Source organism: Anoplopoma fimbria, chromosome 3 (assembly GCF_027596085.1).
Source record: "Anoplopoma fimbria isolate UVic2021 breed Golden Eagle Sablefish chromosome 3, Afim_UVic_2022, whole genome shotgun sequence".
Taxonomy (NCBI): domain Eukaryota; kingdom Metazoa; phylum Chordata; class Actinopteri; order Perciformes; family Anoplopomatidae; genus Anoplopoma; species Anoplopoma fimbria.
The window spans coordinates 20,372,794-20,516,972 of NC_072451.1; the positions used below are offsets into that span (position 1 = coordinate 20,372,794).

General features: G+C 39.8%; 5 protein-coding genes and 4 non-coding genes across 10 annotated transcripts; 1 reads left to right on the forward strand and 8 right to left on the reverse strand.

Annotated features, from left to right (window-relative positions):
* Positions 1–32,871: 32,871 nt before the first annotated feature.
* Positions 32,872–38,634, reverse strand: rabggtb (Rab geranylgeranyltransferase subunit beta). The gene is made up of 9 exons (XM_054596292.1): positions 38,549–38,634; positions 38,068–38,175; positions 37,401–37,598; positions 36,872–36,977; positions 36,517–36,569; positions 36,304–36,414; positions 35,808–35,933; positions 35,353–35,502; positions 32,872–34,462 (listed from the first exon to the last, which is right to left on the reverse strand). Exons 1-9 carry the CDS (start codon positions 38,549–38,551, stop codon positions 34,322–34,324), a joined length of 996 nt encoding a protein of 331 aa, XP_054452267.1. The 5' UTR covers positions 38,552–38,634; the 3' UTR covers positions 32,872–34,321.
* Positions 38,635–40,656: 2,022 nt separating this feature from the next.
* acadm (acyl-CoA dehydrogenase medium chain) lies at positions 40,657–48,760 on the reverse strand. Its single transcript, XM_054623480.1, has 12 exons — positions 48,694–48,760; positions 47,413–47,524; positions 46,876–46,973; positions 46,489–46,558; positions 46,081–46,181; positions 44,865–44,945; positions 44,220–44,350; positions 43,838–43,946; positions 43,072–43,212; positions 42,301–42,396; positions 41,843–42,091; positions 40,657–41,744 (listed from the first exon to the last, which is right to left on the reverse strand). The coding sequence occupies exons 1-12, from the start codon at positions 48,706–48,708 to the stop codon at positions 41,673–41,675; spliced, it is 1,275 nt and encodes a 424-aa protein (XP_054479455.1). The 5' UTR covers positions 48,709–48,760; the 3' UTR covers positions 40,657–41,672.
* Positions 48,761–56,201: 7,441 nt separating this feature from the next.
* Positions 56,202–59,578, reverse strand: rps8a (ribosomal protein S8a). Its single transcript, XM_054623492.1, has 6 exons — positions 59,479–59,578; positions 58,436–58,542; positions 58,068–58,167; positions 57,670–57,845; positions 57,148–57,277; positions 56,202–56,356 (listed from the first exon to the last, which is right to left on the reverse strand). Exons 1-6 carry the CDS (start codon positions 59,480–59,482, stop codon positions 56,247–56,249), a joined length of 627 nt encoding a protein of 208 aa, XP_054479467.1. The 5' UTR covers positions 59,483–59,578; the 3' UTR covers positions 56,202–56,246.
* Positions 56,744–56,812, reverse strand: LOC129089462 (small nucleolar RNA SNORD38). The gene has a single exon (XR_008531154.1). It is a non-coding gene; the product is annotated as a small nucleolar RNA SNORD38 (small nucleolar RNA).
* Positions 57,408–57,476, reverse strand: LOC129089461 (small nucleolar RNA SNORD38). Its single transcript, XR_008531153.1, has one exon. It is a non-coding gene; the product is annotated as a small nucleolar RNA SNORD38 (small nucleolar RNA).
* LOC129089463 (small nucleolar RNA SNORD38) lies at positions 57,936–58,004 on the reverse strand. The gene has a single exon (XR_008531155.1). It is a non-coding gene; the product is annotated as a small nucleolar RNA SNORD38 (small nucleolar RNA).
* Positions 58,280–58,386, reverse strand: LOC129089465 (small nucleolar RNA SNORD46). The gene has a single exon (XR_008531157.1). It is a non-coding gene; the product is annotated as a small nucleolar RNA SNORD46 (small nucleolar RNA).
* A 1,576-nt stretch (positions 59,579–61,154) lies between the features above and the next one.
* On the reverse strand, positions 61,155–71,667 carry hectd3 (HECT domain containing 3). 2 transcript variants are annotated; one of them, XM_054626817.1, is made up of 20 exons: positions 71,484–71,667; positions 69,603–70,089; positions 68,549–68,802; positions 68,307–68,442; positions 67,872–67,993; positions 66,840–66,953; positions 66,337–66,419; positions 66,027–66,192; positions 65,798–65,879; positions 65,083–65,265; positions 64,851–64,903; positions 64,578–64,746; positions 64,367–64,480; positions 64,163–64,252; positions 63,549–63,755; positions 63,265–63,394; positions 62,775–62,849; positions 62,548–62,629; positions 62,371–62,442; positions 61,155–61,383 (listed from the first exon to the last, which is right to left on the reverse strand). In XM_054626817.1, exons 2-20 carry the CDS (start codon positions 69,954–69,956, stop codon positions 61,299–61,301), a joined length of 2,571 nt encoding a protein of 856 aa, XP_054482792.1. In that variant the 5' UTR covers positions 69,957–70,089; positions 71,484–71,667; the 3' UTR covers positions 61,155–61,298. The 2 variants fall into 2 exon arrangements, with proteins under 2 accessions (XP_054482792.1, XP_054482795.1); XM_054626820.1 differs by lacking the exon at positions 71,484–71,667 and adding an exon at positions 70,464–70,551.
* Positions 71,668–82,157: 10,490 nt separating this feature from the next.
* Positions 82,158–91,145, forward strand: mylk4a (myosin light chain kinase family, member 4a). Its single transcript, XM_054596614.1, has 15 exons — positions 82,158–82,688; positions 85,222–85,359; positions 85,808–85,904; positions 86,195–86,627; positions 87,034–87,386; positions 88,238–88,343; positions 88,830–88,923; positions 89,245–89,354; positions 89,602–89,743; positions 89,838–89,908; positions 89,999–90,127; positions 90,202–90,354; positions 90,439–90,517; positions 90,769–90,823; positions 91,079–91,145. Exons 1-14 carry the CDS (start codon positions 82,158–82,160, stop codon positions 90,820–90,822), a joined length of 2,490 nt encoding a protein of 829 aa, XP_054452589.1. The 3' UTR covers position 90,823; positions 91,079–91,145.
* The last annotated feature ends 53,034 nt before the right edge of the window (positions 91,146–144,179 follow it).

Consider the following 144,179-nt stretch of genomic DNA (forward strand, 5'->3'; position numbering starts at 1 on the left):
CAACATACATGCTGAAAATAAAACATTTTACCATATCAATTTAGAGGTTATCCAGAGTAAAAAAAAAGTGTTTTATTCCACCTTTGCTCATGGTCGGTCTAGTGTTAAATAAGTAAAAGAAAATCTTTAGGAGCAAGAACAGGAGACACCTCTTTAGCAAATTACATAAAATGGATAATCAAAAGTGACACTATTCTTACAGAAATCTTTTTCCTGCCCTACCTGATATCAGTTTCAAAAGGGCACCTACACTCATTACAGGTAAGTGCCTAGCCATATATCTGCCAAAATTTGGCTTCATGGAACATTAAAGAGTGCTTCCAAATATGGCTTTTGCAACCAAGGCTAATTATGATTACCCCACGGCTGAACACTTTTCAGACAGCCTTTCTGCCAGATGAGTGCCTTAGACCTTTTTTTTTTTTTTTTTTTTAAATCTCCTGTCGGCTTCTCCAAACTGGGGTTTTGCCGAGCGCCATCTACTTTAGGTAATACACTGACTATGGATAAGTACCTCGTACAACCCCACTTTAAAAAATCTGAACTATCCTTCTTAGTTAAAGACGCAATCTCAAAGATTTTCTTTTAGAAATATGTCTGTTTAGTCACAATGCATTGCCAAAGCAGGTGACACAAGAGTATTGAGCCTATGGCCCACTGATTAAATTATTGCAATATTTACATATTTGCAGAATCACAAACTGGGTGTCTGTGGCAACACTCTTGGGGGAAAGAAAAATGCAGAATTACAGTTTTTCATCGAATACACACCAAAAAAAGAAACTATGCACACAATTCTGAAAATGTGAGGGTCATGTATCAACAAAAAGATTCCATACTGCTTAACTCTAGCCACAATTCTTTTTCACTAAAATAGGAATTATAAATTGACCAGGACTGAAATGCCAATTGAACAAATAAAATAATATTTCTATGGAACAGACACTATTAGCATTAGCCACAGGTAAAGGTACGACAGTGCTGAACAAAGTGATGAGACTAAATAACAACTCTCAAGTATAATCATACATCATTATACAGATGAAACACATATGAAGTTTTAATGAATGAGGATGCTGTTTCTGATTGTGCCTGGTGGTCAGTGTTTGTGTGTTTTGTCTCCATTTGTCCCTCACCTCCTGTTTGGGGATGCTAACATAGCCCAGATGAGGCTTGAAGGCCTTGTACGGCTGCTTGGAGAACATCCAGTGGCTGCTGAACGTCTGACCGAACACTGGCTGCAGGAGAAAGTAGGGCTTCTCCGAGTAGTTCACCACGACCACGAAGAGCGACACCGCCACAATCAGACTGGTGGCGATCAACGACTTCCTCTGTGGAGGGAGAGAGAGAAAGAGAGCACTTAAAACAAGCTGGAGAAATGTAATCATAGAACAAAACTGTATATTTTCAACTTTCTTTAGTGTCAGTAGTTTAATAGCTTGAATTGAAGAGTAAGTAAAAAAGTCCAGGCTTTCCAGTTGCATCATGATTCAGCCAGCAAAACTATATTCGCTATATATATATAGTTTATTTGCAATGCAAAATATTTATTGTATCACAGATACAAATATACAACATAACAACCAGGCAAGAAAAATAAGATGATTGAAGATGATTAGGTTGAACTTAATATATAATAGTAATAACATAATATACACATATACAATATATATATATATACAGAATAATGAGATGGATTTGTTTCCAAATGTATCATACACACAGCTTTACAATGCATAAGACTGTGTTTTTTGCGACAGTCACATCTTTAATTTTAGCACCACTGAGCCAAAAGTGTAACATTCAATCATTATGTTTTCCATTCAACACAGATGACTCAAAGTAACCTCATCACTTCAGATGTATTGAGTGTGAAAAGATCTCTCTAAAGTACGTATTCTTCTTCTAAAATAGTCAATTAGCAATTATTTTTTTTACCACTTTGGACTGAAATATCTCAACTACTGAATGGCTAGTCATTAAAAATATTGTACCAATATGTTCTTCAGAAGATAAATCCCACTGAATGAGGTGCCACCAGTAGGTCTACATTTGTGATTGAGAGAGAGATATATCGTGGCAATTAAAGGTTCCAAGAAGATAAATTCAACTGACTTTGGTGATACTCTGAGCTGTCAAGTCTCAGCATCATTTGATAGATTGGCTCAAAGATAAAGACATTAATTGTTCCCAGAGGATTTCTTCTTAGGATTTATGCGACTTTTCATTTAATGCCATCATCTGGTCAAACCTCTTCATTTGTAAATTCATTATTTGGTTTATGGGCAATTACCTTCAAAACTAACAACATTTCCCATCAGCCTCAGCTGTATAGCATGCTAACATATGGTAAACATGTTAAACATTGCTGCTAAACATCACCAGCATGTTAGCATCAACACAGTGAGCCGGTTACGATGCTGGCATTATAAATTATTGAGCAAGACACCTAACCCCAAGTTGCTCCTCCGGGATGGGTTAAATGCAGAGAAATAATTTCCCCATTGTGGGACTAATAAAGGCTTAATTATTATTATTATTATTATGTAAGTACAGCCTCACAGAGCCACTAGCCTGGCTGTAGAGAGTCTTGATGTATCAAAGTCAGAGGATTAGCGACCTTGTACACTGTGCACAAATATTGTAATCTACTTTTCTGTTTCAGGATCTCTTCCAAGACAGCAACAGCTTGGGCATCATTGTTTCATACATTGCAAAACACAAAAGGATGGTCTGACCGTGAGAGGTATTATGGCCTGGCAGAAAGAGCTGAGGGTGATGAATAATGGATAAGAGATGGAGGACGGGAAAAGGTCTCACAGAGGAGAAACTATTGGCTGGGCAGAGCTGAAGAGATCAATTCACAGAAGAGAGAAGAATCAGACAGAGATGAAAAAATATATATCGTGTGCTACTATATCTCGCCGCCCGAGGTGATGATAGATTTCGGCAGACTCAGAGATGTGTTTTATTTATTTTTTCCCAGGAAACTTCAATAACCTGCCTCTAATCTAACAGACAACACCAGTGGGAAACTCCCAATTTTTTTTTAGGAAGTGGTGTTTCGGAGATTCTTTGAAGTTATCTGATGGTGAGAAGATTGGATGTGGCGCGCTGTAATGGTGAAGCCCCCACAGCCAAAGTGCCTGCACCACCACGCGCTCTGATCTGCAACATCAAACATCCCAAGGGAGGCGCTGGAGGCTTCGCTTTTCAGAGACGAGATCAAACATTTGAGGGGAGGGGGGGATGAAAAGACGGTGACCATTTGCTGGGCTCGCGTTCTACCGATTGCATGTATGTTACATCACGCAATCATTTCATGGCATTACCGCCCATCTTTGATCACAAAAAGAGGGGTTTCAACTTTGATCCTGTATGAAACAGCACAAAGAGGACAAATAAGAAGTGCTCCATATACTAAAAGTATATTACAAAATAGATAACTATCCCGAAAGGACAGACAGTCTGTTCCATGTCATCCCAAAAGAAGAAAAAAAAAAAAATCAGGTCATTTTTTGAAAATGTGCTGTGAAAGCTAGTCATCAGGAGTCCATTATGGAGCATGAAACCAACCCCTTATAAAGCAAGAGGGTTCTTCAGGAGGGAAGGGGTTGGCGGTGGGAGGAAAAAAAAACAAAAAACCTCTGATCAGTCTGCAGCACTGCAACATCCATTTATTCTCATGAGGATGGAACATTTCCTCGTCTCCTTCAACCTCAATCTGGCCACAAATCACAGGGGAAATGATGTGTCAAACCCTGCGGGCGATTGGAGCGCCCGGCGTGGGCGTATTGTGGGTGCTAGACCTCCGCTAGCTCGAGTGCGACACTCACGGCTGCTCTCCTAGTTTGCTCATCCATCAGGGCGATTACGAGTCGGCCTGCTGTGCCGTTTTGACAGAGAATCTGAAAGGCTTGGCGTTGAGGAAGGAGTACAGTAGGGGAGTTGGGGAGCGCCAGCCGAAATGGGAACCATTAGCACCAGCAGTGAGGCAGCAAGGCGGCTATAAAGTTTCGACATTAGAGCTTTCGGTCAACGTTAAAACATTTTGCTTGGGGAATTTGACTCCATATGCCGCCTTGTTTGCGACCATCAAATGAGACAATGATGGTCATTAACGGCAGAACCTCTTCTTGGATGTTGCCCGGCGATGTTTCATTTAACACTCCCCCCACTGAAAGCTTTGAGGAGGTTATTTTTAAAAGGTGCTAAAACCCACTCTGAGGAGGTATTGATCTCAGTTCCCAGACAGACTGCGTGGGATCATTGGGACCTGTGAAGCGAAAGAGCTATAATCTTCCACCAGTCTCACCTGCAGTGAGCGTGTGTGACCGGGATACATAAAGGAGGGAAAACTGGCAGAAAGTTAATTGATGGCAACCTCATAATCGAAGCATCCATTGTGCAGAAATTGAGATAGCAAGCAGTGAAATATAACTACCTGTAAGAACTTTTACTCGTGTACTGCACTTAAACCTGAAATAACTGATCTAAATGGGGGAAAGTGTGAACAAGTGGTCAGCACCACATAGAACTATCATCACCTTTAAAGTTGATGTTGTGAACTTGTTGGCAAATAGTTTATTATCTTCACATCCGGCAGTTACAGAGCAGCATTCATCAGTTGTGTTTGTGTCCATGATTAAGTCAAATGTTCACTTTCTTTTAGCTCTGATTTTGGTCTTCACCCACACCTGAGAGAAATATCTGTTGATTTAGATGGTAAATTCGCCACTATTTTCACCAGCCAGGTGCTAACTGTGTTCGCTTGCTGTCCGGTACAGTGGGTTTACAAGAGCTTTGAAAAAAATGATGCGTGCTGCAGTTATATCTGATAAATGACAATGTGATTCATGTGATAATTCTTTGTAGGTTCATCACTACGAGCGACTCCTTTCACATTGTTTTCACATTGCATTGTTATGAAACAAATATCCAATATAGTGGTTAAAGTAACATCCACCACTGGAAATAACATGCTCAGTATGAGGATATGACTTCTTAGTGTTTGGTGTGAACAAAGGAAAATAAATATCTGAACATTACTTTCTGTATAAATCACTGCACTCCCCTGCTTAATGTACACCAAATAGACAATTCATTTGAAAATGATAAAATAATAAACAAGAAATGCCCCATCCAATTATGTGATGAATGAAAACCTGAAGACCATCAGCTGTTTATTTCCCCATACATATTGTGCAATCAGAATTTCACCTCCATCAGGCTCTATCTGGGCATGAAGAGAATACAATTTCCCACAAAGACTGACGCTCTAGCTCAGTAAACAACGGGACCGCTCTGTAGCTCAATCCAAAAAACTAATCGCAACGGGTATTGGAATAATGAGAGGCTCAACCTGAAGAAAATGGCTCATGAAAAAACATATCTGGTAGCTATTTTCAAGTGCCTCCTGGGTAATATAAAAAAAAAAAAGAAAAGAAAATTACATTTGCAATGCAAAAACGCAACGTCCCTGGCACCTGATTCTTGCCACCACGGTCCAGCGAGCAGTTAATATTCAATTTCAATTAAGGCATTTGAGAAAATATTTACAGAGTCCTTTCTCTAACTCTCCCTGCTTCTCTCGTTTTAAAGCCTTAGTGCTGTTCTCCAGGGGACTGAGACGGGAGCATAAACAAAGAGCCACTCTTGAGATTGAGAGTGGGGGTCCAGACACATTACTTAATTCATGTCATATTCCCAGCAAAGGTCCCGCTTCAAAAGTCATCCGAGTACGAGATAACAAACTATTATTTTCCCGGAGGCGGAGGTCCACGCTCTGCTGCTGGTAACACGGTCACGCACAAGTTCCTCTCCAAATTTAACCGAACCGAGCTCTGACTGCTACCGGGCCTTCAGGGGGCAAGAGAATTAATACAATTTGTAAATGTTATTGCATTTATATTAGGGTTTATGACTATAAAATTAATTTAATTCATGAGCTATTTACACAAGTCATTTGGGTTTTTACTCATCACGGTGGCGCATTTTTTATTTTCTCCTGTATTCAAAATCTTAATTTGAAGTACAGAAACATTATCAGCAAAATGAACTTCAAGTGACAAAAGTAAACGTACTAGTAATGTCCAATTGCTAGTACGGCCAATTCATAGAGTTATTTACTGCATATTGTATGATTATTATAATGTGGTTGGACGAGATGAAGCTGATTTGTACCAGTTTATGAAGTGTTGTGCTGTTTAATCTGCATGTCTGTCAATAATAATCCTAAAAACCTTATTCAACCAGTATTTGATTCAGAGCAGCATAAATATGTCTGTATCGTGAAACAAGCTGATTTTGACTTTGTTTTCACCACTTGATGGTAGTAAATGTTGCATTCCACCACTCTGTTTCTCATTTAATTACTTCACTACATTAAAGAGCTGAAGTAGAGGTGAACTTGTGCAAAGAAAAAGGAATAATGTTGTCTACACATGCTGCATCCATTCAGAGAGAGAGAGAGAGAGAGAGGAACAGCCGTATGAATGAAAGAGCTGCAGCCGGGTTCATCGCTCATCTGGGAGGTCTGCAGCCTGCTGGTCCCCGCAGAGCCCAGCAGAGGGGGCAGTCACCTCACACAGCCCTCATGTGGCGTCCAGATGGGACCGGAGGATCACCGCCTCACTTCTTAAAAAAAAAAAAAAAAAAAAAAAAAAAAAAAAAAGATCTGTGGAGCATCTCCTGACTACTGCTCTGCACCTGAGAAACATTCACTGCCTTCTATTCGGTTACAGCGCGTTCCTTTAGACTCATTCCAGCAGCTAGAATATTCATCACAACAACCAAGGAGCACAGGAAAAGCATGCAAAGACGGAAAAGTGTGACAGTATCACGCCACACGCCAATACATTCCTCACTGTGGAAGTCCGATTTTAAAGAAATGCAGTTTATGGCTATATCTTATGTATGAAACCATCATGCTTAGAGATTACAAATTGATTCAAAGTTAGAGAAGAGTTTGCTAGGATTATTAACTGCCACTGACGCGTATCAGTTCCTCACACCATCATTTATCTGTTTGATCTTGCAGTATAGCAATGGAAGAGAAAAATGTTAAAATGTACTGTTTAGCCGGTAATTTGAGCAACAGGTAACAATTTTACAGCTTTACACCTAATCATATCTTGATGACATATTAGTAACAAGGATTTGGTGACAGTGACTCAGATTTCTGGTTCTGTCAATACCAGACTTTAGTTTAGGCAGAAAGTCTACTAGATCACAATATATATTGATGATTGATGATATAACAGGGATCAATTTGCAGGAAAATAAATTTCAACCCAACCAGAATTTATGCGAGGCAAAATAATATCAAATGTAAAAATACTGTTTCTTTGTTACACTTTAAGCCAACTTGAACAAATATTTGAATGAAATAATTGGAGAAGTTTAGAGAGGAACTATATCTAACTATAAGTGGAAATGTTAAAACTTTTTTTGTAAGAGGTAATAAACCGAAAAGGTTGAGAACCACTTCTAAACAATCTTAACAAATGTTGAATTTCATAAGGTTTTCAAATGTTTTTAATGTTAAATCTTCAACTGAAAAGTAACAGGTAACTACAGCTGTCAAACAATAGTGCAGCTAAAAGTACAATATTTCCCTGCCAGAGTAAAATATAGAGCAAGTACCTCAAAACTTAGTAACTCTCCACCACTGGTAAAGGGACACTCTTTCACATTAAAACCATAGCTTAGTGCTGTGCAGATGTTTAGTTCTTCTAGTCCAATAACAAAAGCATCCTGATGCTGCTGCCCTTGGTGTGTGCTACTTCCGTTAAATATCACCCTTATCAGCGGTGACATATGAAAAGAAAATCCTTCAATCCAGGTCAAATGAACACTAATCTGCTCTGTTGGCATGATACCGCTTCATTATAGTACAGAACATCACAGAGAATCTTAATCTGCCCCCCAAAAAAGAATCCGTTTTGCTTTTATGTGGCTGAGACTCATGCGAGGGGCAACAATAAGGACGAAACATCAATACTGCAAAATCCTGTCTTAATCAGTAGATGTGGATGTAAAATTGTGTGTTTGTGTGTGGTGTGTGTGCACATGTGTGTATCTGCAGTGTTGTATGCGTGACTGGAGAGCAGTCAAAACCCATTTGACTAATGCATATCTGATATCAAATGGAACATAATCCCCCCCAAGTATAAAGGATTAAACACTCTACAATATTCATTTCCCCATTCTGGAGCCAGAGAACTTTTGGGATGAGGGGGAAAAAAAATTTAATAAAAAAAACACACCACCATATGTTCACAGAAAACAGTTTGGTGAAGCTCTGTGCTCCACTGCGTAGACTGCTGCTCGCTCACTTGAGAAAGTGAAGCTTTTGTCAAAGTGAAAAAAAAGAAAAATCTGCTCTTTGAGAAGCTGCATATCTCTGTGAGCAGAATGCGTCTACCTGTCAGAAACAAATCATATTAACATTTTATGATTCACTGGGACTTATCCTGCTGCCATGAAGACAATCTGCTGTGTGGAGAGACAGACATCATTGTCCATTTCTTCCGTGCAACCCTTAAAACTACCGTTTCTCCCTGGATATGGTTCTTTGCTTCATTTAATAATGAGTCTCAGGATGATAACATAACATGTAACCCAACAAAACAGCGCAGTCATCGATGTAAATCAATTTTTTAACGGATAAAATGCCAAAACATTTGCTGGTTACAGCTTCTACGATGTGATGACTTACAGCTTAAAATCATTAATCATCATCAGTAGTAAACTGAATGTCTGGTCATTTGTCACAGACTTTATATGATTTATAGACAAAATGACTGTACAAAGTATCTGTGGAGATAAGATTGTAAAACGTTTAACAGACCGTTGGTTTGTAACAAATGTAAAAGCTCATTAACCTTCAATGTGTCTTCGCTTAGTTTGACATTGTACAGAACATCAGTCATCTTGAAAATTGTACTACTGTAATGTGTGATTGTACAGTAGTTTTTTTTATTATTCTTGTTAAGTTACTTTATATGTTTGTTGAGCTTAGTTAAAAGTAATGAACTGTAAATCAAACAGTAAAAACAAATAAATAAACAGCATGAAGACAGGGACAGCCTTATCTCTTTAAAGTGTATCTGGGTTCAAATGCAGAATCTGTAGGCAACGGCACAAGATTTTGGTATCGGAAGCGGTTCTTGTTTGTAGTCCGAGTAGTATTGACCAGTCACTGTAGAGCGACTTCGTTTGATTGCAGGATAACAGTTAGTGCGGAGAACAAAAGAGGTGGAACACTTTGGCCGTAATGCAAACCTTTAAAATGAGCTCGTAAACTGATTACTTGTGAAACAATCCGGTTGTACAGGTCGTCAAGTTGCTAATCGGACTGTAAACAATGAGCAGAGCACGGAAAAGGAAGTCTTGACCTGGAAATCTGCTGGCTACACCAGAAACCCAAGAAATATAGCCCGTTGCCCCCGGAGACGTATCCGTCGTCAGACCGACAGCTGATGTGCTCAAAGGTTGGGGACAGCCTGACTATAAAGATACAGTAGCTCCATGTATCGGACCACCTGCTTCACTCACTTGTCTTTTATGGGCAATTGAGACTTAATGTGGTTCTAAAAAAAAAAAGAAAAAATCATGTTCCCTCTTCTACAATATCTATAACTTCTATTGTCGGGGGGTTATATTTACAAAGAACATCGAGTCAGAATCTCTAGCGGCATTCAGCCAATCACAGAAAATGACTTCTGCTGCCCATTTAGGAACCAGAGCCATTTCAGCTTTATCCTGCTGTAATATTGTAGCTTTTAAGTAGCTGGCTCTTAAAGTCACAGATGGCCGACGGACAAAGGAGGCCGCGCTGCCGGGCCAAGGACGAAGCCACTATAAAGTATTGAATCTGCCGCTCGCCATCCACCACAACCTGACTGCACACACACGGTTTGCAATAGAAGCTCGATAGAATGCAATAGAGAGATGATGCCACATTCATGCCACGTTAGTGGAATAGCAATTATTTTCCCTATCTCTTTGTGTTATAAGGGCGAAGGCAGGGGAGGGGATGTGGCTGTTGAGAAATAACATCAACCAGAGAAAATCCATTTCAATTTGCCAAATGCCAGCGCAGGATTACTGACATTTAGCAACTGATATTTCCCCTGAAACTCAATGGTATCCCATCCATAACTCCATAATAGAGCCCCATCTCATTGGTAGTGATTGCACACAGCATGACTGCTCACACAGAGAATTTGAGTATGTGTGTGTGTGTGTGTGTGTGTGTGTGTGTGTGTGTGTGTGTGTGTGTGTGTGTGTGTGTGTGTATATATATATCACCAGCACAAACTACACCAACATTTGAGAATCTGAAAGGATAAAGAGACAGACAGATGCAGTACATCATCTGGAGGACGAGGGGAACAAACAAAGGCGCCAATTTTCTTCTCCACTTCAGTAAACAGACATCCAGCCTCTGCAGAGATTTTAGGTGTTATTTGTTTAAGAAATGTGTCTGACAAGGAAACTTCTCCTCAAGGATACTGGAGACAGAAAGCAGCAATCACTGAATTTGCAAGTGGTTCAGTAATAAAAATAAAAAAAAAAGGAATTTGTCCTGTTTGGTGCTCAGCCCAGAGGAGATTGGTATTTCTACTATTTTCTGACATGTCATAGGTAAAGATGGTTTGATGGTGAAAATAATCATTACTGGTAGCCTTTAAATTGAAGGACGTGAAAGAGACAGATTAAAACAAGCGCAAATTCGCAATTGGTACAATCGGCCCATACGGATTACAATATTGGCCGATTCTGAGTGAAATATTTTATAACGTAAAAATCTACTTTTCAGTGTCTCTGGCTGGTAAACTATGTAATGAAGACATTGCTTGTAAATTAAGACAAACCTAGTTTTCCATTTCTGCACTGCAGTTGTAACTTTTATTACTTATGTGCTGATATATACACCCATACCAATATATCTGCAATAACCAAGTATCTGTCGATATAACAGTACACCTAACTCAGGCCCGTGCAGGCTTTCGGTTAAAACAAGTTAAGTCTGAAAAGCAGAGTTCCCCCTGATGCAATCACCATCATTTTTAAGCACAAATGCCAAAAACTTTCTGGTAACAGGTATTCCAATGTGAGGAGTTGCAGATTTTTGTGTTTATAATGGCATATTTAATATATTTTGGATTAGGACTGTGATTTTTTTTAACTCTTTTTTTAATGTTTTATTAACTGTGGGCTACTTAATAAAATGATCAGCAGGCTAACATATATATATATTTGTTAGTTACTACACCGGACCAATGGTTCATGGTGATTCCCAGTGCCAAGCATAAGGAAAGACTGACGGGGAGGAAATTACTCTTATCTTCCCGAGCTGCTGAACAAATAGGATATGTTGGATTTGATAGAGAATGTGTTGCCTTTAAGATATTATAAACCTCTGAAACTCACTGAGTTTTTATTGAGGGACAAAAAAAATCTCAACTTAATCCTCTTTCTTCAAAGCTGCAGAGATTTCTAAACACAAAAACATTGAAATGATTTGACAGTGCAGCTTTTTGTTTTCCATTAATCCTCTTTAGATTGCGAAGGTTCTCAGAGAGCTTGAACAACAGCATTGTGAAATTTAAGCGGAGCAGCTGCTGCACACAATAAACAAACCAACCAGGTGAATCGAAGGCCACCGAACAGCTCTGCTATGTGGCACAAGCAGGGGCTCAATCTGGAAAACAACAATGAAGTTCACAGAGTCTATTCTGTCAAAGCCTCTGTGGTGCTGCTGCACTGTGTTGGCAAAACTGAGGGGAGAGAGAATGTGGCTTTAAATGTGTGTGTGTGCGTGTGGCTAGTTCGCAATAATAATAAACTGATATACAATGGATTTTTTTTCTCTCTTTAATGTAACTAAGGTGTCAGATTGCCTAAAAAAGTATTAATATAGATTTATAGTGCTTGTTTTAAAGTTCCAGGAGAGGATCCGTCTGCACCTCCTGAACAGCCCCAAATTTCAATCACAGATGAGATAATGTTTTTTTTAATGTTTATTCATTTAATTTGATAAACATTACAAATGTTTGTTCATTAACTGGCCCCTCGCCTCTTTTTTTTCCAAAAGTTGCAGCCGGGCAAAGCAATTAAAATATCCTGGGTCTACAAAAAATAAAAATAAAACAGCATTGGAAACCTGCATCGGATGAACCGGTGAAAACCATCTTCAAAGTTCAGTGTGACCCGACACACAGAAGTGCAGATTCCATAAAAACAAAAGCCCCAGTGAGCAGACGCAACATTACCCAAAGTACATTGTGAAATGTACTCCCAAAACTCCCATTTCCTTTTTTCATAACAACCGCAAACAGAAAGTTCCAGGGCACAGGCGACCATTAAAGCAGATGGGGTGGGGGAGGGGGATTATATTTCATGAAAAAAAAAAAAATTGACTTGCACTTTATTTAATGCCCTCACTTAACTGCCAGGCTCTATTTGTGTCTGTCAACTTCTTCAGTTCACCGAGGCAATCAGCGTCCCGGTGCTGGCGCCCAGAGCCACGCCGGGCTTCCATCGGGGATCATAACAGTGGCACTTTTATTATCTGGCCCTCAGGAAGGAGCCCATACTATGAACCAGACCTGGCTGCCATTGAGCACAACACTGGCACCTCTAGAAGAGAATCAAAGCCAGGATATTCGTCAGGGATATCTGATGTTGTCCGCAAACTCAGCAATAGGATGAATATAAATCCAAACACGTCAAAGCAATAAATCAAAAGCTAAAAAAAAAAGAAAACGGTCTGGAGGGAGCGGGCGTGGCCCAGTTGGACAACACTAATGCAATTACAGGGCTTTTCTGCTTGCTCATAGGCTCAGTTCAAGGGCGGAGCGCAGAAAAAGCTCAAGGCGAGCTGCATAAAAAAATAAAAATCAGCCGTTACTCTGAGTAACAGCCACGCCTGATCTTGCCACCTCACCGTCTGGAAAAAAAAAAAAAAAAAGCTGTTGAGAAGATACACAAGGGATTACAGCAGCGTGGCTCTGAGGTCAAGGGTGCTCTGCACTTCTGATGAGCTCCCGCATGAATCACACTGAGCTGGACCGGTTTGGATTCTTGAATTTTGTGGGGCACGAATTCATTTGTGAGGATTTCATAAATCTATGATACTAAATTGATCCCCCGAAGAAGAATTTGACTTGCCCTCCTAGCAGGTCATGGTCACGTACTTAACAAGCTCCACTGGGTAATAAATAGGGTTCTGGGTAAATACTTAAACCACAATCTTCCTACTCAGTCTTGCGCCTGCTCCTTTTTGATTCAGTATGACTTATTTTTGTGTCATTTGGACGGCACTTCTAAGCCACATCCAAGTCTATCGAGAGCATTACTCCTTATCAAACACGGCCTCTGCTGATCGCTCTCCTCTCAGGCTTTGGCTCGCCGCGGTGCCAATAGGCAGTTAGGCCTTGCCAACAACACAATGTGCAGCGAGGGAACTTGCCAAATGTAATTCAGCAACACGCTCAAATGAGTCCAACTGGCTCGGACTGACTCTGTAACTACTTTATGTTAGGAAAAAAAACACAAACTGAAGATATAAATGCTACTTAAAAAGTGGATAAAATTGCCCGGAAATGTGTGATCAACAGCAATGAAAGAGCACCACGGGAAGAAAAAAAAAAAAACACAGAATAGAAAACAGGTGGAGGAAACCGTGTACCAAGAAAGTGTTATATTACTCAAATATGACAGTTTGTCATGTTAACAGTAGCAACTCTGACACAAACACGACTACTGCTATTAAGTTGATTAACTGAAAAGTAAATCAACAGTAAATTATTGACAGTTATTTTGATTAGAGCTGCAACTAAAGATTATTTTCATTTTCATTTTCTCGATTGATCCTTTGCTCAGGAGTCTGACCTGAAGGAGTTTCTGGTGAACCTGCATAATTTCATCTGATTTCAAGTGGAATCCGATCCTGTGGCATCATGACAAGCATTTAGAATACCTATATTGAAATAGCCAATCTTCTCGCTGATGGTCTCGTTTACTCATGTAGGTCATAAAGAGGCATCAGTATTAAATTGAGACTATTTAATAACCAGTTCGAAGTTTCTCACAGTAACTTTAATGAATTTCTGGTTCCAAATGTTCTTTTTTATGGTTGCTAATTGGATTTGTTTGGGTTTTGGGATCAGCGCTCTGGGAGCTTTTCACACATTTTATGTCATTTTTATTGCAAGTGCCTTCATCATTTTAAGTGTTGATTGCAAAAAGAAATGTTAATCTGACAAAGATTTGTAATTAATAAGGAAAACAATCAACAGATGAATAAATGGAGAAAATAAGTTTAAAGTTTGAATATTGACTTTTAGATTTTTTATTTTTTTAAATTGTTCACAAAACTAAAAAGCAAAACAATGGCTCATTTTAGCTTGTCCAAATCGTTGTAAACTGAATATGGGTGACATTTAAAGAAGTCACTTTTGGCTCCAATATAAAAAATGTTTTATATACCAAAAAATGAATCAGTTAATAAAGAATAAAACTGTTGGATTATTCAGAAATGATTATAATTGTTAGTTGAAGCCTTAACAGGTTTTATATAGTACCAATAACAGTTTTTCTTTTTTCTTGCCACCTTCTAAACATTTCAATTCTCTCTCCTGCCATATGGCAAACAAGACACACATATCTCAGCGCTAACAGCTTGTTCACACTATGTCACATCTCACACAGACCAAGCAACCATTGGTCATTCCTTCATACATACACATTGTGAAGCCCATCCGGTATTTGTCATTTCCACGCAGCAGTAAATTGGCAAAACCCCTCCTGGATCATGTTCAAACCCAAAACTCCACAGCTCTTTCAGGGCACCATCAGGGCCGGATGAAGCCATCTGACCACCGACAACCTGCCGTCTTGGCAGCTCTCCGTCTTTGACTCACAGATTGTACTGACGGCACTTACTCGTCTTTAACTATGAGTGGGTGTTTGCAGCTGACTGGAGAGCGAAGTGTTAAAAGTCTTAATCCTAAAACGGTGTCTGACCTTTTAATCCCTGATGAATTCACGTGAACCTGTGTGTGTTTGTTTGTGCTGCCGACGGATCAGACCGGTGTGGTTAAAAACAAAACACTGTGGCCAGCTGATTATCTGAAAATGATGCTTCCTAAGACCACCAACTGATGTTACGCTGAAGAAGCTATAAGAGCATCTCAAGCTGTTTGGACCCCCAAGAGAGAAGATAATGTAGAAGCTTATGGTTATTTATGAAATCTGGAAAAAAAAATGCACGGCTGATATGAAAAATAGCTTTATTTTCTGAGCTATGGGGATTAAAACACAGGGCGGGGGAGTTCCAACGAAGGGATCCTCCCACACTGAGCGGCAGTCCCCAACAAGCCGAGTCGGACGAAACGCATTGCTTTAAAAAGAACAGGGGGGCTGGATTTATGACACGAGACAAAATGAGAAAGTCATTGCAACACAATAAACGTTTCATGTTGATAATCCTCTTTTCATAATCTTTGAAAAACAAAAAAACATTATTGAAATTCCATTGATTAAACCAAATCTGTAAGAATAAGTAAGTTAAGGCTGGAACTGTGCTCCAGTTAATGAGGGGACAAGTAATCTTTTTTTTTTTTTTTTGTAAACGCAACATGTTCTACTATATTGATAACAAGGTGTTTGCACTTTCTCCTGATGTCCGGGAGAACAATGGCAGATTAATAACTTAATCCTTAACTTTATGAATATTCGCTGTGTACTTTCGTTTGAGGGTAATTAAAGAATAAAACTTCCACCTTGACGTTGCAGCTCTAGGGAGCTCATTTGTGAATGCTTGTATAGTAATAATAGAGGTTATAGCCCAGAGGTTCTTTGTGAGTGACATGTCATTTTATACTGCTGACCGGGACTGGCATTACAGAGTGGAACTTAATTTGTAGGCTGCCTTATCAGCCCTTTCATTAAACTCTTGCCGTCTTTTCTTTGTACTTTGGGAACAGAAAGAAAATGACCAGCGCCGGCACTCAAACTGGCAGAGTGACATGTGATTAAACCACCCAGGATTACAGACTACCTGACCAACATGACCAACGACTCAGAGGGAGATCAAGCGAAGGCTTAAGTCTTCCCAGATGTTGGTAAGACTCCTGGTATGAGCGATGGGTCTGCTGGCCCACTTCCTACGACCACGGTCGCTGGATTAACGCCATATCTGGAGCGAGGTTATCGCCCTTGGTTACCACTGTGAATGAGCTAAACCTTGCTAGCTTCTCTCTTCAGCAGTGTGTGTGTGAGTGTTTGCGCACATGTGTGTTTTCACTATTGAACTATTTCACTATGAACTATTTGTGTCCACACAGAAATGGCATATAACCAATTACTTCAATCAGTCAGAACCAAAATTCACGATACCTGGAGACGTTTAATGTAGGGAGCACTATACAACAGAAAACTAAACTAAAGTTATTATCATACAATTTTGACCAATTATCCAGCAGATATTAATATTGGAGTGCATAAATTCAATGCAATTATAGTTCCTGTTGGAGGGATTCTCACTCTTGATTCGTATCTCACATATTTATGAGTAAAACTAAACTTCTGCTATAAAGCAACTTTAAAAAAGTTAGTTGTATCATTATTTCATGAAGGAATCTATTAAGCTATAAGTAATTGATCTGTATAAACTGTAGGAATACAAATGAATTAGCTTTTCCTTTAGGACCCAGTGCAGCCAGAACTTTAAAACAATCGAAGATCTCAAGTAAACTTCACGTTCAAGAAGAAAAACAGATAAAAGGAGAGAATGGCACAGATGGAAATCGGAGCATGGATTTGATAACACTTTGAAAACAAACCGGAGCCTCATTCAACATCCTGTCAGTGCCTCGCTTTTCTTCTAAAACTGTGGCGGGGCACTTTTTATCAGCCTGCCTTCTGCTGTAACACAATCACATGGGACAAGAGGGACTCAGAGAAGTGCCATTCATCCCTGAAACTCTTAGGAACTGGGACACTCACTGCATTCCCACTAGCTGTTACAACACCTCTCGACTGTGTCCCTGTGTGTGAAGGCATTCATTAAATCGTCTCCTTTGTGTGCTTTCTGCTGGCGTGTACCCGCATGAACCCGTCACAAAAGGACTTGCTCTGCTAGACCTTGATCCGCCGCATGAAGTTAGGAATGACAGCAGAATCACCATCTTTCCATGAGACGTGATGGAGAGCTCATCCTGAACTGTTATGATGGAGGACAACAGCCACAGCCTTTCCCAGCTCGAGCACAGCTCTTCACGGATGAACTCGCTCCAATTAAAACACAAGCCAACAAAGAGGGGACCCTGCACGGCAGAGAACTCCCTGCAGGCCTCGCTTACCGACAGTAAACGGGAACAAAGTAGCAGACTGAGAGTGAAACGGCTCTGTGTCATCAACCACTCAGGGACAGGTTGGTCGCTTAGGAAATGCATCCTCGTATGCACCTAAACACAGTAGTGAAAAGTAACTAAGTACTTTTACTTAAGTATTTTACTTAAGCACAATGTGTGCTCTAATTGAGTGTTTCCATTATAGGCTACTTTATACTTCTAAACCACGCTATTTCAGAGGGAAATAATGCACTTTTTACTCCACTTCATTTATTTAACTTATAGTTACTAGGTAAAAAAAGAAAGAAAACATATGATTACTGTATAAAATACAATTTGTTCAAGATTATACTAGTAGCTGCTCTAGTTCGGCCCCAAAAAATGTTTCAGATTTACATATTTGTTTGAAGATTTACACTCACTTTGCTTTGAAACGTAATAGACTTTGACAGGTTATCTGTAGTCGGTCAGCAGCACTTTGGGCCAGTAGACTAATGAGCATTTGTCCTATGGGTATTTCAGTCTCACTAAGTGTACAGGATTTATTTATGTACCTAATAGCCACTAGCTACATCTGTCTAATGTAACAAGAAACAAGAAAACTGGTGTCATTTAATTCAAAGTTACTTCTGTCCACTTTTCCTTCAATCACTCTGCAATTTGTGCCGTGTAATTACATGTTCCATTTTCTTGTAACGTTTTTGAAATATAATATAATATTACAGTGTCAAATCTAGTGTGAAATAATCTCATGTCTTAGATAATAATAACAGCCTGAGCGCGTTTGTAAAGTGACACATTGCTGACAGAGAGACTTAGTTTCTTCCTGTGGGCGTTGGAGGATTGACAGGAAACAAAGTGCCTTTTAATGAATGAAAACTCTGTTAAAATCTGTTAAAACTGGTAACTTTGGACAAATAAAATGACAGATAGAACATGAAGTCTGACAAAGATCATCGGAATAACACTGTGATAACATGATCTCCAAATGTGTCTAAATGTTTGATTCCAACATGCTAAAGTTATTTTCCACATAAAAATAGTTTGTTAATGTTCAACTGGCACAAATCGCAACTCTTCAAACATTTATTTTATATGACCATGTTTACATTTGGCATATCATTATATTTCAACACAAATTCTTAGTTTAAGTGCCAATTACAGTAAAGCTGAAACAGTTAGTCAATTAATTGATTAGTTTATAGCAACCATTTCAATTATTTCTTGATCTTTTCTGTCATTTTTTATTGTTTTCATTGCCGTTCAGATTTGGTCCAAGTTTACTTCCTGTCAGCTACTAAATTAACAAACATTGCAAAAAGGATTGATTGGTTGGCCATTACATCATCGTGACAGCATTCCAATATTGCGTTGGTGCCAGACTTTGGTGCCAGTTCTATTTAAGTGAACGGGGCGGGCATGGCAAGTCCCACTATGAACCATTGCAACTGTGCTGTTTCACCTTTGACTGAAAAGTACTTTCAAACAATTAAAAGAAAAACACACTTTGTGTGATTTTGACTGATGTTTTTTATCTCAATGTGCATGTTTGGTTTCCTTGTTATCGGTCTCCAAATAGATCATGGCTGTGTCCAGCAGCTACATGGAGCTCAACTGAACAGAGCTACATCATGATACATAACCAAACGGGGTAGGTCGCTGACCAGAACGCAATTACGACCAGATCAATTAATTAATGACTCTCATTATAACTGGTTGGACTCAATGGTTTGGCCTGTCAGAGTTAGGTAAGTATAGGACTTCCCGGTTAGCTCTAATCCCTTCTGTTTGCCTCAGTTATTTACATTCATACTAGTCATGTAGCCTATATTATAAGCTGGCACACACATAAGTCATGACAGCGATTGAGCTTGGGAGGCTGTAAAATTAGATATCACTCCCGTACATCGCAGCTCCCTGACTGTGCCTTTTCCACCTTCACTAGGATTATTACACTCTAACATTAACAGTTTTATCTCAAAATGAATGTAGGATGTCTCAATAGAGATATTGCTGGCTAATGTGTGATATACAAAGTGCAAATGTTAACTTAGTTCATTGGCGAACAGAGTAACAAGTACCGGTATAAAAGGTCCAGATTTATAGTGGCATAATGTCGTAAAATTTACCTTCACCTCCTGACAAAAAAATTAGAGAGCTGGCTAAGGTTATCCCTGTTGAATATTAAAAAATATCATTAAATTAAATATCATTAACTTTTTGATGGCTGGTTAGTTATTGATAATAAAGATGAGTGTATTTTACACACAAAAATGTTTTTTAAAGCAGAATTTGCTATGCAAGCTATTGAAGCTATGTTAATGTGTGCGTTAGCAAGCTCTGTAAAGGCTGACACACACACACTTACACAGACATCCACTAGAGCGGAAATCATTGTCGTTATCGTCGTGGCTCTCAAGCAAAAAAACTCAAGTAATTATCTTGTTCCAGATTCTCCAATATTGAGATTTGCTGCGTTTCTCTGCTTAACATCACTGTAAATGTAATATCTATCAGACAAAACAAGTCTGTGGAAGTCAATCGATAGCAACAATTTTGAGAATCAATTCTTTTTCTAAGTCACTTTTTAAGCATAAAAGTCAAATATAGTTGGTTCCAGCTTTTCAAAAGTAAGGATTTGCTGTTATTTATTATTAGAAAACTGAATATCTTTGTGTTTAGCACTTTTGGTCGGACTCAATAAGCAATTTGAAGAGGTCAGCTTGGACATTTTATAGACAAAAGGCTTCATTTAGAAATTAGAAAAATGAGCCTATGAATGTTTAATAGAAGTGAAACTATTAGTCAACTAATGTAGAATTTATCAGCAAAAAAATGTATTATTGATTAAACCTGTGTGTCCTTTGTAATAAAAAATACCACTACTTGCTAATTTCAATTCCTCAAATGTGAGGCTCTATGTAAAGTGGATATTTAGGGATTCTTTGACAGTTTGTTTGATAAAACTAGTTATTCCAAGACGTTGTCTTGAAGTCTGGGAGACTGTAATAGACATATTTCACGTTTGTCTGAAACAGATTAATCAATGAGACATATTAGTTGACAACTACACTTTAAGCTTCTACAGTGTTGTTAATGTCAACATCTGTAAAATATTGATATGAACTAAACTACACCCAAACGAAAAGGATGAAACAAAAAAAGGACAGTGAGAGTCACTCAGGAACTTTTTGTAAACTTTCTCCTCATCTGTACAAGCAGCTGTTGCTGATGTTGTAAACTCCCCTCATAATGTGAACACCTGAACATGTCATGAGGCATGTTGTGAACACAGAATGGTTACATGGCCTGCTTTGTTTCTTTTTTTCCCCCCCTTTCTTTTTACCAGCAATGACACTCAAACATGAACCAAATAACAAAAAAAAAACACGAGGGCCTGGCTTTCCTTCATGTGCACGAGCTTGAATCCCAAATTCAGAGAACCCCCCCAAAAAACAGCCGACCAGACAGAAAGCAGAGGAAGGTTAATTGCCTCCTCGGAGCATCACCACAACCAGCTCGCATTTCACATCTGCAAAAACGCACATTAAAGCCAGCCACGACAGGAGATTACTCTGCGTTTATTCCTCCCTTTTCATGTTGTAATGTATATGAGAGAGAGCCCCCCCTCTTACCTTGCACATCCAGGCCATTCTTATTTCTACGCAGACAATGGTGGACCGCTTGTTTTCGTCAGCCCCAAAATACCGTTCGCAGCGTCCGTTTCTGAACACATTTATTCACGTTTACATCACAAGAGGACACGCAGATGCGGTGCAGTTAAAGCCGGGGTTTCGGCTCCATAAATATTGGAGTGTACCGTTATTCGTCTCCTCTGTCGGGTTTTTTTTTTCTTTTTTTCCCCCATGGAGCTGGCTGGGACCCGGACCGACGCTGCGCTGCTACTGGCCAGCGCAGACGCATAGCCCCGCCCCCTCCTGCGTCACGTGACCGCCGCTGATTTCCTGACTTCTGCTTTTTTTTTTGTAACATACACAGTCTGAAGAGAAGCTGCAGATTTTAAAAGTCTTTCCTTTCAGAAAAAAAATATATAATCCTAAAACGTGTTTTTCAATGTGTTAAATAAATAAATAGATAATTTTGTGTGAAAAGATGGATCCAAACATGATTTCTTTTGTAATTAAAGTTCTGTATAATAATAAAAATAATAAGAATAAAACAATAAGAATCTGTATTTGTTTAGCACATTCCTTACAAGAAACACTACTACACACTACTTAAATAAACAAACATAATTAAAATTTTCAAATCAGATAAAAATTTGATGAAATGGAATGCATGTTAACTTAGTGAAACATAAAACCCACAGAATAATTGTAATAATAATAACAACAACATCATTAGACAGACTAAAAAAGCCCCATCACAGGTGATAGTGACCCCTCCGTCCCTGACCAGCTAAATGACTTCTATGCACGCTTTGAAGCCTCAAACTGCATGCCTGCCCTAAAAGCCTCGCCACAACTCCAAGAGCATTCTCTGGTTGTTTCACCTCAACCAGTGTAAAGAAAGCAGTGTCCAGGACCAACCCCCGGATAGCTTCAGGACCGGACGACATACCTGGTCACATACTCAAGGACTGTGCAGGGCAGCTGAGAGATGTCCTCACAGATATATTCAACATCTCTCCGAGCCAGGTCGCTGCTCCCAAGTGCCTCATGTCCGCTACCATTGTACCTGTGCCAAAGATGTCAACCGCCCCACTGCACTGACATTAACTAGATTGAAGTGCTTTGAGAGGCTGGTCATGCAGCGCATCAGATCCATCCTAGCCCAACCTTAGACCCCCACCAACTTGCATACCAGGATCAACCGGTCCATTGAGGATACAATATCCTCTGCCCTGTGTCTGACCCTAACCCACTTGAAAAACAAGGACACTTTTATCTCAGCGTTTATTACATCACACCACAACAGCTAATAGGGAAGCCGAGTTCAGCTGAGTTCACCTTCACTGGGCCTCAACACTCCTCGGTGAACATCCCCACACCCACCATGACCACATTCTACAGAGGTCCAATCAAGAGCATCTTGACAAACTCTATCACTGCCTTGCCCACGCAGAGAATAGTGAAAAAAAAACATATATATATATATACATACACATATATACATACATATACATACATACATACATACAAAACATACAACATAAAAATACATAATACATACATAAACATAAAAAAACATACAAAACATACATACATACATACATATATGCAGAGTTTGTACTATGGTCGTGGCAATACATTATTATTGAATCTTGAGTTCTGGGCGAGAGATGCCTCCTCTGCTGCTCTTCCTGAGGTTTCTTCCACATTTTAATTGTAAATATTTTAGATTTGGCAGGATTTTATCTCTTTATCCAAATTGAGAGTCAAACTACAGTTTTTATGCTGTGCAGATTGTAAGGCCCCTAAAGGTAAATTTGTTATTTATTATATTCGGTACTAGTTACAAGATCCATGTTCTTACAAATGATGTAACTGTAATTGATACATTTTTTGTCGGAACAAACTATGTTGGAACAAGAGAAATGTTTTCTCCATGTTGTCTTGTAAAACCAAGTTATTATGTGAAAAACAAGTACAGAGTTTGTGGGAAGAAAGTACTTTGGTAAAACAACCAATTTGTGATTTGGTTCCTCCCTCCATGTGCTGCAGATGTTTTTAGTGCAATACACATTTTTCTGATGCAGTGGTTCTGTGAGGGAGGTGGGCTCCTTGTAAGAATGGCAACTGTAAATTATCTTTTAGAGGAACCGATAGTTACCTGAATGCATCCTAATACATGAGGCACAAACTGGGTAAATATGTACCTTTTCTTTCAGTCACGCTGATAAAATGAGAAATAAACTTGTTGCATTCAGGCTGCTGTGCTTGTAGAATGTCAGCTGTGTTTCTTATCTGAGAATATTTATGCTATCTGGTGGGAAGACAGGTTAGAGAAAGATAAACCCAGGGCCTGCAGACATATTATATGTTTTCATGAAGTGCTGAACTGAATGCAAAAACTGAACGCAAAAAACATTGCAGTGAATAAAACAAATAATAAATAATGAATGAAGAAAGTCTTGGAAACCGTTCAGGGATCCTGGTAGAAGCTCTACTAATAAATGTTATTTGCTTCAAATAGTTGCTTTTAGGGTGTGAATTGAGAAACTCAATCCCAAAATATCAACAAGTGAGCCAAATAAGCTTTATCTAGGTTTCCAATTGCAGCTCAGTAATAACGTTAAAAACAGCCACTATGAAGTTCCAGCAAACAGATGTGACTGTGCTTCTATTTTCAGTATGTGGTTATCCTGTTCAGGGTCACAGGAGGACTGGAGGCCTCCTTAGGGGTCAAGTTGCTGTCCGTCACACTGCTGACAATAGAGCAGCCAGTCCACCCGTTCTACTTTGGACTGGCTGCTCAGTCTTTGGACTTTGGGAGGAAACCGGAGCACCGAGACGAAACAGGAGCCGACATGGTGAGAACACGTTAACACCACACACGGAGCAGATATACGTTAACCTTTTATGAGGAAAAAGAAGGGCTTCACTGATAGAGGGATATACTTTCTATCACAAAGTGCTCCAACTGTTAAGGTCAGCCATAAAAGCCTATGTCACAACATTTAAAATTATGACTAGTAAATAATAATGTTTTATGTTATGACAACAATCTCAACTAAATGAATAGTAGACTTACTGAAAACTGCAGTCAGGTAGTTTTGTTTCATGTTCGCTCTTCACTTTCAACTATATGAAAAATGAAGATACATTTTTTAAGGAAGAGGATGGTTTACAGTGGTAGACCCTGATCTGTTGACAGTCCATGATCCAACTATTCAAATTGTATGAATGCAGAGAGGATGTTTGTGAAAAGGATGTTTGCAACACATGGCTAAAAGACAGAATTTATCACAGAAAAGATGTTTGAATAGACGTTATAAGCCCATTTAAATACACCAAGGACAGGAACACAAGGCCTGGCCACACAAGCAACCAGACAACATATTTCAATTTAACCTTCTTTGATACACGGCTGTATTTTAGAAACGTTTTGGTTTATGATGCCGATTTTCTGTGTATTTGCACAGAAACTGTCGAAATCATCAGGAAAAAGTGATGCAATCTCAGGTAAGTTATTCAGATGCTGCCTTTGTGTTGTGCCTGCCTATACGGGGAGGCTGTAATTGAGTTCAGCTGCAGTCTGCCATTCTGCCAGATGACATGACACCTTGAGTAAATAGAAATTTTCAAAGATGTCAGTCTTGTTGTCATTGCAAATGAAAGAAACCAATCTGAGTTTTTTCTTTTTCTAAGAGAATATATTTGATATACACCAACTGTAATTACGGCAACACAAACAAGCACGAATCCACCGAAGTACAAACATTTGCTGGTGGAGAGAGGAACATCTGAGCAGGTCTCCACAGGCTGCTGGTGCATCACATTTCTTTGGATTAGCTGTCAACACATTGATTACATTTCTCGGTTATTTTCTGTTGAATCTCGCCAGGTGTGAACCAGGTCCTCAAACAAATCAATAGCTCTATCGGGGTTATCACCAAATCTTCTTCTCACTCTTCTCTGCTAAACCTTTTCAAACAGAGCATGAAAAAAAGTAATCCTCAAACTCTGAGAGTGCCATATCAGGGATTAAATTCTCAGTTTGCGCACACAGCTCAAAGAGAGAAGGTCAAGGTCATCTGCAGACCATGCATCTGAAATTACCTCTGGATGATTAAGAGACTGTGGATAATACACCGTCATCTTTCTGGATGTGATAAAGAGCCATCAGCCTCAGGAAAGCTTGGGAACACAACGTGCTCTCCATCTAGCAGCTCATTTCCACATTGTGGGGTTTACTTCAAACTTCCAAATGGAAACAATGCTGTCTCCCAAATTTGAACGAGATACTAACTGTATACAATTAAGGGTGTCAAAATATACTAGTTTTGATGATAACCGTGATATTTAAAGCATCATGTTAATGATATTTCGTTAATAATCCAGCACCACTTTAAACATCTTATAAACACACATCTGCCCAAATTTTTTTTTTAAAACTCACAAAAAAAGGGATGAATTGGATTGGCTTTTTTTTTTTAATTGCGATAATAGTGAAAATATGATATTGTGACATCTCATTATAAAATATATACTATATATTAATTGTCTTAGTGTACTGTTTTTCCTGTATATTACCAAACTTCATATATACATTTTTTGCAAATTTCCCCGCTGCGGGACTAATAAAGGATTAACTTATCTTATCTTATAGTTTAATAAACTTTTAAGTATAATACGTATACATATTTATACGTTTTAAGCTAAAACACACGGTGATTAACGTCAATCTGCGACTTTAGGATTAAAAAATATATATTATGTGACAGCTGTGTCACATCTGCACATCAGTGCTTTGAGCTAAATGCTAAAGTGCAGATGTTTAGAAGGTATGTTTACTGTATTCGTCATCTGAGGTTAGTGTGTTAGCATGCTAGCATTTCCTAATTAGCACTAAATGCATAGTACAGCTCAGGCTGATGGTAATATCATTTGTTTTGCCGATCATAAAGAACAAAACATTTATTAAAATCTGATCATGGTGCAAGAGGAAAAGTCAAGTAATCATCAAAGTTTTAACAATTAAGCCTGAGGGGTAAACAAATGTGTGAATCAAAATTCACAGCGATCTATCCAACAGTTGTTGAGATATTTCAATGGGGACAAAAGTTAGGTAAGAACTGATCAACTGGCCTACCAAGCAGCGCTGCCATCACTAGAGCCAGCTCCCTACAGACCGGCTAAAAACTCCTTACAGCAGACTATTAAAACAGATTCTTTGCACAGGCAACATCTTGACAGTGTTATTCTGTTTTGTCAATATTTTAGACAAATATACAATAAAAACAGAATAAGATCAAATGAAAAACTACCTGCAGAGACGAGAGACATCATAAACCTTTATGTGATGAAAAGGTGTAAAAACAAGAGTGCTTAAAGATTAAAATTTCAAATCTTTTTTTAAATGATTGTATAATAAATACGATAATAATTGTAAAAATGCCGGAAAAATGAGACAAGTCGACCATAGAGTTATTAGTCATACCTTGAAGAGAAACAATGTGACCTAATTTAAGGATTTTTTTTTTTCTCTCATCAGTGAAGAATAAACGTAAAAAATGTGCACAGTGGGGACATTTCAGTACAGTTCAGTAATTTTTCTCTCGGAGCTAATATCTAAAAATACACCAAGCTGAGAAGCAGGGCTCTGATTTCAGTTTCAGAGAACCTGGACCCATTTGCTTGATGAGAATGGTCACCATTGGTCTGGTTCCCAGGCTTTAGTCCAGTGAGCCCAGTAAGAGGATGCCTGAGTGATGATGTCTGAAACCCTCCTCCTGTGCTGACAGACGGACGCACAAAGACACCGGTGGAGGTTCCCAGCTGACGGAGACAAGTCGTTCTTCACAGTCTGTCAGTGTGGATGAGACTGGTCTGGAGTCGAATACAAAATGTAGAAAGAGACGGAGGTGACTGGAAAATTTGTAGATTGTAGTTTTACTTTTAAACAAATAATCTCATTAGTGGATGTAAGCCTTTATGCCAAATAACCAACGTGTTTCAGTGTGTCAGAAAAGAGGATAAGAACTATAAAAATATGAATATTGATGTTTGTACATCACTGCATGTTTTCACTCTGATGTTGAACAGCTACTGTAGATAATGATCAATGATTACATAATAAACATGACAAGCTGTGCTCTCCTCAGTCCTGTCCAGTGACCCGCCTCTCGCCCAATCCAGCCCAACGCCACAATCTAAGCATAAACAGAAACTGCTATTTCTATACCTTTATAGATAATAGATGTATTAAAAAGGTATCCAGCGGAGTATTTGACCTTTAGTGGCACTGTGGAGCAGTTTTTAACTGTTTGTATTCTCAGATAAATCAGCATCCGCTACAGCAATCGCTATTACAACCAAAAAACAAAAAGAATACTCTGTGAGTATAGAAAAAACTACAACTCCCATGGACATTTACCAGCATGGCAGCACAGACCGTTGCATCATTGTAACTTTTGTTCATAAAACGCTCTCTTTTAGAGATTTTTTTTTTTTAGCTGTACCGTCTGCTGTCTAAAAAAAAATTCAGTTCTCTTTCTTCTGCAGCATCCTGAAAAAATGAAATTAAATGAAAAAATATAATTATTTGACTTCAGGCTCGTGTAAATAACCTCTTGATTAGCTTTTAAGGAACCATTTAAAATTTAGTGGTAATCCGATAGTCGCTTTCTAGAACAGGTATAGTCTCGCTGTGACTCGAATAAAGTGTAACTCAAGCTGCACTTTCACACAAGTGGAGCGTTTCAGACTACAACTCTGTACAGAGGATGTACTCGCACATCAGATTGCCTCCAGCTACAGAAACATTGGATAAGCTGCTGTCCCATGTTCCTTCTCTGCTCCCAAGACGGCTTACCAGGATGCATCATCTTGACTCAATATGACAGATTTGCCTCAGCTGCCACTGAAAGAAAGCATAAATTGAAATCTAATTACCACATGTTGTTTTGCATGCTGCCTCATTCTGATAAGGTGTGCTATGGTTCATCTTAAACACAAGCTTTGTTTATATTCATGGTTATAGTTTATTTAGCCCTCAAGGAGCTATAAGGTCATTTTATTGTGTCTTTATGACAGTATCTCTACCTGTCTACTAACACAAACCTCTGTTAAATGGCACCATCGCCATGCAGTATGTCTGTGCACCATTTGTGCTTTACTGCCTCCTAATGGTTATAACAGCGTGTTGATAGGAAATAAAGGAGCGTGATTAGGATTTAGAGACTTTAGTCAAATGATCTTCATTTCTCAGCAGTTGTTCTGTCTTCTGAATGGAATGATCATAAAGGAAGGTTTTGTGGTATGTCTTAATTGTAGAGCCTGAGACAGAAGACAATTGTTTTTGTTAGCAATGTGATATAAGAAGTTAAGATCGGGTCAGACAAATATTTCACCACTGAAATGGCATTTTATTCAATTCTATTATTGTCATTATTATATTTGTTAGTATTTTTCTTATAGGTCCATGTGGGCTAGGCACTTGTATGTGCATGACACAGTAAATACCATATCCATCTATCTAATCAACTAACGCAGTGGTGCAATCATAACCAAGTATATATACTATACCAAGTACAATTTCGAGGTACTTCTAACTGCATTTCTACTTTTTACTCCACTACAATTCAGTGGGAAATGTTGTACTTTTTACTTCACTACATTTATCTGACAGCTGCAGATACTTTTCAGGTCAAGGTTTTGCATAGAACAGTTCACTTTAAAGAAAAGGATCCTAAACTGAAGAAGTTCATATTATGTATATTAAGGAGTTGGGTAATAGACCATAGGTAGATCTGTGATCCGTACGGATTCCCCCTTACGGCTCGGCACGCATGTGAACCGTGGATTAATTAACACAGTTTAACGTTTACCATCACAATGTTGAACAAAGTTTTACTGACGATCGTTATTCTCCAATATTCAGTAACATATGTGATCAGGACATCAGCATTTATGCTTTTCTAGTCGCCGATCTCTGATAAACAACCGGTCCGTGTTTGAATCGACAGGAGGAGAGCTAGTAACGATGGCAGCACCGCTAACGGCCAACGAACAAAGGCTCCGTTCAGTTAAATTAGGATGCGTTCAGGCTCTGTTCAGTGAAAATGAGTATGGGCCAAGGTAAATTCTAACGTTATCATGATGTTTTCACTTCGTAAAATGTAGCGTTGATGAGAAACTTGAATAAATCCAGAACATAAACAACATAAATAGATATTAGAGAGGGAATTATGACTGGTTTACACCAGTATTAAGCCAAGCTAGGCTGCTAGCGATAGCTTCATATTTACCTGACATGAGAGTGGTGCTCTTCTCATCTGACTTTTTGCAACAAAACGAGTAAGCGTATTTCCCAAAGAGTTGAATTATTCCCTGAAAGTAAGCTGTGAAATAATATTCATCCTTGACATGAATTGGTTTATCTGACAATGGATTCTCTAACAGACAGAAGGCCCGTGTGGCCTCAGCAGAGCTCAGTGATCAATTTGTTTTTAAAGGCAGTAAAGGCGTTTTGTTTTCTTCAGCTAGACTGCTGCTGAACCGTGTGTCAGAGGAGAGCAGAGCTTTGACCAAAGAAACCACACCAGAAAGGCAGTTGTTGCTCGGTCAGCACGAACCGTGTAACTCGATGGGTGAACAAAAACTCCAGCGTGACATGAGGTTAATTATGAATTCAGTGGAAACTAACTTTCTCCAAACAAAAGTCTTCAGTCCATGCCAGAGTGTTGAGCTATAAAATCAGACTTTGCCAGAGCTGTTGGGGGGGGGGAAATAAGTACAACATGTCAGACCCTGATAATAACCACCAACTGGGTATAAAAAGTTTAACATGAATCTCTTGCGGAGACGTTTTAAAAGCTTTTCCATTTTTCCACCACACTTGTGAGTCATCTACATTCAGACACAACACTGCAGCGGTTTAATTAAACATTTATTAAGTGATTGTCTGCTGTGCCTGTGGTTCAGCAGCATTTGGCTCAGCCCCTGTGGCCTGGACTAATCCTCAGCATTTTGTGCTGAGATAACAAGAGGATGACAAGACTGAGAAGAGGAGAGGGAGGAAAAATGGGTTGCGCCTTTTTCTTGCAAACAAACAAGACTGAGAGGTGAAGGCTGTGATCAATCCATCTGTCTCTCTCTCTCTCTGTGTAGATTCCTAATTCTCTGCCACCATCTCTCATTCACACTTTTTATTTTTTCCTTCTCTCCCACCTTCTGTCTTTCTGTTCATCCCTCTCTTCCTCACTAATGAGAGCCGGTGGGGTTTCTCAGTAGCCTAACAACCAGCATGTTTGTCTCTGCCCAGACACCAGGGGGGGAACAGATTACCGCTCCCCCATAGCTTAAACAAATAAATAGAAAACTCACAAGGCTGCTTGTTCTTTTTTTTTTTGCAGTTCTGAGCTGCACTGGGAATATGACTTGATGAAACATGCATGTAGCAGGGACAGAAGGAGGGCCAGAGAGGGGTGGCATGGGCTATGACTGGCCCTTGTAAGCCTCCCTACCAGAGTCAGAGGATGGTAGATAGTTGGCTTGTTGATAACATGTGTGATTACTGATAAGGCCTAATAGGTACAGCAGGACCAGGGGCCCATGGACCAGAGCCTCTGTATGAAAGTAATGAGTAAATCAAATTACCACAAAAGGGATGCAAAATCACAACAGTAAGATGCAAAGCAACCATAAAGAGACACAAAACCACCACAAAGGACACAGGCCCACGGTCTGTATGAAGGGACCGTTAACATTTATTCTTAGAAAGTCAATCACACAGTGACGCAAAATGTCAACAATGAGATGCAAAACGACAAATGTAAAATGTAAAAACAACCACAAAGAGACACAGAATGTCTACAACAAGATTAAAATCAACAACAAACACAAAACATAACAACTAGAAAAGGCACAGAACGACCACGGAGACACAAATTGTCTACAACAAGATGCAAAGTGACCACAAATAGATGCAGAACAACTGAAAAGATGCAAAACAAACACAAAGAGAGGCAAATCAGTTACAGAGAGATGACAAACAACCAACCTGGGCGGACCCTGGACCTCTGTATGATGTTTCTTGTTGGAAAGTCAATCAAACAACTACAGTGACACACAAAACAATTACAAAAAGTCATTTTTGTAAAAAAAAAAAATTCCAAAGTGTCATTTTTCACGCTCATGAAGCAATAATTACTGCATGGAGATAGTGATGTTCCCGTAGGCACTGTTATCACTTGATCACTAGACTGACATTTTGTATTCATTAATTATTATTATTATGAAAGTCATTGTTAGAAATGGTTCCAGGTAAGGTGTAATTATCTTATCAGGCTGTACATTGCAGGAGAAGTCATTATCTATATTACAAGGAAGAAAACATGTAGGAGAGAATTATCTGCCTCTAATTTCTCAGGCGTGCATCAATCTTTACGCTCCATTATTACAATCTGCCACGGCTATGGAACATCATTTCTCACAGAGTATCAGCTGTGGCATCTCCAGGCTGCCAGCATTATTCTTACTACAGCCTCAATGTGGATGTGATGTAGGATGTAAAAATGCATGAGGAAATGTGAAAGTGTTCAACTGGCCCACAGTAGCACCACAGATCTCTGCTGTTTACATCTCACTGTATCGGTTTTATGTAAAAACGAATTTATTTCAGAGACTTTTAAACCTGCAATTACATTTTTGCTTGCAATCCCATCACTAAATACCCATAATCTGGGAAGTTTCTTACCAAGATCATTGATGAGAAAATAGCACATGGTTTGCATAAGAAATAAATGTATTTTGAAAAAGTTATGCTGCCATCTAGTGGCCTCTACTCAACCAGACACAGAGGCGACTTTAAATGGATTTTGCAGAAAGAATACATTCAAACTTTTCACTACACTAATCTCTCTCTCACAAACATAAATACACACTAACACACACACACACACACAGTTGCGTTTAATGTAGAAATAAATGGTGGGACTACAATTATCTAGCTACTTAGGACAGAGCACACACCTGTTCTCAGCTTGCTGCTCGATTCCCCGCGTGTACGCGCTGATATTTTGGGTAGCTTTTTTTTTTTATTTTTTGGTCCTGAAAGCCTGTTCATGACCAGGAACCAACTTTCATATGTGAACATCCACATTTTTAAAGGTGCGCAAAGTTACTGCGTTCTTTACAAAACATACCAGCGGCTGCTAACTATGAGCCAATGAAAACAGTACTTGACAATCAGCCAATCAAATTAGGGTAGGGGGTAAAGGGTAAGGTCATCACCTCTGCGCATGCGTACTGCGGTTTATCCACTTGACTTTGCGCAATTAAAACACCATTTGAAACTATCACATCAGTGGCCGACCACAAATTGTATGATAATGATAAATAACAAATGTAACCGAGGATCGCCTTAAAACAGAATTATATGAATTTCTACATTACTCAGTGCCAATAAAACCATTTTTTCCCCTGCTGCCAGCAGGTGGCGCTTTCACTCATTCTTACAGCAGTGGATTGTTACAACAGAATCCCCTTCAGTTACTTCTATACTCACAGATTGATCTGCACAATAATGCAAAATGATAAGTTTTATAGGAAATTAGTAAAGATTTGCATCAAAGTTAATAACCTAATTGTATTTTTAATCCAGGCAATGTTTCCAGTCGCCATTTCTCAACAACAAAAGACATGTGTTTTACAAACAGTTTGATCCACTACTGGAGCTGCTGCTATCTTATAATCTTATAATTTTTCTACACTAGACAAGTTCATTAATATACTGAGGCATGGGCACCCCTGCTTCCTACAAATGCTAATTTATCAATCTTATTTGTTGCAAAAACAAACTGAATCACTGCTGAGGGGGAATCATACATTTATTTCCAACCAATATATCAAATAAGTTACATTATACACACATAAAGTTGGCAACAGTAAGCAGCTTTTTGGATAGGAACTGCCCACAACACAAAGAGAGCAAATATTTCAGAAAGTTGTTTGGGACAGAGTTGTTTTTAAGATTTAATCATCTCTAAGCAGAACAGTTCATTCAGAACTGTTCTTTATTCATTTAGATGACATTATAGGTTTTTGTTTGAGCTACAATTACAATCAATCAATTGTAATTCCATTTTTCAGTTGTCTGTCACATAAATTGGGGTCAACGCAAGAACTAATAGATTCAATGTGATTTATTTACCTTCTATTATAATGTCAACACTGAACAGTTATCCAACAACAGATAAAATGTGCATTCAGTTAGACAAGAGTGCAGCAATATTAATATCAGTTATTACTGAAATATAAAAAAAAGTGTTGACCAAATTAGTATACCTAAAAAAACACTTGAGAATCAAAATATAAGACTGGAAATATATCAGGATTTTGTAGACTAAGTCTGGGGGGAAATGTAAACCCTTTGCTGAGTAACATGGATTGAAATAAATATTGTAGCGGAGGCTGTGGATAAGACATTAAATATACAGCACTTTGCAAGAGACAACGATAAAATGATCTTTGTTGCAACAACTCATGTGTTGCATCTCCAGTTCTAACCTATCAGCACAGTGGTAGTATGATTGCTCTAGTTTAAACAGGATGATTAAAGTTTGCCCTTCAAATACAGAAGTTATTTTATTTGAAACAGTCGGTGCGTGAAAAACAGTGCGTGAAATGAGAAAAACTAAGATGTGGTGCCCTCAAACCAGCCAAGTGCCTTAGGCCCCAAAGCATTGAAATCACTGAGCAAACTAGCTCATGCTCGTCTGTTGCACACATCTGTTTCAATCCACAATCTGTTCACAATCAGATTGAATTTTCCTTTGTCATTCACGCACATGAAAAAAGCAAACAAATTGTCTGTACAGTAAAAACGTTCTGACAATCTGATGAGAGCAAGAAAAAGTTACAAAACTGACTTCCACAACAGTCTGCTAACAGTAAAGTGTTTTCCCTCAGACAACTTTACATTGTGAGTAAGTCAAAAAGCTAATTGATGTTGTCAAATGAATTACAGGGTTTTGCAAAGATGGTCACACTTCAAAACATCTCTTTTCTTTTCTCTTGCAGTAAAACCAACAAAAGTGACTTTATAACATAATGAGTGGTTGAGTGTTTAAAGATGGAGGAACCGAGTCAGAACTGTGCACAACTCTCTTGGTCCTTAGTGAGCAGAGACCAAATCCTGCATCTAAAATGTGTCTGTAGACTTCAGCTAACACTGAGATGTGTGGCGCTCCTCTCCCTGCTCCCGACATCCAGCCGTGGCAGAGGGGTTGTTTAACAATGTGTGCGTAGTGGGATGATGGTGACAGAGGGCTAGCTGAGGAGGTCAGGCTGCAGGTCGATCCTCTGAAGGACATCCTCAGGCATGCAGAGGACAGGATTCACTGGCTTGATCTGCTCGTCTCCGAGGAGGGAGAGCCCTGCAACTCCGAACAGAGTGTGGAAAGGATCCACCTGCAGAGAAGGTGGGAGCCTCAATGAGAATCACCGATACAAATACAAAAAAAATGGAGTTGCATATCCTCCTCCAATATTATCTGGGGTTGTTTTGACTCACTGTAACATATTATCTAAGCACAGTTTCAAACAATGCCAAAAATATGAAGATGTACATCATATAGTAGACATCTCAGTCATGTTTTTGGGCAGAGAAGAGTGGCCCTTTTTTCTAAATGTAAAAGTCTGAAAACTGGTGTTCTCTCTCTCTTACTCCTGTACAAGCTTTAAAGCCAGCATAGACACCGTGAACCAACCTTGGTAGAGTTTATATAGTTTATATGAAAATAGCAAAGCTGAAATTGAACAATGTATTTGCATGATTAAAAAAATTCCGGTAATGTTATCTATTTTTGCTTCAGTTTTCGGCTGATGAAGGTTTAGTTTCATTATGAGAACGGAAATAACCATATCAAATTGATATACAGAGCATGCACAGTATTTTCAACAATTAATAAAGCATATGGACAGTACTGTTCATATTCTGACCTACAGAGAATTGATTAAGTACTACTGTCAATACCGTTGCACTGTATTCATAGCATTTCGATATTTCAGTACCTGCACTCTGTCCAATGACAATTGAAGTTGAATATAATCTCGTCTAATCTGATCTAAAATATCCTAGTACTTAATATGTTCCCTGTGAATCTTCAGCAGGAGAACTTTCATCTTATACCTTTTCACTGAAAATATTTATGAGACAGACAGACAAAAGGATGGGATCATGGAGATGCAGACAAGCTTACATAAGATGAAAGAGGAGACAGGATTTTGTGAAAAGACAGGTCTAATACGTTTCCCTTTCCGCTGCAGCGTGCAGGCGTTAGTTGTGTTTGACAGCTCACCATGTCTCCCGGTCTGTCGGCGAAACCTCCGGTCTCCTCATCTTGACAAGCTAGAATAAACGATCGCAGCTTGGCCTTGTCGATCCAGTGGATCCTACCAATGATTTTCAGAGACGCTAAAACCCACCACGAGTAGCACACATCTGGAAGCTGAACGAGACACAGAAAGCCAGAGCTGGGTCAGTACTGCAACTTAATCTGATTTAAGTATTAGCTTAAATACCTTTCACTAGTTTAATACAACTTAAAATACTTTTAGAGTAGATATTTTGCAGTTTTAACTCTTCCAATGTGAAGAAACTAACAACTATCAAAGTAAATTCCAGACAGGGAAGAAATAAGAATTAGCAGAGCACAGAGCTACATCAGGAATCACTCTAGTCTGATTTGATAAAAGTTTAACAATGACAAGGAGGCCCTTTCATTTCCCAGTAAAGCATCATGAGAGCGCTAACCTTCTCCGGTCGTCCGTTGAGACCTCCGGACGGCAGCTGCCTCTCGCAGAGCCACCAGCCCAGCAGGTCAGCGTTCACCTGGTGCAGCTGACCGGTGAGCGACAGGAAGCCAGAGCAGCAGTATATCTGACGGACAGGAGGGAAAAGACCATCAAGATTATATTTGAGAAGGACTTTAACAAATGTCACAGCCCGAGAGGAGTGTGAACCTAACACCAGTCATCTTCCAGAGTGTGAACATTTCATTCTGTTAGTGTCAGGGAATGACATTCTCTCAGTTATGAGTCAAACAAGACCTGCCTACAGCCTCACATTTGTGATGTGTGAATAATAATTCATTTGTCTGACATCTTTTATGTGGAATTAGCAATTTAACAAACAATTTCTTCAAGTTAGATCTTCAGATGTTGCTGCTGTTGTTTAAAAAAAGAGATGAAAGAAAGTGAAACTCCCACAGCGACTGTCTGCCACTACATGAGCACATAGGTGGACTCACCTGACCAGCATGAGACTCTGAACCGGGTCTGCAGCCAAAACCTCCGTCAAAGTTCATACAGGACAAGACAAACTCCACAGCTTTGTCAACGTTTATTGAGTCCATCTTGCCCTTGGAAGGAGTAGAGGACAGAGAGTTATCTTCAGATTATAAAAGTGTGATAGTGTTGAGAAATGAGAAATACTTGAGAATAACAGTACATGACATACATACCAGTAATGCAAGTGTAGCAACAGCACAGAATGAAAATCTTGTGTCTATTTCTCCTGTAAAGACAAGCATTGCGTTTGTCATAACACAAAATTATACTAGTATTCAAATACTATATTTAACACAAAATAAAATAATCTAAATAAATTAGAACTACTATATAGTTTTACTGAGATTTCAGCTGCAAGCCCAATTGGACAGCAATTATTTGTATATTATTTGTACAAATATATTTGAAAAGAAGTCAACTTGTGATTTAAACTGTGGGCTTGCATTGCCTATTATTTGTTATCCCCTGTATTAAAATGCTTGTGTGCTTTTCATTCAATTCTTTTTTTCCTATTTCAGGAGTGCTCACCCCATTTGTCTCCTGCAAATGAGCCATCTTCCTGCTGCAGCCCTTTAATGTACTCCACCACTTTGTCCACATCAAGCGCATCCACATTGTCATACAAGCAAAGGATCTGAGAAAGACATTAAACCAAAAATAAAAAGTCAAAAACTAGAAAAGACAAAATGATAAATTAACAGACTAATAGAGAAGTTTTGCTGGGAGTTAAATAAAAATATCACTTTAATCGTAAAGAATTAGGAATACAGCATTAAACACTGAAGATGATATAAAAGAGATTCCAATAAATTAATAAATAACAATTAATGAGCACCACATTTCCTTATTCTGTGTGGGATTCCTGTAGGATTAAAATCAATTAAATCATAAATACATATTTCTGCTTTCTACAATACATTATCTGCCTATGTGATTTATTGTAGACTGGAAAGATTGACACCTTATTAACCTCAAATCCAAGCCAACCTCTCGCAGCATAAATGTTGATGAGAAAAGAAGAATAAGTCAGTCAATCAGTCAGATTTCATGGAGTCACCTGGACGGCGCTGAGGGTGTAGAGCAGGTGGGGGTCGTGTCCGATGCTGGCGCTGACGCCTCCACATTCGTGCTGACAGGCTTTGATGAAGTCTACGATCTCCTGCCGGTTCATCCGAGGCAGCTGCCCCATCAGGTCCATCACAGTCAGCCCCCAGTAGATGCCGCTCATCCGAAGGTACTCTGACAGCGTGTACTCCTGGACAAACACAAACAGGACATGAATGAACAGGAGAGCAGCACCTTTACACTGTACAGCCTATGGAAACTGGGCTTAAAAATAATAAATAAGTTTGTGAACTTTGCATAAAATAGCAAATTCCAGAATTTGTATAATTAACAGAGTAAAAGCCCATGTGTACAACATAGACAGGGTTTATATGAGGAAAACAATTAAATCCAAAGCCACGAAAAAATATTACAGGATCCTCATCTTAAAGACATCTAAAGTTTAAATTATTTGCTGATCACACAGATAGCATTAAAAAGGTTGTACTTATGAAGTTTGTTGATACTTTTAAAAGGCCTATTCTTGCTAATACAAGTGGACTTGTTATGTAACAAGCCTTTTTAAGTTGTAATAGCAAGTGTATTCTTCTCCCACACAATGAAAGCAGCCCCAGAGCAAAATGACACTGAAGTAAGTGGAAAGTTGAATGTTCACTCACATAGTCGTCCTTTTTGGAGCCGTAGGCAGCGATGTAGTCTGCATGTTTGTCCAGCAGCAGTGCGCTGGCAGCGTCAGGCTTTATGATGACATCTTTCACTTGGGTACCCTGACAAGAAACACATCAAAACATTTTAAATCATAAAACAAATACCAGCGGACCTCGTTTCATTGTGATACTATTATAAGTCCCCTAGTGTCGCTGTCAAACCCGACCCTGAGTAAACCCCTAACATGTAGCTAGCTAAGGCTAAAAGACGAGTTGTTTTCAGTTGCTGCTATCAACCAGCTACATGCTAGCACTGATGCTAGCTACACTTTAGCGACTTTACTATAATAAGCTGCTTTCGCGCAATGACGGTCAACTGTGGCGCTAAGGTTGGATAGTATTAAGACAGGTTGACGTTGCCATCTACTTCAGCGTTAATGTTATCTTAAACTACAGTGACTAAGTCTAACATTCACAACATAACACCGGTTACCATTCTGGAGGTGTTCGCATGATCAGGAGTCTTCTTCTTCTTCTTCTTCTTCTCTGGATTCGGTAGACTACATGCGGCGTGGCGCGTTACTGCCCTCTGCTGGTTGGTTAATTATCCGCTGAACTGTAATTTAGTATCTGATCAGTTTGCTCCTTTGACGTGACTCTTTCACGTTTCCCAAAGCCAGCCCACTTCTGTTTCATTATGTTCATGTTTAGTGATGTGTATTCTGACAGTCCCTATTGTAGGGCAATTTCTATTTAATCCACAATAGCAGAATTCTTTGCCAATTAATCTGCTTCCTTGTTTCCTTCAGCACTCATGTGTGCTGGTACCCAAAATAAAACCCATCTCACATCCTGATTTGTGAATTCTGTAATATTTTTGATAAATATCTGTCAGTATATCAGATGTGGATTTGGAATTGATTTCTCTTTTTGAAGTTAATGCTACAGCGGAGTCACTGAATTGTCTGGTTTATTGTCCTCTAACACAGCAAAAGTGACCATAAAAGTGACCAGTATCTTCGGTGTGAATACTGACATCTGGTCGGATTTTCTGTCCCTTTTTAACTCTTAATTCAAGAATGGTAACTCAAAATGGCTTTTACCCACTCTCTGTATACTTTGATCCTTCTGTATAAATGTGTAAATATGATCTCTAATCTTGTTGCAAACGGGTATTAACTTGACTTTTTCAACCAATTTCTTTTGCTTGCTATTATTCAGTATGCATAAATCAAATTCCGGTTTTGGGATATGCCAGGATGGTACAACTGACCAACAGTCTGGAGGACACACATTCATATTAATAATTTAAATTTCCTCCATGCTAGCTTTTACTTTTCTTCTAGAGTTTGTTTTGGCTTTTCTCCCTCTTGCCAGGGATTCAAAATGATGACGCAGAAGGCATTCTGTTGAAAAATGTTTCACAAAGTCCTTTTATTTTCATCAAGTATTTAAATCCAAGTTTACATCTTGTACTTTCCAAGGGCATCTCTGCCAATTCTGTCGATAAGTATTGGAGTATTGTGGAACGCCCCACCATATATTCTCAGGCCTTTAGCTTGTATAATATCCCGATATCCAGTCTTTAAATTACTGCAGGAGCTCCTGTTCCATCTCTACGTTGAGTGGTATCTTTGCTCTGATTTAAAGCGAACAGAAGCTCCTCCTTTTACATATCTATGTTACATCATGTTAGTGATCTTAGTTTTCATCTGTTTAAGGAAGTTCACGTCCATTTGGGGACTGAGGCTGTTGAAGACTCGTTGGAAGCTCAAGCAACCTGACAGCCTCACATTTCTTGAACCTGTGGTGTTTCTTGACTTGTCAGATGAGAGAGCTTGATGGGGGGGATAATAGCACAATTGGGATTTTACAAGCCGTGTGTGGTTGGCCAGTTATTGTGTCTATGCCGACAGTGAGTCCAGGGTATTGGCTCCTCAAACTCTTCTCTTCCTCTTCAAAAATGTATGTTGGGCAGGTCCTGAACTGACCAGGCAGTGTGGTGGGATGGTCCAGAGAAGTCGCCACTTCCTTAATGACATAAGGGCCCCCAAAATAACCAAGATAAAGGAAGATGTCTATCAAAGTTTTTGTCTAAGTTGTGAATGGGACATCAAATCTTACCTCTCGGTAGGCGTTGTACAGAATGACTACAGTTTCTGTCTTAAAAGGTGTATGGCTGAACGCTTCTGTGTTCTTCTCAACAAATGCAATGTTGAAACCACGGACCGCCCTGTGATGCATCAAGACCTCAATACAGTGCTGCAGGGATGACTTTTTCTTTTAGACCAACCCAGATGTTCGCTTTGCACCGAGTCCCTTGACGTAAAACCAATTCGATTTTTCCACTGGTAATTACAGAAAATAAGCTCTGTGGCAAACACACATTTATTATAGTTACATGTTTGTTCATCAGGATAATCTTCACAAATGAGCACCACAAGTGTCAATGCAATCAGCAGAAGTAAAAAGCAAATGTTGGGCTATAAACAAACGGCACCACGTTTGAATGAGTGCAGGCACTTGACGGGTGGACAGCAGGACAGAGTGCAGGACTCTGTGGTTAAATGATGATGCTTGGTGCTCAAACATCAGTCAAAGTTAATGGACAATGTTTTTCCTAAAGTTGATTTTTTTTTTTTTTTATGTGAAGATGTCAGCCATATTATCTGCTCAGAGAACAGTTTATGTTGCTGCTGTTTACATTTCTTGTGACGCAAATACAAAAATGCACTACAGGACTTTACCACTGTTTTTGTTTTGTTTTTCCATGGGTTTGTTGCATTGAAAATAGGCTACAACTGAAATATGTGGTGCATCCCTGTGTTGCACAATGACAATAAATAACCCTTGCATATACACAACGAGGCTGTGAAGGCAGATGAATTGCTGAATTTATGTAACATGATATTATGTTTAATTAACATAAAATACCACCAGGAGTGAGTAGATGCAAATCAATGTCTCGAACAGAGAAAACATTTTCAGACAACATGCATTTCTACAGTTGTTAAACAAATCATTAGACAGACAGTCCTGTGTTTTCATCACATCCGGGTGAAAAATGCATTTGTACAGATATAGATGTAATTTGTTCTGCTTGGTTAATCATCATCAACTTGCCCTCAAACAGAAAACCAAACTGTTATATCTCATATAAACAACTCAACAGATTAAAATCCAGAGTTCTATCAAAAGCAGCGGTGTTGGTTCCAAGCAGCAATTATTTACAACCTACAGATGGTGAAGCCTGACGAGACAAGGTCATGTGATCTTTATCCTGAACGTGTGGATCCACAACTCAACGAAGTCATGAAATAAGGCCGACGTTCTGAGCTGCATTTGGAAAAAACGTTTTTTTAAAGTTGGACAGGTGTTGTTGATGTTCTGATTAGGAAGCTGTCCACCAATTCAGGGTCTGCATCAGATTGAAAAGCCAAACTCTGAACGCTGTTAAGGCAAACAACAATCATAGAAATAGAATATCCTTTACTATTTCTAACCAAACAACACTTTTGCAACTATGTATCTGTATCTATTTCCAGCTACACATGTAATATGTGTAGAAAAGTTAAAAGAAAGTACATTTGAATGAGGACAAGTCAGGTGTGCAGAGTTCATTTCTTGTATCTTCCCAGGTGCTCGCGGGAAATAATGAGTCTTTGGATTTGAGCTGTGCCCTCGTAGATCTACGAAAGGATTAAAAAAATAATAATAATTGTCAAGAAAATGAGGTTTTGACCAAATCTTTGTTAGCAGAGATCAGGTGCACAACATCACCACCCACCTGGTAGATCTTGGCGTCTCTCATCAGCTTCTCCACCGGGTATTCGCTGTTGAAGCCGTTGCCTCCGAATACCTGAACGGCATCACTGGCCACCTGATTGGCGATGTCTCCAGCGTACGCCTTGGCGATGGAGGCATAGTAGGTGTTTCTGCGGCCCTGGTCCACTTCCCAGGCGGAGCGCTGGTACGCCATCCTGGCCAGCTCCACCTTCATGGCCATCTCAGCCAGAAGGAAGGCCACGGCCTGGTGCTGTGAAACAGGAGGAGACGCTTCAAACACTGTACAGCTGTCAGTTATCACGATACTTACAGTAATGACAGTATTGCCACTATTATTTTTTAAAAAGCATTCGACAGTCAACTCTGTAATTCCGTGAACTCAAAATGAGGTACACCAGCTTACAAAGGCTTTGAGGGAACATGTGTTTTTCTGCTGATAAAAGACAAAAGCAAACAAACCTCAGCAATAGCTTTGCCAAAGGTCTTCCTCTCTAGTGCATAATTGGTAGCTTCTTCAAGGGCCCTCTGTGCCAGGCCTGTCGCTCCTGCTGCCACCTGCGTTGCATTAATTACATTAGTAACATCACAGACACAAACCTTCAGTGACTAATACAATTAATCACGGGTGTTTCATTTGCAATGTTTAAAAGCGTGAATTTGTTTGGTTGTAGCAATAGAACATCAGATGTTGGGAGATGTAGGTAAAATGGCCTTTCATTTGGTGATTTCAGATGTTATATAAAAAAAAGGGGGAATGTTTATTAATCTGTGGATAAGAAACATTGTTTTTTTTTTTTACAGATTTATTTAAATGGGAAGAATTGGACCACATCCATTTAAACTCATTTTCGCATTTCCACATATCCAAAGGTTTCATTTTCTGCTGCAAGAAGACACTGTTGACCAAAGTTCACTGATACCAAGGTCCTGCTGTGGCAAGGTCAATATGTTTTATAAACAGAAATGTAAGAAAAATTGGACCAAGAAAAGAACTGCTGATTATGCCGAGTGCCTTTCAAAATGGTATTTTCTGATACTGATAAATGTTTTTTTTGTAATCTTCATCCATTCAAATATTTAGAAATAAACTCTGAAAAATACAAACTAATTCCAATGAATAACAAAAAAAAACAAAAAAAAACCTTCGCCTTCTTTGGATGAACACAAGAGACATTATTACATGTTGTTATAATTTTCCAACTACTATTCAGTTACAGACAGGAGACTCACTGGTGGCCTGGTGTTGTCAAAAGCACCCATGGCAATCTTGAAGCCAGATCCCTCTCCAATCAGGACGTTTTCCTTCGGTATCCTCACATCCTCAAAGGTGATGCCTCTGGTATCGGAGCACCTCTGGCCCATGTTCATCTCCTACAAGCACAAAACAAACACAAACGCATGTTATCTTGTAGTGCACACATCAGGGTTCATTATTGGATAACCCTGACTGGAAAGCAGATTCCCACACGCCGTTTCCCTTTCAAGTATCATCTAATTCTATCTCATAATGATTTATACAGCACTAATCTAAAAGGAGAGTTTATAATGCATCGCACAGGGAGACAAAAATGTTCCTCTAAACTCAAAGTCTCAAATAAACCCGGCGTCTCTGTAGTTGGAATCTCGTGGATAGGTGACTTTTTACTAATCAATTTTGAAACGGTAGCTAAATGTACTTTTTACCAACACATATTTTATTATCGCAGCTGTTGGGAGCACACATGTAATAACGTGTATAGCTGCACATAGATATGAATAAAACACTATGCTAAAGAAAGTTTCCTTTTACTTTAAGGAGCTCCAAGAGATTGTAACTGAAGTTTGGTCAACCATAAAAAATATCCTCAAATATTTGAAAACAATATAAAATGCTACTTTTCTCAAAAGGGACATGTTCCCGCCTTTGTTACAATGTTTCTAACCTCCAAGAAATTACGGCTCTTAAAACCAAACCAGTTGATGTGTTAGATAACAAAACTAGTTGGCATCATCTTACCTTTCTTCCTATTTGAATTCCTGGAGTGTCAGCGTCCACAATGAAGCCAGTAAAAGCCTTGCCTGCTGAAACTTTCGGATCCGAGTTAGTGCGGGCCAGGAGGAAGTACCTAGGAATATAAAAGAGGTAGAAAAGTTCAGATAACCTTCAAAGCAACGGACAGGTTATGTATATACACAAACTCAGTTGCCAGGTTATTAGGTACACCTAGCTAAAAAGAATGCAGTCTAATACAAAAGTCCTGCAATGAGTCCTAAATTCTTCCTTCATAAAAGGTTATTATGTGAAAATGTTGATTAATCAAAACAGCATCACAAACAAAAAGGGCCAACTGAGTATATATTCTTTGTGTACAATAAGAGCAATGGTAGCGAGTACTCACCAGTTAGCTTTCCCACCATTGGTGATCCACATCTTCTGCCCGTTAACAACGTATTCATCGCCCATCTTTACAGCTCGGGTCTTGATGCCGGCCACATCAGAGCCCGCCCCAGGCTCTGTCACACAGTATGCCTGCAGAAAAAAAAGAAAAACACACACCACACATTAGGTTAACCCCGTCAGGTCAGGTGTGAGATAGATTCAGACCTTTCCTGCATTATTGATTATTATTGCTGGTGTCATCAGCTCACAGTAGTAAAGTAGTACTATGATATGTCAGGGCTCATGTTCCCGCCTTCACAAGAATGCATGTGTTGCTCTTAATTCTAGAAAGACGGGTACATTTTAGAACCTGGAGCCAGCAAATACTGAAACTATTACCAAAGTAAAAGTTGACTCATCTGATTAAACTAATTTCAACCACTAGGTGCACATGCTAGGGAAGAAAAACAGTACAATATTTGTATAATACATTAAGCCTATTTAAACATACAGTACTAGTCTTGGTAGCATTTATGCAGTCTTTGGTAAAAGTAAAAGGATTAGATGAGCAGAGAAGAAAGTAAGGAAAATCATTAAGATATACTCAAGTGAAGAACCTTTTTGAGTAAATCTGCTCATTGTTGTTACTTTATTAAATACTTACACACATAAGGGGCTCCTCAGTCATCCTCCCCAGGTATTTCCTCTTCTGTGCTTCACTGCCAGCTATAATAACAGGCATTTGCTATGTAGGAGAAAGAGATATAACTTTATTTTAACGGAGCTACAACCACTGTTATTAATCATTGTTATGACTGATGCACATTCTGGAAATATTGATTGAAGAAAAGATTTTCCATAATACTCAGTAGCAACATTGCTATTAACCCCAATGCATGACCCCCTCTCTAATGAACATTGCAGTATTACAAGTCAGTGAGCAACCTTCAGCTTTTTGTGGACTGTAAAAAAAAGTCACTCCTCCCAAACAAAATGAAAATCTAAGTATAAATCTTTGAACACTAATGCCATACCAGCAGCAGCATGCACAGCACAGGTGTGATGGTTGATCCTAACAAGTCAGTTTAATTGTTGCGTATACTTTGACATTTTTGGATTTTAAAAAAAGCCACATTATACAAGACCTGTAATTGGCAAACGAGTGTTTGCGTTTGTGTGTGCTTCCTTTGCTTAGGAGTGAGCAGGGGGTGACTGATGGTGGCACCTTGCATGGTAGCCTGTCATCAGTGTGTGAATGGGTGAATGATATGTAATATACTGCTGATTGTAAGTCGCTTTGGATAAAAGTGTCTGCTAAATGACTGTAATGTAATGTAATGGGGGTAAAATAATGTTCCCCCTTAAGTATTCTCAAACAGTGGGGATAGTTTTGACACCTCTTCATAGGGACACCTCTATGAAGTGGTGGATAGGGGTTGGTGCCGTTTGGATTTGATCTATGTTTCTACCCTTTTCAGTTACATTATTGGTACCCTTATCCCTGCAAAAAAGGAGATCAATTTAGAAAGAGATTACAACTTATTTAGAGTAGTAGAAAATAGTATTCTGCAAGTTCATGCTTGATGCCAAATTACTCTTATTGAATTTTTACTTGCGAATGTTTTATTGCACTTACAGTAACAAGCACAGATGTCTGCAAATTTAGCAAAATGTTCCCATAGTACCGATAATAGCACCGACCTTTGAAAAATCCTCAGGTTCTTAAAATTTGCAACCGGTTTAGAACCGGGTTTCTGGGGTCATCACTCGTGATGGACGACTTAAAAGACTTCATTTTTTTCTGATTTAAACAAACAAACTCTTTAGAAACTGGTGAAAAGCAAATGAAAAACTAGCAACACGAATAAATGACAACTTACTCCCAGAGAGTTAGCCTCAATAGCCGTCTGTACTCCGGTGCAGCCATAAGCCAACTCCTCTGTGACGAGGCAGTTATCAAAGATTGACAAGCCCATTCCACCTGAAGACAGAGACACAAACAAAACAGGGTTTAAATTGGACGTCAGACAATTTGCATGAAATAAACCATTACCACTGATTTAAAAAAAGAATGTATTGCACACTAAGGCTGAGACGGAATTTAACACAGAAATTCCATAATTTTTATTAAGTGTGGCTAATGTTAAGGTCATCATCTATGAACTAAATTGATGGGTCCAGATCTGCGTGGCATACCACAAAGGGGGCACCAAAGACGACGTTATGCAAAAGTTAAATTCTTCTTCTTTTTTAAATTGAAAAAGACAATGAGCAAGAAAATAACGTACCATAGTCCTGTGGAATGTGACCGTTCATCAGACCAAGCTCCCATGCTTTCTTGATGATGGGCATAGGATACTGAAAAAAAAGACATAAATGATGTTTAAAAGTTATTCAACCTTTTTTTTTGTCTGAGACACAATTTAAGGAACTGAGAGCTAAGAAAACAGTTAATAAACTCTTTAAAAGAAAGAAATAAGAGATTTTTTTTTTAAATGACATTAAAAAACTATGCAATACTGAACACTGCTTATGACCTATTGGGGGAGATTGAGGCATCTGCACACAACGTCACTAACATTTCAAAGCCTTTATGTCGGTAAACCTATCAAGTCAAGCTGTATTTAATAATGCATTATACACTAACTGCCACCTCAACTTTGTGCTATACTCACTTCTCCACTCCTGTCATAAGCAGCTGCAGCGGGGACGATCTCCTCACGGGCAAACTTCCTCGCCAGCTGTTGGAACTCTTTTTGCTCATCTGTCAACTCTGTTGGGCAAAGCAGCAAGAAGACCCATGATAAGCAACTTCAACATACTTTAAAAGAAAAAGGAAAACATTTTCTCCCAAATCTGTCTGAAATAGACTGCTGTGAAGCCCACTGTTCCATTACATTGTGTCGGAGCTTTTGTCAAATGAAGCCTACCACGTGACTAATGACGTCTGAAGCTTCATTCATTCAGTTTGACAGTTGACTCAAATATTTTAAATCTACACTTTTTTTAGTACCATTTTACTGGAACATATTGCACAATACCATCTACATTAAATGCAGCAATTCTGAACACAAACCATGCAAAATAGAGATTTATTAGTGTTGCAGTGCCAATCTTGAAGGGCTGCTGTAAGTTTTACAAACCACCAGTACATATGAGCAAGTGAGCATTGTTTTAAAAAGCAGGTATGGCAAAAATGTGATCCTACTTACCAAACGAGAAGCCGAGGGATGCTGATTGGCCTGATTGAGACGTTTCAACGCCGGCTGAAGCAGAACTGTGTCTCTGCAGCCGGATCCCAGACCGCACACTGGCTCTGAAAACCTGTCCGTGGAGAGGGAGAACAGCAACAAACATGACATTTAAAACAACACACCTCATTTGACTGTTTTAAGTTAGTAAAACATTAACTAGCCCCAGTTTGCTTCTTTGATGCATCACCATTGCATTCTCAGAAGAAAAGAAAAAAAAAATATATATATATATACAGTACCAGTCAAAAGTTTGGACACACCTTCTCATTCAATGGTTTTTCTTTATTTTAATTTTTTTCTACATTGTAGATTAATATTGAAGACATCCAAACTATGAAGGAACACATATGGAATTATGTGGTAAACAAAGAAATGCTCAACAAACCAGAATATGTTTTATATTTTAGATTCTTCAAAGTAGTTGAATGAGAAGGTGTGTCCAAACTTTTGACTGGTACTGTATGTATATATATATATGTTATGTTTGTTTGAAAAACACAGAGATCACCTTTACATTAAGTTTTCAATTGAATGCATTTTCTGAATCACTAAAGACACATTTTAACCATCTGATTGCAAAAAAAAAATCAAGTATCTGCTCACAATAAAAAAAACGTATTTCTTAAGCTGCAACTGTACTTCCTCCAGGAAATAACACAAATAGTGTTGCTCTTGTTGTACACGTACACACACACACACACACACACACACACACACACACACACACACACACACACACACACACACTCAAGAACAAAATTAATGGAATATTTTGCATGAAAACATCTTACAAAATATATCCCAATTAGTTTTGTTAAAGGGGGATGGCTCAAATGATGGCAGTGGCACTTCCTATGTGACAAATGCCCCAAACAGAGGTCCCTAATGTTGCACCTCTACCACACACACACACACACACACACACACACACACACACACACACACACTACGGCAACTGCAACCAAGTCGTGGCAACTAAAGCAACTAAAGGGGGTGACAAATGCTTAGCTCTGTGACTAACATTCGTTAAGCTAATTGCAATGTATGCGAGGCACAAACGCCGCTGCATACGCGTTAGCAGAGACAGTGCGAACACAATAAGCAAACCGCGGAGCTCCCGTTAGCCCGTGACGTCATTAGAAAAGCCTCCGCTAAAGTAACTCGAGAAAACACCCTTTTATTAAATAAAACAATGAAGATATAATGGTGAAGTGAAGCTCGTTTTTTGCTGATACGTACCTTGTTGAGGAGCATTGTTAAATATCGCTGCTGCACTAGACGTATACACACACAGACTGAGCCGCAACCTTTGTCCTACATAGCTGATAGGCAGCCCTCAGCCAATCACAGCAGGCGGAGGGATCACGTGTCGTTTGTCGTCATCGCGGAAAAGTGACTTTTCCCCCAGTTAGATACAAGTTACATGATCGTTGCCTAACATAACCTTATATACAGTCAATGGACATAATTCAAGTTTAAAAGGTTGATTATTCTATTAGGTCTCTCACATATGCATTGGATTCTAGTTTTACATATGTTACTGCAAAGTGGTTAAACTGACACATATTGTGACTTTACATTTAGTGTGTCACACTAGCTTTCAGTCTATGCAGTAATTAGAATCCATTGCATATGTGAGAGATCTAATTAAACATTTTGCCTGGTTTATGTTCATGGTCGTATAAAGGGTTAAGATAACAACCATGTGGGCAACGGATCCCCTTTATGAGCCACAGTCTATGACCTTTCTTTGCAATGTTAAGCTTTCAATCGCAATTAATGTTGCGTTCTCCCCCCCAATACTTTTACGTTACCCAGCAACACTTTTCGTCTTCCATTCCTTCTCAGCCATATTTTTATTTCCACTCAGCTGCTCCCTAGAAATGTTCTATTCTTGACAGTAAACACACACAGTTACCACAATACACCTAACATATGCTGTAATAGAAGCCGCATTTAACGCAGTGAGAGGTCTCATACTGCATCTTTCATTGTTCTAAAACATCCTCAGAGGAACACTGCATAAGCATGCAACGTTTTACTGTCCTCTGTCTTGATGACACTCCAGTTCATGACCTTCTCCATGCAAGCAGATGTTATTAGGTGATTACCAGAATATCTTGCTTGAGTAAAAATACCGAATCAGTTAACTGTATCAAAACTGTAATAAATTAAGCTGATAATTGTTTTGATAATCAGCTAAATGTGTAATCTGAATTATTATTACTGACGTTTGAATGTGTAAGCAGACTAGGATACTGATATACAATTGACCAACAGATGTAAGTGTATTTTTTGTTTGTTTGTGTTATACATTACATTACATTACAGTCATTTAGCAGACGCTTTTATCCAAAGCGACTTACAATCAGTAGTATATCACATATCATTCACCCATTCACACACTGATGACAGGCTACCATGCAAGGTGCCACCATCAGACTCTAACTAACATTCATGCACTGTGGATGTCTGTTTGGATGTGTGTTCTGAGGTAACCAATGTAACATCATATTGCTGGACCTTATTGACCAGTTGGGATGTATTAAAAACGGCCAAAGTGATCCGGAGGCTTGGTATGATACATTGAGTGGCTGTGTCTACACAGCTTTGAATAAATGTGGTAAGAGAATATGTAATAGCCATAAAGGATTTAGAAGATCGTACAAACCTTACTGGAAGAAAGACTTGCAGACTTTATGGTACAATCTAAGAAGAGCTAAAAAAAAATCAATTGTAAGATGTAAGGACAAATTCCTGAAGGAATGACTGAAGATAGAATTTAAGGAAAAGTAAAACAAATTTGATAAGACGTTCCGTACAGTGAAACGTAAATTTAATAGCGGGCTTTCATTGCATATTGATAATGTACAAACTCATAATCCCCAACAATTTTGGAATGAGATTAATAGAATCGGACCGAGAAAGCTTAGGGAAATACCCATGGAGGTACAAATAGAGAATGGTGAATGTAGTTCTGTTTTAGGGGTCGTATTACAAAAATGGGGAAAGGACTTTGCAGATTTGTTTTCTGGCTGCAACAATTCATTCGATGACTGAAAAAAGCTACTGGAATTGACGATATTTCAAATGAAGTGTTGAAGTCTCCTAGGCTGTTGAAAGTGTTGTTTCAGTATTGTTTTAAAGATAAAGATAAGATAAAGAGGTTTTTATAGTCATTGTAGTGATACAACTCTGGGGAAGAAGCTGTTCCTCAGTCTGTTTGTGTGAGTTTTTATTGTTCTGTACCTCCTCCCCGATGGCAGGGGGACAAACAGACTGTGACCTGGGTGGGTTGGGTCCTTGCTGATGTAGCTAGCCTTCTTGTGTAGACGACTAGCATAAACTGCGTCCAGAGTCGGGAGCTTGGTTCCTATGATCCTCTGCGCTGTTTTGACTACCCGGGCCAAGTCTTTCCGGTTCTCTGCTGTGCAGCTGGTGTACCACACAGTGGCGCAGTGGCAGAGGATTGACTCTATGGTGCTCCTGTAGAAGTTGACCAGGAGCTGAGAGGGGAGTTTGGCTTTTTTGAGTTTCCTCAAGAAGAAGAGCCTCTGTTGGGCTTTCTTCACCAGGTGGGAGGTGTTAAGGGCCCATGTTAGATCCTTTGTGATGTGGATTCCCAGGAATTTGAAGTCACTTATACTCTCCACCTCCTCACCGTTTATGTGGAGAGGGGGAGGTGTGGTCTTCCTGGTTCTGCTGAAATCCACGATGATCTCTTTGGTTTTTATAGTGTTAAGGACCAGGTTATTGTCAGTACACCACTTAACCAGATGTTGTACCTCCTCTCTATAGTGCGCCTCCTCGTTGTCTGATATCAGTCCTACTATAGTGGTGTCATCAGCAAACTTCACTATAGTGTTAGAGGAGTGGATGGGTGTGCAGTCATGGGTGTAAAGGGTGAAAAGGGCAGGACTGAGCACACAGCCCTGTGGTGCTCCTGTGTTCAGAATGAGGGTGGAGGATGTGCGGTTGCCCATTCTGACGGTTTGTGGTCTGTTTGTGAGGAAGTCCATAATCCATGAGCAGAGTGTAGTGGGTAATCCAAGGTTATTGAGTTTGTTTACCAGTTTTTGGGGGACTTTGTGTTGAAAGCGGAGCTGAAATCCACAAATAGCATCCTGGCATAAGTGTTTGAATGCTCAGGGATGTATGAAGTGCTATTGAGACAGCATCCTCCGTAGATCTGTTTCCCCGGTAGGCAAACTGGTGGCTGTCCAGATCAGTGGGACAGTTGCATTATTCCTACACAGTGGCAGAAATCTGTTATTAAACCTATTCTTAAATCTTCAAAAAAATGACCCAAAGCTTCCTCTCAGCCATAGGGGAATAAGCCTTATCAGCTGTGTATATAAATTATATTCTTCACTTTTACATGGCAGACTTGTAAATCACCTTGACAGGACAGGTTTTCTTGCGGACGAGCAAAATGGAATTAGAAAAGCCAGAGCATGTGTTGATCATATATATGTAGTCACTTCCATTATACGTGCAAGGATTAAGGAGAATAGGTCTACATTTGTTTGTTTTATTGATTTCCAGAAGGCATTTGACTGGATTAATAGGGAACTTCTTGAATATAGGTTATTCAATTCTGGCGTAAACTGGAAGTTTTATTTTGCCTTAAAGTCCCTTTATCAAGCACCTGTTGCCCATGTTCAAGTGAATGAATACACAACTGGATGGTTTTTCCCAACAATTTGGTGTGAAGCAAGGAGATGTTGTGTCTCCAACATTGTTTTCCATTTATATTAATGATTTAGCTCTACGAATTAAAGCTTCTAATTTGGGGATCAGTTAAGTAGATGATCAGACAGTGGGCATATTATTATATGCTGATGATGTAGTTTTACTTGCTGAACAGGAAAAAGATCTGCAGATTATGCTGAACATTGTTGTGGAGTGGTGCTGGAAATGGAGGCTAGTGGTAAATCAAGACAAAACACGAATAGTACATTTTAGACACAAATCATTACAGAGAAGTTCAGTTGTTTTGCTGCTATCTTACTCTGAACAGTATAAATATCTTGGCATTACCCTCGATGAGCACATTATATTTAAAGAAGCTGTCAATGTTCTAGCTCAGTCAGCGGGAGGAGCACTAGGATCTGTACTGAACAAAGTTATACATTGTGGTAATTTAGGATTTCATACTTAACTATATAACTCGTGTGTATGTCCTGTGGCTGACTATGTTTCTGGTGTTTGGGGTTTCCGTGACCACACAAGTTGCAACACTGTGCACCACAGAGCGATTAGATCATTCTTGGGAGTTCAAAAATCTATTTGGCCATTACTGGGGACATGGGTTGGGAATCACCAAACATCCGAAATAAATGTCAAATGCTTCGACTTTGGAATAGACTTGTGAAGATGTCTGATCAGAGACTTACAAAAAAGATATTTCATTGGGACATTTTGCATGGCCATCCCTGGGCTAAGGGTTTGAAATCTCTGTTTAATATGACCGACTTGTCTTTCATTTTTCAGAACAGGTTACTTTGTAATATTCAGGAGATTAGGACCAAACTGTTTCTTATGCATAGAGAAAAATGGTCTGTTGATATATGGTGTAAACAAAAGTTACAAACTTATTGTCTCATAACGAATAACTATAATGCAGAACTTTATGTTAAGTACAACTTAAACAAAAGACAAAGATCCCTATGTGCACAGTTACATAAGCACTAGCCCTAGAGACCGGTCTTATTTGTATGAAGTAAATATATTGTGCTGTTAAGTAACTGGCAACTAAGCACTATATAACCTTCAGTATTTCTATTGGCTTCTTTATACTTGTATTACATTTAAGAGGAAAATATTTTAATCTTTACTCACATACATGTGAAGGCTGGATGTTCCATTGCTATATATATATAGTGATTTAAAGTTATTGGTAATAAAATATATATATGTTTTTATTCAACTTGGGATATGAGTCAATTATTATCCTTAAAACATATACAGGTGCATCTCAATAAATTAGAATATCATGGAAAAGTTCGTTTATTTCGATAATTCAATTCAAAAAGTGAAACTCATTACACACAGAGTGAAATATTTCAAGAGTTTATTTCTTTTAATTTTGATGATTATGGCTTACAGCTAATGAAAACCCAAAATTCAGTATCTCAGAAAATTAGAATATTGTGAAAAAGTTCAATATTGTAGACTCACGATGTCCCACTCTAATCAACTAATTAACTCAAAACACCTGCAAAGGTTTCCTGAACCTTTAAATGGTCTCTAAGGCTGGTTCAGTAGGCTACACAATCATGGGGAAGACTGCTGACTTGACAGTTGTCCAGAAGACAGCCATTGACACCCTCCACAAGGAAGCCACAAAAGGTCATTGCTAAAGACGCTGGCTGTTCACAGAGTGCTGTATCCAAGCATATTCATAGACAGTTGAGTGGAAGGAAAAAGTGTGGTAGAAAAAGGTGCACAAGCAACAGGGATAACTGCAGCCTTGAGAGGATTGTGAAGCAACGGCCATTCAAGAATTTGGGGGAGATTCACAAGGAGTGGACTGAGGCTGGAGTCAGTGCATCAAGAGCCACCACGCACAGACGTATCCAGGACATGGGCTACAACTGTCGCATTCCTCGTGTCAAGCCACTCCTGAACCAGAGACAACGTCAGAAGTGTCTTACCTGGGCTAAGGAGAAAAAGGACTGGACTGTTGCTCAGTGGTCCAAAGTGGTCCTCTTTTCCGATGAAAGTAAATTTTGCATTTCATTTGGAAATCAAGGTCCCAGAGTCTGGAGGAAGAGTGGAGAGGCACATAATCCAAGATGCTTGAAGTCCAGTGTGAAGTTTCCACAGTCAGTGATGATTTGGGGAGCCATGTCATCTGCTGGTGTTGGTCCACTGTGTTTTATCAAGTCCAAAGTCAACGCAGCCATCTACCAGGAAATTTTATATTTTTTTTATAAAAAATAGAGCACTTTATGCTTCCTTCCGCTGACAAGCTTTATGGAGATGCTGATTTCATTTTCCAGCAGGACTTGGCACCTGCCCACACTGCCAAAAGTACCAATACCTGGTTTAATGACCATGGTATCACTGTGCTTGATTGGCCAGCAAACTCGCTTGACCTGAACCCCTTAGAGAATCTGTTGGGTATTGTCAAGAGGAAGATGAGAGACACCAGACCCAACAATGCAGACGAGCTGAAGGCCGCTATCAAAGCAACCTGGGCTTCCATAACACCTCAGCAGTGCCACAGGCTTATCGCCTCCATGCCACGCCGCATTGATGCAGTAATTCATGCAAAAGGAGCCCCGACCAAGTATTGAGTGCATATATATATATATATATGAACATACTTTCCAGTAGGCTGACATTTCTGTTTTAAAAATCCTTTGTATTATTGGTCTTATGTAATATTCTAATTTTCTGAGATACTGAATTTTGGGTTTTCATTAGCTGTAAGCCATAATCATCAAAATTAAAATAAATGCTTGAAATATTTCACTGTGTGTAATGAATCTATATAATATATGAGTTTCACTTTTTGAATTGAATTATCGAAATAAACGAACTTTTCCATGATATTCTAATTTATTGAGATGCACCTGTATATACACACATACATTTATAAGATATGACCCACTGATGTAGACTTAACTATTTAAATGTAGTACTATCCAGAATAGATCATATATTTCTTTTACATATCAGTGACACTACTCCCATCATAGACAGTGTTTACCTCTTACTAAGTCAAAGATGTAAATACTTCAACAACTCATTATCTGCATTTACTCTTCCAGTGTAAGACACCCTGCAGCATTCTGGCTCAGCTTAGACAGTTCACCCCTAAAGCCATTTATGTGCATCATTGAGACAAGCCTGGGAAATACTGGGAGAATAGTCTGGTCAGATGAGACCAAAATTGAACTCTTTGGATGCCATAATACACACCATGTTTGGAGGTCAAATGGCACTGCATGTCACCCCAAAAACACCATACCAACAGTGAAGTTTGGAGGTGGGAACATCATGGTGTGGGGCTGTTTTTCAGCATACGGCACTGGCAGACTTCATACAATTGAAGGGTAAAAATCTGCTGCCATCTACCAGGATGATGAAGATGAAACGAGGGTGGACATTTCAGCAAGACAATGATCCCAAACACACAGCCAAGGAAACTCAATTGGTTTCAGAGAAAGAAAATAAAGCTGCTAGAATGGCCCAGCCAATCACCTGACTTGAATCCAATAGAAAATCTATGGAAAAAACTAAAGATCAGAGTTCATAGAAGAGGCCCACGGAACCTTCAAGATTTGAAGACTGTTTGTGTGTAAGAATGGGCCAAAATCACACCTGAGCAATGCATGGGACTAGTTTCTTCATACAGGAGGCGTCTTGAAGCTGTCATTACCAACAAAGGCTTTTGTACCAAGTATTAAATAAATTTCAGTAAGCGTATTCAATACTTTTTCCCTGTGTCATTCCATTTTATTACACATCACCTAATTTCTGAACATATTTGTTTTGTTTTCTTTGTATGTATGGATTACTTGGGTTGTTACCCACATCTGGTGAAAATTTCATGTCAATAGCACCTTTAGAAATATATTTACTGAGAAAAATGGTGACGTGTTCAATACTTATTTTACCCGCTGTATATATTTTAAGTATTTCAAACCATGTGACCAAGCTTAGAAATTCAATAGAGTTTCACAGCACCAAAAAAATATATATATATACTAGATATAGTAAAGCACTGACAGCAGACATTTTGGGGCGTTCAGATTTTATTAACGAATCAAACAGCTGTACATCTATTTGCCTTTCTTGGCCTTGATCTTCCTCAGGTAGAACTCGAGCTCCTTTCCTTCCAGAATGTAGCCATCTGCCCTGCCACACTGACCGGGTCTTGAGGCGATGCAAGCTGTAGGAGGGAAAAGGGTGATGGATGATTAGTCATGGAGGTGGATTAAACGTATCACAAGAAAAAGGAAATAGTGTGTGTGTTAATCGACAGATTATAGGACTAGAGGCTCCAGAAAAGATGGATGAAGATTTTAACCTATGCGATTACAAGTGACAAACTGCATGTTTTGTGTTTCTTACACCATTCTATAATTACCCTGCTGACCCTAGGCTATTCAAATCCACACAATGAGGCATTCCAGCACAAACAGTTATCGGTCTGTCACATAACAGCCAAGGGCCTTGCCTGAAGGCAACAGAGGTGTTAGGTACAGGTTCTACTAGTTAACTTCCCCCAGGGCTATGCTATTAACACTGCAGCAGAGGTCTATGCAGGTAACAGGTCTTTCTCAGAGTCATCATTATCACCACTTTCATTCAGTAGCAGAACTGGACAAGGTTATCTTCATCGAAAGACGTGCACCACATTTGACAGCAGTTTTAACACGGATGCCGTAAAAAGAAAATGCCTTTTACAGTTATGTTGTGAGCCTTGTTGCATGTAAAAATGTAAGTTGGGACTTCAACCCTCCAGACTAGTGGAGTTATTACACAGGATCAGGTCAGCGCAATTACAAACTCTTGTGCATTCCTGTGACAAGAGAAATATTGCTTTTGGAAAAGGTCACTCAAAAACAATTTTAAACCCATAGAAATCTGCATCTGACTTGGTAGCAAAATTAATGGAAAGCATTTTAGGATATCTGCCATGATGATAATAATAATAATAATAAACATGTTAAGACTTACCAAGCAGTTTTCCCTGCTGGAACTGCTCCTCCAAGAGGGTGCTGATCTTGGCTGTCTTTTTACGCTCATCGTACTTTTTCTGGGTCCTCTTTGACCTCTTCTTGTTAATGACCTCTTCCTCCTCAGGGGTCTACAGAAGGGCAGGAAATAAAGTTCATTAGATGGACATTAAACACTGCGTTAAGTTCACACTCCTGCTGAGCAACACTAGTTGATTAACAATAAATTAAACACTGCAGAGGGCAGTGTAGGTAATGGTCTTTCTCAGAGTCATCATTATCACCACTTTCATTCAGTAGCAGAACTGGACAAAGTTATCTTCATGGAAAGACATTGACTGGTCAGACAACACTATATAATATAGATTCCATTTCACTTTTAGCATTTTAACTTTCCATCAGTTATGATGGCAGCACCATAGAGATTATACATACCCGGCAAAACAAGTTGTGTAAGTGAGTTATATTTCTCACACCTGAATAAAAACAGTACGCATGTAAACATCTGAATTTGTACACATACCAGCTTAGCTCCCTTCTTGCGTCCCAGTGGAGTGGCGAAGTGGGCCTCATACCACTGCCTGTAGGGAAGGCTGTCGACGAGGACGATGCAGTTCTTCACCAGGGTTTTGGTTCTGACCAGCTCGTTGTTTGAGGCATTGTAGACCACATCAATGATCCTGGTCTTGCGTGTGCAGCCTGCATACACATGAACAGGAGACATTAGCAACAGCAAATTCCCCCCCCCTTTGTGTTAATAACATTAGGTAGATCTTGTGCAACACAGGTCTTTCTCAGGTGTCTATTATCACCATTTTCATTCAGTAGCAGAACTGGACAAGGTTATCATCATAGAAGGACATGTGTAACGTCAAAAAGAGCGATCTCGTGAAATTGAAGTAGCATTTGAAATAAACTTACACTCAGAGCCCCATGAGAAGTTACCAACATCAAGTCTCAGAGCACGGTACTTCTTGTTCCCACCACGGACCCTCACTGTGTGGATACGGCGAGGTCCAATCTACAGAAAAACACATTTTATTTTAGTATTTGTACAATTTGTATGCTTATGCATTCAAAGTATCTATGTGTAAAGACTGAATTCTGATGGCTCATGGAAAACAGTTCTTTGCAGCGTGTCAGCGTAACTATGACAAGTCCTAACATTGGTAAGCCTAGAGCTTTGAACCAAGACGGTTCAAAAAGACATACCTAAGGTCATGTTTTCATCACCCACGCTGAATAAAATAAAGTCCATTTAGAGCAAGTAAACACTGGCTTATACATACTTTTGTGTTTGCAGGAGGGCGTCCGAGCTCATACTTCCTTTTCTTGTGGTAGGGCTTGCGTTTGCCGCCCGTCTTGCGGCGTTTATGCCAGTTGTCCCTTGAGATACCTGTATAAATGATAAAGAGTGCAAGAATCAGGAGTTAGATCATTGTACAAATCACAGGACACTTAGTACCAAATTGTTTTCTGTGCTTGAGCAATCAGTTCTCCAAGGTATAGGTTGTCCGCAATTTTAATTATGGATTCCATTTGTTTCATCATTTCGCTCAAGCAATTCAAGGTCCCTTCTCTGCCTAATAGGCCTGCATAGGTGTGTCTTAAATAAGATCATAGGTGAACAAGGTTTAGGATCAATTCAACTCAAAACTTTCCTATTGAATAGACTATATGTTGCACGTGGAGCTTTAAAGTCTGCCAACAAAAGTGAAAATAGAAATTTCGAGCCCTTAAAATTACACGGTGGCCTTTGAAGAACCAACATGCAACGTGTGTGTGTATCCAAGATGCACCTTTGTTAACTTAATGGTAGTTAGTTATAACTTATACAAATAAGTTATGTTAAATGTGGCCAACTTCATCACTTTAAACCAATTACTCTCAGGATCCTTGTAAGAATTCCAGTAAAGCAACGTGACATGTTCACCACAATCCTGCTAGCTAATGCTAACATCAACGTTGCCTCTCCACTCGCCTGGTACTTTCAAAAACTCACCATTTCTGAACGGCAGAGTTCAAACGCAATGCTGAATCCCACTTAAATATACTAAAGCCTCACAAACAGTAAATTGTGCCTTTTTTAGTACACTGGAGAACAAAACGCTAACTCCATGGCCAACGAGCGCAGCCATCTTGGAGCACATCACACATCCATTACAAATGATTCCTTAAAATACAACATATTGACTATAAACAACTAAGTTAAAGGTTAGTCTATTTAAATAACGTTTAGCCACAATATAGCAAACCATTATAGAAATATTCCTTCGATAAAACATCAGATGGACAAGGATTCTCCCTCCGACCCGAGCGATGAAACACGTACCCATTCTCAGGCGCCGGCTAGAAAGAGGACACGCAAAGGCTCATGGGGAGGTTTGAAGCAACGTGTTCTCGCGAGAATTCACGCAGCAGCGTGAGTTTTCTTTATGCGTTCATCGGTTTTGCTGTACACAGAGTATCGTCACCTGTATAAGTACCTGTGAATTAACGAACAATAAATGCGTGGAAAAGGTACCGAGTAATATCACAGTATAGAAATATTATTTTAAATTTAAAGTCCTGTGTTGAAAATTCTACTTGTGTAAAAGTACTTAAATATTAGCATAAATATATACTTAAAGTGGCAAAAATAAAAGTAGCCTACTTACTATGCAGAATGGTCCATTTCTAAATACTAAATTATATATAATTTTAATATAGTTATTGATAAATTCAATGTGTACTACTATAGCAGCTGGTAAATGTGGGCTAAATTTAATTAATGTATATATACCACCAGGTTGCTTAATCTATGATATTACATTATAATGTATTTGTTTATTATATTTTGTATTATAAATCTGAATCTGCAAAGTATCTAAGTGTAGAAAAGTACAATATTTGCCAACATTTTACATGTAGTGGAGTAGAAGCATAAAGCAGCATTAAATTGGAAATACCCAAGTAAAATACAAATACCCCAAACCGGCAAAGTAACTTTGCACCCCTGATTAATAATGATATAATTCTAATCTTGTAATTTTGCTAAATGTAGTCCTTTTTACAAATTTTACTAAATTAATTAGTTTAATGTACAGAAAAAAGTAAACAACTAAAATATAATTAGCATTAACTAAAAGCATGAATTATTTTCTTTGTTTTATATTGTATCTGTATGTTACAGGCTTTAGTTGTTTTTGTTGTAGGAAAAATACAATGAGAAAATATTTTGTAAGTTTCTATTCATATTACTTATACAAACATAAACTTTAATCAACCATTCTTAAATTATAATCATATTTAGACAATATCTAATGATATTACAATACAGAATAGAATCAATTGTAAGCAATGCATGTTTTATTTATCTTTTAATCTCATGAATAAAAAGCATATCTACAGTATGTATATATACAGCAGATGAACATAGCGATATTAATATATATCATTTTTGATTATTTTAGTTTATCTGTGAAAAGCTAGTAAGAGGACGTTTCGTAAATCTACTATTTCCAAGGTCAGGACAGAACTTTTGGGGTCAACTTTAATTAAATGTATTTGTTTTGTTAGTATTGTATTATCCATTCATTTGTTCTGTAATATATATTTTTTAATATCAGAAAAACATTACACGCCCCTCTGTTTGAAGTTTACTCCAGATTCTCCAGCTTCCTCCTACAGTCCAAAGACATGCAGCTTGGGTTGATCGAGAACTCTATATTGCCCGTGAATATGAGCGTGAATGTTTGTCTGTATCTATGTGTCAGACCTGTAATAGTCTGGCAACTTTGCCCAATGTCAACTGAGGCAATCAGGCCCCCCAGCAACCCTGAATAGGATAAGCGGTCACATTGGTGGATGAATGCGGTTTCCTATTTTATTACCGATGAAGAAAAGTCACACATTTACTTATGATGTCCCATTAATATTGACAAACCTGCCACAACATGTAACACGAATTTAAATACATTCCTTCATTTAATGTTTCATTCAGAAGATTAAAAATAATAATTAAAAAAAACAAAAAAACAGTCATTTCTATATTTCCAGTTATTTATTATGTACAGCTATGATTAAATGTTATCTAGATATGGTGATACACATGACAAGATTTCTCTCTATTGAAAAGTGATTTGTAAAGTGTTCATTGAAGCAGCAGCGAGATCACTCCTCCCAGGGGCTCATGTCAGTGTCGATGGCCACGCAGTTGTAAGCAGCATAACGCAGCTTCTCCTCACAGACTTTAGCACTGCAGGACAAAATGAACAAGAGGATAGGAAAGGATTGGAGGCTATTCATGTAATATTAATGTCAATAAAAAACTGTTTTTCAAAAAAGTTAATGAGAGCTCAAAGCATTAAATGAATTTAATTAAGTGTAGGATGGACTATGAAAGCAACTGGTATGTATTGTGTCTTGGTATTCCATCCATCCATCCATCCATCCATTTCCTTCCGCTTATCCGGGGCCGGGTCGCGGGGGCAGCAAGCTAAGGAGGGTCCTCCAGACGTCCTTCTCCCCAGCAACACTTTCCAGCTCCTCCTGGGGAACCCCGAGGCGTTCCCAGGCCAGACGAGATATATAATCTCTCCAGCATGTTCTGGGTCTACCCCGGGGCCTCTTACCAGTTGGACGTGCCTGGAAAACCTCTAAAGGGAGGCGTCCAGGAGGCATCCTGATCAGATGCCCGAGCCACCACAGCTGGCCCCTTTCGACGCAAAGGAGCAGCGGCTCTACTCCGAGCTCCCTCCGGATGTCTGAGCTCCTCACCCTATCTCTAAGGCTGAGCCCAGCCACCCTACGAAGGAAGCTCATTTCGGCCGCTTGTATTCGCGATCTCATTCTTTCGGTCACTACCCAAAGCTCATGACCATAGGTGAGGGTTGGAACGTAGATGGACTGGTAAATCGAGAGCTTTGCCTTTCGGCTCAGCTCCTTCTTCACCAAAACGGTCCGGTACAACGCCCGCATCACTGCTGACGCTGCACCGAACCGCCTGTCCATCTCCCGCTCCATTTTACCCTCACTCGTGAATAAGATCCTGAGATACTTGAACTCCCTCGCTTGGGGCAGTGACTCACTCCCAACCCAGAGGGTGCAATCCACCGTTTTCCGGAAGAGAACCATGGCCTCAGACTTGGAGGTGTCTTGGTATTGCACCATAAAAACAATACAGTACATCTTTAACACAATTGTCACACATCCTACATGTACAAAACACAGAATATTGGTATACCTTGGGTAGTTGGGTAAATAAAGAGTGCTGGAACATGTGGAGGACCGTGGAAGTGCATCAGTCGTTTCCAAGCTGAATCAGGAAACCGAAAAAAAAAGGAATAGCATCATGTTCTGTTGTAAGCATTACGCTAGCAAACAGCATTTTCCTGTAATACTTATATGTACTTGCACTCACCCTATTTTGTCAGGAAAGACGTAGATAGGTGCAGGGAGACGACTTCGACCGGTTACGAACCTCAGAAACCTGCTGCGGTCCTCTGAAAGCAAAATTCAAAATTCAAAAATCAGTGTTTACCATAAATGTTGCTCAATTTTCCAGTAAGCAGAGGTGTGTATTTTCAGCATAACAAATGCCCATTCTCCGTCAAATGTTGACAGAGCATGTGTAAACCGTGAACTCACCATTGGTGAAGCTTGTCAGTGCTTCCCAAAGATATTGCACTTTGCCGTCACTTTGTTCCATTTCCTCAAAACGAGCTGGTCGGGAGATAGAAAAAAACATTAATGAGTCTTTAGTACAATATTTAATGGAAGACGACTCCTGTCCTGGCATCATTACATTGGCTGCCCATTCAGGCAGGCGATTTTAAAGTTCTTCTCTTAACTTATAAGGCATTAAATGGACTTGCACCTCTATACTCTTTTCCTTAACTTAGTTAATAGCCAGGCGCCTTCTTAAAGGATCAATTACAGTAGTTAGGACATTTTTTGGCTTGTTTTTTTTGACTTAAGGATTCATTATCTGGTCACCATGGATATCAGGGCAACTTTTCATTTCAGTCATAGGACCAAAGTGATGGACTGCTAGCACGGCTAAAACAAACATAGTGTCATCTTTTCAATCAATGCAGAAATTTTATTGTGAAAGATAAATTCTAAGCTGGACACTCACTGAGTCGTTTCAGGGCCTCCACGGTGATCTCGGGGTCTCCACACACTTTCTTTTCCACTTCCTGCCAGGTGAGCAGGTCGAGCACCGCCTGAGGAACCACCTTCAGCAGCCCTGCCTGCATGGCTGCAATCTGTAATACGCATACAAACAATGACGCACACGCACACAATTCAAGGATTTAGCTGCTCTAAACACACCTACTCCATTATTGGATGAGTTTATACTTAAGAATAAATGAAAACCCGACTTGTAGAAACAATGTATAGGAAGGCAGTAGGTCCCACCTGCTGCTTGCTCTCCTCTAGCCGAGCCTTCTGCACCAGACGGACGAACTCGCTGCGGTCCTCGTAGCGAACAGCCATATTACTGCCACCGGGGATGAGCTCCACCATCTGGCCGTCGCTCAGCAGGGTGGTGTAGACCAGCTCCTCACCAAACCTAAACTCATAGGTCTCCTGGTCCAAGTTCTCCATGGCCTCCAGCAGATTCACCTGAACACACATCCACATTTAACTTGAGACAATGAAAGGACTAGTGGCCACACCAGAAGTAAGAAATGTTTTTTTTTTTCAATTTGAATGCATAAATGGGAATGATACAAGACGGTGTGGTATGCAGTAAAAAGGCCATTTGTGTAATTTTAAATGATTAAATTGCAATTCAATGAGATGTATTGGTCATTTAAGTAAACTACAAACTGTGCAGCAGATAAGGATCTTGGTAACCATGCATTATCATAAAAAAAAGTACCAAAAACATTAAATATTGATCATGACAATTCTTCTACCAAAGAATGTTTCATGTCTGCTGTACATACATGAAACTAAGTCTGCAGAGCCTAAAATGTATGCTGTATCGCGTGTTAAGCAGGTGTTATGGTTTGAATGGCCTTCCTCACCAGAACAGAGTCTACAGCTGGGAAATCTTTATTCCAGCTGACAGCCTCCCCAGTTAGCTGCTTCCACACCAACCCGGGCAGAGCCAAGACCTACAGGATTAGACACAGAAAGAGAAGCCAGAGAATCAAGCCTCTACATCCACCTATTCTTTCTTTGAAGCGTTGTTAAGGACCAGCAATACGTGGAGAATGGGCATCACTCACCAAGAAGTCTTTCCCTCTGAGAGCGGCACCCATGAGCTGACCGATCCACTCATACTTTTGGAACTCTTTACAGGACGGGTTGGGGACGTAGTAATCTCTGGCCTCCAAGGAGCCCTGAGAGACCACAAAAAAAAAAAGGCATAGCCAATGAGAACACTGTCCAGTCAAATCTACAGTCAAAAAAATGCAGGCAGTGATGGTGAGTGATTACCTGGTTGGACGTACGGCTGAAGAATGGCAGAGGCATGGGACACTCAGCTGAGCTCGGGCACAGCTCCTCAGACATGTCAGCCAGGCTGTCCCGAAATCCACCTCCCTGGTCAATGATTCCCTCTGCAATGAACTTACATTCCCACCACTGGTCATACCGGGCAGGCCATCTGACAAACCGAGAGGAAAGATGGTTAATTTAGATTTGAATGCCCTCCAGTTTCAGTAATACTCAGGCAAGAAAATGTCAAATGAGCCTGAGAAGCCTGCACACCTGTAATCCAAAGTCTTCTCAAACTTGTCAGACGGCTTGAGGCCTTCATACACCTGCAGGGAGAAAAATAAAAACCATAAAGCAATGGCAACAGCACCCATAACGCAGCACAGAGTAAGACAGACAAATTGATGAAAACGGACTCATGAGAATCCCCCAACACTCCGATGTGACGAGATGTATTTATACAAACAGAAGGAGGAGGTGGCATGATGCACAAAGTGTCGTATACCTGATTGAAAACAGCGTTCTTGCAGCTGGGGTCCAGAGAGGGGTTGTCTCTGTGCTCCATGGCCAGACGTCTGTTGATGTACAGCCGGGGCATGAAGTTTGGCTTACTGGTCTCTGAGTCCTTCAGGCACTGTGTGATGAGGGCTGAGCGCCGTTTGGACAGCAGCAGGAACTGCTTTATGCTCTAGAGGGCGCCAAAGAAAGTCATTTTGGAGGCCTTAGAAGTTTGTTTCTCAAGTTTTAAAGTAGAGATGCTTTTAAAAATACCCTTTATGTTTCAGCTAGTGTCAGTGGGAAGGTATTAAATATTAGTGAGCAATATATTTGTCTAGCATTTTCTCAAAAACTAACATATTTATATAACTTATCCACTACCTAATACTACTGTATTTAATTGGCTTTGTCACCATTTTACATTTTTTAAAACCTATTTGTTTCTTTATTGTGTACACCAGAGTACTGATAGAATGCTGTTTTTACTATACTTTATACCGTAACTGTTTGGAACTGTGGTCCATGATTTCCAGTAAAAATTATATTTTCAGTCTCTGAGCCCTTTAAAAAACAGTGTTTCACTGCCCTTTAATAAAAGTAACAAATGGTGTTACCTTTTGTTTATTTACTATAAATCTGGTAAGATCATCAGTTTGGAGTTAATTGCCTAATTGTTATTCAGTGTCAGTCTTGTATATTTTAAAAACTCTACAATGACTCACTTTGATCTGGTTGAAGGTACCCAGACTGTAGTCCCATGCTGGCACCAAGTGTGGGAGCACACTGTCCAGGAGACAAATGAACCTGCGGAGAGCGAGACAGAAGTTCTAAAACACTCTGGACATGGACTTTGTCTGGTTGTCACAAAAAATACCACAGTTTGGTGATAAATATTTTACTCCATGATATTTTCTATGACTGTAAGAGCTGTGGCAGTAAGATTAACATTACCTCTGGATAACTAGTGCTCTGCGGTACAGGACGTCAGGCGTGTTGCCCTGCAGACGGGGGTAACGCACCAAGTTAGTGGACTGGAAAACATCCGCGTTCAGACCCAGGTCTCTTTCACATGATGACTTGATCTTCAAACCTCGGATCCGGACATCTATGCCCTCATCTGTAGAGCCAAGAACGTTGTTTCACGCACATTAAGACACTACAGAAGCTTTTGCAGACAAACACATAATAAAGTGTATTGAAGCGTGTAAAATCAAAGAAATATCTGGTTCAATTACCATGGAAACATGCTAAAAAGCCATACCTCTACATTCCTCAATCCGGACCTCAATCACAGGCAGGTGGGACGTCATGTCCTCCAGCACACATACTTCTCCAATCAGGTTGCTAGAGGCAAAAAAAGAGCAGAGGTGGTTCAAACCAACTGCAGTCAAACAGACTATGAAATATGTAAATGGCTCAGTGTGGCAGGCACAAACCCTTCATAATTACAAATTAGTCTTTTATATTTCTGCTTTCATCAAGAGAAAATAGATTAACATTATTCAGCAGAGCATATATTTTTTAAATGGGGCTGAACCAATATATCAGGTGGATATTGGTCTTCTATTAAACTGATCAGATTTTGTCTGCTGTAATAATTGGGAGGTTCCTAAAATTATATTTTCCTTTAATTATATTTCCCCAATTTATCTACTGCATTTAATAATGATAATAATGTTAATGAAATCAACAATAACAATACTACTACTAGTATTAATAATAATAATAATAATAATAATAATAATAATAATAATAAGGACTCACTCGTCTAAGGTGACATCACTCAGCTTCTTCAGGTTGTCTCCCTCTCCTCCATAAACTGTGACTCGTTTGGGCATGTAGTTGTCGTCTGTAGAGTCCACTGTCAATATCAGCTTACTAGAGAGCAAAGAGAAGCACATTATATATGAGAAAGACATGTTTACATGTCTACAATTTAGCACAGGACAGAGCGCAGGACTTCAGTAAGACGGGAGAAGGTGAACTCTGTCTTTACATCAATGATGCTTGGTGCTCAAACATAGTCAACGTTGATGGAAAATGTTTCCCTGATGTCGAATTCTTTATGTTAAGATGCTGGCCATAATATCTGTACATAAAAATAACCTTAGTGTTTTTGTTGCTGCTGTTTACATTCCTCCTGATGGAAATTCAAAAAAATGCACTACATGATTGCACAACTGTCTTTGTTCTGTTTTGTCATGATTTTCTTGTGTAGCATGAATGGACTAGGCCATAACTGCATTTCATTGTGCAACCCTCTGTTGCAGAATGACAATAACTGATCCTTAAACCTTGAGTGTCTACCCACACCAAGGTCAAAGTCTTACACATTGCATCGTAAAAGTACATGCAGTCAATAACTACCATATTACAAAATTGAAATACAACATAGAGCGCAGACTTCCGCCAAGGCCAAATGCCCTATCTCGAAACGTTAACAAAGTGAACAATAATGGGTGTATCCGCTCCGTGATATGATTAAGTTTCAAGATTAAATGTGTTCTTCCTTGTCCCATGCTACACCCTTTCACCAAGTTTCATGAAAACCAGGCCAGTATTTTTTCCTTAATCCTGCTTACGAACCGATAAACAGACAGACAACCCCTCTGTGGCAGAGATACTATAATAGAAATATGTGTATAATATGTAGCTGACATCGAGAAATTAGTAACAAAAATATTAAATACATCAAGTTCAGGGTTTAGATTACACTGAATAACCTAAAAAAAAATAAAACACACACACTACAGTTGGCCCTTTTTTGGTCACTTTGTTGCTCAGCAGCTTCCTTACTTGACCACAGTGCCTTTCCTCATGTGCAGGCGGATCCAGTGTTGTCCCTGCATGCCGTCGCTCTCCCAGTAAGTTTCAGTGTCGCCATCTGTCAGACAGCTCGCCCCTCCACTGGGATCCTCCTGTCAGCAAATATCAAGGTAACTCAATGTGTTAAACCCTTCACTGAATTACTTGTTATTACACTCAATGCAACAATCAATTGAATTGAATCAAATACATTTTATCTGTTATATTATCGAGGTAAAAAAGTAGATGATAAACAGACAGAATGTTTGCTTGCCTTCAATACTCATACAATTTAATTCTAATGGCTATAAAATGTGCACAGCTGCAGATTTCAGATTTTTCAGACTCCATATAAGGACTGACTGTCTGGACAGTTTTGAACAGGAAAAACAAAGAAATACAAATACCTGAGTGCATGTGACTCACCGAACACGAGGAAACATCAATACTGGTCACGCACTGCTTCACACTGCCCAGGTTCTCATCCTCTTTCCCGATGTGGTCATAGAAGTAATGCACCAAGTCCTCGTCACATTCATATGCCCAGGTGGGAGGAACATACCTTGAATATTTGAAGGGTAACAACAGCTTAATTTGACCATCTGCTCTGTCTAAACACAAACAAAAAGTCTTGACTTTCTAATCTGATTCATCACAAACATGCTCACCTTAGCTTCTGGACGGCAGCGTCATCACACTCAGCGATTTTGGGTTTGGAGCCCATGTAAAGTGCGTTCTCCACACTCACCACCTGCTCCCAACGGTTGCAGGGCTTGTGGTCGTAGCCGAAGAGCTGTTGTTGTCTGCTGATGGTCTCCGGTGATTCCACCGGCACCAGCCTGTCGCCTCCCTCTGTGTGTTTACACACCAGGATCCAGCCTTCCTCCAGCTCCTGGGCCGGACGGTGCTCCTCCAGTTGCTCCTGGACGCAGACATGGATCGTTATATCAACGTGTGTTTTCCCACCGCATTTAAAATCATCTAAACTTAAGTGACAGGTAATAAAAGAAACAAAACATCCTAGCCTAAGAGGACAAGTTGGGTCGTGCAGGACCCGTTCACAAAGTCACCGGTCCATTTAACAAAATGGTGATTTAAGTGTGATATAACCCCATAGTTTTAACTATGTATTGTGGAAGTCATGTAAAATAAACTGTATATTTTGCTAAAGTGTGACACTGAAAATTAGCTATAATGTGGACTTTAACTTAAAAACTACTCATATTTTTCATGTTGCTATCTTGGTCCTGCATTTTTATTTTGAAATCAATCCCCTTCAGCTATTATACAAACCAGGATTTAAAAACCGGCACAAAAAGACTCAAGTCAGTTGAGCTGGATTCTAACACTGGACCTTGTTGCCTTCTGATTGAACAGTATTATTTCAAAGAAAGATAGAAAAAGTCTATGACATCTCCTACAATTTAAAAACAGCTTTGCCAAAGCATGTTTGAAGCAAGAAAACAAATATTCCTGCTATTACTTCAACTATTGCCGGCTTTTAAATAGCATGGGAACGGATAACAAAATGTGATGTAAAGAGGAAAGAAATGTATATCAATACATATTCCACACACCGATAGGTACGGTATGTAAATACAATGTAATGCAATTTGTAAAGTAGAGTAGTTCTGACTGCTCTTACAGCAGATTTATATCAGTTGCAGCAGTTTAATGGCTCTGGTTCAGTGAGTGTAACCCGGCAAGGAGAGAGAATCTTACCTTATTGATTTTGACCCACAGGCCCTGGCTGTTGCAGTATTCCTCCCCTGTTGTCCGGATACAAGTCCCTTTCTTTGGTTCTATGTTGTACTTGGCTAATTTCTTATTGTGTGGAATCTGGTGTGGACTCTCAAAGACGGGGACGAGCGTTTTCCCCACGTTGGAGCCTCCTGCAGATGCTCCGGTGGAGGCTGAGGAGGAGGAAGATGAATCCTTGCAGATCTTGTAGCACACCTCTTTGGGGACATAACACAGACACTCTGGCACCGCCTCGCTCCTCTTGAAACACTCAATGCACCTGTTAAGGAAGCGGATCCTGCCAAGCAGCAGGTGAGGGTTGTCGCCCAGAGACATGATGGTGATGATGGAGGTGATGATGGAGGTGATGATGGAGGTGACAGTCAGCAGCTCAGCAGCAGGCGGGCGTCAGCTGACATTACACCACTGCCCTGCCTTTGTTTTACTGCCTGGTTGAGCGTGGATGCCCCTGTCAAAACAAAACAAAGCAAACAAAACCGAATATTCTTGAGAAACAGAGAATTCAATGAACGGGAGCAAAAATCCTGTGATTTCATTTGTTTTCTTTTAGCTTTCGCTTTAGAGTCTAAAAAGAAAAAAAAAAAAAAACTCTAATCAGGGATCAAAGTTCGCTGCCACAGTCAGAGGAGTATCAGCTCCTTATCTCAACCATAAGAGCTAACGTTAGCAAGCTAGCTATGTGTTAGTTAAACTAGTATATCCTGTGACGTTTACGATATATGTTATCCACAACACCACGTTAATATCAATCAGAGGTTAAGGAGAGAAACCTTATTCATACGCTTAACGCCAGAGGGATGTCTAGAATCTGTATTAACGTACCTTTACTGCAGAGTAGTATTTTTAAATGTGAAACTCGTCTATCGGACTTCGCAATTCTGACAACGCGGAAGCGCATGAGACTTTTGAACCTCTCCAAGTTCCGTCGTTTGTATTTCAAAATAAAAGTCTCACCACTGTATTCATTAATCGGTCATTTTCATATTACATTTTGTATTGATATTTATTGAGAAATACGGACGGATATAAATAAAACACCTTACAAAAATCGTTAACATTTAAAGCAATTAGCGGATTGTATTTAGGCTATGTATTGGCAAAACTGGATTAGTTCACCATTTTGGTAAAGTGGGCACATGCTGACCACGTGTCAGCTGGTTAACGCTGACGTTAATTATTAGAAATATGTTTTGTAATATTGGTTGAAATGATAAGGCTCATATTAAGGATGCTCCTTTATTACCTCATCTTTCTGTGTAAAAAATGTAGATTCAAGACACAAGTGTCAGTTTTGTGCTTATATTATGCATATTCCTACATTATACATGTAACGCTAATCAAATTAGACTACCACACAGCAAAGCTGGTCCATAGTTAATTGAGCAATCTAATGTCATTAAACAATTCATTTCAAAGGGGTGTATAAATAATGGCATTAAACATTCCATAGATAGATTAATTAAAACACAATTACATTATGAAATACCACCACAGTTTGAAAAGAGCCATACACAACTCTAGCAACCAGCAGCTTCATTTGCATTTTAATTTGATTTACCATTAACTTTATTTACAAACTCTATCATCCTAAGCATGGACCATCTGAGGCCTGCTCATCAGCCCCAACCAACCTTGTATTGTTTCAATGGTCACTTAGGATTTAACATGGGTTATAGCTTTACATCAGCTGGCTATACTTAATGAATGCAAGACCTTAAGGCTGTCCATACTACAAAGGTTACAGACTTTCAATGTTATGGCACTTTAAGCGTTTATGCAATTGTAGCAGATAAAAAACACAAACTGAACTGATTTGGAGCTGCTATTTTCTTACTAACTTACGGTACTTCACTGCAGCCTTTCAGTCTTTCTCTCCTCTCAGATAAAATACCCGGCCAACAGAGAGGTCAACCAGGCCGCGAAGAGTGAGAGAGCTCTGAAGGAGATGGCTGGCAGCCAAGTGTCCCCCTCAGGGAGAATGGCCAAACTGCAGTCAGTTCATCATTGTGCCAACAGCTGAAACCTGACCAAGCTGGCCTCCTTCCCCTAATTAGAGAAAGTGAAAACCATGCACTTGCTTCTGGGAGAGTTTAAATCAGAGGTATGAAGCTCATATGAAAGATTTTCAGGTTATGTCAAGGAGGTATTGATATATTTTGTCTTTTTTAAATCAGCCTTTTGAGTCTGCAGGAGCACCAGCAGAGAGTGGTATAAGTCACAACAGGAATGCAGTAACATTGAATGGTGCATTCACTGTTCTACTCCCCAAACACTATTCCTTTCAGCAGAAACTACACTGCTGTTATTCTCATTATGTAAAGAATAATATTTTGTGTGTTGTTTTGGTTGAAAACAAGCAACATAATATTTACCACAGTTTAAAGTGGTTAAACATGACACCAAGATGTTGAATGGCTACAAAGCACAGTAAACAAGTACAAAATATCTAAGGCGATATTTAGAACTATAATATTAAGTTTAATGACAATAATCACATGTAGGTATGAAACTTGACCTATGCATTAATCTTATCTTGAGCATTAGGAACAGTGGTCTGCAGTGTAGCGCCTGTGAAGTAACTTAGGGTTCAGTAGGGTTCACATCAACATGCTTACAGGAAGAGAATGGGATTGAACCACCAACCTTGTGGTTAAAGAACAACCCGCTCAAACCCCTGAGCCACAGCTGCTCCCAAAATTTCAATTCTATCGGAGTGCCAAAAATAACGTAACACATTTAGTCTGGGATTCCACTAACCACATTTGCTGCAGTTGTAACGTAAGTCGTATACTATCAAGCAAACTGAGACATTGTGAGTAACCCCCCTCTTCATAGCAGCCGAGAGATTCATTTGAGCAGCGAGAGCCCCATCCAGAAGTAAGTTCATTATTGCATTTAGCAGAGCCGATGGCGAAGCCAGAGGAGGCCGGGGAGATTTCCAGACATGCTGTACATAGCTGTGATTGGCTTCTCTCAGCCAGATGATGCCTTCTTGGATTTGTGGCCATGTGGCTTTCACAGCCAAAGGGTCGTTGTTGCACAATACAGAGATTCTGTGGTTGAGTTTAAAAGTCCTGAGAGATCCCTTATTCATAAAATTGTCATTGGATTAATTGTTAATTCTGACTGGCATTTAATAATGTTATTTTAATATTTACACAACACTTCAGGGTTAAAAAGCTCCTATTGCGATAGTCATTGGGTACAGTAATTCAATAGCACAGGGTATTTGTTTACACTACATCCAAGTGTTTGTGTTGACAGGGAGACTAAACCCCCTATTTTAATTCTCTCCCTTTTCAATGTCAGTACTGTGTTGAAGAAACACTTTGCTGTCGGTGGAGTGTCTCATTCATTCAGATATTTTCTGAGAGAAGAATAAAAGTGCTTCTTTGTAGTGAAGATGGATGGATTAGATGATGTGAGAGGGTGAGGGTGCGGGTCTCTGAGTGAGCTCGACACCCTTAGCTGGCACCTGTCACACTTTTATAATGAGGACAAACTGCCCGTCATTTGACCCTAAGTGCTGATGGGAGTGGAGTGCTGACTGAATTAACAGAGGCTGTAGAGGGTAGTGCTGTTTGGGCGGTTTGTCATCGCTTCTTACTCTCCTATTGAAACTCTTCTCCCTAAGCTCCAAGAGCTCCTTTGTAGTTAAAGATAGGGGAAGCAAGGCTACAGGAGTAGGATGAAAAGTAAAGTTAAAGCCGCGGAGAACTTTGTCACCGGATGGGACACTTGGCTCGTGAACAGCATGTGTCTGGTGGCCTCCTACCTCTGGAGCAGACTGTGTGATTTACTCTGCTACAGGAGGAGGCACGGAGAGTCCACTTCACTTGCCATTCAGGTATATACAAGGCTGTTTGACTTGTTGAATGACACAAATTTGTTTTCTGAAGAAAAATCACATTTTTCTTAAAAGGAACATGATTAAACAATTAATCTCATAGTAAGGGTGGTTGTTGATTTAGTATGGCTTTGAATATTTTACACTTCACTTTGTATTGTGTGTTTTATGTGCTAAAAATATGTGTGTGTGTGTGTGTGTGTGTGTGTGTGTGTGTGTGTGTGTGTGTGTGTGTGTGTGTGTGTGTGTGTGTGTGTGTTTTAATGTGTGTGTGTGTTTTAATGAACGACAAAGGCGGTTGAAAGACAGTTTTCCACCTTTGGGGATAGTAAGGTTTAATAAAGGTTTAATAAAGGTTTAATAAATAAATATCAATAAAGGAATATAATAATAATAATTATATTCTATCGCTAAAATCCGGCAATGTCACGTTTCCTACTTAGAGAATACGGAAAAAAAGCTAGTGTGAAGACTTTCTTTGATTTGCTTACTCCTGCATACGATTCCTGTAGGAATAATATGATCGTTTAAAAATAGTAAGCATCAGATGATTCACTGTTACCAGCAATGAAAAGTTGTGTGATTTCTTCTCGATGGACTTTAAACAGAAATCCTGACCAGTTACTAATACAATAGATCCTGTCGACAATTTTAGACGGCAGGAGAAGGGGAAGGCAACAGCTGCAACATCTTAAAACCTCCCTCACTTGATAATCTGACTGTCCTTGTAGGAATGTCCTATAAGACAGGAGGATGATCATTCCGAAAAGTGATTACCAGTAGAGACATATGTATATTAAAGGTGACGCTTTGCAGGTGAATGAAATGAGGTTGATATAACATAAAGTTATTAAAAATAAATCTAGAGATGGCAATATCCTTGCCATGAATTTATTTGCTCTGTTTATTCTCATTGATGTTGTTTTTAGTGTCCTTGGAAGATGCTATGATGCAGGGTTGGCATTGAATACCACTGTTTTACCACAATGTCACTGTGGAACGACAGGACTTTGAATTCCGTGGGAAAGATCCAGCTCACGCGTTCTGTTAAACACAACAGCATGCAGCAGAGGCATTGTGCTTTTGTGTTGTAGCATCATATTTCATGTCGATGGGCTCTCATCTTCAGGTACAATGCTGGCGACCGATGGAAATGACTTTCCTCACTAATCATAGCGTTGTAATTATTATAATTATTTTAACCTCAGACAACAAACAAGCGAACATGCACTGATGCATGCTTTCCAAATGTCATTGAGATAGACTTTAACAACCATAAATAGTACATATTTGTGCCTACTTTGGTTTATTTGACAGCTAAACTATATTTACATTATAGCAAGTTATTTTGATTTAATTGATATTTATTTCTTTATAATATTACTTTATACAGTTCAGTTTTTTCTAAGCACTTTTTAAAATATCTGTATATTAAGCCTTGTTTGTGTTGTCTTTAAATATATTTTGTTGTGCATTATCTGCTTACCTTTGCACTCACTTTTCCCTCGTTATCCTCCACCTAAATGTTACATTTAATTTAATTAGTTAGCTCAACATATGGTGGGTAATCCTTCCAGCAGCAATGTGGTGCTCAGTATTTGAAGGAAAGATGAGACAGTTAATTGTGATGCATGTGTGTTTTACTATGTTATGGATAGCAGCATAGGATAAAACATGAGATAAGGAGTTGATGGTGTTTATGAGTGCAGAGTCTAGAGAATCTGCTGTGAAGGGACAATGAGCTCTAACGGTAGAGCAATGACCAGTTATAGTAGTGTTTAGCTGCCATCTAATGATTTTTGCACTGTTACTGTGAAGTAGCATTGGTGTATTAATACAATGGTGACATTGCAAGTGGTGAAAAAAGCAACCGACTAAAAACCTTTCAAGATCAATGCAAGAGAGCTTCTCTGCTGATATTCACCTCTGTTCCAGTTATATTCATCCCTTCAAAACAACTAGATATGGCCCAGTCTCACTTTACCTGTTTCACACTGTAGAATGCTTATTTATGCTGAGCAAAATCTGCCTCTTAATAAATAAACATTACACATCTAAATACACGTATCCTACTGCCGTCAGACATTACGCTTCAGAGACAAGCCGACGGGCGCCCTCTCTTGTTTCCATTCCTCTCTTGGCATTCAGGAGATCCGCACTGACATTTACTGTTGTAGATCTACTAGTATGTGACTAAGCGTTTATTGCATTCTGTCACTAACCTTAAATATCCTTTGAGATCCTCAATGTAAAACGCTTCTTACATTTCCACACGGATAATTATAGTGCATCTGGGAACATCTTCTTCAAGTACAGGCCTAACTGTACATACAACAAAAACAATGAGTGCCACTCCTGCCCCAAAGTCATCTTGTGTGCTACATGTGTATGCTAATATGGCTAAAAGCACTGCTGCTGTCTTAACGCTCACACACTATCCCCTTCTAGCTCGTGAGCAGACGCATGCATTATGCTGGAGACACTTTTTTATTTTATTTCTGCTTGCAAGTCAAGTGGTGAGGTGTTTCAAACTCAAAAGGTTCTGTGTGGAGTATCATTTTAAATCTGACTTTTGAGCTCTGGAGTCTCGCTGTCCATCCTTTAAACAGATGGACATTGCCACCTACTGTTCAAAATAAAAGCTGAGTCGGTGAGTTAATTGGAACAAGAGCATACAGTTCCAAATGTATTCATAAGACACTGAGCAGAATTATGTACAATCAGATATATAGCGAAACCATTAACACAAAACAGTAAAAACACAAAGACGGTAATAAACAAAGGCAACTCTCATGGTGAGTTAAAAAGCTAAGATGTATTCTGAGTAGGAATTAATATACATCGACTGGATGATTATGTACAGTATTTAAATTGACAGCGACAGATGATGTACATATTAAAACATTTATACATTAAAAAGTGTAGAATAATAATCTATAATGGCAGCAGTGGATGTTCTGTTGTTAGAGGGTTATTGACAGTGAGTGACTGATGTTAAGTGTCCATCAGAGTGATGGCCTTTTCGAAGAAGCTGCTCTTGTGTCAGGTTGTTTTTGGTGAACAGTGTTCTTTAACGCTTTCCCAGAGAGGAGAAGTTCAAACTGTTTGTGTTCAGGGCGTCAAGGGTCTGCAGTGATGTTTCCTGGATGGAGGACAGGCTGGCACCAATGTTTTTCTCTGTAGTTCTAATTGTCTGTTCTAGTCTGTTACTGTCCTGTTTGTTGGCTGATCCAAACAACACAGTGATGGATTTACAGAAGACAGACTGGATTATTATAGTTTTCCCTGATGGTGTCTATGTAGGAAGCCCTATGGATGTTCTGAGAAATGATGGATTCCATAAAGGCCGATAACCCTTGTGTGGTCGGCACATTTCAAGAGTTTACCGGCGGGTCTCCTGAGGTGCAGTGGTTGGTCTAAACTGGTCTTCATCCTTTAGACTCTAAAGGATGAAGACCAGTCGAGAGAGCAGACATCCCTTAGGGGGTCGCCGTGCTAATGGTATCGCTGCTGGATGTGATTTTCCACAGCCTCACCTGCTCCTCCTGCCTGTCAGTACGTTTGTGATCCTGGGTGAGTTTGGAGCGGAGTATCTCTGGGATAAAGGTGTTGAACGCCGAGCTGAAGTTCACAAACAGGATCCTTGCGTGTGGGGATTCGAGGTGTGGCAGGATGTATTGCAGTCCCGTGTTGACTGCATCATACACTGACATGTTTGCCTGGTAACTGCAAGGAGTCCAGCAGAGGTCCTGCTATGTCCTTCAGGTGGGTCAACACCAGTCTCTCAAAGGATTGACAACAGACGTCAGAGCGAGGGGCCTGTGGTCATTTAATCCTGTGATGGGGAGATTCTTGACCAACTGCAAGCGTGAAGGTGGGCCTGCTAACACCTACATAAAGAGTCTCACAGTAGTCAAGTCGGGTCGAGATAAAAGCATGTATAACATCTTTATAACGTTTTATAACAGTTTGCATAATTTCTTTTATTTTAGCATGTCCAATCTCAAAAGGCATCAATGCATATCCAATGAAATCTCTCAACATTTGGATTATTAGGTTTAGACCTGATAACATGTACATTCATCACATTTTCAACAGACGTGCAATACGCATGTATGTATGTGGGGAGTCAATGTATTGAATCAGCATAAGGTATTTTTAATAACCTTATATTGACAAATCAAAACAGCAGCAGAATATGTTTATATGCCAAGAGGAAACATGAGAGGGAAGGAACAGTAGAGACATCTTAGACATTAGCACAGGGAGTTAGGTTTCAACGCTGCCACACATATTTAAGCCAACAAGTTTCCAAGAGAAAGTATAGCCAGAGCTGGCCGGCTGTGCGATGTGTGAGTGGAGACTGGTGAGGTGACTGGACAGTAGCCACAGCACACAGTCCTGCTGCTTCCCAGGACATTGTGTTCTCACTTGGGGAGGTGGTGCTCCATTTTTAACAGTTCACCTTGTCCCTGTGCCAAATAAAAAAACAAATACAGAAGGCCATGCAGGTCACATTATTCAACTAGACTGTACCTCTCACAAGAAGAGACTTGTTTTAATGACAGCGTAATAATAAGACGTCCATGCATTTAAGTGCATTTTTGCATCAACAACTTTGTTTTGTCTTCATTCATTTTGCCATAATCATGTCTCGATCGAAAGGGGTCTCATAATCACTTATTGGTTTGAAATCTTTTTTTAGGAAAAATGCAGAGTATATTCTCTGGTACTATAGCCTCTCAGATGCTAAGATATACTGTTTTTCTCTGTCCTGTATAATTGCAGATTGAATATCTTTGAATTTTGGGTTTGGTCAGACAAAAGTTTGATTTTTGAAGACGTCAGCTTGGGCTCTGAGAAACTGATGAGAATTTATTTCCTCCATTGTTTATATTATGACCAAACAATTAAATGAGTTCTAAAAGAATCATTGGAAGATTAATGGATAATAAAAATAATCACAATCACTATATTTAACATGATATTGATAATGATGATATAGCTCCCAAAATTTGGAATATGTCAGTTTATCTGCATGTACTGCCCGTGCTGCAGTGAAACAGAGCTGGTTGAAAATGGGCAAAGGTTTCCTTTTTTCGTCCTAGTCCTCCTCCTAATCGAACAGCAGGTGAGGGAGGTGTGTAGGTGCAGCTTAGACTGTACATAAGTAGTGGACGTAGTCTCTGTGACGTGTCCCATTGGTTTTGGGGGCTAAGGTTTTGAAGCCTCGAAAAATGCAATTTAGGTACATGTCAGATTTTCTCCTCCAACCTGGTTAGGTTTCGGAAAATATCATGGCTTGGGTTAAAATAAACTATTTCAGTCAGAAAGCTGTGAAGGTTAACTTCTCATATGTGCGCATTAGGGCTTCTGCCATCTTGTTTTTTTGGAACCAGAAGTAACATGAGAGGGTGGAGCTTTGTACAACTGTACGCTGAACAAGACATTTTTAGGCGACCAAAACTTTACAAACAACTTTGCTGAACTGCAAAACACACTATGAAAGGGTTAAAGTTGTAAATACAATAAAAACACAGACAACTCTCAGACTGGACGATGCACTGGCAGCGTCCTGTCAATCACAATGTAGCCACACTCTTAACCATACGCTGCTTTATCGTCTGTTTTACTTTAAATGGGATCATAATTTACTAAATGAATATCATGCTGTATTGAAGAAGCCTTGAAACTAGCGATTGACACACTAAATTCATGTTTACAATGTTTACTGAGGTAATAGATCTAGTGAGAAGTAGGGTCATTTTTTCATAGACTTTTATACAATCCAACTTCTTTTTACAGCTGACCATTAGAAAGAATCCAAGGTTAAGTTAAAGTTGTTGTCTGGTGTGTGGCCAACAGTCCTTCGTGGCTCTGTTTTTACACCAAACTCTAAGCCCGCCCACTTTTTAAGTGTTCCGCTCAAATATGAAAGACTTGATTTAAATCCCTCTTGTAACTGTACGCTTCTCGAATAATCTGTTTCACTGTGAAAGACGTCACTCTACAGAAGCTAAAGACGCTCCAACTTCTGTTTCACTAACTTTAAAGGAGCTAAGCCCTCTGCTGTATATCACTTTACCTTCAAATGATTCCACTCTTGACGCCTGCTAGTCAGTAGGTTTTCAAACTGCAGGGTCAACCATCATCTTCAGCAGTCACTCGAGGCGCGCGTGACTTTGTTTAATGTGGGGAGACTGGTTCACGGACAGCCACCACACGGTCGTTGATAGATCTCGGTCAGGATCCAGTGGCATGGAGTCCATGACGACTGGGGCCCTTTTCTGTTGCAGCATTTGGCGTGATTCTCCCTCAAAGTCAGCCATCATCCTCCGCCTGTTCAACCGTTGAGCTGGTTGATCTTGCTTTTTGTGAAAGACCTCCCTGTCGAATTTCCGCCATGGGCGACCCTACCAGGAGCATAGCTCCAGACGGCGTCGCTATCGGGATTTCAGGAACACACAAGCTTCTCCACCACGACAAGGTGACAAACCACAGAAAGGCTCAACCAGGACACAAACACATAAACATACAAGTGTTTGTTATGGCTTTCTGAACATTCATGCAGTTGTCAATGCCCTCCAAACAGCCTAATCATTTAGCAGTCACATTAACTAATCATAACTTTTATCATGCACCACTGGGCACCAACAGGGCAGTGAATTCTCACCTGCCGCCTTGTGAGTTCAGTCTGTGTGCACACTTACTTGCATTGCAAAGAGGGTGAGAGAGGTCTTTGAGCCATGATGTTGTTACTTTCTTTGGTGTTGGTTTCACTGTAAAGTGTAAGAGATATAAACAAGACATTTGCTTTATATAATACACCTCAGAGGCCAAGGCGTCTGTTTACATCCCCTGCGGGGTTTAATAACCTTAAAGTACCCCTACCTCGAAGCAATGAAAGATATCATAGTCATGCATGGTAACCTTTTCAACGTGCAGCAAAATAACTGTGGCAGAATCCATTTCTTTTTTACTTTCTTTTGTCAAGTAATACCTAACATTCTTCTTGCTTCTTGCGTGGATAAAATCCAGTCCGTCTGTTCTTTGCACACCCCTGCATAAGAAAGTTAACACAACATGCTGCAAATGACCTATGTTGTCTGTCATCTGTTGGCATCCAAGGACAGGTGTGAGCGTCCCTGTCCTCCTTGAGTGATTGATGGTTTATTTCCCTCCCATCTGTTTCTGCCCTGTCAGAGTCTGTTGTTCATTCCGCTGAAGCCGTCTTGAGGGAAAGAGAGTAACATGCAAGCTGACGCTGTGTCTTGTCATTACACACAAGCTGACAAGTAAACTCCTTCTCATTTCCTTCCCCTCACTTTACCCAACTCGACTCCACTCTATATGCCAAGTTCACAGCCCCGTCCCAGTGAGGGGGAGTCTGGCTGGGGTCCCTGCGCCTCAGTTTGCCGTCTGTGTGTCAAAAGTATTTCACGGTGGATTGAGCAAAGCTGTATTCCTCCTAAACTCTATCACCCACGAATTCATGGTGACAAAATGAGTTTGCGAAGTTTGGAAAAATTGTGTGCAACAACTAGATATTTAAATAATTGTGACTACAGCATGTAATCAGTGTTTGATTAGGAATCCAATATCTGTATAATGTCTGCTGACATAAACACGTGTTGTTATGAGAATAAATCATACATATTTTGATTTAAAGGGAACATGGATTAAGGTCATATTACAAGAGCTCAGTTAAAATAGATCACGTAGTCGCTTAAGGGAGGTTATCGGTGGATGTTTTTGTCAGTGAGCAGGCATCATATAAATCACCCATGTCACCCGTCTCTTCTTTCAGCAAAAGGGCTAAACGTCTTACTGTAGGTCCCTTTAGCTGGTAGCCACATCGTTCTTCACATTTCCCTCAACACACAAGTGCAAGCTACAAGCATTCAAGAGATAAGAGGGGGATTTGTACTACTTTTCCAGTACAGCTGTGCCAAATAACCAGCGGCATTTCAGACTTTTCAATGTCAACACAACTTGTATTCAGAATGACAATATAATCTCTTCTTTTACTTTGAACCCCACCTGTGATATCTTTGTCCACATAAGCATGTCGACCAGACGTGTCCTTCTGTCACAAGGAGTCGATGTCATTGCCATTTGAATCGGAAAAAACGGTGAAACTGAATGAGCATTGTCACACTGAAGAAGTTCTGTGTACAGTATCCATTTTAACACCTAGCAGGGGAGTGACGTTGATGGGCTTAACACTTGAAGGCTCTCAAATGTCTCATAGCCCGAGCAGTGCCAAGCCCCCACCCAAAACACTTGACCCCTGCTGACGTAGACTGTCCATTTGCATTTATGGACGTCGGCTCACTCCATTCTTAATGCCACTTCTAGTGTGGAGAGAAGCAGACGCCAGTGTGAAAGAAACAGAGAAGTGTTTTTTTGGCTTCATACTAGTGAGAGCTCACTTTACTTGAGCTTTAGAGGTTTAAAATTGTCATCTGCATTCTTGTCAATTGGGGATCTTTAAAAAAACAAACTTTTTGGAACCACTTTTTTGTATCTAATTTAGTTTGCACAGCAACGGGGAGCACTGAAAGGTAGAGCTGGCTACGATTTTTGAAAAATACTTTTTGTCTGTTTCACGGACGTTATTGGTCCTATTTTTGTCTCAAGTTGGTGTCTTAACGTGATCACCGGAAGCCATGACTTCCTTCGTAGTGAACAAAGTAGGAGATGGCAACGGTGCAAGCTTTGACCTCATCCAAAACCGAATCGAGTCGCTCAGCAGCAAGATGGACAAGCTCATCAACATTCAAGAAAAGGTCCTAAACCGATTAGATGGGATGTCTCAGGATATTGACGGCATTGAAATGGATATGGAGAATCTGAAGGTTGACCATGAGGAGATCCATCTTCCACCCAAGATGGTGAGCCCGACCCAGGGCATGGGGCAAGAGGTGAGGGAGATATGCCAAGAGATGAGCACCATAATGTTGGTGGTGAACCAACGGTCCGAGCAGCAGGCTCAGAAGCTCGAAGGGATGGAAAAGCTGGTCCTCAGCATGCAGCAGGTGATCAGCTTCATCGGGGAGACGGTGAAGAGTTCCAGGGTTATGGAGCTGATTTTTAAAGGCTCTGCGGCTCGGAAGGGCTCGAAACCCAAAGACAGTAAAGGGAAGCAAGCCATTAAGAGGAAATCCTCTACGGACACAATAAACAAGAAACTTGACAAGGTGAGACTAAGAGCCTGAAATATTATGCCAAAACTCAAAAGTATCTTTTCTTGAAGTATAATGTGAATAAGCTTCATTATATTGCTTTTGTATGAAGTAGGTTTTGGAGAAACTTTACCCAAATTTTGATATGAATAAAGGGTTGATATGTTTGCCAGTGTATATCTGCACTGTTACGTTTGTGTCGTCATGGTGTCCCAGCCCATTCATCCCTAAGGACATCTCATCTTGCTATGGCGTTGCAAAAGATGCTATATGTGTTACTTGCTGACTTTGATTTCTCAGATCTCACAAAGATCTTGTTCTTCTTGTTGTTTTTGGCAGAACATGTGAAATTGATCATAGCAGCAAAGCTGACCACTCCAACAGTTCAACTCTTGCCTATGAATGGGACTTGGCTTGTGTGTGTAGAATAATGAGCTAGTGTTGTGGGATTTAGCATGTTTACACTTGCCAACTGCTGATTATAGGTAATTCATGCTAATTCTATAGTGTTCTGTAAGCTGCTGACCAATAAATATGTCACTTATAGTTTACATGAAACCCCAATACAACTCACATTTATACTTGTTGGCTCTCTGCACATGCTGAGTGGAACATGGCCTCTTTGGCGTGAGGCTCACTCTTGGAATCCCCCGGCAGGGCACGAGAGGTGAGGCCATGGGTGAAATGTGAGAGTCCTGGTTTAGAAATGCTGCTTTTGGAATCGTGGCTGCAGTGTTTGTGGTCCAAAGGTCTTTAACCCTTTCAGTTTTACCAGGAGTCAGGTGTCAATAAATTGTGGTGAGTCAGCCTTTTGCCCCTCTTCAGCCCTGACTCACTTAAATGAGGCACATTTCTACCCTGTATATGAACACTGTTTGTTACACTTACTTGTGTACAATTCAATGCTTTGCTAGTAAGGTCATGTATGCATTACATGACTAGTTTCCACTGCTTTACATTGGATAACAGTGGGTATTGGCTAAAGTCTATGCCATGTGATTCTATGCAAATGACTTAGGCTAACTTCCTGCAGTGCAAAATAGGACTTCAAAAGATTTTATTGGGAGTCCTGCTGATAGTGCTGTCAAAGCACGTTTGATTTAGAGTTCCAGCAAATGTTCGTCTTTAGCACTGCATGCAGTATTTCAGGAATTACCTGTGCATTTTCATAAAAGAAAAAAAATAACTTGTACTTTGTAAATATATATTCTCAGTGAGGTAACTGTTGGTCCTCTTAGAATCCAGAATTTTAACTGTGGCTGAATCAAACATTTTTTAATACCTATGAAACTGAAGTCACCTCCGATCCAACCTGATGTTTTTGTCTTTACCATACAATCATTTGACCTTTTATTAAGGTCATTAAGTGCTGCTTGGCATCAAAATCATGAGCCACACTTACAGAACTGTTATCACCACATTTCTATCACTTGCGCAGCTGCAGAGGTTTGAGTCATATCTCTTTTCCTCTACGACCTACAAGAGTAAACTCACCTGAGTGGTTGTAATGTCGGGTTACCACATACTTGAAGAGATATTAATATCATAGTGCACAGTGTACAACGATGCAGTCAGTTTTTTTTGTGTTAAATTAAGATATGATGAGCTCAAGCCAATTAAAAGTTTGGATCATGATTTTATGGCTAGATTATAGCCTGATGATTAACGACCACATACCACCATGACAGCTTCTATGTGACTCACATTTCTGGGAAAATATGTGGTCATCAGAGCACCTGTCAGGTGGTGGCACCATCTTCATCCACCTCCAGAGGTGTGAGATACCTTAAAACGGCTGTTACTATGGTCTTCTCACGCTTTCTCCAAACTCCCAACTAGAGTTTTGAACTTTAGAAAACACGGCTGTCACTGGGGAAACACTGCACTGGAAATACACCCCCGCTGCTGTTTACCACGCAACAGCATTCGGAGAACAAATGTGAGACCACTGGAGTTCCAGACAGGTTTTTCCATGCTGACCTGATCAGAGAGTGTTTAGTGAGTTTCCTCAGCTGAGAAATTTGAACAACAGCCTATGGTCGCTTGTAATATTTTCCGCTCAGGGTCAGCATTGCATTCCTTCGCTGAGTGCGACAAGTGATAAGCTATAAATTCACTGCCCCACTGCCGTCTATCCATCTGCTATGAATAATCAAAGGCATGCCATTATGCAAGTCAGTCTGTGCATGGAGAAGTGCAATACATGTGCTAACCTGTAAGATGAAAACAGAGGAAGTATTGCTTATATTTTCCCTTTCGTCATTGTTTTATGTGATGTCATTGAATTATTCATTTGATGTTTGATTCATTTGTTGTGTTGTGTGGTTTACATTTGACCCTAACTTCATCATATCAAACTGCTGCTGTCATTTCATTGAATTAATTACTTGATTTTGATAAATGTTATGTGCATTACATGTGACCCTAACTTCATCATATCAACCTTTTGTATCTCTTATTGACATTTATTCTTAACATGTAATATTTCTTCCTTTTCATGTGCATTCATATAACCCTACTAATAATTGCCATCTTGTCTTTTTGCTAGAAACCTACCTCTAATAAAGCCATTAAAGGAAATCAACAGATAACTCCTGCATGTGAGCCCAGTTCTCCACAGACTTCCAACAAGATAAAGCTCCATGGACCAAAGCATTTCCTCACCTGTCGCAAATGTGGAAAATTTGTAGGTCTATTGTGCTTATAGTCTGTATGTACACAGGAACGTATCTTTTTTTAATTTATAATAGCAAGTGTGTGTGTGTGCTTTTGCTTTTACGGCTCCTTGTTCTTCATGTTTAAGCGTGCAAGGCTGCCTCCTGTAGTGTTCTGATTTTCTTGACGAGAAGAGAGCTGTGCGTTTCATTTGGCAAAGAAAAAATATATTGTGGACTTTAAATTTAGCTTTGGGATAGTAAACAGTGCAGTATGACATAACAGAATGGTTTATCTTTAGCCAGGGTAGTAAAGCAAAGTTCTGGCATCTTGATCTGGCGAAGAAGAAAAAAAACTTCTAAAACATAACTTTAATATAACATTTTGACTGTAATAATTTATTTAAGAATGCAACAATTGATTGTTGATTAACTGAATTGTTAAGATTTCTCTGATTGTTTTTTATTTCTATTCCACAGCTGAAGGACCAGAAAGGTAAAGATGGGACGGAAAAGCCCCCATTGAGCCCAAAGGGTCTGAAAGCTCAAAAGAAAATGAAGCCTCCAGACACAGCAGGTGGTGATATCAACATACTTTTATTCTACAGAAATATATCAGTGCTTAAACTCAAGTGCACAATTGAAATAATAGCGAGACACAACAGCAGCTTAACAAAAATAAAAACATGAATTTGCCCTTATAGATCTTATGCGTTAGACTGATATTCTATTATTACATGTACAGCTGTGTCACACTGACACAGAAACCAAGCTCAGAAGGTCAAAGTGAAATATATCCTATAACCTTTCAAGGTATTTAACAGGTTGTGAGGGTTCAAATCTGAATCATGTTTGGACTTCTTGCAGAAAACATCTCCTTTAAGAAGCAGGCATTGCTTCTCGAAGAGGTACAGAAACTGAACAGGGAGAATGCAGAGAAATCAGGTCACCAGCTCACCTCTGGACATCTGGATCTGGAGGCTGGAGTGTCAACTAAAGACAAACAACCTGACGCCCCTGCTTGCAAAGTGGTCGACTACCTGCTTGAAGATTCCCAAGCATCTGTGGATGAGAAACAAAAGATTATAGAGGTGGTTAGTGAGGAGCTTGCTGGGGAAAAGGTGAATGAAGCAGAAGCAGCGGTAACAGAGGAGGAACCAAAGCTTGATGTGGAGGAAGAGAAAGAAAAAGAAAAGCTACCAGAGGAAAATAAGGAAGAGGTTGCTCCTCCTGAAGAAAAAGCCAAAGCCCCAGAGTTGCCGGCTGCCCATAAGGACGAAAAAGAGCAGACTGCAACTAGGTAGATAATGTTTAACCCCAATAAGAATTAATTTAATTTAATCAATTTATCCATTATTTGATCAACAAAAAATTATGCTGCAATGTTTTAAAAATGAACAGACATTTGATATATATGGAGCCTCATTAATACAAAAGTTATTGATAGTTCTATTTGAGAGATCCTACAAATAATTTCAAGCTTTTAATTTGTTATTAGCCATGATCTATTATAAATACATTTCATTGATTATAATGACTTATTTCTCAATGGTGAGGGATGGAACCCTCATGTTTATTTTTTTAGATCAATGGAACTGTGCCTTTAGCCACATCTACTTTACCTAGTATTTACCGGAAACTATGCAAGCTGTAACGACACAAAACCAACAAACAATAACAAATAAAAAAATGTTTTTTTCCAGCAGTGACGACCACAAAGATGCCCCATCATCTCCAGAATCTGAGCAGGACCAGATATCAGAGGCCAGCAGAACGAGCAGCGAGTTATTTGTGACCGAGGAACTCTTTGTAGTGGAGGAACACACAAAGAGCCGGGTGGTGGTGGTGGAGGAGGAGAAGGAAGAGGAGGAGGCGAAGAAGGAAGACAACGAGGAGGAAGAGCAGAATCTTGAGTCTGAGGGCTGGGCCGTCTTCAGGGCAGATGGAATTCAATTCCAGTTGAACCTGAAACAAAGGGTGGAGAGAGAGAGAAAGGTGAATGATGCGGTTGAAGATGCAGAAGAGGAGGAGGATGAAGATGCAGAGCAGTACTTTATTGGTGAGTCAGGACTCCTCCGCAATCAATCATGGCAGGAAGTTGAAAGTTTGAGTAACTGAGCTTTGTTGGACCAGTTTTAATCCAGTTTAATTCTACTGTGAGGCAGAGTTAGAATTAGTTAATCATTAGAAAATGTACATGTTAAAGATTCTGTGTGTGTACCTTTAATTCTGTATAGTTTGAATTTTAATGCCCACATATAGTGGTGTATAGTTGTTTTGTAAATCACTTCATACTAGAACTAAAAATGTATCAGCTTATTACAGATATAACGGTATTAGTGTATATGGTGGCTTATAAATAAAAAAAACCTGCAGTGCACAAATGTGAAAGTAGGTTTGATGTAATTTAATATAACTGTTACCATTTCATAGTTTGTCCACCAGAGAGCAACCACAAGTTGATCTTTTTAACATGTAAAATGTCCTGCTGAGTATAAATATTCTTAACGATTCTTAAAAAAAAGAAAACAACAAGTATTGGTCAGGCTATATTTCATACAATAAATCCTTTATGCTTTCTTAATATCTTCATGGCCGGTGTGAGAATGCTAAGTTGGTACAGTACAGTAGTATGAAGTAGAATAAAGCACATGAACCAGGTATTCACTAGAGGATGTGTTGTGCTGAAGCATGGTGACTCCTCTGTGATATTTAAACAACAACCAGCCTGTAGTTGATATTAATCATAGCACATTAATGCACAATGTGCTAACTTGATTATAGCAGCCATGCAGCCTATCAAAAGCCTCACTGTAGTTGATTAACAATGAAGCTCCTCTGTTCTCACATTGCTCATAACTTATTAAAACAGATTATGTCTTTTTTCTCGGGTCCCCCATCCTACTTTAGACACCTCTACTCCTCCAGCGGCTCCTTTTAATCACCGCATTGTTTCTGCCAAGCCCAACCAGATCATCAACTTCTACACCATCAACTGGCAGGAGGTCCTGGGCGGGTGAGCACCGTACTTTTCAAATCTCTGAGTCATGTAAAAAATGAAAACTATTGACGACCGGTTGATCTATTGCAGATCAAAGGCAGGTTGAAAGAGGTTCCCATAAAGCCCTAATTGCGTAACCCCCTTCCCCTCTCCTCTCCCCATAACTCCAGAGTCCCTCCAGTTATTTTTACCTCGGGACTGAGTGGTATGTGAAACAGTATCCCTGGTGCCAGCTGGTAGCTAATCACTAAGTGTTAATCCAAGTCTTCAAAGAGGAGACACAGCCCAGCTCAGATTTAATGAAATAACAGATTAAGCTCAACACTGTCCTAAAACCTCTCTGTTTGACAAAAGATCACTTTTTGGATTTGTCATGGAAACAACGTCTCTGTCCTGTTTCACAACTTTTCTCGGCTGCTGTGATGTACGATTTGATACAGTGTGCGACTCTGACTGTGCAACTAAAATAATGTATTATTCTATTCTCTCCCTCTCTTCCAGGGGTCGTTTTGGCCAGGTGCACAAATGTGTTGAAAACTCCTCCGGTCTCACTTTGGCAGCGAAGGTCATCAAAGCCAGGAGTCTGAAAGAAAAGGTAACGTCCAGTATCATCATGATGATTTAGTCCTATTTTGATACTACAGTGAGAGCCACACCACATGATATAAAAAGCAAAGGGTAGTACACACTAATGCACTACAATCCCACTTGGAACAGAAGCAGAGGGAATATTTCTCACCTAGGTGAGAAATATTTGACCTAGAGGAGAAGATACATTGTCTTATAGCAGAGAACAGCTGAAACCTCTCATCGTGTCCGTGTGTGTGCGCTCGCTTGTCTTGTGTGTGTGTTTGTCTGCGACTGCGTCTGTATGTCTGCTGCTGCATCTGTCTGTCTGCACCTGTGTTTTTGGTAGGAGGTGGTGAAGAATGAGATCCAGGTCATGAATAATCTGGACCATGCCAGCCTGATCCAGCTCTATGCAGCTTATGAGTCAAGGAATGACATCATCCTTGTACTTGAATAGTATGCTCCTTCTTTTATATTTTCAGCACATATTCTTTCAAAACAACGCTGTTTACCAAGTAGTTTTCCTTCATAGATTTTAAAATACTTAATTAATATCCTGTAGAATATTGTTTAAATTTGTTGATAATTGTATTCTTAATAGTGTGGATAATTATGCTAAAATAAAACACTACTTTCGATTTGAAGAATGCTATAAATGTTGGGTGTTTGATTGGGTTTTATATGCATTTGTCTTGAACCTTAGTGTCGGTGGAGGAGAGCTGTTTGACAGGATCATTGATGAAAACTACACTTTGATGGAGCTGGACGCTGTTCTTTTCATCAGGCAGATTTGTGAGGGCCTGCAGCACATGCACAAAATGTACATCCTACACTTGGATTTAAAGGTAACAAAGTCACTTATATTCTTTGTAATATTATTTGGAAATAAAATATGTGACGCATCTCAAAGTTAAATCCTTCAATTGCTTCAAATTTCAGCCAGAGAACATTCTATGTGTGAGCAGAGTCACAAATAAGGTCAAAATCATCGACTTCGGTCTTGCTAGGATGTAAGTACTAGCATTTGCTTATATTTTCTTCACAATTTTACCGACTGATGTAATAAAACTAAATGTAATTGGCCCTTTCCCCCATCATAGATACAAACCACGTGAGAAGCTGCGAGTGAACTTTGGCACTCCAGAGTTTCTTGCTCCCGAAGTCATCAACTACGACTTTGTGTCGTTCAACACAGACATGTGGAGCCTCGGCGTCATCACCTACATGCTGTAAGTAAACACACAAACGCATGCACACACATGCACATAACTGATGCTAATGACTGTCTGTGTCTTCCTGTTAGTCTGAGCGGTCTCTGTCCCTTCCTCGGTGACGATGACAACGAGACTCTGAACAACATCTTGGCCTGTAAGTGGAACTTTGAGGAACAAGAGTTTGTGGATACGTCTGAGGAAGCCAAAGACTTCATCTCCAAACTACTCGTTGTGAATAAAAGGTAACCATCGTCTCGTCCTCTGTGTGTGTGCTGTGTGGTGATCTTGAACAGAATATATATATGTGTCATTGTGTGTGTCATTAGCTGGAGGATGGGAGCATCTGAGGCCTTGAGACATCCTTGGCTGTCTAACCCAGTCCTTCATCATCGCCTTCATACGAAGGTAGAGTTCACAGTCATCGCCTGCATTTATCATAAACTAACTGAGAAACTCCACAGGATGTTGATCTTATAACTTAAAATAATATTGAAGAAATTGACCGAAATACTGAACAGCACTAAAATTCAAATATTGTTCTTTAAGAAAAGATATAAAATGTGTTGTATACTTTCTGAATATCATATTTACATTACAAATAGGTTTTTTTTATTGTTGTAGCGAAATTAATCACTTTTATTTGCTTTATTTCACAGAAAACTATGTGCAGATCACGGCGTTCATCGTGTGTGCCTACGACTGATAGTTGAGGTTGGTCCCTCTTCTTTTTAGGCAAAAAAGAAATATTGTTATTCTGTTTAAGCTGTTCAATTTTCTTATTTTTTTTGCAAAAAGAGATAATTACTTCAAACATTAAGCCTGTAAAGGAATGCTTCAAAACATCCACAAGGGGGAAGCATATCTCAAATTTTGTGCAGGGGCTGTCTGTTACTGTGTGTGTTTGTGTATATATACATGTATATATATAGTTAGTCATCCCATTTACACTACACTGTCTTTTTTTAGGGCTACAAAGATGTGATGGCTTCAGCCATGGCCACTTGGACCAACCTTCCTGTCCACGTAAATGACCTTAATTTCAGTCCATGGCATGGGCTGAAATTCTAGCTACCCCACCAACCCTGTCCTGTCATGTGATCCACTGTTGTTGTGTTTATGTCCGCAATGTACGAAAACTATATACAGACATAACAGTTTTGTTTAACTGTGATTTAATTGTGATAGGCCCACCATGCATTAGACTGCAGTAATGATTCAAAAGGTGAACAAAATAACCAGAACATTTTATAACATAGTTTTGTTATTATAAATGGCAACTCAACTGTTCAGGTTGTTTACGTTTGTTATTTTTATCATCACCTCATATGTGGAATCAAACGTTGCTAATGTCAGAGTCTGACCTACTGTCATTAGACGTAGAGACAGTATTAACATATAGAAGCTTGATAGCTTGATAGCTTGATACCTTTCCCGTAAAAGTTGAGTGTGCACTCTTCATACTACTTAATTTTGAAACATCCACTCATATATCTCGAACCAAATACACTGTGCTGTAATTGTTCATTGCTTTTGTTTGAATGCTAGTGCATGATTTGTATTACGTGACTGTAATAATATGTGTTGCATTTATCCCCCCTGTTTTTATCCAATAATTATTATTATCGGGCTGTAAATAAATGCTGAACTTTAGATTTAAAATTCAGATTTTCACTTATCTTAGGGTATGAAGTCCATTAAATTGCTGGATGTGTATTGTATGTATAGACAGAATGCAATTTATGCAGTCGGGGTCATGAGCAGTAGTATGTGCACTTTATAATGTTATTTATTTAAACATAGATTATACATGAAACTACCATAGTTCCTTAGAAAAGACCTGTGTGGTCAGATCTACCCTTATTTCCCTTCTACTTCTGTTAATCCTGCTTTGTCCAGGTGTTTATAAAGAAAATATATATTTTGACTTTATAACAAACCAAAACAGTTAAGGTCTTATCAGCCAAGTTTATCATTTTAGTTCTTAATTGCATGTGTCTATGGGTTTTATCAGCCATTAAAGCTTGAATTAGATACACAGAGAAATAACTTTTTTAATCTGTTTTTTCACTCTAGCTGCATATTCTGTAGATGCTTTTTCCACAAAACAAAGTTATCATGCCTTCTGTGAAGGTGCATAAGCTGAAAGTAATACACTTCCTACCTAATGTTGCCTAAGTTGATGAAATGTTGTAAGAACTACTATTACTTTAATTGTTGTTGAACACAGAGTGCTAGTGAAAGAAATTGTCCTCACCGAGTGTTATCAATTTCAAATTCAGCATGTATTTGAGAAGTGTACACACATCCATTAAACTGAAATAGTGACCTAAATGGGAGTAGGTTTCCTTTTATTACTGTTGTTGGAATTTCAGTTTGATACAATACAGCAGAGTGTATCAAAACGAGTGTTAGTAAAATACTAGTGGTTTCAAATAAAGAGGTAGGAAAACCACGTAAATAGCTTGCAATCTCCAGGATCTCATATATTTTAGAGATTATGACCTTTTACAAAAAAGATTGGGGTTTTACCTTTTAATACCCAAAAGAAAAGAGATCTTAGGAAAGGACCCTTTTCATTGCCACAGTTCAGAAGAGAGCTTATAAACTTCTTTACAAATGAGATACACAACTGAGGTGGTGTTACACTATTTCTTTAACACAATGCATGTAGTTATCTCTTGACTATATATTTAGTTTTTACAAAAACATCTTTAAACGGTGACTGAGTAGACAACACTGTCTATTCATAAAGCATTTTTTTTTCTATCTCTAGTGAACTATTTTTGGTGAAATTCTTCACAATCTCAAGCTAGGTCTATTTAAACCTTAAATACACAAACAGACTCCTTCTTAGGATGAAAGTACAGCTGATTCCAGGAGCCCAATAAAGAGCATCTGAGGGAGCCAGTGTGTGTAATATGGTTTGTTCACCTGAGAAAATAAACTCTGTGGGATGATGATGATGATGATGATGATAATGATGATGTAGGGGAATGGGGCTTTGACTCAGATAAATTGGTAAAGAAAAAAGTGGTTCTCAGCATTTTTACAGAGTTCACAGGAAGGATTGAGACACTAAAAAATGAAAAAGAATGACAGTGAGGAAATTTGTTAGAAGCATGTGTACCTTTCAAGCTACATTTCCACAAAGTATACCTTAACTTTCAGCCTGCTCTATCCTTTTAAAGACAGTAAGGTCTTATTTTACTGAACCCACAGGGTTAGTCAAGGGTAAGTGCAGACTTTATGGGGGAGTACCACGGGAAAACATGTATTTAATTGTACAGAAATACCAGAAAAGCAAACTGTACCACCAAAAAGCATAGAAACCTAGTAGTTGACCACTTTTACATCCAGCAGTTTGAGACCGTCACGGCCGTAAAATTGTAAGGGCCGAAAAATAATTCACAGTTTTGGGGGTTATTTTCATTTTTATTCAGTTCTGATTTATAGAGCGTGCACTGGACAGTGACAAGAGAGATGACTGAGAGAGACAAGCTGTCTTCCAACTATATGAAAACCTGAAATCTACTTGAGCTCCCTTTATGGATCATTTTCTAAGAAATTGGACAAGAGGAGAGATGTACTAAATATGGAAAACCACCACAGGAATGTTTACAGAACACCGAATATCCAATTGAAGCCAGCTGAAAAAGAAAAAAATAACACAAAAGCATGTGATAGGTAACCAAAATAAAAGTGCTGAATTAGCTTTTCTTTTTCGCATGGAACTACCTTTAATTCACTTAGAAACAGGAAAGGCTTTAAAATAAAAATTAATAGAAAAGGATCCTGAGATATTGATTGTGTACAAATATAAGTATAAACAAATATTTGACAAAAATTCACTGATGGGGATACACAAACATGTATTCAAAGGTACATCCGGCTAGCTAGATGTAGCTAACTAGCTAGATAGATTTTTTTTGTGCTGGCTACTGTACAGGTATAACCATCAACACTATGGACCTTTGCCACAGAGGTTATCTTTTTATCTTTTGGGAAACATTTCTCCTGTAACACCCTGAACATGTATTTTGAATTTCTTTCGTCCCAATTTCCAATCCAGGACTGACAGCTTTGTTTAGTCTGCTATTTGTTTATTTTAACACAACATTTCATCAGACAAACTGACTGTTTAAGGTCAGGAGTGGTTCAGAGAGAGTTCATACATTCCTCTATCACAAACACATGCAGAGAGAGTTAGGTAATAGCCATTAGACCGAACATGCAGGTCATTTGGCAAAACAGGTGATACTGATTTCTTCCTTACATTTTCCTCTCTTTCTTACTTTTTTTGTTGCATATAGCTTTCAGGAGCCTTAGGGTTGGAGCTCTTGCTCTATCCCTGGTCCAAGGCCCAGGTTGGAATGGTGAGAAATTCAATTTAAGAGGAGAAAAAAGCCTCCTCCAACTGCCCCTCCACCACCCCGCCTCACCCCTAAGTCCCCTCCATCCACATCTCCAGGGGCGATCTCGAGGAGCCAAACCAAAACCAGATGGTCTTATTGGGCCTAAAGATAACAAATAGTGCCTGAGTTCTTGTCAGTTAGAGACCACCAGAGCTAAGAAGCTGAGCATGAAAAAAAAAAGCTTACTGAAAGGTCTACTTCTTTGTCCTGGTGTGTAAAATATTATCAATATTGACAAGTATTATAATACAGTTCATGAGAATGTAACAAAACATTTGGTTCTAATGGTTTGTTTGGTCTGGGGTGCTGACTGTATAGTTTCTGTGTTGATGTGTGTGTTAAATGGGGGTTGCATTCACAGACCAGGTGACATCTTGGCTTTGGAAAGGTAGGCTGTCAGCAGTGACCTGAACCTCTGGGTGGCATGCTCTCCAGTTTGTTAGTGGATACACCTAACGCCCACACACACTTAGAGGACAGAAAGAGAAAAAAAGAGGAGGGTGACCCCAGAACTCCTCACAGCCTCCCTGCAGATTGACTAAAAAGTGTCCTTTGTAACAGGAGTTTCCTGTACGTAATTAAAAAATATTGGGCCCTGCTCAGAAGGGAGGAGACGAGGCCCGGGGTTGTAAGAAGCTATGTGAAGGGTAAGATTCCCCGCTCCACTCTTCGTTTCATGTAAGAGCCCCGGAGCTGGCCCTGACGTTTGTCCAAACAAGAGGTCCTCTCTCTCTCTCTCTCCAAGGAGGTCCGGAGAGAAGACCAGCCAGTTCTCAAGGCCTGGGGCAGGTGGTTCTGATTTGTGAGGGCCAAACAGACTGCGTTTAAGTTCAGTTAATGGCAGAACACGTGTCATCACGTCCACTGGTGGGAACATGCTGGGTGAGTGATTTGTTTTTAACACCACTGAGATTTTTCAGCAATAAGATCACAATGTCCAATTATCCATTTATGGGATAAGTAGAAGTTGTCATCCTAAACCTGGATATCACTGATAACGTCCGAAATGATAACATATGAAAGGATCTTTTTTCCTCTTTATGATGTTAAATTAAAGCAGGACTTTGTGACCTTTGAAAGAAAAAAGTTATCTTCTCTCTTTTTCCTACTAAAGCGTTAGTTGGTCTGGTATGACTAGTAGCTTATGGTGGCTAATATTACCTAATTTTAAACTGTGTTTGCCACTGTGATGCTATGTCTTAGCATTTACCATTATCCTGAGATTGTCACTTGTGCAATATAAGCAATATACACCATTCAGAGGGTTGATATAGCAGCAAACAACTATTTACCATGTAAATATATGGTGGAGTAAAGTCAACCTGAGCAGAGAATGATGTCTCTCTCCTAAATGTTTTTGTTGCCTATACCTTACATTAAATTCTTTCCATGGTGTTGGCATGTAATTTTACACATTACATGCCACCACCACGTAATGTGGGATGGTTGTGGTCATTTATTTTTACATATTTCTGTGAAATCACGCTGCAGACACAGTTAGCGGCTAGCTGGTGAACATAGTGGATCATTTAGAAGTTAAAGAGACATACATTTCCCTCAGAGAGAACAGAGTGAATATTGGACTTGTATTTGTCTGGTGGAGGCAAACACAACCTGCTAATGTTGGTCCGTATCCTCTGGATATGTTAATAGAAAACTCAGTGCTAACAAGCCCATGATCTTACATCGACTTCATCCAATTCAAAGGTTCTCCGTTTAAAGCTTGTTTTTGTTAAGCATTATGAGGGATTCACTTTGTAAAATGTCTAATTCATTTTAGGAGCAAACATTTTTTTCAGTAACAGTATATGACTTTTGAAATGAAAACAGCCATCTCCCACCCACGCGCAGATTGATTTCCTGACGAGGGGGAAACACAGCAGCTTGCTGTGTCAGGTGTTTTCAGTCGATGGTTTCAACACTGATCAAATGGCTTTAATGATCTTGGCGGTTCCCCGCTGTTGGGGTCATCTGCTTGGCTCCACATCACCTCCAGGTTGGGCCTAGCTGCTGGTCAGGCGGTCCCCACAATGGGGCCCTTTCCATCAGCTTTGTATTTACTCGTCCCTCTGGCTCACCCCTCGGCCTGCACGGGGTCTCTGTTCAGTCTGCCAGCCCTGCTGAGAGGCCTCTGGTGCCGAGAGAGAGCCACAATCCATCAGGCCTCTGAGTGTGTACGTGCTTCGCTCTCTTATGCTTTAGCTCAAGCTGAGGAGCCTTTGCTGAAGAAACTAAATGGAGCCAAGCGTCTTGTTCAAACAGACCTAAGAATTCTCTGTGTTAGTGTGTTAATACAAGCTTGTGAGCAAGCGTGGGTGTATGAACATGCTGCTTGTGCGAATGTTTTATCACTTCTCCAGCCAGACAAATGAACTCCTCCTTGACCCCTTACCCATGCAAACATCTACTTATCCTGCCCACAACATACCCCTGTCATGTTTTATTAGAACCCCTTTATCTACTCGCACTCGCCCACCCACACATATGTAACGTCGAAAACACTAGACATACAGCTTCATACGTATCCATACTGTACATGTCTCTGTTATGTTCTCCCATCCCACCCACAGAGTCTGTCCTCCCTCCCAGTGCTCGGTGATCGATGAGCTGAGCCCCGGTCTCTCCGCAGCAGGGACCGTACCGACTGAGGGGGAAAGACCCCTTAGCCCGTTCTCTGTCTGACTCCCAAAAACAACTCCCATGGCCAACAAAAACACTGCACTCAGCATCCAAATGGCAACCCGTACGGCTGCTGCTATTGTAGTGTGAAATGTTTCCCACGATGGAGCTCGAGACAGTAGGGGAGGATTCATTGCATGACACAACCCTGAAACTGAGAAAGAAGGGTCAGAATGAGGTGATGAAGAGGATTTGTTTCTTGATAAAGTACAGCATGGTGAAAAAATAAGTCCTTTTGCAACACAACATAATTTGAGAAACATGATAAAACAACAGCAGCCAAATAACCTCTGTACACATCTGTATTATAATCCTTTGCTGTTTTGATTATGTAAAAATAGAGTCAACATTGTGGGGGATCGCTCAAATCTGACCATATTATAGCTAAAAAAGAACTTGCTGGTTTGTTCTTGCTTTGGGCAATTTTTTGGGGGGGCCTGCCTCCATTTCAGTCCAGTCTGCTTTTAGACAGGGGAAACAGGAAAAGAGTCACAGTGCTGCGGTTCACTCTTCAGGCCATATTCATTTGACCACACAAAGAGCCCATTTTGAGGGAGACATTTTATGTGTTGTGTGGCAGGCAGCGCAGGCCAAAAGATTTACTGCGTCTGTGTCTATTCAGGGGCGTTTTGGACAATGTTCATGCTCTTACTGGTAGAGGATTTATTGCAGTTAGGTAGTGACATCGTTATATTTTAGCAGTTAAATTCACCAAAAAGTATTAATATACAATCATCGCTACAATTTTGAATAATAATGAAGTTGCATTTCATACTGTTAAAAAACAGATCCAATGTGCTGTGCTTTAGCAAGTCGTTATTAAAGTATTATAAAGTATTATAGCGATAATTTTACAGATTAAGAATAAACCCTTTATTTAGAAAGTGCTTAAAATGCAATATGAGGGAAAGAAAAAAATATTTGACACAAAGATTTGGCTTGTTCTTTTTGAAAGTAAAGTAAAAAAGAAAGTTTAATCTGTTTTCAAAACGTGGTTAGAGGTCTTTTGGATCAAGGCTTCATTATTAAGAATTATAAATGCAATTATAAAAAAGGTCCCATTTCATACAATCCGTCCTTTGACTAAATTTATATCAAATATTGCTCATATATTTAAAAAAAACATGGCATTATCTATCCTTGTTCAGTTTTTATATCTTTCATATTTTCAATGTTTTATTTACTTATTTCTTTTTGGATAAATCTAATCAAAAGGAGCCGACTTTAACCAATTTTTCAACATATTTTGATATATGACTATTATTGGGATCATTATAAATTGTTCAGTTAAGTAGACTTTTGATTCATTCGATAAATGTACGTGTAAATAAATAAATAGCATAGCACCACTAAACAGCTTATTCTATCTCAAATTTCCAAGAATATAGCCACTAATAAAAGTAATACATAACATTTGAGTAAGACAACGATATAAAATAGGCAAGTTTCAGTCGTTTAAAAATAAATCAAACACAACAGAAATGTGCTTGGTCGTGATTGATGCTTGCGTGTTGTGTGTGTGTGTTTGTGGCTGTGTGTGTGTGTGTGGACATGGAGGTTGCTGGAGGAGGAGGAAGTTGTACCACTGAGGTAGCACTCAGAGTGACTAACAATGGCCCACACATATCCTGTGGCTGTCAAAATCTTGAAGACCCTACACAAACACTTTGGAGTCAAGGCCCACATTCCCCATTTTCCCTCAGTGTTCCAGGTTTTGTTTCAGTTCAGTCTTTTATTTCTGCTAAAAAGGTGCATGCTTTTTTATTTGAAACTTGTTATTTGTAGTGTTTCCCTGTCTTGTTATAGAAACCTGAACTAAAAGATTTCCAATCAGGAAGCTTCTTTTTTTTTTGGACACAAGTTAGGATTGCTCATCGGTGAATACAGGAATCTGAACAGATTTTAGGCCAGGAATCCATCTGAATGCAGACCCCTTTTAGAAGGCTATTGGGTACAAGTTCCTTATTAAAAGTACACAAACACCATTTTCTCCATCATGGGCCTTTCTGAGCCTCACTCTTTCCCTTTATGTGCTGTCTCAGCAGACTCCCTTCCTCCTGTCTGAAGGGGGGGGCATCACAACCTGCAGGCCCACAGAGCTCACATCAGCACACATCAGCACACATCAGCATAGGGAAAACACTGCTGATTGCCTGGGAGCGGGAACCCACTTTCCAAAAACTCAGCAGAATATTAGTGCCGAGTGGCTCCATGTTGAGGCTAATGCACAAACACCTGTATCCCCTTGTTCTCCAGCAGTCTCTCTTAATCCCCGTCTGGATGTCTGCCCCTAAAAAAGTAGCCATTGAACACTTCATATGCAACGCTTCCAAAACAGAAACCAATATCCCATTTTGCTCCCTCTTCACTCCACAATGACAGCCTTCTTGCAGAGAATACAATGTCCTGCCAGTGAGCGTTTTGAGAAAAACCCTTCAATAGCTGCATGCGCTGCTTGGCCGATGCTGTTTGGCTTTGATGGGTTGCTGACAGACTGACCTAAGCAGAACTCCATTTACTGCCCCAAATTGGACCAGCGCTTTCTTACACTCACAAGAGCTTGCTGTCACTGAGTTCAACAATGTAAAGGGGACCACCCATGCAAAAAATAGATGTTGTGATGGAGCTGCAGTTGCTTTTGTGGTAGGCTGCAGTTCTACGCTAAACGCGCCACATTATTGCTGACTGAGGAAAGGGGAACAAGATAGGCTTTAACCAGCAGAGGGCGACTGAAGCTCTGGAAAGAATCCCAGAATATTATTAGGCCAAGTTTTCTCAGTGTCAAAAATAACATCTCCCATTACCTTCATGGCTCTAGAGGACATTTAAGTAGGATGGTATGAAAACCTCCTGCCAACCAGAATGTAACAGCAAAATCTGCAAGAAGAAACTGTTCTTATTCAATGGCTGTGTTTCTGAGAGGTGCAACATCTTAAGTCACAATAAGATTTCTTTTTCATGATGGTTTCATGGTTTTTCATGGAGGAACCGTATAAGAGGTCACCTGGCCACACAATGCAACAGCACCCCTCATATATTTTGAACGTCAAGGCCTGGTCACATGTAATCATACCTTCACCCTCCTAGCCGGTACACAGCATAAAAAAATCCCCACCACTAAGCCACCGTCAGCACCACTCCCCCACCCACTCCAGCACGTCTCCCAGTTGTTCCCATGGTGAGGGCCGTCCACGGCCAATCCAAGGCGGCCGCCAGGACCTTGGTGGTCTGGAGTGTCTCCGAGGTGGCACGGCCGCAGGGCTGCAGAGAGTAAACAGGACACTGGGGGATGGAGGGATGGAGGAAGAGGGATAGAGGGATGAGAATGTGGAGTCAGCAGCCTCTCTGCCCGGCCTGGGGAAGAGGAAAGCCTGTAAAGCCTGCAGATTCAGAGCTCACACAAGCAGTGGACCGCCCTGAGACTCAGTTTAGTGGATAAGGCTTCGGCCAGACAAAGGGGGTAGTCAAATAACGGCTGAATTAATTTTACTGAGAGCACAAACTTGATTTTTTTTTTACTAGAAGCTAACTAATTAGATGATAACTTTATAAGAGAAAAAGTATTTTTGTTTTGTTTAGTCTGTCATATTTCAGCTACATAATTAGTTCATTTTATTTGTTTAACCTACAAAACTTTCACTTTACAATGTTACAAATTACATTTACTCAGGTACTGTTCTCAAGTACACATTTGAAGGACTTCACATGTGACTATGTAAATACTTGTCACTACATTTTGACTCCACTACCTTTATTTTGACTGCAATGGTTACTAGTTACTTTGCAGATGGAGGTTTTTACATACAAAAAAGACAAACTTCAATAAATTGTTAAACACACTCAAAATCACTGAATCAATTTTAAACAGTAAATAAAATTGTTAAAATGATCTCCACCTTGACCAACTACAACATTAAAATGCTTCTTAAACATGAACTCATCAGTAATAATAATCATATCATTTGATATGAATTACTATAACACTCAATATTCTGCATGGAGTAATTTAACTTTTAATACTTAAAGTACATTTTGCTAATAATATGTCTGTACTTTTAGTAACCTTTTTATTTGTAATGTAATATTTGTTTTACAGTGTTGTTTCTTTCACCCAAATAAATATGAGGACTTCCTCCCTCACTGACAATAGAGAATGTAAAGATGCTAAAAGTTGCAATTTAATGTTTATACATAGAAGGCTGAGCTACCAAATTATTGGCAGTGGAAAGAAAAAGACATCAACTTGTCGGCCAAATCGAGGTTCAAAGATAATTCATAAAGAAGAGTGGAATTCACCGGTGCCCAAGTCTTAAGGGACCGTGAAATGAGTAGCCAATATCCACATGTTATACACACCGCCTGTTTCCAATAATATTACCCTTTCGGGTGATGACAGGTTGAAAAGTGATTTACCTGAGCAGACTTTTATTACAAATCTTTCTTGCACCATTCCCTCTGCTACTTAAGGAATCAGGCTTGCTTCATGGTGGAACTGAAACCCAGTACTAAATACCATAGATGGCTTCCAACTGTTTTTCACTCTCATGATAAAGATAGATGAGGTGAGATCGCACGGAGGATTTGTGACTGGCACTGTCACTGCAAAAAGATTAACTTTGTTTGTGGGTAAGATGGAAGTTAAAGTTTAATTCATGCAAAAACGTACCCCTTTGATTAAAAGTTATCCGAAAGGTACAAAACTAATAAAATCAACAGGAAAAGAAAAAGAGAAAAGAAAAATCTGCAGTTGGCATTGTAGTTAACCATGACAGCAAACTGTGTCTTCTCAATTGAAATGTCCTCTGAGGAACATTTTTTTTCCACCAGTGGCTTTTTCATTATTTTCTTTTAGAATCCACATCCAAAGCAGTGTACTTAGTGCATGTTTTCATAGATTCAGAACCAGTCATCTGGGTTTTGTCTCCCTATTTAATGTGCCAAGGGGGAAGGCAGAGATGGAGGCTGTTCTACCAGGAAATATAGGTATCTAATAGATCTACTCCCCACTCGTATTTTGACAGCAAAGGCAGGTCTGGTGAACTAATGGCATACTTTTCTTTCTGCCAGGGGGGAGAAATACTCCGCCACAGGGGAAGCCACAATCCTAATAGGCAGCTGGAAAAAGAGAGGCAGACATAAACTACTGCCCCTGGACGCTCTCAGAAGAAGAAGACTCTCCAAATAACGTATATACTGAATTAGGACAGACTTTTATGTGATTCATTTTATGTGAGGGGTTAAAACGGGGCAAAATATCCACAGATAATCTGAATTCGATCGTATTTCACTGAGACATGTGCTTCCCCTTTCCTGGATTACTGAGGCATGTAATAAAACACACACTGTTTGAGTTGCTTCCTCTGAACCCTAGAGCCCCTAGAAATGGTGTTTAAAGCGATGTGAAAGTTTATGAATTTCATATTTAAGAAAGGGAGTGAGAGCCCAAAAGCAGGCAGGTGAAAAGAGTTCAAAGACTGGAGGATTACAGAACTTTTATTAAAGTAACTGCATCGTTGATACAGTTTAAATTGAATATTTGCATAAAAGCATCATTAAATGATTCAAATAAAGCTATGGTTTCAGTAATGAGGGGTACATTTTGTCACATGTCAGATGAAAAAAGAGGATTTTCTAAAGTAAATTCTGGCTAAATAGGATGCCTGACAGAAATTTAAGAGCCAAAGTAAGGCTACGAAACTGAACAATAATTCTGCAATGCTCATAGACTGCTGTAGTTTTCCAAAAGTAAAATACTAGGTCACAAGATCACCAGGGATTCTTGTCTGTAGATTAAATCCTTTCACTTTTATAAAGAAATAGTGCATAAATGGGACTTTAATAAACATAATGGAAGCAAGCATCATTAAAAACAGGATTCAGACAATTAATTTGATGAAACAGAGCCGTGGGGTTGAAAACATGAAAGGATTTTCATTTTTTTTCAAAATACTGATATGAGATCTTTTTGTAATAATTACTTGACATGTAACTGCTGTTATATGAACATGTGGAATATAATTAAAGGTCTCTGCAGTATTTGGAGAGAAAAAAACCAAAAGAAAACAGCTGTGTTTCATAAGAGAAAGACCAGAATTTGAAGCATGCTTGATTTGAGAGCCCATGAATTACTTTACTCTTGTGTGTGTGTGTGTGTGTGTGTGTGTGTGTGTGTGTGTGTGTGTGTGTGTGTGTGTGTGTGTGTGTGTGTGTGTGTGTGTGTGTGTGTGTGTGTGTGTGTGTGGCCTTCATGCCGGCCTCTCGTGTGCTGGAGCACAGAGCATGAAATGGCTCTAAATTGGCTGTGTTTGCTCTCAGAGGAGCGCTCTTTTGAGATCATATCCTAATCCCTCAGAGAGGCGGTCCACAGGGTCGCTGCTTATTCAATTAGTCCCAAGCTCTGGCTCTAAACATGGTAGGGCAAGAAAGAGTGTGAGAAAGTGTTGAGATAGAGGATGGTGGTCTGTGTGAGTATGTTGGAGGTGATGGTGTGTGGCCGCTGGTCGAGCTGCGTCTGTTTTGATTGAATTTTATGACGGACATTCATTTATCATGCAGGGCTGAAGAAGCAGGAATCATTTGAGACAAGTTCATGATAAACTGACAATATTTTGTGATATGAAGTGCTGAGTGTAGTTGAGGTCTCTCGCCAGAGGGTGGCGCCTATATGACATCTCATAAGTAGGTGTTATTAATTTTGGGAGTTTGATAAAAGTGCAGGAGATTCCTGAGGGGTCATCACTAAGCCTGGAGTCCAAACTGCACAACTGCAGATTTGGACTTAAATTCAATGCTAAGTCATCAAGTTCTTATTTTTTTGGTAAAAACATGCATGCAAAAGAAAAGCAACACATTTGTAGCATTCATAAGGAAAACTTGATAAAGGCAGCAGCAACATATGCAGCCATATATTACATGTCTGTGGTAGAATTCAGACCTTACAATAGACTGAGATGGATTTTTTATTAAGCTAGCAAACTTTAATGAAATATTAATGTATCAAATAATGTAGAAAACCCAAATGACAAAACAAAGAGTTCAAAGGATTTTCTGGTTTAACAATATTTCGACAGTATCTGTGGAATAACCAATCAAGTAACACGAGCTCAAGCGGAACTTTGAAGCACTGCTGATACTTTAACCTTTGTGTGCAGTGAGAAGTGGGTTTGGCCATATTAAATCATCAATACATATTTTTCCATTGATGATTATGCAGTAAATTTAGGGGAATCAAAGCCGTGATACAGCAAAATAAACTGGCCATGCTATCCTCAGCAATTTAACGATATTCTCATGTAACAACTGCCCATACAGGCTATATTAAACAATGGATCAAACAAAAGCATCATTGTACAAAAGAAAATAAATAAATTATGGTAATAAAAATAAGAGTACAATGTAAATAAACTGTATTTACAAGAAGATACTGAATGAGGCAGAGGACCACGGTGCTGCATGTCCCCCAGTATATTCTCTGGATTTGGTCTGAAAAGCAGAATATTGTCCATATTGTCACTACTGAAGAAACAACTGTGAACAGAGAAAACCTACAGTAAAGTAAGGCAAGTATTTTTCTGCAGTTGGCTCCATTTATTTGTGATGCTTTCCAAATGATTTACACACACACACACACACACACACATGTATATAAAGCTACCTCTAACAGAAACAGCGGCACCAAATGAGGAAAGATAATCATTCAGGGGACCCAGAACTGGACAGGGGGTCTGAAAGAAAACACAACGTTGCTGTTTCAGGGACTTACTGTGCTGCTGGCTGCCATGATGACCAAAAGGAACTTCTCTTCATGTCCAACTTGGGTCATAGTTTTGTAATTTTGGCCATCATTCAAAAAGGTAATAATTTAATGTCACTGCACAGGACATCAACGCATGAATGACCAAACATGGTGAAAAAACAATAATATAAACAACTTCTTTTGAACTGGTAATAATTGTGAAGATCAGAATTGATGAATGATGCAATGCCTTACAAAATATTAGTCCTGAAAGGATGACCCAAGTTATCAAAAACAGCTCTTGTATCTCAGATGACCAACTGTCATGACTTATAAAATGTGTGAAGCTTATTTGCCTACTGAGGATCCTGGGTGTTGAGTTGGCTCATGAAATGAAGCTCACGGCGGAAACAGAAGCCAAGAACAGTTGAAACAGCTGGTTGAAACAGTTGGGAAAATGAACACCTGTTAGCCTTAATTCATTATGTGTCATCAAACAACTGTAAAGACAAAACTTCTCATCTGAAAAAAAATTAGCAGAGAGGAAAAGAGCTTTTAACTCTTATTTTCCTCTTCAGACCTGAAATACATATAAAAAAGGTTGTTATAACTTGAACAACTGCTCAAAGTTTAAAGAAACGAATCTCATTCAGGGTAAAATCTGAAATTTCTTTTAAATGAAATGTTCCTATAAATGTCTCTTATTTCTCGCTTGCTTCTGGATTTGATTTTCAGGGCACTGCCTCCTCCTTTGTCTGCTTGGAAAAAAGAGGAATATTTCTGTGTTACGATGAGCTGATAGACAGTGACATTTAGACTAAACAAGGTGGAGGTGATGACAGGAGCTGTGGAATCCAAGCGTGGAGAGCTCACCCCTGCCAACACTGCTTGTCACTCTGGAGGTTTACTGGCTGTGACATTAGGTGCCACGTGTACCGCCACATCCACCTCTAGCCGTCTACTGACCTTCATCGTCACTGACCTTTTGAGTGATAGTGGTTTGCTTTTTCACCCACTGAAAGGAAAAAAATCTATACCAAATTGATCTTATTACTACAGAGATGGCGGGTAAAGCTTAGTGTAGCAAAGACAGGAAGTTGGGGGAAATAGCTTGCTCTGTTAAGAATGCTGTCTCCTTTACATATTGTATTTTGTGTATAAATGTATAAATACAATCTTTGAAATTGTGGGTTCAAGACCCAGCTATTTATTTCCTAACTTCTATCATAGACTCAAGGCAGATACTGTTGATTACCTGATAAAATGTTCATTTTATCTTCACAAAAGTGAGCTATGATTTATTTGTTTTTTGGTAGTAAAGCAGTCAGGTTAGGCAGCACTATCTTATAGAAATTACATTTATTTGTAGAACTTGTTTGCAACAGAAAATACATTTTGAAAGAAACGTAATACTGCCCAGAATACGAAAAAGGCAGGGACCGGAAATATGATACAGGAACCAAGACCACAATCTTTCTCTTAAGCTAACCACCGGACTGCTGGTGTGACCGCAGGACTTATGAAGACCTGGTATTTGGTGTCAAAGTCCTGAGCATTGTACAATCACCATCACCACCTCAAGTCCCCCCCCCAGGACAACAGAATATATTGGCTGAACAAATTTTTGGTATTATTGTAATTTTTAAGAACATACATGTTGACAGTGGAAATGTGGATTATGTAGCAGGAGTGGTTTGAAGAGTTTCAATGGATGTTTTTGTTTTTGTCTGCCATAAAACATTTTCCTATTGGAATCTAACATTTTACGGCCCTTCAACTCCCTTCAAAATGCCGACCCTTTTATTCTCAAAAGACACATTTTGGTGGAATACCGCTTTAAAAAATTCTTTCATTTTTTTCTGACATATACAGCAAATGTCTGTTTCCAGAAATGTTCTATTTTTAATCACTTCATTGAAAGCAAGCACGGGATAACTCAAATCTTCGTGTTGCATTAACTTCTGTACTTTCTTTGGCAAACCATTGCAGTGTGCAGGCACATTTCTTTTCAACCCAGCTGAATAAAAAGACGAAAACCTCATTCAGATGAGGTACAAATGAGTGTGGTACAACGGAGCCAACTGAGAGTTCTCCGTGCTGCGGTGGGGGCCGACCTGCAGCCAACCAGTCTTTCAGCGAGCCAGCCTCCGTCAGACCAGGCAGTCCAGAGTGCATAGCTTACCGGAAACCAGGGCAGTTTGATTGAGTTCCTGTTATTGACTGCTTTTTTTGTGGAGAGCAGGTTTTCTGCCAGGTTAATCTTTTTCCTCTGCCAGCTGTCAGAACACAGACTGTACAGAACCGCACATGCAAGCACTCAAGGCCGCACCGATGCTTTCAACTCTAAATAGTCATTTGTCATTGAAACGCAAGCATGTCATATTTGATAAGCAATTAAAAGTATATACGTTCCCTTTTTCTGCATAGATTGTGTTAAAGGAAACTGCATGCTGTGTCCTATACGGCTGCTTCTGTGTACTCTGGAGCAGGAAACCCATAGCGTCCCTCAGACAGTAAATCAGCCTGGGGATTGGGATGCTCCCGTTCAGAGGAGGGCTTACTATGTGAGATGGAAGCAGTGGAGGTTAGGCGGTGAGAGGTAATGCATTGTTTGGCTCCTGTCCCAGCCCATATGAAGCTGGAAACCCTGAAAGATGTGTTTGTTGTACAATAAGTTGTAGCACCATTGCCATCTGGGTAAAGACCTTCGGTCAGTGCTGCGCAGACGTGTGTGTGGTTCTCCGTGCCAGAAATAATAATAATAAAACAAAGGGGCCCATTCATTCCTCCTACCCCAAGATGAATTTACAGCTGTAATGATATTAGAGGTTCAGGGAGGATTAGCAAAGTAGCTGACTTTTTTTTTCTTTCTTTAAATGTCATTGCTTAGGGCATCCAACATCCTTAAATCCATTTGAGAAGGGATGTGGTGGATAGAAATCAAACGTGTATCATATATTTAACAGCTGCTCAAGCAGAGCTGCCTGTATAAAAAGTTAATCTTCCTGTGGTGTGACTTTTGTGTCAAAATGAAAGCAATGTTTTATCATCCAAATTTCTTTGTCAACTGAGGTAGTCAGATCGCTAAATGGCTTGAGTCTTTTAAAAAATAGTTGATTAAAAAAGTCCCTATAATAAACAAAGTGATAGTCTTTCCTCGTTGTCATCTAAAGGAGGGATACACCATCATTCCTCAGATTTCTCTATGTGTTCATATTTTATGTCTAGACTAACACCCATCTCTGCACTCTCTTCCTTCACCCATACCCACATCCTGTTCCGGCTACTGTCCGAAGTGAGTGAAGCATGATATGAAGACCGCCATGAACTGCTGAGATCTTACGTGGGTAAGAGGATGATTGTGAGGTATTTATCACAGAGTCCGTGTCCCAAATAACCTCCTCCTAGTTGTCACTGCTTGCTTTAATTAACACAACCTTAATGCTGCCTTTTTAATGCACTTTAGAATTGAATGTATTTTTTGTCGTTCTGTTGTTGCAGCTGTGAATTGATGTTGTTGTCCTGTTATGTGTTGGATGCTAAACCTGTCTTGGATAGCTCCTGCTTGTCAAATGAGTTTTAATCTCAATGGGATTTCCTAAAAGGGTTTATCATTTGCTATAATTTACTTTCCACCATTTCATTTGAGTGTTCAAATGCTAAAAGTGAAAATTGTTCAGATATTTTTTGTGACAGTGAAGGTGTTTCTTAGGGATAACTTACAATATATCACATACATATATTTTTTTAATGTCCTGAAGAACATTAAAACATCATCATTGTTGCATTACAACGTGTCATAAAAGGCGCCTCTACTGACCCCGTTTTGATTTGGAGGCACCACCAAGCCACCTGTCAGCAAACACAGCAATCCATTAAGAGCTACCCAGCGGTGCTGATTGCTTTGCCCCTGACCCCGGCTGCTTGTTTACTCAGGGCATGGTTGCCAGTGGGGGGGATGTTTGGGGGTGGAGAGGAATGATTTGAATTCCATTGAGTTGAGTTGCGGTGAGGGGTGCAGGTCCCTTTTCCACCACCTTCTATCCCCTCCACCCACACTCACACAAACACCCAGTCAGTCTCTGTGTGATGGGCTGAAGCCAGGCTCCTGACACACCGCCGGCCCACTGCCTGCCTGCCTGGGTAGAGCGGGGATGTGTTGATACAGCTGGGGTAGGCAGAGGTGCAGAGAAGTCAAGTGACTTGACCGGGGTCAAAGCACCTCTCTCACACACACACACACACACACACACACACACACACACACACACACACACACACACACACACACACACACACACACACACACACACACACACACACACACACACACACACACACACACACACACACACACACACAACCATCACATGGTCACAGACTCACACACACTATGTCTTTATCATCTTTCTTTGCAGGGACTGCCTTCAATTTCTCCCCTGGCAAGTTTTATTGTCTGTACGGCTTTTGCTCAGGAATGTGTTTATGAAACACCCCTCAGATTGCCCGTTCTTCCTTCCTCTGTGGATTATACCAACCTTTCAACATGGGCACACTTTTAAGTCTACATCAGCTCTCACCTTTCTTGTTTCAGTAGTTGACCTAAGCTCTGTGAAAGCCAAGAACAGCGCAGGAAGGCACATAGACCACAAAGGAAGCTGACATCCTTCTCACTGCTGGGACTGTTGAATGTTTTGCTTCAATCGTCAACCAGAAGGAGGTGCATTGTATGTTGTGTCTCAGCCTTATCGTCAATGAGTGAAATATTTGACTTCTGGTGCACAATTATTGCTTCCTTCTACCTCTAATCTTTTCCAACAGATTCATTATGGGCTTGAATGAAGAGGCTCATACGGTAAGCTGTCTTTTTCTTTCCATTGGTGCTCTGGAAGAAGGTGTACTATTACAGAGAGATCCCCAGAGCACTGCAGTGGCAGCCTGGTTCTGTACTCTGCCCAGGTCTCCTTCTCTATGTGCCGGAGGTTGTGTTAGACTGACCGCTCTTCGCTGTTCTGACAGGCTAGGAGCGTGTTTCCACCTCATGAGTCAGCCCGCGGAGGCCCAGGTGTTTTTAATCCAAACTCCGAACAGTCCCTGAAGAAGATTGATGAGCCTTGTTATATGTGTCCAGACAAATAGTAACTACACTCAGCCTTGCCAGACAGCACACGCACCCACATACACACACACTCTCTCTCTCTGAATAGGCGTGCTTTTGAGTGAATTATTGAGTGATTGAGCGAGGGAGTGAGTGAAGGGTTGTATGTAAACATCTGAGTGTGTGTGAGGGTGTGTACCTCCTTGTAAAGGTGTCAGTGCAGGGCAAAAATAAGTTTTACGTTTAACCGGACGAAGAGTCCTCTTCACAGGTCAAACGACTTCAGTAAAAATCCTGAATAAGCAAAAACAAGACCAAGGCCCTCGATCACACCGAGATGCGTCGCTAAAAGGTGCTGCAGGTTCAAAAACGATTTAGCAAAGCGTGTCCCTAAACAGCGTGGTGCAACTGTGTCATGGGGCTGACACAGTGATTCTACTACCATGGTGATGTTAAAGCAGCTATAATCAATACTTTGAGATTAACAAAGCGATCCCCTAAATTTGACGGAGCTTTATGGTGAGTTTCAGCTCATAGTTCAGCTTTCCGCCCACAACTTGTTTTTGCTGTTTTGATTCACTCACTGCTCTCATAGAGTCATTTTGGGCTGCATCAGCCAAATGTTTTCATACTTTACAGCTCCAAAAAACCCACTGCACACAGTTAGTGACTAGCAAGTGAACACAGTTGAGCATTTAGCAGCTAAAAGGTCGGATATTATTCTCAAGAGTTAGTGGAGACCAAAAATAGGTCAAAAAAGTTTTTGAATATTAGTCATGTATTCTTCAGGTGGCCAGAAACACAATTACAAATGAATGATAGTGTTGCTCTGTAACTGCTGGATGTGTAAATAAGCAACTGTTTGTTAACAACTTGCCCCCAAAGTTGCCAAAAAGTGGCCAGTTGCAGTACAAAGTTGGAAAGAGTTCAACCAAAAACTAAATGTTAACAATAAAGATGATCAATTAGATGCGTAATGCCAAAAAGTAAACAGTTAATAGTAAAGATCATCAAATTTATGAAATTAATAATGTAAAATAATATACAAAGTTTTAGTTTTAACATAAAATTGTAAAAATAAATGTGTAGACCAACACACAGGCATTGCCATGGTGCTATGCTGCTAGCATGGTGAAAAAAAAAAAAATCTCTCATTGTGAGAAAGGAGCTCCACTCAGGGTTTAAAGGGTCATATTTCCATGTCATGGAGCCCTATTGTCTAACAGGTTTTGCTCTTTCTTTTGAGCTGGGCTCCTGTTTTTGATCACCTATCCCATCTATGACACAGCACGCCTGACTTTGTTTGAGAGGGAAGTGCTGGCACCAGGCGCTGGGCACTGCGGGGCCCCTGGTCTTATCAGCAAACAGGTCATAAGGCCGACTGGCGGGGCATAAAAGCAGGGACACGGTGGGACAGGAGGAGGCAGACCGTGAAAGAGAGGGGAGGGAGAGGGGGATTGTGGGACTGCTCCATACCCGCCGGTGTGGGTATGTTCTCCCGGGGGACCCCTGCTGTGCAGGACAGGCATGCAGAGGGCAGATAACCACGCCAGAGGATGAATAGATGTGAGAACAAAATGAAAAGAGAAAAACAACACAGTAATATCTACCCAACGTGGTGTATTTGATGGTGACGCCTTGCTCAAAACATGTCCATCAACTCTTCAGTATTTGAAAGCTGGGTGCATATTTCTTTAAAAACAGAAAGGTAATTAAAAAGAAATCTATAAATATTTAGGACTTACACTGTACAGGCACATTTGTACTGTGAACAAAAATGAACGTGCAAGTTTTTGTGTAAATGCGCTTACTCTCGGGTGCTTGTGGCGTACATATTTTACTGGCACAACCTGGTTCTCTTCTGCTCTCACTCTTTATTTTCCAGCCTTTTCTCGGAGTGCCTGCAATTCCTCAGGTTGCTGCTACAGTGGAGGACAGGCCCACAGGGAGCCACCGCTGTAATGCTAAACTGAGCCGTTTACCACCGTGTCTCTGGTGCCAGCAGGCCTGCCTCGCTGGAAAACACACTCCCTTAGATATCTTTTCCAGAGTTCAGCTTACAGCGCTGCTTAAACGAACCAGCCACCTTCTTCAATTAGAGCTTCGTTAGAGGCCATTTGAGCGGCAATTAGCTTGATTGTCTGAATAGTGATTTATGGAGCCGGGAGTGGGATTTTTTTCTTCTGCTAACTCTCCTACATGTCTGGTGGATATCTACAGTTATTTTGTAGATGATTTGCATTCAGAACAATGACAAGCAGGTGTGGAAAATAAGTGATGTGGTGGGTGGAGAGGAAGGGAATGAGGGGAAGTTGAAAGAAATGATGGAAAAAGAGAGATAGGTTGTAGAAAAGAGACAATGGTGGGATAAAAAACAAACAAGCAAGAACGCAGGAAAGCTAGCATGATATGTACAGAGAAATATCTAGACAGACAGATGGGCAGACAGCATGTACATTTTGATGTGACAGTGAGTACCATAGACAGTGAGTCAGAGAGAGGAAGGGAAAGTGTTGATATGCGTTGATTCTGGCTCACTTTGATGACCCTTTGGAGGAGCTGGTCTCTGAGGGACGGGAGCAGAGAAGCCGGAGCACCGCAGCTTCCTCCTCAGGATGTCAGTGAGGAAGGGCCACGCCATGTTTGTCTGGGCTGCTGCCTACTTCTTATCACAATCACTCTGTCTTCCCTTTTCCCCTCCTCTCCCTCAATATCACACTACTAGGGCTGTAATATGTTTTCTATCTGTCCAAAATCTTGAAACAATGTTATTTATTTTCAGAGAGAGATTTCTGTTAGAAAGCTAACAACAAAATCATTTAGATAGTATACCCCATGATGACTGACAAAAAAACCCTCTTTCTGCTGAAAGCCTTACATACCAGAAGTATTAAGAAGTTCAACCACTTTGAACATGGTGTTATTGTAGTGGTCAGATTGAGCCAATTGTTGGACTTTTCCAAATGCATTGTCTCACGTTCAAAGGAAAATTGTTGTCTCAAAACCTTTCCAGGTACTTAACAGTGGCTTTTTTATGTACTCCTGAGCAGAAGAGTCAAATTGTGCAGGAACTGGGTAATGCTGTAGGGGTTATCATCTAGAAAGAGGGGGGTCGTTTGGAAAAACTATAATTGTTTTCCAAATATAATATGTAGTTTGCAATAAATACGCTATTTGGGATAAAATGTATTTTTAAAACCATTAACAAGAATGTTTTCACTTCTTTCAGTTATTAAGCTCATTTTGAAATGTCTTTGAAATTAATTTAAATATAAATTCATCAATCACCAAACCCGGCCATATATAATTAGCATAAGATCAATGCATGTTTTTTCTTATCTATCACTATACATCCAAAATAACTTAAACTATTAAAGTTCAAATAATGCGTTATTAGGCAATTCTGCCTGCAAGCAATATGCTGCCGATACATGAACTGGTGACACCTGCGTTAGACCCAACTATTCTGCGGAGGTCTGTGACTGTGCAGGTGTCACCTTGGTACCTTGTAATCAATCTCCCTGTATGGACCCATGCAGTCACCAGGATATTGGTTCTGAACAGTTTGTTTTTTCAGGGGCTAAGGTCAGCAGAGAGCAGCATATAGAGTATCCTTCTTTCATGTACAGGAACAAAAAAATAAAAAAGGTTGTGTATTCTCAGGTACACTAAACTTGAACATAGTGTCGGATAAAATCACTCCAGTATCGGGGAATAATACTGACAGACCTCACATATACCCAGACCGTGTTGGCCCACCTCCTCCATGCCTCCTCCTGGTCTCTTTATCATTCGGCAAACAAGTGAAAACGAGCGTCTGCCCCTCGTTCTATGGAATTCCAGCCATTCCCCCCACGTCCCATTTTCCTGCCTGCTAATGTAATCGGAGGGAAACAGAGTCGGCTTCCCAACGCCACAACCTCCAGATAAGACTCATTTATCACGTTGTCCCTCTGCGGCTCGCTCCGCTCCGACCCGACCAGATTGAGGCCCAGACCCAGTCAAATCACTGAACCTGTCTCCAGAGAGATAGTGTGTTTTGGTGTCTGGCTGAGGTCTAGCTTTTGAGCTCATATGAAATGGAAGGAATGATAGCGACACACATCTCAGTCAGGAGCTGAGCCTCTACACTGAAAAAGTGACATTCGGTTGGCATGTTAAATGAAGTTAATGCAGAAAGAGTACCGAGGTGGCAAGGTTGGCATTTATAGGAACTTGAAGAGTGGGAAACACTTTAATAACATAGTTTTAGAAAATGTCGATCTGGCATTTAGGCGTTGAAACATTAAGCAGTAAAAATCCCTAGATGACTCATGTTGGTATAGGGCTGTTCAGCCTTCAGACATTAAGTTAGTGCTTCTCTGAAAGGACCAGTGTCTCACCTTTAATCTCAACAGAGGTGCATGTTGATTACAAATGATGGGACTTTCCTGTGAATTTGTCAAAGTTGTCAGGGGAAAACATGATGACATTTGCCTCACGATCAATCTGTCCTCTCAACTCGGTGACGGTTGCGGCAAAGTGCCAGAAGTCTCTTGCCAAGCAGACACGCACACACACACTTACACACACACACACACACACACACTGAGGCCCATACACATGTACACAACCAAACATTGCATGCATGGCAGGGTCAAAAACAGGAGGTTCAGGTCAGAGTCGTCATCTGTGCCTGCTTTGTACCACGCTTGATTGAATCAAACAAGGTTCAGAGTCGTTAAATGTTGTGGCAAGCTCTAATCCTCTCACCTCTCTGGTTCCAGGACAGGAGAGCTTTAGTCTGCTCGCTGTCTGTAAAGGCGGACTACATTAGTGCCGGTCTTGGCTGAAAAGACTGCTTGTATTTCAGGAGGTAGGTCCTTTTCCCTCAATGCATGGAAATTCTTAAAACACTGGCATGACTTCAGGAAAACATTACCTGTAGCAGTGTTTGTGGGGAAGAGGGCACTGGGTGCCAACCTTCAGTGGCCGCTGGGCCTGCAGGGAAGCCTGACAGAGTTACCTACTTAGGGTTTCCATGTGCGCCTTCACCAGGCACACCACTTGGCCAGCAGGAGATCCAAATTGCCTGTGGCGGTTCTCTTGGAAATAGAACCTACAGTGCTGCAGTCTCCTGAAATGCCTGTCATGTCTACAAAGACCAGAACTCAACCCCTGGATGGAATAATAACCACACATGTGACACTAAACATGTCAATCATTGGGGGTCTGTGACCTCAGCATGATTTTTGGCATTGTGTGTGCCAGACAGCCTCAACTAGTCAGTAAAAGTCTGTTCAATAGTAAAGGTTGAAAACTGCAAAAACTGCAGTTTATTAGAATTGAAGTTTCATTTTTTGTATCTCTGTCCGCGGTTCAATCTGTTATGGTAACATTCTCACTAAAGGCAGTGGTGGAACTTAGTATACTTACTCAAGCACTGTACTTGTCTTTTTTGAGATATTATCATTTAGGTATTTCTATTTTCTGCTACTTTATACTCAACTACATTTCAGATGAAATGTTGTACTTTTCACTGTCATTATTTTAGTTACCCATTACTCTGAAGATTCAGATTAATAATACAAGGTTGTAGATGAATATAGTCCATAGATCTGTCTAAATATTTTACGTCCAAGAACAGGTAACGTCTGCATTGCATTTAAACAGAAATCAGTACTTTTGTCCATTTCTTTGCCTTTCAAAATAATATTCATTTTGCCATAGTGTTTTGTTTTCAAAGTTTACTTCTTTAGTTTTAGTTGATTTTGTTGACAAAATGAACACTGCCCGAGTAATTTCTTTCAAAGACTGCATCATTAGGCAACCTGACAAGTAGAGAAGGAAGGAATAGGTTTATTGCTAATGAATTAGACTTTCTATTTTTAAAAAGGAAGCGCAAATGAGATACATCAATTCTAACCTCAAAAATATGTTACAACAATGATTCAGCCCAAAATACTCCTGTGATGCTAGAGGCAAAATAACCTTTAACATAGTTTTCTGGGTCATCTTCAAGACAGTAGAAGGGTGGAGGCAACCAAGGACTATCTGTCTGATGACTTAAACAGTAATTTGGCTCTGCAGTCAAGGGTGTGCCCATACTCAATCATTATTGACCACCTGACCCCCTCTCCACCTTCCACTGTCTGACTCTCTGGCCCTGGCAGAAGAACAAGATATTCTCAGCAGGACCTCCTCTTTGCTATTCACACATTTATTTACCTCTATAACTACACTCCCTCCACACACATGGCATGGTTAATCATGTATACTGACGAAGGCTATCCACCAAAAATATTACTTTTCAAATTCAGTCACCATAGCATGTGGCAACACAAAAGAGAAAAAAAAAGAGTGTCAGTGTGACATGCTGCAGTAGCCTGATGAGGCTTGGCCTGTGGTATCCGGGTGGAGTACAGTGGCAAGTTGTGGATGGAAAGGCCTGTGTTTCATCTCCTAGACAGAGAGAATACGAGGGAGAGAGAGAGAGAGAGGGAGGGAGAAAGAGTGAGATGGAGAGCAGTGGAGAGGGAGTTAGAGCAAGAGAGGCCAGGGAGGTGAGGGAGCGCAGCTGACAGGAGCTTCCTCTGGGTCCGGTGCCTGTTTTCCAAAGGAAGTGCAGGAGGCCTAATCTGTGGCCCCCAGAGGAGGGGGACCTGGTGGCCCCCGCTTATTGTCCATTTTATCATCTCCTGCTTTTGATGGGCCATTCTCCATATGGACAGGGACATACCATGAAAAAGAGCCACGGCTGACAGATAGGGCTGCTTATAGAAACTCACAAAGTAGCTTGCACGTGTCATCAAAATTTATTTTCTGTGAACATCTGAGGGTTTTATTCTTTAAAACATGCTCGGAAATATTCTAACATGACAGCAATCTAGGAGCAAAATATGCAACTGTGTGCACACATTCTTAAGTACAAATAAATTGCTTATCTACGGTAGTTAAGACGACAGATCAGTGATGTAATCCTCCCTAGAAACCGTGGCTCTTTTCCCATCTTGTGTGGCGTCTAAGAGGAAAAGTCAATCAGGGAAAACGTTGTGGCTTGTGGGGTCAGGAAGTCGATGCAACCACTAGAGCCACAGTTTGTCAGGCTGTCACTTCATAATGAACAGCTGAGGAAGTCACATACAGCCACATGCACGCACGCACACACACACACACACACACACATATACGCGCAAAGTTATCCACCAGATTAAAAAGATCAAACGCACAGAAATCACAGCAAGGTAGACAACTGTGAATCCTTCCACTCATTCCTACAGTCTCACATTGTGTTCTCATTTACTCTCGTGGCTTCCTGAATTTGAGGCATTTGTTTTTACTAAGACATATATTAACTATGTGTTCTGTTTCTTTAGTTGACCACAACTAATATGTGCACTAAGAGGCATTGCATCAGATTCCCTACATCCTTCCACTCCTCGTGCTATTTTGGAGCTGTCCAACGCCCTCCCCCCTTTGTTCCCACTGATTAGGGGGTCTGTTTCAGGGAGTGGGCCGTGCAACAGGGATGTCCGATGACCGGGACCCTTCCTCTTAGAGTTGCCAAGACACTCAGGTGTTTGCATGGACACACACAGACACATTTCCTCCTCCTTGTATCCCCCACCTGCAACTGTAGTTGTCGTCTGCTGCTGGAGCTATTATTGTGATCATCATAGCCATCGTGTCTATTATGACTAATGTTAACCTAACAACCATCTGTTGGGTGCTGCAGAACTGACTTGGCTGGAGGTCAGCTCCTTTTATTTTCAAAGCGTTTCCCAAAGAAATGACGAGTGATTTTTAAGGTATGAAAAGACAACTGTTCCCTCTATTACTCAAATGCGGTTGAAAACTATGGAAGCAGAAGCTGTGTGGATGGATTTTAGTATACTGTCTTACAACAGTTTGCTATATATTTGCTGTCACTGACATGACTTAAGCTCTTTTTCTCATTGCGAAGCACAGGTCATCTAAAGTGCAATGCCTTTCCATTTTTTGATGGGCATACTACTAGATGTTCCTGTGTCATCGTTATCAACTCAGTGGGGGGGGGGTTGGCCCACCCAGTTTGCCTAGTTTGTGAGTGGACCCACCCATGGCAGCAGCAAACATCCTGCCATACATCACCTTGTTTTCTGTCCAAAAGGCCTGCTGCACTTTGTTTGTTTCTACCTCTTATGGTGAGGACGATTGTTGGACTTTTGGAAGGACTTTTGCTGTCACTACCCGATTGTTAACCTTTAATAAATGAGGACTTTCTCTTGCAGTAAAGGCTGAGTAACTGCTGCACATTTTGAAACTACAGCCTCCCTAATTGATCCCCTGCCATATTCAAAACAGTTATGATGCAACAGAAACCAAAGCCAAGGAAAAATAAAGGAAGAATTTATCAAAATGAATCTTTCTCTCTTTTATTACTATTCATTTCACAGTGGACTAGAGCTGCAAGAAGAACAGATTTACCAAGTGATTAACTGCGATGAGCGTACTGAATGGGTTGGAAAGAGTAGCTAAGCAACCAAAACTAACATTTTGGCATTACAGTACATTTAGCCATCATGTGCATATTTCAGACTCCTGTACAGCCAACTCGTTTTAAAACGAAGCCACTAGAAACATTAACATTCACTCTGCTGGACACAGAGTTTTCAACCAGCTCACGAGTTATCCAGTTAGCTTACAGCTACTTTAGTGACCGTCGTCATTTAAGTGGATATAAAATCAACAGTTGTCGGATCTGAAACAAAAGCCTGCTTTTGTTTACTTCTGTGTAAAGTCTAAGACCTATTGTGTCAAAAATGACCCCCTCGAGGCTCCACAAGCACTATAACGGTCTCCCTCTGTCTCTGCCCCCTTTTTCTCACTCTGCAGAGCTATGCATCAGTCATAATAGAGAGCTGACCTCAGCCCTTTTCAAAAGGAGCCTCTAATCCAGCATTCTTAACTCGATTACAGAGTGTCAGAGGGATCAGAGAGACTCTCTCACCTGTCATCCATCACAGCGACGAGACACAAAACTGAGTCAGTCCCGCCAGCAAATCAGAGAGCGACATTTAAGGGAGTGCTAAGTAGTGTTTCGTACATTTATATTGTACATGAGTGAACAATTACAAATGTTCAACCTGTCCAGTGTTTGTGTGTTTGCTCATTTCTGTGTGGATTTTTCTCCATTCAAACACTTCAAACAACCTAATCTGTACCAATACAGTGCACATAATGTTGAGAATGAGAAGAACAAATCAGAAACTGGTAATAAATTATTCTAGAATAACTAAGGCAGAATAGCAAATAATGATGAGTTACTTTCTATATCTCAAGTTATCTGTGGACAGGCTTAGATAAACTGTGTTAATCAAGGAATATGAAATGATTACATCATAAATATCTGTGAATCTACATATTGACCAAATCTTAATAAGCTAAAGTGGTTTGACTGATAAATTACTTCAAATGTCAATTTACTTGACCATTACTCACTTGTACACTCAGTATTTTATGCATCATTTTGTGTTACCAGTTAATGTCAGATAAGTGAGTTTTATATTAGTTATTTTTCTGTCACGTGATGTCATATCTGTAGATAAAAAAGTCTGTATAAAGCCTACTTATTTTAAGACATAGCATGATGTTTTTTCAAACCTGAACCAAGTAGTTGTTTTTGCCAAACCTAAACCTAACCGCAACAGGTTCACAACATTTCCCAAATTTTACGAGGTGTACAACGATGCATGAGAGGAAATGTCATGAAAATTTGATTTTGTAAGTATTAGGTGGAAAAATGTCAACCACTTTATCTTCTTTTTTTTTTTTAAATGAAATTAGAGTGAAGTATTAATTAAATTGCTAATTCTTTTTTTGTACAGTCAAAAGTCAAAATCCTTGGTGTCACTTTCTTATATACTGGGTACACCAGTGTGTCAAAGTATGACACTAAACTACGGTCACAGTAAACTGGTGGTTTACGTGAATTCAAGCAAAACCACTAAATTAGGTTTAGGCAACAAAACCACTGAATTTGGAAAAAAATCACGGTTGGGCTTAAAATAAGTAAACTAAGTAAAACTTGAAAGATGTAACCTAAGAATGGAAAATACTTAATGTACTGTGTTTCCACCTCCATGAACCCCCACTCTGTTTTTGCTTTAACTAAGTTATCACTCTCCCATAGCATTTATTTTGATTGTCCAATAATGGTGTACATATTTATATTGTAGTAACAATGCAAAAGGGAATGACAAGCATCAATATTTTTTCACCCTGGGATTAAGAATCGGATGGACTTCGGCTCATGGTGCCTTAATGTAGAAAACAAATGACCACCGCCACAGGAGGCAGTGATGTAGTAATTTTAACTCTCTCTCTCTCTCTCTCTCTCCCTCTCTTCCTTTCACTCTCTCTTGCCTGGCATGTTGTGTGAAGGCAGGAAGGAGAAGGATTCACCGGTGGCTCATTAAAAGCCATTAGGGAGCAGCACACAGACAGGATGCGGGCAGTGAATAGAGGAAAGCAGGGCAGGGCTGAGGACACTGTTACTCTCTTAACCCCCCCACCCAACGCCTCCTCTACACTCCATCACACACACACACACACACACACACACACACACTTACACACTTGCACACTTACACACTGTTATCTTCTCCACGCAGCACTTCCTATGGCCCCACACATATTCCAACAAGCCTCCTGCTCTTAACTCTGCCAACTCAGTCCATGTCGAACAGGCCCCGGCGATAACACGTTTTTCACTCCGCTGCTTTCACTATCTCTTTGTCTGACACCTTATCTCTCGTTCACTCCCTTTGTTTGTACATCTCTTTGCCCTTTCTCACCTCAACCTCTACATCTCTTTTGATAGTTGCCATCTTTTTTGACACAATGCGTACAGCGATGGACCGGAAAAGCCTCTATAAAAGCAGAGCGAGCTCCGGTACACAGCCTGGCCCACTGTCTGGGGCCTGAGGGTCAAAGAGGCATTAAAAATAAATAAAAAAAAGAAGTCTGCTTGGTTGGGATCATGGCCCTATGGCGTCAAACAGAAGCTCCACCTGAATGTGACCTGGGGCCTGGGGAGGGTATGGACAGGCATTATCAGTAGCACGTATGGGAGTGATGAATAAATCAGGAGGGTCGTCAACAGGAGAAATCTGTGAAACGTGTGATGCTTAAGTGATTTTTCACACAAGAGTCATTAAGAGTGGAGAAAGTGGACCCAAACAAAGAAGATTACTGGCAGCAAGACCTTGAACTCAAGGACCAGTGCAGGCAAGGCAGAACTGAACATAACAAAGCAAGGAGCCAACAAAGACTGAGGTGAAAACCAGGACTTAAATACAAACTAATCTGACAAGAGAATGACGTGCAGGTGGAGAGATGGGCTGAGAAGAGCTCATCTGAGGGGAATGAGGTGATTATACAGCAGAACAGGCAGGGAGCTGATTGGCTGAGAAGAACTAACTGGCTGATTCAGAGGAGGTGTGTAGATGTGCAAAGGAGGGAAAGGCAGAACAGACAAACAACTTATTCCAGTCCACAATAAGTCTGAGGACATCTGTAGACAGTGCCAGACTGTGACATCAACATTTCTTTCTGACAGTGTAACTTCACTGAACAGTGTATACACTCAAAGACTGTTTTCACATTCATCTGCAGAAGGAGTAAGATGTCTCTGTGCTCATCTCTTTAATTTGAGTTTAACACATGTATAAACAAGCATCATTTTTGGCCAAAAAGTGGTCCAATATGCAACTTACACAAGTGTGATGCGGAAACTTGAAACCCTCGCTGCACATGAATGCACCACTGAGATTGGACTTTTTGCAGTAAAGCAAGAGACATATTGTGTGCAGCAGTTGACATTTGGAAACCAAAAATATTTGCTTATTTATATACTCTGTTGTTTTCAATGAGGGAGAAGGAGCAGACGTGCATTTATGATTTGTTTACTAGAAGCAGAGCAGACGATTTATGATTCAAAGCAGAGTATTTTTATGTCATAACATTTTTTTAGGGGCTCTTTAACTTTGATTGTACTAAATGATATAGAAAAATACTTAAGATACAAAACCAATCATGAGGCTGCTTTTACAGTACAAATATGGTTGTATTTCCGGGACAAGAGTGTTTTTTCCCCAAAACCTTTCCTCAAGTATTCATAATTTCCCTCTTGATTTCAAGGCGCACTCCTCAAACTGTGTCTCTGATTTTTCTGCAACCACACACTTACTGATAATAAATAAGCTTTTGTTCAACTGGATCCTCACCTAAGAAAACATCAGTTTATCAAACAAACTTAACAAATCAAACTAAAGTTAATGTCATTCAGCTTCAAAACATAAACATTGATCTCTGGCAGAAACAATGTTCTGTAGGTGCTATAGAGCAATCAGTGAATGTGTGTTTAATGTGTTACCCCAAGAGAACACACAGAATAATCACCGTGTCACTTATATAATGAAACACCCTCTATTGTCTTCACTTTCCAGGTCTTACTTTGTCGACCACATTATTGCACTGACTCGTTGACGTGCTGCTACTCCTACTTCCAGTAATTAGAAACTCTGAGGACATTAAGTCACTTGACACCATTGGCCCTGTTAGAATTTGGAAACTATTCTGTTACACTTCACTCCAACACTGAGCTAAGAGTCACACTGGCACTGTTTGGACAAAAAAAATTACTAAGTTGTCCATTTGCCAAACACAAATATAAATATAGCAGTGCTATTATCTGCTGCAGTTAACCGGGGTCACTTTTCTCTCTTGCTTGCGCGTGCTGCTTCCAGGTGTTGCCATAGTGAGTAATCCTGTTTTCTCAACTGCTCTGCTCTCGCTGACAGAAGCCTCACGTTTGAGTTCGCAGGGTTTAGTAAAATCAAAAGGAGGGCAAACACTGTGTTTTGTTTTGCAAAGCCAAAGTTGATTGCGAGCCTCAATGGTTGTTTGGTGCCAATTGCCCGGATGCATAATATAAAAGTTAACCTTGTGTTCACACATACTCTAGGGCAGGTGTGTGAGGCGTAATATACTACTTTTGGTCCGGGGTGGCAAATTGCAAATAAAAAAATGGGTATTTGAAAGTTAAAATAATTCCTATAAAATCTTGCAAAATATGAGTCATTTTAATTGGAATCAGACCAGTCGTATAATGTAGCATGTTGAGGGAGATTAAAGAAAAACACCACAGTGATTCACACACGGAAATTCCTGCTCCGTCGCCTGTTTCCAACAAGGAAGCCACACACCAGGGGCCTCATTACAGAAACTTCCTACGTCTGAAATCCTATCTTGTTACAGTTTAGGGCGACATTAAGGGATTTTTAGTATTACAGCATTTACCAACTGCATTCAGGGAAGAAAACCTTTCTTATATTATTATAGGAATTTAGCAATTATAGAGCCATACTGATTTAGGGATTACGTTAATTAAGATCAGGTCTTTATGGTAGTAAAGATGGGAAAAAAACATGAAGACTGAAATATAATGAATAAAAGCCTACTCAAACTGTATGAGGGCACTTTGAATTTCCCAGACCATGTTTTAATAATACTGAAACAATCTTATCAAAGATACAGAAATTATTGTCAGGCATGACAGATGGAATGCTAATTAACAAATCAAATTCACACTTAGTTAGGATTTCTTAAAATCTGATAGTAGATCTGTAATAGGATAGGACACAGCCATGAATTTAGGATATGATTTTTCCTATCTAAGGACAAGCAGTTAAGATATGTTTCTGTCATGAGGCCTCAGTCCCAGCTGCTGGTGTAAAGATTCAGAGCTCAACGATACCACCGAAGACCATCTTTCATCACTCAGCTAACCTGCTATATTTCAAAATAGCTGTGGTAAAATAGACTCAACACAGACTCAACAAAACAATGGTCTCACACAAGAAAATGTGGCAGAAAATCACAGTAAGAAAAACAAGACAAGAAAATATTAATTATTAAGAGGTAGGTCTTTTACCAAATTCTTTGGAATACACTGAATAATATGATCCTGTACTGTAAACATGTGGACACGAACTACAGCAGTTCAGCAGATGTAATGAAAATCTTGTGAAAGGGAAGACCACATCAGGACTTCAGCATGGAGAGACAATAGAGACTGCATCCAGATAATTTTTCTTACTGCGGTTTCCACAATCGTCTCAATATGTGATAAGTTTGTCTCTTGTCATTTTCTCATTTCCTGCGCTTAAAATAAGAAACCATGTTTCCTTTTATTCGATACTTATATGGCAACCGCTTTCAAACGACTGCACACGTATACTCATTCCAAAGCTATTTGTCAAATTACTAAATCAATGCAATATGTTGCCTCGTTGGTCTGTTTTCAATGTTTAGTGGTCTGGGAAATGTTGTCACATGCTCAGACAACATTCCCAGCTACTACTGTATCAGCCCTCTAAAGATTAGAGCTGTGCAAACTGTCCTTTGTTGATGGAGCAATAAGGCCAGTTCTACTTGATATTTGGCCTCTTCATCTTCCGTGCCGATGATGGCCTGACTGCACAAAGTCCCCCTCCGGGGGAATACTTCAATCTGTTTGTGGTTTGCAGTTGGATGCAGGTGATGGAGCTCTCTGCTTGTAGTCTGGGAGACAGCTGTGTGAGTGGGACCGGAGTACATATGAGGCCAACAGGCTGTCTTCAAGAGCCTGTAAAGAAAGTTCCTTAACTCTAAAGAGTTGTAATGATCTGCTATTGTTTTACAGTGAATAAGACACTACCAAGAGATAAAATAAAAATGAGCCCAACGGGTGACAATCGCTATAACGTAGGATACTCATCAAACAGAATAGACCGATGAAATGATTCAAACATCTGCATCGTAAACACATTTTAAGCGAGTATAAATCTAGAAAGACTGCAAACAAATTAAGCAAAACAAACTGTAGATTGTCCGTAACGTGTTTCCTGAGATGCTTTGATTTTGGTCTTTTAATTTGGAAGGAAATCTATTTGCTAATTGATTGGTGCATATTTTGAAACAAAGCTGCTGATTGGTTTACTCATGGCCTGATTGCTATTTATGTTATAGTTTCAACGGCTTCCTGTTGGGCTGTAAAGTCATGCAAAACAGTGGTTTCTTTTTCCAAACACTGGTTTGAGATTTAATCAGGATCAAGAAGATTTTATTGCTGCCCTCAAGAGAGTCAATCGAATGATTTATCTCAAGAAAGTCTAGTCACTCAACATTTTAACTTTCCTGCTGGGTTTTTTACGGAAAGATTAATATTTATATTAACATGTTTGGTCTTAAGCTTCACTTTGTCAATCTAACGTTTAATTATTTGAAAACAAAACATTACAATATAAAGACATAAATTAGGGTGTTTTAACATGACTCCCCCCCAGCATTACTCAGCACATTCTGCAGGTCCATCTTCAGAGCAGGTCCTGATGTGCTTCTCGACAGACAGACAGGTGGCAGCAGAGAGCCATGAGGCCACAGCAGCTGATGCCCTAGGGTCCACTGCAACACAATTACAATGCATGTGTCTTTTATTCCATGGTAGCTCCATCTTTGTGTCATTTCTCATGACCTGCATATTTCTGCGGGTAGCATAACCACTTCAACGACAGCAGAAGTGACACATCAAGCTAAAGCACACTAGATAAGGACCAGCTGATGGTAATGCAGGCCTGGGACAATACGGTAAGTCAGAGCATGTTTTATATTAAATAATGCAAAAGTCTCTTGCATTTTATATGGAAAGGGAATACAAGGAGGGTGGGAATCTGTGTGACACAAACAGGATAGTAATCTGCCTCTGCACTATACTTTTGCTCTGGCTTATACTTTGAGATGCTTGTTTAAGAAAGGAGATGCACTTATGACTTCTGGTGACTAGTAGTTCTCTTGAATACCTATGTTGAATACACTTCCTGTAAGTCGCTTTGGATAAAAGCGTCTGCTAAATGACTGTAATGTAATGTAATGTAATGTAATAAAAGTTGGATCATGTTAGAAGCTGATGGGAAAGAGAAGAATGATAAAGAAAGACAGTTAATTCCTTATAAATTATCCCAATCATGTTTTTTTTTTCTCTCTCTTTCGTCTCGCCCACACTGGGGACACAGTGAAATGTTTTGCCAGGATTGTTGTGTGGTGTCAGCGTTTTGGCACAGGGGAGTGATTTAAGGGGGCATGGCGTGCTTGTCATGCCCCCCCCACGCCTGACTGTTCCAGTCTGCCCTCAGTGTGTGCAAACAAATAAAGCGCCGGGGCCTTTTTAATTAGCTCCAGGGAAGAGATTGACAGCTTGTAGTGGTAGAGATAGCACAGTAACCAGCTATTACTCTAAATATTTGGTACGTCGCACAGTTGAGACCATAAGCGTGGGCCCTCTGGAGGCCCATTAGTGGGTGGAAAATGTAAAACAAGTCACGAAGTAGTTGTTGTTATTGTCTAGCAATTTAAAAGAAACTATACTACAAAATATGTTGTTTTATTCCTTTTATTATTGGGTATTTTTCTAATATATGTTTGTAGAGGCACTTTTGTGCAAGACAAGACTTAAAGATCAGGGAAGAAGAAAAAAAAGTTGTAACCCTTCTTATTACCAATTTAAAAATGCTTTATTGTGTCACGGAGCATCAGCACTGCTCGCCCACACAAGGACACCTTAAAACAATGTTGATGTTGACCTTAAGGTTATAAAGGTCATCCTAAATAGCTAAGCTACAACTGGAGAGAGACAGAGCTCAACGGGGGAGTCTAATGTCTCCAGATTGAGCTGTAAATCAGAATTTCGGTTTGGAAAAATATATATATCCAAAAAAGATTTTCCCTGTCTTAAACAGACTGATATAAATATGTACTTTACTTTGAATATTTAGTTTAATCACCACTTTTCATACTTGTATACTGTAGAAATTGTTGATGACATGATTTCGACCTTATTTTAAACATTTGAAATTAAAGAGTAAAATAATAAATCCTGATGGGAAAATATAGTCAAACAATATGACGTCACAAAAATATGTAATCCACACTTCAAAAACAAAAATACAACTTGAAAATGAATGTATTATTTACAATGACATCGAGACAGGAATCACAGTATGACACTCTTAGCTTTTGATCTTAACTTCACTCCCAATAATTGTTTGTCATTGAATCAGTGTAATCCTCGGCTAATGTGTGTCTTCATAGGTTCTTAGAGCTTTATTACGCTCGGCATCAAAGGCGAGCCAGGCTGATGAAGAATAGAAATTCCATGACGTGTTAGATTTCACATTTCAATTCATCCTGCAAACTTCTCCGTGAACAACACATTACTCTCCTCCAATTAAACCATTGTTATGTCTCAGTAACAATATTGTTGCACCATGGGACTGTAGTATTTGTTACAAGAGAGTGGTTTCCATCATTCACTGTCTGCTGTTTTTGTGTTGTGTTATTCCACTGGGCAAGTAGCAACATGCTGCTTCCTGATCTTTCTCCATGCTGAATAATGTGTCATATTTAAAAACATTATTTTAGAAGGGCTGAATATGAATTGATGATACACCAAAAGTGATAACATGTTTAAATTTTTTTTTTTTTAGACTTTAATGATTAATCAATATATCAGGTTTCATGAGCTTGACTGTTTTTCACGTAACCTGATCATGACCCCGGGTTTTTTTTTTTTTTTTTTGCTCACAGCCATGAAAGTCATTATTTACAGTGCAACTGTGTGAGGGCATATCTGACACTGATGGGTCTTGTGTTTATTTAATGCCGACTGAATGACGGGGTTCAGGCCTTCAGCTTCCTCTGCTCTTAAAATGTAATTATAGGGGGATTCCTTTCCTGCACAGCAGTTTGACAGCTCTGTTGAACTTTTCAGGATATGCTGATTCATGATGCATTATAAATATCTACCTATAGTTAAACCTATTATTTAATGTTTTTTCTGGTTTAATTATTAGCTATTTGTCCTATTGTTTCTAAAATGTTATATACAAGTATTTCTCATAATAGAAAACACAAGTCAGTTAATAATGTTTAGAAATACTATCTCAAAACTTAAGTGCAATAAAGTTTAGTTTTTTGTAAAAATCAAATTACTAATTGAAGGTCCAGGCCAACAAACTGAAAACAACTGAGGGAGCAACACTGTAGACTTCCCAGCATGCACTGCTTTTCTAACCCAACGGAAACCTATTATAATTTGTGCCTGAAGAGGTACAGGATGTACGGTATGTGTAACCAGTCTGTGATGGAAATTAACGAAATGAATTACAACCATGACGTAACTGGGTGTTGGTTTAAGAATAACTAGTTTCCTCCTCATATATAATACATATATATGATAATTATTCATATATATATAATTAAGACTTTTAAGGTAACTCCTTAGGGGCCTTATCCAGCAAACGTACCTACTTTGCTTTTTATATTTATATATATATATATATATATATATATATATATATATATATATATATATATATATATATATATATATATATTGTTTTTACGATTTAAACATATATATTCTAAGGATTATGGAGTGAACACATTTAGCAAGAATCCCTCTCCATAAGGGTCAAGCCTGAATGTTGAATGTGGATTTCATCCCGTCATCTCTCACCTCATTGCTGTTGCTTCTACACGAGCCAGGCTCGAGGTGAGCGTGTTGTTCAGGGCCTCAGGCACAAGCGTCAGTTAGAAAAAACTCAGTTTAATTACGTGTCACAGTATGGGGGAATATTACAACACATTGCATCGTGCATAAAATAGAATGAGGTGGTCGGAGTTCAAGCCATTTAGATTATAAAGTACATTCCAACTGAAAAATAGCTGCACAATAAAAGCAAGTAAATCAGTTGATAAAAATAAAGAAATTGTAGACGTCATTTGCTAATTTTAACATTTAACCAACATTGCGTTTAATCAACAAATAGTCACAAAATAAAACAAAGTAAGCAATATGGTTTAAACTTTATTCTTTTTCCTGAAAAATAAATAAAAATGTGGTTTTAAAATTCCCATAAAGTTAGAGAAGCGTTTTTTTTTTCTATTTAATGCTGTGTCTGATATATTTTCTACACATTTTTATTGCCATCACATCAAATATAAATTCTATTCTCATGGCTTATGTGATTTTCTTGAAAATGTGGGATTTAATAATATTTTGAATAAAAGGTTGCTAGTTCGAGCTCTGGCATGTGTTTGTAGTGAGTGAATATGTTTAAAAATGCTAAGACATTATTTGTTTAACATGTGGAATATGTATTTGCAATGAATATGGCAATCTGGTACATAATTAATACAATAATGAAAAATAAACATTTTATATCAATAGAAACTTGCTTAGCCAAATAATAAAAAACATTTTACACCCAGTTACAGAGAAATGTTTCAAAACAGCTTGCAAAACATCTCTCATCCAGTGCAAATGTGATATCGCTGCTTTCAGTGAGTTTATTTAGTCTGCTGTTCATCCTCAAAGTTGCCTTACTTGTTCTGCAACGCATGACTGAGAAAGTAAAACACACCAGGTCCACAGGAAAAGAAAGAAATGTTTCAATTAGTTCTTTTGTACAGTTTGGCTTATTGTCTCCTGAGTCACAAAATACAAACAAATAACAGACATTATAATAATAATAATTGTATTCAGACATGATTTAGAATAATATAATTATATCAAACAGTATTATTGTATTTGAGTCAATTTAAAAACATTTTTTTATTATATTTTAGAATAGGGCTTAATAATACTTTAAAAATATTATAATTTAATCATACTTATACAAAATTATGATTTATAATTTGTGTCATCTTGATATGCAGATTGTTAAATTATTTACGCAATTATTTATTTTAATAAAAGAAAATCTCAGTGGAAAATGAAAGGTAAATAAAGGTGTTGACGTTGTCTAACCAGCGCATCTGCATACATTTATGTTTTTTGTGTGTGTGTGTTTGTTTTCCATGCACGTCAGTGAGAATCAGTGAAAGGGAAAGTGAGAGGTCGGTCTGGGAGTGTCGGTGCGGTTGGATTTACGGGTGTGTAATGAAGCATCTCTGACGCTGACAGACTAAACAGAGAATCAGTCAGCCTCACACACACTGTCACACACACACTGTTCCTGCCTTGAGAAGACGTCATGTGACGACCCAAAGGAAAAACAACACAAAGGCAAACTGACAAAGATAAATCCTGTGACACATTGAATTTGTACCTGTTGTCCAGTTATACTATGTGTTACGGTTTTGGCTGCAAACATACTACTAGCCTATTTACCAATCTCAAAATCAACAGCAGACAAAGGAATAGTCAAATCAATGCTCTTTTTATTGAACTCACCCCGTAGATACAGGTAACTTTAGGTTAAACTTCAACAAGAAAAACTCCTCTTTCAGGATGAGCATGCATGTCATATGATCAGTCTATATTAGCATAATAACTTCTAATCACTGCTTGAGACCTGAAGTCAATTATTCAGGTTTGACCTGTCATATCTCCTCTTACACCTCAGAAATGTTGCTGTTCTGCTCTGTTTCTTCTCTTCCCGGACATGAGTGTTTTCTATTCATCAAGCCAAGCATTTCCAATACTTGCAAATATCGTCAGGAGTCAGGTGACTTTGGGATCATGTACTGTGCTCGGTGATATGGTAGATTGGACCTGGATGAGGTTCTTCATACCGTCCTCTTCAACTCTGTTTTGACTAGCATGCCATCTCTCTGACTACCAGTGAAGCGCCGACACCCCTGGAGTGGATTCTGAGCATACCAAGGAAAAGAGATGCCTTTGAAAGGACAGATGTTCCTGGGTTTAACCTGCCTCCTACCCAAACCACTACCCTCCTTCCATTGTATATTTGTTCTCGCTCTATAAATAACTGGCCGGTGAAGCAGAGAAAAATGTAACTGATGTGCAGCTGACCTCCAGGCCTCTAATCTTTGAGAGTGAGAGGGACTTAGAAAACTCTGGAGAGAAGTCGGTTGATACAGTCATGGTAAATGGGTTTGGGCGAGGGGACACAGTGAACACACCCATTTTTGTCCACATAAGGACTAGTCTAGATGTCTGGACTGGCTCAGCTGTCTTATGTAACAGCAGTGTGTAGTCCTGGCACATGAGGCGTGATGGGCTCGAGCCAGTTCGGCCACATTATCCCAAAATATTCTGGCCATATTCACTGGGGAATATACACTTATTTGATGTTCTTCTTAAAAATGAGTTTACTTGCCTGAGAATCTCAACGTGGGTGGTAGAGGCCTATACATCATTTTCGGTTTTTCACATACCAACTTCTTGGTAGCTTAATTTATTTCAAATTCACTAGAAAAACAAAACAAAAAAAACTATGTGTTTTACATTTTTTTTCATTTCACATTTTAAAAAGAGCCTTTTTAACTTTTGTGTGTGTTTGCCCCGTTGCTGTGGCTGCAGGGATGAATGGGTGATTGTCTGAGGGCCCTTGTGACAACTCTCCTGGGGCCCATCAATTCACGGAGGCTCCTGCAACATCAGGTCACGGCAAACCAGGCTCTGAAGCTGCAGCTTGGCCTCCCTGTGCTGATTTTGCCACAGTTAGAGCTCAGGACCTCCAGGGCGCACAGCTGGGTTCCTTAAAAAAGCCCAGCTGAATGGTTTTAGAAACACTGCATCTCCTCTTACCCTGCACTCGCTCCCCACTCACTCTAAAATCTAGCACAGCACAGATATCAGATACTGTGTTTCTTACTTGATATGTTCATCTTAGCTTGCCAAAGCCCCTGGAAACCATATTTAAGTCTGCGTTCCATTATTTAACCAAAAGGCCTCTTCAGTTAAAGAATTTGTCCAAAATTTCCATTATCCCCTCTCTCCTCCTCTTTCCTCTTCTCCACAGCTCTATGTTTCTCTTCCCCACATGCTCACACACATTTTAATTTTCTTCTTTTTCCCCCTCCAGCGCTGCTATCGTGTTGTATCAATTACAGCTGACCACCAGTCAGGTGGGTCTGCGGGACATTTTAGATCACGGAGGGGCAGCCAGCTCACTCAGCGCCTCCAGTTCGCTCCAAGACTCCAGTCCCAGGCCCCGCTGAGGCCTTGTCCAAGGCAGGGCAGAGAGACACCTGGCCAAACCACAGAAACACTTCCAGCTGCAGGCTGCCTGATGCTCACCACGGAGAGAATCCAGGACAAAGGTGGAGGAGCTCACCAAGAACTACTGCACTGGACTGTTTTCTTAATTTTCACGATGTTTATTTAAACCAAACTACCAAACATTTGCTCATCTGCAGAGGTTTAGTAATGACAGGCATGTCTTTGAGTCCCTTTTCCAACTCAAAATGTGAAACAAAACCCAGCAGCAGGACTGTTAAACTGTGCTCCTCGGAGTGAAAGTGGGAGAGCACAAGGGGTGAAAAAAAAAAGGCAGAGGGAACAACAGCTCCCTTTTCTCTCCGACTAGTTGACATGAAAGGCCACATTATGTCTGAGATTAGAGGCAATTACACTGGGAGTGCGCTTTAAGACCTTTGTTTGCCAACATGACAGGAGGGAGCAGGGCTGTAATTTGATGAGGAGGCAGTGTGAGTGAGAAACTCTGCATGGCGAGCTCCCAGCTGAGAGAGGCAAAGAGAAGCCTTTTGTCCGTTGCGTGGCCATGGCAGTTGGCAGAAATATGAACATTTAGAGGAAGATTAATTCAACCAGGATTCATTTATTAGCAGAGGTGTCTTTATCCCCGTTCTCAGATTTATTGTGTGGCTACTGTTTATGGCTGAAAAGTAAGATTAAAGAGACTTTACAGCCTTGAAAGGAAATACTTTCATCTTTGCCTTATGTTCCGGATGACAGCTTCAAAAGCCGCCGTCTATTGTTTCAGCATTTCTATTAATTCAAATGGCACAATTGTGTGGCTTCATTCAAATGTCACAAATACTGTAAACATATGATTCAGCCTGAACTTGCGGTCAAACAAAAGCAAAACCCGCCAAATCTTCAAGACGTTACATCTCCTTCATTCTGGCCGGGGCGCATTGTTCTGAACACACAGCGAGTTTTCAGGACAGGAAACCAGCAGCTTGTTCCAGACCGACCGGCAGAATGGAGCACGTCTTTATTTGAGGGAAGTCATTCCGTTGATATATAAAACACCAAAGCAAGGTTTCCTTCCCCCTCACTTTCCTGGTGCTATCCCCTTCAAAAGGATACGCTCCTTTATACTGGGCTCACATGCACACACGGGACCAGAAGAAAAACAAACAGAGGCCATTTAAATATCAACCAACCTGCCTCCTGTTTGAATGGAGGAGCTACCGCACAGCTCGGCCCGGGCTAGTCCTGCATGCTGGTGTTACGTGCTCAGCCCTCTGAGCCATGCGTGGACCAAAATTATTGCCATTATTATAATAGGGAACATCAGCAAAACAGCAGTGTGGTGTTTATTTCTGCAAGTGAGCAATACTGTGAAATTTAATATTCTTTATCCGGTTGCCGTTTGACTACTGTCCAAATTGTGTCTGTATCACTGATATAAAATACTTAAATTAAACTAAATTAAACAGCAACACATTCAGCAAGTTTGTGCCTTTTTTTGTTGAATAGAAAAATAGGGTTTAGGAGAAAAACATCTTCATATTCCTTGATGTAAGGTATCAAGCTTCAAGATGCAAGTTCTTCTCATCTTCTCTAAACAAATTACTCAGTATATAGTAACCTCAATGCTACTTTAGAGTAAAGTGTAGAAGTATAAAGTAGTCCTTGCTGAATAAAGTGCAGATATTAAGAATGTGTCTTGTTTTTCTTTAAAAAGAATAAAATGTTTGATGGGTACATATGTGCATAAATGATAATGTAAATTCCCACAGAATTCAAAAGAGAATATCTAAACACAGCAGCAGAAATAGTATTAGCATTCATTGTTTTAATATCATATGGAAACTCAGGTCTCTGATTGGCACCAAACATTGTTGGTATCAACAACGTTTAAACAAAAACTTTTTAAACAATACCCACTCTCACCCCCTGCTGTCTTGTTCTCCTTAGCCAAATGTTCCCATAAGGGTGTGTGAAAGAGGAAGAGGACCACCTATTAAAGTGAAATCTTAGGAGTGATGGATGGGAGCTTGTTGAGGGGGAGCATTGCAGCATACACCCCAGGGAGGTGGATGATGAACAAGGAGGGAGGGAGGGAGGAAGGGGGGAGTTCACTAAATCCCCACTCACACCTTGGGTGGAGGGGATGGAGACCTCCCATGCTGTCTGACATAGACATTTGATTGATTCTCCTCTCAAGTACTTCAAACTTTTGCCTGTTTTTCTTTTATTTTTATCTAAATTGTTTCAGTTGATTAATATTCACCTAGAAGAGGTAGTTAATATTTAAGTATGAGTTACTTCACCTCTGACAGTTGCAATGTAGACAGGTAGCTATTTGAATCGGGTTTATCCTTAAGATGAAAGCAAGCAATACTTCAAGTGACGTAGTGCTGAGTGGATTCTTCAACACTCACCTGAAACATTTGAAAGTAATTCCCAAACTTATATGCCGACATGTAGCCTTTCCAGCTGCATTTTAATGTTTTTGCTATAAGTAAGGCAACCTCATATTTCCCAAAAACTTGAATTATCCTGACAGTGGCAGTAAATCAGCGAAGTCATTAAGAGCGTTCAATGTTTATATTATAGCTATTGGCTACTGTAGGCTACTCTGATGGGTAGTCTCAAGCCGCTAGCCCTGAAGCTGAGATGAGGACGGAGCTACAGAAGTCTGGTAAACTCACTTCCTTTTAGCTCCCGTCCCCAGATTATTATTAGTTTTTAAAAATGTCAAACTGGTAGTGCTCATCCCCAGCCGGCGCTGACTCAAGTGCCATCACTTGAGGTAATATATCAAACTTTTGCAGCAACCCATCTTGAGGCATAAACGGCTTTAAGCGACTTATTTAAGAAAAATTAAAATCACCACATTTAAAGATTTTCTTTTTACCGGAGAGTAATGATATGCATTTAAACACATATTACTTCCTAAATAAGAATGTGTGGTGCAACAAATAAATACATTTGATAAATATCGCAAAAATATAAAAGTTTTCTTTTGCAATACTTTTTAAAACAACTACAATGTGAGTTCATCATGTAAGCAGTATAATGACGGTATATGCTTATGTTTGGATCCGGTTTAACATCCAGATTGACCTTCGGCACAGATTTGAGCCAATGTTGATTGAATAATTAAAAACCTTATGATACATTTAACTTCTACAAATAATGGAAGTCTTGGTTGATACATAGTATAGTAGGTCTGACAAAAAAGGATATGTGCTCAAGAAAATCAAAGAGTCATATCATCTTCCTGATTAACTGCAAGGTGCTGAAGTAAATGTGTTCTCCTTTCAAGAGTAACTCCTGTAGTCAAATTTTAGGACAATAAATTCATAAAGAGGCAAATGGAGAGGCTGTAGCCCTTGTGGTTTAGCGCCTGGTGTGTGGAGGAATTACTGCTGTAGTAGTTTGCCTTTAACTGTCAGGAAATGACCCATAATCTGCAAGCGTTTGACTGCTGCAGCATTCCTGTGAAATGACACAAGTTGAGGTAGATTAGGGGTTGGGTAATTAGCTCATTAGTCAACATAAACACATGGCAGGACTCCCCCATTTCTACACACCCTGCCCCCCTTTCGCCGCCCACAGCTGGTGGCGAAAGGGGAGTTCTCGCAAATGTATGCACACACACATGCATACCTGAGCGAACGCATATACAGACATGCACACTGCACCCAGACCACTTCATCATCAATTCAATTCCTTTCTTCTGGACTTTTTTTTTTTTTTTTCCTCCATGCCTTTTTTTTTTCTTTCTGGCTTCATCATCTCTTCTATTCTGCTTTGCTCCAGACAAGCCACTCTTTCATATTGTAGCCCTGGGGGCTGAGGGCCAGCCACTTTTCACCAGCACCTCGCAGCTTATCAGAGCACTTTATCAGCCTGAGGGGGAAAGAGATGTGGGTTAAAGCTCTTCACTCTTCTGCTCCGCAGCTCAGAAAACCAGCAGGCTGTCAGCAAACAAGTATTTGTAAGCTGGGGCTCAGAAACGTGTGCCTTGTGACAAAGAGAAAAAGCTTAAGGGGTCATGTGTTTCAGTGTGTGTTTAAGTGTGTGTATGTGCATGGAAAGTACAGGACATCCTTTGTGCGGAGACGTAAGCTGGTCCCCACACAGCCCCGCTTGTTGCTCGGGGGACAGATGCTTAACACTGGAACCTGGACAGCCCTTCACACCTCCTAAATGCAGCAGGAGGCCTTAGCTTTTTCCTCAACTTACACCCCTGGAGATCACCATAGTGCCCTCTTTCATCAAAGCATCACTAACCGCATGAAATATTTAGCCAACTTTATCGAGAAAGTGTTGAAAATCAAAACCCTTTTGAGTTTCACTTCCGCCACCTTGATAAAAAACCAGCAGAGAGAATCTCACTTTCAAGTTTCAACTCACTTTTAGCACCTTGAATTTCAGGCACAAGCAACTTTTCATGTTCCGAACAGGACTGGCTGTGTTTGCCTCAGTGCCATTGGGAACAGAAAGCCTGGTTGATGGTGTTTAGTGATTGATATGAATGGCCATTTGTGGAGCTTTTCACTGTACAGAACTTGTTGCGAGGCCAGGCCACTCTGGGAGCAGTGCAACTTGGTCACATGATGCTTAACAAAGCAGGGCTGGAACAAGCTGACGGGGATAGAAAGAAGGGGAAATGGATGAGTTAAGATAAAGTGAGAAAGAACTGTGCAAGAAATCAATCATCTGTGGTCAGCTACTGAGACAAATTGGTAGAATGGAAGTTGTGTTTAGATACAGCCACTTAATCAGGAGACAACGCAGCTGATGGACCCATCCATCACCGCCTGGAGACATGGCGATGGATCACACATCGTTTTCTGGGTAATTTAAAGAGAAAAAGCACAGAGCTCATTTCTCTGTACGTCCTTTAAGTTGCAATGCGTAAAAGTTGGAGTGCTCTGACTTTGGACGGGTTTGACTTTGTAGGCGTGTACTTGACAGATTGTGCAACTAAAAATTTCGCTTCAGGCACTACTTTGGCTTCCAAAAATCCCAGTCATGGGTGAAAAGTTAGCACGCAGAGGCACAGTTCATACTTTGCGTGGGCTGTGTATCAATGCTTATGAAATGGAAGCGGTGGGAAAGCAAAAATGTCTGTCAAGATATTGTTGTGCTTATCGTCTCACTACTTTTATGGTTTATTAACTATTGTTGCAGGTTTGAGTTTTTATTAAAACCTTATGTATACCTTAATTATTTCTATCTATTGGTGAATACACTTTTATTAGGATAACGTGATTCATATAACATATAGAGACAAGCTGAAAAAAACAGTTTAAAGTGCTGACTTCACCATACATTTTTGGATATTTTTTTAAAACTGGAAATTATTACTTACATTAACTATAAATGAAAAAAGTTGGGATAAAGTTATTTTTTGTTAGTATGTCTGACATTTTTCTGCTTTATTTACGTTTATAAATAGTTACACAATATTTTTTTTAAACCCTGGACTTTTCTATAATGATATTTTGAATGGTTATCAAAAAGGTTTTGACTTTGTTATAGGCACCTGTGACATTTCATTGTATTTTTGGGTTCCTGACAGCTTTACATTTTGTTGAATTTACAAAATGATGAGTCATTCTTATAGCTGAGTTTGTGAGACCATGCATGTTGGAGAAGGACAGATTAAAAGGTGCTGAACAAAGATTGAAAGGAGTTATCCTGGACTTCATTCGTGTGGTACTGTGTCCTAAAGACTTATGACACATTTAAGTGTGAAGAGAACTATTCAAATTAATTTCAGCTGAACATACTAGCAAATGGGGAATGATCCAATTTGCCAGCTGTTCCTTCTCATTTTGAATTTCATCAAAATTGATTTTAATAGCAAGAGTAAAAACAACTAACCGTCTGGAGGGACGCTACCACTGACAGTGATTGGTGAGGGAAGTTGTCACACCTTGCTCCTTGGCAGTGGGCCACGGCCTTATCAGGCCTGATGAATTACATTGACACCCAAGCTATCTTAATGACTCTGTCTATCTACCCATCCTATTTCCCCAGCCCTTGGCCTTGCTCCTACTTGCTCCCACTGTCAAAATATCCAGAGCTGATTTCTGTCACTACGTGTGTGTGTGTGTGTGTGTGTGTGTGTGTGTGTGTGTGTGTGTGTGTGTGTGTGTGTGTGTGTGTGTGTGTGTGTGTGTGTGTGTGTGTGTGTGTGTCCTAGATGGGAGTAGGCCTTAACTAAGACGCCTTATGATTTGCAGTGAAGGGTGATTGTGATTTACGAGCATCATAAGTTACATTATATTGACAGCCAGTGTCGGCAGGGGCTGATGACTCATGACAAGAGAGGAGGAAAATATGAGCTATACCATGTTGTCCTAGACAAAGAGATAAAAGATAAAAAATAAAAGCACACCTGTTGTGACTTGAACAATACCATGATGGGGACAGACAAATGGAACACTCTAGTCTATTAATTGCCGTAACAACTTTTTTTACTCAATGACTAAACGTCGCATTTCTGTGGTTTGATACTACGTCTGACGTGTGTTGAAATTAGGTGTGTTGCCACCATGAAAGGTTAAATAGACACCGCAGAGTGAGTGAGTATCTCGCTGTGTGACCTGATCCTTTGGTGGTGAGCAGTTGGCATCCTGGAGTCTCATTTCCTCATTTTTAAGAGTGCATCCTTCCTTCTTTGACTCCAACTTCCTCTGCTCTATAACACCCATTGTGCAACGCATTGCTTCGCAGGTTCCCCCGCTGCATATTAGAGGGTGCTTCAAGTGGCCCTTGGACTTCGGCTTTAATTTGTTCAGGACAAATGGCCACCAACTGCAGTCGTTCTCACCACCTGTCCTGAGACACACCAGGATGAGGGCCGTCACTGACCATGGCTTTAAAGGACCTATCTCACATGTACTCATCATTCAGAGAAAACGTGTGACCTTGTTGGGAGGATTTGTTGATGTTTACTCTTTTCCTCCAAATTGACCAAAAAGGATTATTACTTACTGAAAGAAGACCAAGGCTTGCTTACTGAACGAAAATATTATTTCACTGATTGTCACAAGGGCAAACATGTTGTTCGAGGAATTAGAAAATCCCATGATAACAAAAACAACTTACTGAGAGTAATATACCTCATTCACTTAGCATAAGTTGAGTTTTAGCACCAAATGTGGCAAAAAGTTTGTCCAACTTGAAAAAAGAGCATTTTTTGACATTCTATTTTTGAAAGGTCATTTAAAATCTGCAAGATTCATGTTGCAGGAAATTAAATCAAATTGTCTTATATTTAGTCCTAATCTTAATCAGGACAAAAACTTTAAACAAGTTAGAGTGGAAATCCTACATTTATTCAATTTAGCAGAAAATATCATGTTACTTGGATTTTTTTGGGCAACATTTTAATATAAAAGATAATTTTAAAAGGCACAGTCCGTTGTTCAAATCAAAACAAATAGAGGCCCCACTACAAAAAATGTTTTTACATGTTGTAAATGTTTGTTGAAATCAGCAAAGTTGTACAATGCTGTAAAAGAAGCATATTTGTTTAAACAATGATCAGCAGAGAAACACACATAATATATATAATATAAAAGCGTCTGCTAAATGACTGTAATGTAATGTAATGTAATATATGTTTTATTTCTATAATTCAAGCTCGTCAAACATTTACGTGATAATGCCTCATATTCAAATATATAAATAAACATATTTTCATGTGGATATTTTTTGCAGTGTACAGTCAAATTACATATCTTATAACAGCCTCCTCGCTGTCATTAGCTGAAAGCGAGACGAACGTTTGAGACGGTTGACAGGGGGGGCAGGCTGGGAACTTTATCCCACTGTTCTAATATTTCTACCCACTGTTGAACCTCAGACCCAGTCTACCATTGGCTGTCTCACATGAACACCAATTAGGCGTGATGTAGGACAGAAATAAAGGCTGATGCACTTTGCTACGAGGATCATTTGTTTTTTCTTCTCCTCTCAGCGTCAGAGCGGGTAGCCGGTGTGCGGTCCAAGTATTCTGGTCGTAATAGTAGCTCAGAGTTCCGGGAACTCCGGGATAAAAAGTGAAAAAACAAGGCGGTGAGGATTTCTGGGTAATAACTCCAATGTTATGCATTGCAGTGAAAGAGAGAGGAGGAGTGTCTCTCTTACTCTCCCTCCCTTTTTCATTTTTTTTTGTTCTGGCAGGTTCCATAGCCTCCTGTCCGTGGAAAGCATACTCTGCACATTCTGCAGACAAGGGTCTTCAGGGAGGAAATAGAAAGGAAATTGTGCAGAAAGAGTAAAAAAAGCAGTCTCTCTTTCTCTCTTTCTCTGCCTCTCTGTGGCTCACTTCACACAAAGAATGACCCCTTGTTTTCAGTTCACTTCTAATTATTTATATGTATCCCTCAACAGGCAAGTTAAGGCAGGAAACAACAGAGAAAAACATCATATATTATAATTCACACACAAATCCCATACATTAAATTGTTCAGAGGCCAGTATGTTATTCTGAAACAACAAATCATTCATGCTGAATTATTCTGGTTTCCTTCAGTGTAAAATTGCATGAGGCCTCCAGACTCCTGCCAAGTGTCTGTCTTTTTTTGACTTCTCAAACAAGATAACATGCAATTAACACTCTCTGCACTGGTGTTAATGCGTGATCAAGTTTTAAATGTAATACAATGCAAATTCAGTGAGACCAGATCTCTGACCTTTCGCTAACTCGTTTAAAATGATGTTGGTTTTCTTTATAATCCCAGGCTTCGGCAAGAATGTTGAGGACAAATATGATGAAGAGGAACTGGAAACTGTAGCAGCTTTTCAAGATCTTGGCAGATTTAATTCTCTGCCCCCATTAGACAAATAATGGCAAGGCTCATCTTGCACACAAAGTTTGTCACTTTTACACTCCTACATTTGTGTTTCAACAAGGGCTGGGAGAGTCTGTAGGCATTTGTGAATATGAAGAGGCGGTCATGGGTGTATTTCTGTGAGAAAAGAGAGAAAGAGAGGGAGAGAGAAAAAAAATCTAGGGGCTTAGGTTTCAGATGAGGAGTTTATAAATCATCTCAGGGGAGCTCATTTGTGCCAGCTGGTCACACTTTTGGAGCTGATAACTAACCTCTACCACATGCTCTCACCTGTATGTGAAGTTACGATGTGGTTTCATTAGGGCAGCGCCCTCGGCGTCCAACGAGCGGTGCTGTCTTTGAGAAAAAAGACACAGCAGTTGCCCAGGTAACATGCAAACCTGGGTAACAAACCAAATTACTTTCCCCCACAAATTTGGCGCCACAGAAACCTTTTCCTATATTCTATGAATATTACTTTATGTTTACAAAATTACTGCATTTACAGTAAGAGAAAAACAGCTTTCAAAGTACAGTTCTGGGGGTTAACTACGATAGATGACCTCTGACCTTCTCTCTGTCCGTGATGAATGGAGTCGAAGCAGATGCATCTGCCAATCAGCCCAAGATGAATTTAGGTCACTTCCTTTTCATGCCATGCCAAACTAGAAATAGATCTACGGCCAAACAATCCCCTTGTAATCAAATACTGCTGATGGGATTTCAGAAAAGGTTACACAATTTTTGTTATACACATACAAGTGTGCCACACTGTCAGGTTAAATATGTACCAAAGTCAGTAGCATTGTGTGTCTACAGTGGGTTTACTATGAAGTTATGATGTTGTCACCATGGGTCTAAGGTTAATAAAGCAAAGACAGAGGGAAAAAAAACTTCAGAGAAACTTCTAAGTAGTTTTGGCAGCGGGGTGTCTTGCCACAAAAGACCATGTTTGGGATTGAATGAAAAGGAGCATGTCACCGGAGGGAAATGTGGTCGGGCATGTTCAATGTATCAAAAGGGAAGAACTGATAAATAAAAGGAGGACGGAAAGGTTGTAAACTTCACAGCCTGAGCCGAGGAGGGAAGGGACCCCTGCAGTCTGTGATTATTTAACCACAAAGCCTTCTCCAGTGTCTGAAGCAGGCTGCATCCTAATAACAAAATCACACAAACACACACTCGTATACACAGATCCAAAGAGAGAACCGCATGCCTAATGTCTGAATCACCTCTGACTCCAATAATGAATGAGTTTAATGGCGCTGTTTAAGATTATGTTGCCTTTGACTGTGATTATGCCTGATCAATGTTGTTTTGAACAAAATTCTGTGAAAGACATTGCATTTAGATGACAGCCCACAGTTTACAGTGTCATCTACAGATACCAATGTGTAAGCACAGTCCCTGTAAACACCTCTGTGAAACAAATTACACTGTAAGTGTTTTAATTATTACAGTAATAATATGTGTTGATATGCAGAGGTATGGACTCAAGTAACTGGACTTTGTAACCCAACTTGGAATTTAACACCAATGACCCATGACTTCACTTGGACTTACTCACAGGCCAAGTATGTTATTTGAAATGTTTTCCACAAATAAATAAATAAATTTCCCTTCATTTCCTGAACCAACTAAAGTTAATGCTATTCATTCCGAGCAATTTGACACTTATTTCCCCAGATCCCCCCTTTTTTTTTTTTTTTTTTTAACCAAACCCACAGCATCTGATCCAGTTGCTGTGGGTTGCGAGCCATGAAGAAATACCGTAACGTAACTGGGAGCCAGTGGAAAAAATTAAACCAAAGATAATTTATTTTGTGAACAAAAAATACGTTATGGTAGGGTAAAAAACCTAAAGTTTTGTGGACTTGTTACTGCCACCAATCTGTTGAATAGCAGAAAACTAAAATTCAACAGATTGGTGGCAAAAGATTCTTAATGTGTACATGTTTGTTTATCTCAAGACACATACTCGCTCATCGAAACATTGCTCCAAATAGCTTCACTAGTGTTGGAAAACCCCAGTGGTTGCCTTTAAATTTAGCTCTTAACTTTCAAAAAGAAACGTTGTATATTCTGCTTCATTTACAGTGAGATCACAGGGGAAAACTTAATTGGACAATGTTGCTTCAAGGGAACTTTTCCCCCTCTCTTCAGACGTTTCAGGCCAGACAAAAATGTCTACGCCAAATGTCCTGTAACTGGCAGTCATGGATTAATCTGCGTGTTGTGCCTTGACTTCGTTGGGCCTGACAGCGCTGGTAATGGAGCGTATGAATGGTCCAGTTTCCACTACAGGTAGAAAACCCTAGGCCAGGAACCTTTTTAGAAACTCAGCTGATTACAAAAAAGGAGAACACTTCCACTGCTGGCTTGTTAAAATAAACAAATATAGCATTGAAACCCATCAGTTGTAATAGAGTTGTGGGCTAGACTTGGAGGGCACATTATTTTCTCTCTTCAAAGGGGAAAAGAGAGAGAGAGTGGACCACAGGGTAGCAAAGACAGAGCTGTTTTCCATGTCAACAACAGGGCTATTCATCTCTCAGAAGGTGAGCAAATCTGGAGTGGTCGAATATTTAAGAAGAGGAGGAGGCGAGAATTTGAGAAGTGTTAATCAGGGAGAGGATGTGGTCCTTCTGGCCTAAACCTGATTACCACCAAATGGGCCAGCAGCGGCACAGCTGGGCCCTACAACAGTGTAGGGGTGAGAAGAGATGGAGGGTAAGAGTCTTAAGGGACAAAAAGAGCAATTACATGGAGGGACTTTCCATTATTTTCAGATACAGCCTCATACTTCACTTGTTGAGACTGACCAGAGCAATTTAGTCTTTCTCCAGTATCTCTATGACGTATTATGTGTTCAAGACGAAAAAAGTGTGATTGCTAATTGTGCTGATGGGAATAGCTGACTATTAAACCTCTTTCTACTCCTCTTGTTCCATTATCTGTGGTTGCCCCTCACAGGTGCCCCCACTATGTGCCTCTAACAGAGTTTGTCAGTTCATTAATTCCAGCTGCAGAAGAAGAATGCTGTTTTTCTCCTCCTGGATGATTAGTCCTGACAGTGAGAGCGAGCCAGCGTCGGTTAAGAGATAATCAAGGATTTTTTTTTCAGCACATCACTCAATACTCCCTGCCAAGTTTGAGTGCATGACTCAACATTGTGACATCTCTGATGAATTACCAATCTTTCTCCCTGTGTCTCACTTGCTCTTGTTTTACTCCCCTCTGCTTTTCAGGTGAGTTTTTACACAGTCCCACAGCACGGCCATTTAA

Bases quoted from the DNA above. Each gene is read 5' to 3' on its own strand.
- hectd3 (XM_054626817.1), bottom strand. From the start codon at position 69,956: ATGTCTCTGGGCGACAACCCTCACCTGCTGCTTGGCAGGATCCGCTTC. The intron at 68,443-68,548 runs GTGAGCATGTTT...CAAATATTCAAG, and splicing joins GCTGCCGTCCAGAAGCTAAG to GTATGTTCCTCCCACCTGGG. The intron at 63,756-64,162 runs GTGAGGAAGGCC...ATGTGTGTTCAG, and splicing joins CAGCTGTAGACTCTGTTCTG to GTGAATCTGCTGGAGGCCAT.
- rabggtb (XM_054596292.1), bottom strand. The intron at 36,415-36,516 runs GTATGTATGTCA...ACTCCTTCCAAG, and splicing joins TTGCTACACTTGCATTACTG to GGCAAGATGGACTCAATAAA. The intron at 35,503-35,807 runs GTTAGCGCTCTC...TGTCTCGTTCAG, and splicing joins TCAACGGACGACCGGAGAAG to CTTCCAGATGTGTGCTACTC.
- mylk4a (XM_054596614.1), top strand. From the start codon at position 82,158: ATGACTTCCTTCGTAGTGAACAAAGTAGGAGATGGCAACGGTGCAAGC. The intron at 89,909-89,998 runs GTAAGTACTAGC...CCCCCATCATAG, and splicing joins GACTTCGGTCTTGCTAGGAT to ATACAAACCACGTGAGAAGC. The intron at 90,355-90,438 runs GTAACCATCGTC...GTGTGTCATTAG, and splicing joins CTACTCGTTGTGAATAAAAG to CTGGAGGATGGGAGCATCTG.
- rps8a (XM_054623492.1), bottom strand. The intron at 58,168-58,435 runs GTATGTATAAGC...GTTTTTCTGTAG, and splicing joins GCCCTCCTGCAAACACAAAA to ATTGGACCTCGCCGTATCCA. The intron at 57,278-57,669 runs GTATGTGTACAA...GCCCTTCTGTAG, and splicing joins GCAAGAAGGGAGCTAAGCTG to ACCCCTGAGGAGGAAGAGGT.
- acadm (XM_054623480.1), bottom strand. The intron at 46,974-47,412 runs GTAAGTAGGATC...TTTGCCCAACAG, and splicing joins ATCCCTCGGCTTCTCGTTTG to AGTTGACAGATGAGCAAAAA. The intron at 42,397-43,071 runs GTGAGTCTCCTG...AATGCAACGCAG, and splicing joins TTGACAACACCAGGCCACCA to GTGGCAGCAGGAGCGACAGG.